Here is a 131,039-nt window from a genome sequence, read left to right as displayed (position 1 = left end):
ATAGAATTAGAAAGAATTATATTGAATATATAATAATTATATATAAATATATATTATATATATAAATATATTTATATATAATATATAATATATATAATATATATAAATATATATATTTAAATATATTTATATATTCAATATAATTCTTTCTAATCCTACATATTTTATTTTATACATTTTAAAACACTATTCTAAGTGGGAGTCACGGGCTTCCAAGCTGCCCATAGTACAAAAATACCTAAAAACTCCTGAAGCAGAGTGAGGAGACTTAGAGAAGAGACTAGGTTCAGTGAGGTACAGGGTCATAAGTTCAGGCTAGCCAAACTTAGCTAGGACCTTAGGCTGGACACATTCGGGGGAAAAGTTGTCAAAAAGAAGCAGAAGCAGCTGAAGCGGCCAATTAGAGCAGGCAGAGTGCAGTGCCTGGGGTCACACAGAACAACAGGACTAATGCTGTTAGTGGCTGTTCCCACAAGAAGGGGTCACAAGGTGAACTGGCTCCTGATCCGGATCCAGGTAGATTCCATCCTAGGCCCCTGAGTCTCCCTAACCCACAAACAACTTGTACCCCATCTACCTCATCTTCAGAACTCGCTGGATTTTTAAAACCAAGGACCAGGTTCCCATCAGTCCTTGAATCTTGAGTCCCCACCAAGTTACTTCTATCCCAACTGTCTAACTGAGGTTCCAATGACTGATCACGAGACCTCTTTATTCTACAACTGGAAGACGTAGTTAAATGGAAGACATGATTACAATGTATCAGAGACTATCAAGTACCTAAGAAGAAACACCCCACAACCTGGACCCGTCACCCGCGGTCACCCTGACACAGTCCGCGTCACAAACTCTCGCTCACAGCCGCTGCCCTTGAACTTACCCTTGAACGCGGCCCTGCTCTCTCCTTCAGCTTGCACCTTGTTCCTCTCCTTCCCCACACAGTGAGCTTCTAGGTAGATAGACCACCTTCCTCTCCTCCTTTCCCCTCCTCAGCCTCTCCAGCCTCACTTCTCTTCCTACCCCACCAGTGAAACCACTTCCTCTAAGCTGCCCTTGTCCTCTAAATGCCAAATACACAGCGAAAATTAACACCATATTGTTAAGTCAACTATACTTCAATAAAATTTTTTAATTAAAAGATAAAAAATAGGGAATTCCCTGGTGGTCCAGTGGTTAAGACTCCATGTTCACTGCCGAGGGCCCAGGTTCAATCCCTGGTTGGGGATCTAAGATCCCACAAGCCATGAGGTGTGGCCAAAATAAATTAATTAATTCAATAAAATATTGTTTTAAAAAAATAAACAGGGACTTTGCCAGTGGTCCAGCGGTTAAGACTCTGCACTCCCAATCCAGGGGGTGCGGGTTTGATCCTTGGTCAGGGAACTAAGATCCTGCATACCACACAGCCAAAAAAAAAGAAAAGAAAGAAAAAAACTTAAATTAAAATAATAAAAAGCAAAAAAAAAAGCCAAATACAAAGAGCTATTTTCAATCCACATCTGGCGCACTTGCAGGTGTTGACACAGGCACCTACTCTTTCTTTAAATTCTTCTCTTACTTTTCATGACATCGTTTTCTCCAGGTCCCCCCATCCTTCTCAATCTCCTCCAGAGATGCCCTGGGGCTGCACTCCCACTAGCCCCCTGTCCCTCCACCCGCACCCAAGGGAGCTTCACAGCCACCTACGTTCTGATGACCCCCGACTTTTCTCCACCCCGACCACCCCAGCTCCTGCCTGTCTAGCCAGCAGCCCATTGGATGTCACACGCTGATAGCCGGGCACCTCACTTTCACATGCCCCTTCCTCCAGCATCCTTTATCACTCTCACGCCTAAACCCACTCATATTGCTCAGGGTTCTTAGTTGCAAATAACAGAATCAGTCCGCTGGCTTAAGCAAAAGGGAATTAATAAAGATTAGTAAGTAGTTCACTGAATGGCTTGGGGTCTGGAGAAACAGGATGGAGTTTCACATCCAGGAGCAGTGCCCAGAACCACACAACAGAATCGGCTAACAAGGAAAGTGTCTCCCCCGGGCTAGATCGGCTGACATCCAGGCCCCACGCAGAGCCACTTTCTTCCTGCTGCTTCGTTCCTACAGAAGGGAAGGCACACGTGGGCTGGTTACAGGGCGCAGGTCCCACACGTGCCCTTCTGCAAGGACCCTGGGAAGTAATCAACTCATAACTGAACACCGGGAAGATGTTCAAAGCTCTTGCGCAGCTACAAAGCATGGGTGCCCGCCGCCCCATCCTTCCTGCTGTGTTCCCTTCTCCAATAGTGACACCGCAACACACTCAGTGGCCCAACCTGGGAGTTTCCTAGATTCCTGAATTTCCCTGCTTTCATCAGTCATGTCATCCTGTCACTCAGCCCTCCCCTGGACCTCAGACTCTACCACCATTTCCGTCTTCACCACCAGCATCTCCTAACATCTTCCTGACTGGCCCCCTCCTTCCAGGCTTACCCATCTTCCATACAGCCCAGAGATCTGGTCTTCACTCTCGGAGATTCAAAGTTCTCCAAGGAGTCCTCACCAACCTCAGGATCAAGCCCAAACTCCTCGGGCCGGCAGCCAAGGGTGTGAATGGCCCAGCCCTGCTCCCCCTCCAGCTTCATCTCCATCACCACCACCCTCACACATTCCCCTTTCCAGCAACACAAAACCGCTCACAGCTCCTCCTTGGGCCAATCTGCTTGGTTCCTCCATACCTTCCACATGCTGGTCTCCTTCCTTCTTGTCTGGGTGCATAAGCCTTAGGTTTCCATCCCAGTCCGGCCACTTACTGATGGGTATAAACTTGCACAAGTTATCACACCTCTCTGAACCTCAGTTTTCTCTTCTGAAAAATGAGAATGATACCCTCCTCCCAGGTGCATTGTGAAAAGTACATGACACAACCGGGCAGAGTGCTTAGACACTATTGCAGGTTGAAAGGTGGCCCCCAAAAGACATGACCCCATCCCACTCCAACCTGTGAATGTGACCTTATTTGGAAAAAGGGTTTTTGCAAATGTAATTAAGTAGAGGATCTTGACATGAGATCATCCTGGGTTACCCAGTGAGTCCTAAGTCCAATGGCATGTGTCCTTATTAGGGAGAAAAGAGGAGAAGGCCATGTGAAGATGGAGTTATGCTATCACAAGCCAAGGAATGCTAAGAGCTACCAGCAGCTAGAAGAGGCAAGGGAAGATTCTCCCCCAGAGCCTAGGAGGGCAAATGGCCCGGCCAACACCTTGATTTCAGACTTCTGGCCTCCAGAACTGTGAGAGAATACATTCCTGTTGTTTTAAGCCATCAGGTTTGGGGCAACTTGTTAGGCAGCCATAGGAAACTAGCACAGACACTCACGCAAAGGCTATCTATCTCTTTCTGTTCCTCATCTCTTCCAGCGGGGGTCCCATCAGGGATGCTCCTGGAATGGGGACCCACACGGCCAGGTTCTGGCCACCCGACAGCACATCAAAACACCCCATTTCCTCTACAAGCAATCGCCACAGACATGGTCTCTCTGACGAGCACGTTTGAATAGAGACATTGCTCTGCCCTCACCTCGAGAAGTGAACAGGCTTCTCAGACGGTCCAGAGCAAGTGAACCCAGGGGACCAGAAATAAACAGATAGTCCACCAGCTTCACCGCTCAGGGGTCAGGCAGGATGACTAGTTCTCATTTATCTTGGCTTCTTGAAGACGCCCCAGGAATTTACAGCTTATGTTTGTTTGTTTATTTATTTTTCTTTTTTTAAAATTTATTTATCTTATTTATTTATTTTTGGCTGGGTTAGGTCTTCACTGCTGCAAGCGGGCTTTCTCCAGTTGCAGTGAGCAGGGGCTACTCTTCGTTGCAGTGTGCGGCCCTCTCATTGCGGTGGCTTCTCTTGTTGTGGAGCATGGGCTCCAGGCTCACAGGCTTCAGTAGTTGCTGCATGTGGGCTTCAGTAGTTGTGGCTCGCAGGCTCCAGAGCGCAGGCTCAGTAGTTGTGGCGCACGGGTTTCACTGCTCCGCGGCATGTGGGATCTTCCCAGACCAGGGCTCGAACCCGTGTCCCCTGCATCGGCAGGCGGATTCCTAACCACTGTGCCACCAGGGAAGCCCCTGTTTGTTTATTTCGTAACCTCTTCTAAGAAAAAGGAACCCTTTTTTCCTCATGGAAATCTGAGGGCCCGGTGGCATCTGATTATTTTAAACTCCTCCATTTATTAAACTCCTCCATCACGATTCCTCAGGGTCTACATAGGAGCTTAAAGTCCCAGGCATTGGAAGGACACTGGTGTCACTGCCCAGAGTTACGATAGGCCCGGGCTGGCCGACGGCGTCCAGGAGAAGCCAACTATGGGAAGGAGAGGCCTTTCATTCCACTCTCGCCAGCATCCACTGTAGGTACCCCTTGGCATTTTCACTCTCAAGTCTGAGTCCCAAGGCAACCTAGTGTCTCCCTACCTCCTCACTCCACAGAGAAGGAGCTCAGCTCAGAAGGGTTATGGAATCTCCTGAAGCCACATCACAAGACAGCAGCAGAGCCCAAACTCTCCATCCAGCTATGGCAGAGGAAGAAGAGAAGGAGGTGTAGAACGAAGAAGCCTGGTTTTGGATCCTGGCTCTGCCACTTACATTAGCCAGGATTCCCTCACTCCTCCCCTCCCGTGTTTTTGAGACGCCCAAAGGGAGAGGGCGTGCTAACACACTTGCCAACTGTGATGTCTTTCCCGGAAGTGGGACATCGGTCCTCAGCCCAGAGGGAGCCCCCATCATTTAGGTCTAAAGTCGAAAACGACAGTAACATGACCATCTTCTCAGGTCTTGGGGTTGGGACTCTTCCGTGTTGGTTTGGCAGAAGCCTGGAAAGGAGGTGGCCATGCCCGCCCATCATAAGCCGTGCTTGTTCCGCCTCAGTGCCTGGCCAGCATCAGACCCAGGATGCGGGCTCACTTGGGAACTGCCAGGCTGGCAGATCAGCCAGTAAGGACTGAAGAAGGGACACAGAGGAGATCAATAAACTCCACTGTCTTCTCCCAGCCCCACCACATTATCCCATCCCATGGCCCCTCCCCTGTCCCACTCTGGGGCTCTCCCACTCACCCACAAAGCCAGGTTTATTGCTGTCCAGTCCAGCCCTTTCCCTGCTCCATGGAGGTTCATATTCGAGGGGCTCTGGGGCACAAGAGGGACAGGACAGCAAGGGGCCTTGAGCCCAGAGGCTTGCTCCACGGTCTGGACTTAGGGAGAATGCCTGGGGGCCCTTGTCTCTTAGACTGTGTTCCCAAACTGTGGGGATCCGAGTTGAGTTTGAAGGTTAGATGATGGGCAGGACAGTTTCCTACCCCACCTGCCTTAGAGTCCTTGGGTCCCACCCAGAAATGCTGCCTGCTAATCTCCTGACCACCTGTCTCCCCAGACAGCCCATGAGTTGTCCCTTCTCCCACCACCCTCACCCCTCAGCTTCCAGACCCTCTAGCCCTAGGTGGCAGAGTCCCAGAACCTGCGCTGCCTCCCCATCTCACCACAGGCCCATTTGTAGCCAGAGGGGGTATGTGGGCTGTTTTAGGGGAGGTCTTGAAATGGCAACCAAGCAACCAAGTGAGGGAGAGGTGAGGGGGCTTTAGATGCTTAGCCTGGAAAAGCAGGCATGAAGGCGACCTCAGTAGCACTCCATTACTGAGCCGTCTACAGTACCACCTGATTTAATGCTTACCACAGTCCTGAGGAGGTATCATTACCCACTTCATAGCTGAGAAAATGGAAGCTTGGTAATTATCCAAGTCAAACAGATGGCAAGTCACAGGGCTGGAATCTGACCCCCAGTCTGACTTTAAACGCCTACTCCCAGCCACCATGCTACACGGCCTCTTACGTAGGAGAAAGGCTGCTAGAAGGAAGGTGGCTGATGCTCGCTCTGCGTTGCTTCAGGGGGCGAAAAGCGGGATGACAGTGTGGAAGTTACTGGGAGAAGGTTTGAGCCCAGGACAAGGAAGACGATTCCAGCAGGTAGAGATATGAGCTGCACAGAGGCAGGGAGCCTCTTGTTTCCAGATGTGTTCAAAACAGGAACACGGTTCCAGGAACACGGCTGCTTACTGTCTGGGAGAGAGGCAGAGACAATTCTTGCCTTTGGTAGCTTTTAAGATCCTAAGAGACTGAATATACAAATGGGCAGTGGCCAGACCATATATAAAAAGAGAACTCTGACCCCCAATATCTGAAGCCACCAGCCCAGGAACTCACCCCTTAGCTAGAGTAACTGTCCCAGGAAGCTGGTTAGAAGTCAGGCTTGTAGGAAGCGTGCTTGCTGTCTCTAGCAATAGTCCAAGAAGCCCAACGATAACCTGCATAAACAATCAGCTCCAGATGCCCAGGACTGGATTAATAACGAACAGCTTCCCTAATTTTTGACCAACCAGAGAAAGTCAAATATACTCCCCTAGCCAATCACACAGGATGCCTCCTGTCGGCTCACCTACAGCTTCCCTCAGCCAGCGGTCTCCAAACGGGGCACACCTGAAGCCTTCTTTTTCCCACTGTAGAGCTTTCCCACTCTTCTGCCTGCCTTTGTGTCCCTGCCAAAACCCAAGGCTGGTGGCTGACTCCCTTGCAATAGTAAGCTCAGAATAAATAGTCTCTGCTTTCCTCCTTTGGTCTTTGTTCATTTCCATAGTCCTTGCGAATGCTAAGGGTCAAATGTCTGAGTGTGTGTATGAGACAGGGAGAGAGATGTGTCTGTGATTTTATGTCTGTGTCCGATGGTGCACAGTCAGTTACATACACAGAAACCTCCTGTTATTCTTGCTTGGCGAGCCCTGCTCCTAGGCCCAGGTCACTGATTTTCCGGACCTTGGACAAGTCCCTCATAGCAGGCTCTGTTGGGGCCTCATGACAGATGTCACATCCCCTGGGCTTGTCTCTGATTTCAGGGTCAGCTGAGATGGAAAGTTCCACACGAGCTCAGATTTACCTGTGCTGACAGGGTCGGTCTCCGGAAGACCACTTCTTCCCATCTGAGACCCCAACATCTTCTCTGCCCTGCAGGAGCTCAGCCTGCAAGTACAGGGAGTTAATTTCTACCCAGTCCCAGGAAGCCTTCAACCAGGAGGATGGGAGCCAGCCGATAAATGCTCCAACCAACCTAGAAGACCCTGGAAGAATCCAGGCTGTATCAGAGAGAACACATTTTTCATTAGCATTCCCTCCTTCCCTGCCTCCTTTCCCCTACTCCTCACTCCTATTTGCTAGAATCACCTCCCAAATAAACCACCAGCAACCACATGTTTGTCTCAGCCTCTGCTTCTGGGGAAACCCAAGACAGCTTGCCACTCACCATCTTCAGACTTCATCTGCATCCTCCACAAAATAGGAGTTTGCAGACGCTGTGCCTCAGGGACTCTCCTGGGGGAGGGGGAGCTCCCACGGCTAGTGAGGTCCAGCCAAGGGCCCCTACCCTGTCCCGCAGAGCAGCTACCCTCAGCTGTCACATCCTGGGGTTCCATGTCAGTTCACTTTTTCAAAGGACTTGTGCTTTGACTTGTTAAAAGACCACTGGGCAACTGGTCTTGAATATTCCCTTAAAGCCCTAGAGGCAGTTCTAGAAAGGAGAGCCCAGTCCCCCAGGACACCTGCTGAGGTGGAGTCCCCTCATCTGGGTGGCATTACTGAGGCCTCCTCTCCATGGACATGCTCAGAGCCCTCTGCCTGTCTAGCCATGAGGTTACATCAGAAATACTGTATGCTAACACATATATATGGAATCTAAAAAAAAAAAGGTTCTGAAGAACATAGGGGCAGGACAGGAATAAAGATGCAGACGTAGAGAATGAACTTGAGGGGGAAGGGTAAGCTGGGACGAAGTGAGAGAGTGACATGGACATATATACACTACCAAATGTAAAATAGCTAGTAGGAAGCAGCTGCATAGCACAGGGAGATCAGCTCGGTGCTTTGTGTCCACCTAGAGGGGTGGGATAGGGAGGGTGGGAGGGAGATGCAAGAGGGAGGAGATATGGGGGTATATGTATACATATAGCTGATTGACTTTGTTATACAGCAGAAACTAACACACCACTATAAAGCAATTATACTCCAAGATGTTAAAAAAAAAAAAAAAAAAGAAGCATGGGGTTAGTATGTGCCCTTGGCTGGATATTTCCAACAAATTTCTGAACATTCCTATCTGGGATGGATTTCTTCTTCCCATAAGAGTATCTCCCAGGCACCAGAAATCTCTCTGGTTCATGAACTGGTTGGTTCCCCTATAAATGTCAAAGCCACCCGTCTATGGGAGCCTAGCAATGTCTTTGAAGTGGCAGCAGCCATAAACAGGCTCGTGCTGCCTTGCTAACAGCAGGGCAGGGAGGTCTGGGAGACAGTTGGGCGACTTCAGCCTGCTTGCACTCTAATTACTCCCAGCTCAGCAAGAGGATGGCCCAGAGATGGAGCACAAGGAAGGCAATTGCTAACAGTCAGAGGCCCAGAAACAGGGAAACCTGTGGTGGGCCAGACCGCCTTTCCTGGGCAGCTGGAGAGATTTCCTCCCCTTTGTGCAGGTCAGAGCAGGGTCCTCTGGAGAGGAGAACCCGGCGATCAGTACTCCCAGAGAGTTCCCATCTGGTCCAGTCCACACAAGCAAATTCCTAGGCATAGATGGAGCTTGAGCCAAAGGAAACTCAGGGTCAGGAGGAAGGTGGGTAGAAAGCCCCTGAGTGGCTACAGCCCCTAATCCTGCCCCTGAGTTCTCGGAGGGGGGTCTCCTCTGGTCCTTGGTTTTCCATCCATGGAATGAGGTGGACGTCCCTCTGAAAGTCACAGACTGTTAGCATAGCAGCAGCTCAGAGGTCTTCCTTCACTTTGACAAGAGGCAGGGGACTTGCTGGGCTGGGTTGTGGTGGAACCTACAGTGAGGGCCGGGACTCCTGCCCCAGCCCAGCATGCCTCCGCCTCCCAGCATGGACCCTCCTGAGACTGACTCTGCCGGCCAGCTTTCTTCTGGCCAGACTCCTGCTCAGCCGGCACTCCCAGGTCACTACCAAAAACTGGTTTCATGGCCCCTCTTGTTAACTCAAGGCATCTGCCCTAGCCTCTCATCACCTAGCCTCTCAGGTAGGTAGGTGACACCCAAACCAAGGGACAGCACTGTTACAAACCGACCTCCTTAAAAAGCTATTTCGGGCTTCCCTGGTGGCGCAGTGGTTGAGAGTCCACCTGCCGATGCAGGGGACACGGGTTCATGCCCCGGTCCGGGAAGATCCCACATGCCGCGGAGCGGCTGGGCCCGTGAGCCATGGCCGCTGAGCCTGCGCGTCTGGAGCCTGTGCTCCGCAACGGGAGAGGCCGCAACAGTGAGAGGCCCACGTACCGCAAAAAAAAAAAAAAAAAAGAAGCTATTTCTATGTGAAAAATGAATGGTGCTTTTATTTCACAATGTATACAAACATCAAATCATTACATGGTACACTTGAAACTAATATAATGTTATATGTCAATTATACCTTGAGAAAAAGAAGAAAGAAAGAAAGAAACAAAGACAGAAACAAGAAAGAAAGGAAGAAAGAAAGAAAGAAAAAAGGAAAATAATCAGTGCTCTAGAGCAGTTTTTCAAACTGTTTTACTATGATCTACCTTAAGAAATAAATTATAGCCCAGCACCCACAAGTATGGATGTATGTTTATATAAAATTGAAAGCTTTCATTCAGTAATACTCATTCTTGTCACATGCAATGCACTCTGATATTTTCTGATACTCTAGTCTGTTTCATCCTTTAATGCTTGTTGCAACTCTTTAGTCAGGGATCAGTAAACTTTTTCTGTAAAGGTCTACTTAGTAACTGTTTAAGGCTTTGAGGACCATATAATCTCTGCTGTAACTACTCAAGGTTTCCATTGTGGTGGGAAAGCTGCCATAGATGACAGGAAAGAAATGGGCCCTGCTGTGCTCCAATAAAACTTTATTTACAAAAATGGGTGGTGGGCTGAATTTGGCCTGTGGGCCATAATGTAACCTGATTTCATGACCAACAATGGGTTAAACCATAGTTTGAAAAACACTGCTCTAGAAGACCATTTCCCACATCTTTCCTCCTAACAGAAACCAAATTTCGTTCAGTGTGTACCTCTTCTCCACATAGCACAACCCCCAGGGAGCTTACAAACTGTGACTCAGGAAAGGGACGGTTACTCCTCGTACCAGCGCTGGGTATACATAGGTCAAATCAGCCCATCACGTCACTCACCCAGTAACCACTGTGGCTCCAGGGTGGATGCAGGACTTAAGTTGGCCCAACCAGCCTAAAGAGAAGGACGTAAAGTCTGTGCTTGGAGAGTGTTTTGTTTCTCCCGGATGATACCCAGGAGCATGGTGCCTGTTTCTCCCGTCATTGGGATTGGAGGATTCGGCCTATCAAGGTAACCAGTCTTCGGAAAAATCCAGTGCCGAGGATGACAGAGCGGAAAGATGAAAAGAATCTGGATCCCTGATTTGACCACATGTTAAGTTGCTTTAAGTCAGTGCTTTCTATTTCTGGTGGCCAAAAGTACCCTGACACCAGGGCTGCCTGTCAGGGGGCTTGGGCCTCCATCCACAGATGGAACCTTGCTCCATTCCAAACAGGTTCAAGCTTCTGGCGAAAGACCCATCCTCACTCTAAGCAGCTGAGGCCTCAAGCCTCCACATCCACGGACCAGTGCCCCTCTCCCCCAGCGGTACCCGTGCTACAGAAACCAGTGGCCTTCAGGACGTTGTAGGCTCTGAGTCTTCCCTTATACATGCTGGGAAGAGTAGGTTGGCACACTCTGAAATCAGGACCAGCTCACTTCAATTTTTTATTTGAAAAAATAAAAAGGCCTCCCATTAGCCTTCAGCTGATGAAAGACAGGCTCAGCAGGAAATTTACATCTATCAAATGGGCTATTATTGGGTAAGTAAACAAGGAGGCCATTAGATTGGGGTGGTTCTGATGCCTTGGTAGCTACCTAAGCACCCCCAAACCTAAGTCAGAATCAATGTACTCGAAACTGAGAAAATGACACTTAGGGACAACCGATCACAAACAGCAACTGAGCTTTCCCAAGTCAGGCAACTGCTTCAGCTACAGCCAAGCAAGTAATTCCTTCATTTTGCTTCAACATCTTCTCTATAAAAAGTTTGCCCCTAGCTCCTGTCAGTGGTGTGCTCTTAACCACCTTTGGTTTTGTGCTGCCTGATTCGGATGGATATATGTTCAAATACGCTCGAAAATTTTTAATGTGCCTCAGTTTCTTTGTAACACGGAACAGAAACTCTTAATTTAAATGGGAGATATCGGACATCCAAGCTGACTCTTCCCTTTGACCCGGGAAAGAGTTTCTCGTTCAGGCTGCTAAGAGCAAGGATAAAACAGAGAATTTAACACTGAACTGTGCATTCAAAAGATAATTAAAATGATAAATTTTATGTTATGTATATTTTACCACCAAAAAGGAAAAGGAGAAGCAGGGAAAAGAGATAAGTGAGGGGCTGTGAGGGCAGCAGGGCAGGGGGCCAGCAGGGCAGGGAGAGAGCATGTTGACATCGTACATAACCTCCTTAGAAAGGCAGCCATGAAATACTCCTGTGAGTCTGTTGACATGACTTCACTTCCAGGAAGGCCTGGGTGGGGACTGGCTCTGGGGACATTAGGCTGATGAACTGGAAATACGGGGAAAGGCCCGGGACTGAGTCAGTAGCAGCAACCAAAGCCAGACTCTTCCAGTAGGCCTCTTTCTCCCACGCCCCAGGCTTCCACGTCACACCCCTACCCCTACCAACACTGCCATGAACTGGGAGGCCAGGAGGAGCATCCTTTTATTTACTCATGTATGTATGTATGTATGTATGTATGTATGTATGTATTTTTATTGAAGTATAGTTGATTTACTATGTTGTGTTAGATTCAGGTATACAACAAAGTGATTCAGACAGATAGATAGATAGATACATACATACTCTTTTTTCATATTCTTTTCCATTATAGTTTATTGCATGCTATTGAATATAGTTCCCTGTGCTATGCAGTAGGTCCTTGGTGAGTATCTGTTTTATATACAGTAGTGTGTATCTGTTACTAATCCCAAACTCTTAATTTATCCCTTCTCCCTCTTTCCCCTTTAGTAACTATAAATTTGCTTTCTATGTCAGTGCCTCTATTTCTGTTTTGTGAATAAGTTCATTTGTTTTGTTTTGTTTTGTTTTTTACATCTTTATTGGAGTATAATTGCTTTACAATGGTGTGTTAGTTTCTGCTTTATAACAAAGTGAATCAGTTATACATATACATATGTTCCCATATCTCTTCCCTCTTGCATCTCCCTCCCTCCCACCCTCCCTATCCCACCCCTCCAGGCGGTCACAAAGCACTGAGCTGATCTCCCCGTGCTATGCGGCTACTTCCCACTAGCTATCTATTTTACGTTTGGTAGTGTGTATATGTCCATGCCTCTCTCTCGCTTTGTCACAGCTTACCATCTTTTAGATTCCACCTATAAGTGGTATCATATGCTATTTGTCTTTCTCTTTCTGACTTACTTTACTTAGTATGATAATCTCTAGGTCCAGCCATGTTGCTGCAAATGGTATTATTTCATTCTTTTTTATGACTGAGTAGTATTCCATTGTATATGTATACCACATCTTCTTTATCCAGGAGAAACAATCTATTGGGAAATTCCTGTCAGCAGGTGCCATGACAGGAAGGGCAGGGAAGATGGAGAGGACTAAGAAAAATGCCAGGCTCACCAAAGCCCTTGACTTGTTTCCACCTCTAACTTGCAGGTTCCTACTAGGGCCAGGAGGAGGGAAAGGAGGAAAAGGATGCTCAGGTCCCAGCCATCTGAGGCAGGGGCTCTCTGGTTTCACTCAGATACTGATGCTTGTGAGGGACATCAGAAAAAAGGCACGATCTCCCCTCACTCACCCCTCACCCAACAGCCCACCTGGCAAATGCGGGTCTCTAAGGGGATGGGATCTGGTGTACGAGCAGCGAGGCTGAGCTCAGGAAGCAGCTCCTCTCTGTTCTTGGTATTTGGGAGGAGAGAGGAGATGAGGTTAATAGCAGTTATCCCTTTCATCAACTACATCCCCACTAAGCAGGGGAAGGAGCGCTGTAATTCCCTATGTCCCCATAATGACCGGCTATCTGCTCTTTCCTTCAGCTTCTACAGGCTGAACTGTAGCGGTTTCCCCTAAAAATGAAATTCCACCACATATAACAAAACATGGGAGGTGGTCGAGGTCTCTCAATGCTAGGCAAGTAGAGTCATGGAATTAAGGTGCCCTATTTCAGAAAGAAAGAAAAATAATTTTTCTGGTTCTGGGAAGGACCCATGTGGGATTTCCAAAGAAAGTAGGAATTTAGAGATAGAGTCGAGTGAGGCCAGCAGCTAGGCAAGACTGCTGGGGGGCAAGTTCCATCTTCCTGCCCCTGATGGATAGCACCTCCTCAGCACGTTGACGCAAACACACACACACACACACACACACACACACACACACAGAGAGAGAGAGACTCATCTGAAGTGCTGCCCATCACTAACATTTTCAATTTCAGACCTGACAATCCAGGCTTCCTGACAGCTGGCCCAGTATCCAATCTTCCTGACGGAGCTTCATCTCTGACTAGAGCCTCAGCAGTTTGTCCAGAAACGTACTTTAAGTGTGGGAGGCAGGAGACCAGAAGGACCAGGAGATGCACAGAAAATAAGAGATGAGATAGGGGGACTCCCAGCCTGGTCTCTCATTCATAACAGTATGTATTGAGCTCCTGCTGTGTTTCAGGCATTATCCCCAATAACCCCATGAACTAGCTATTCTTGTGGGGAGCAGGGTACAGGGTGGTGGAAGGGGCGTAGCTTGGGAATCAGCTCTTGGATTCAACTCCTGCTCTGCCATACATCAGGTGGAGAAGCTGGTGAGCAAACAGGCGATCCATTCCAGGAAACGGACAGGCTATCATCAAAGCACTAGGTTCAGCGGCGGCCAAATGAACAGGCCCCTTGGAGGAGGGGGTGCTGGAGCCAGAGGCTGAGTGGAGTTCACTCAACAGACATGGAGAGAAGAAGCTCCAGCCAGCACAAGTCATGTTTATGAAGGCAGAAAGACAGACAGAGCCCAGTGCATTTGGGGGCAGTGCACAGGGATACGGATTGGAAGTGACGAGCAGCAGGGATGAGACTGGAGCCTGGTCAGGCATGCTGATACAGGTAGATTTCTTCTTGTGGATGATGAAGAACTATTATATTTGAAGGAATCTTCAGCAAGGACGAGATGGATGAGCGGAGTCAAGTGTGGAGATGCTCTGTCAACCAGGAGGCTATGTCAATAGATGGGGTGAGAGTGGAGAAAGCCCAGCCTTAGGTGGCAGAGGTGGGGTGGGACCATGGGACAGACTTGAGAAACTTGTGGGTGTGAGAGTAGGGTGAAGGGGGAGGAAGAGTAGCAGATGATGGACATTTGGAGAAATGTGTAGGAGTCAATGTAATTCACCAATTCAGGATGTGCAGGAGAAGGAACACGCATCGGACAGGGTCCCCACAAGAAATGGGGAGGGACTCAAATTAGGACAGTGCAGGGAGAGTTTTCTCGTAAAAGTGTGTGTGGGCTTGGTGTAGGGGAAAGACAAGGGCTAGTGCAGCAACTTGGGGCTGGTAACGGCAGAGGGGAGGAGTTCCAGGCCAGAAGACAAGGGAGAAGACCGTTGCATAGACCAGAAGGAGAGAGCCATGTAGAGGAGTTCTCTTGAGAGGTTCTGCGACCTTCTGGCCAAGGGACTGCCAACCCAGGTGACCTCACCGGGAGCATGCCAGAGGGATAAATGCCTAGTTCCATTTTCTTCCTTTCCTCCAGTGGTGTGAGGGACCTACTAGCCAAAGACAACTGGAGACCAGCCAGCACAGGAGCCCATGCATGCCATTCCCCAGGTCAGCCTCCAGGAGGCAAAGCAAGGCAAAGAAGTGGGGGAGTGGACCTGAGGAGCAAAGAGCAGATTCGAGGGGTGCAGCACTCTGCCTGAGAGCAAGCCCCGTCTCTGCTGCTCGTCACTGTGTGGCCTCAGCCAAGTCACTGAACCTCTCTGATCCTCACAGAGAGGTTGGGCCTGAATACTTAGGAGTCATCGGTGGGAAGGTAGACACCTTGGCGTGGCTGCCATTTCCTAGAGAATGTGTAGTAGGGGCAGAGAGACTGGGGACCTGGGGGAGGTTGAGGAAGGAGCCCAGGGAAGGACACTGGGAAGGAGCAACCAGAGAGTGGGCAGCGTCCTCCTCTGGCCTCCTCAGCACTTATCCCTCAACCTCTCTCACTGAATTTTGTTGTCACTGTTTCCATGTGGCTCCAGTCAAAGTGTGAGCACCTTTGTCCCCACCCCCCAGCCCAACTAGGCTGACACCTACTCAGTCCTCGTGGGTTGAGTGACTAAGTCAAAACACTGAAGAATCTGCTTCTGAGAACTGGGGGACTGGTCAGTGGGCTCCAGCAGAAGGTAGAAGACAACCTGGGGTTGGAGTCAGGATCTCAGGCTGAGGAATGACCCCAAGACCTTGCGTCCACTCGACGGACATCTACTAGGGATTGTGAAAAGGAAATCAAAATGCAGTCGGTTTTGGTAAGTGAGCTCTCTAAAACAGAGCCAGGAGGCCTTGGAGGAAGTGTGACTTATGCACGTCCCAGCCTGGGTGGAAGCTGACCTTTGGACCACTTAGTGTCCTGACAAAGTCATCCAGAACTTCTGCCAGAAACTCAAGATGCTTATCAGACCCTTACCCTAAAACAACCTGTGATGGTCTATCCCTGAAGGACAAATATTTCCTTTCTTGTGTCAGAAGGCAGCCTCATGGCTTTTGCCTTTATAAGCCCCTGATTGTTTTTATTTCCCCAGAACACTTTTTCAGTTTTACCCAAATCTTTCTCCCAAACTGCAATTCTTAAGACCCCAAATAAAGTTCTTTGTTCTTTGCAGCCTTGATATTGGTTATTGTGCAATAGGATTACCACGTGACCGGCACTGTGCTCGAGACTAGAGGCTCTGACCTGTGCTCAGAGAGATGGCCACCAGGGTAAGTGTGACAGTTCCCCACAACAGAGCCATCCACACGGCCTCACTGAGCGCAGACCGTTGTTAGTGGGATGTGGGCCGGGGCCGGGGTGGGGTGGGGTGTGGTATCAGGCAGGTTGGAAGGTGAGGGAAGTTGAAAAGCATCCTGGGAATGAGCAGAGGCTGATTTTGGAGGGAGGGGGGAGCGTGCGGGGGAATGTGCAGAAATGAACTCAGTTTAGTGTTTAGTTTAAAGTTTTTTTTTTTAATTTAGTTAAAAATTCAATGCAAGAAGGAGTGAGAGACCAGATTCGGTGGGTAAGCAGGCAGGAGTTCATGAAGGAACTGAATGCCCAAACTTGGACTTTTAATCAAATTCAAGGCAATGGGGACCCCTGAAGGGTTTTGAGAGGAGAAGAACATAGTCAGGTGTGCTCTGAGTGGCCTGCTGCAGAGGGAAGGTTAGCAAGCATCACCCAGATGGTCATTATAACAATACGTACTGTGAAAACCTTCTTTGAGTGCAGCTTTTGCACTTGCAGATGCTAGCAAGGTCCCAACCCACCTGGCTGGGATGCAAAGTCCAGGTCCCTGGTGAGGGCGAAAACACGAGAAAGAAAAAATGAAACAGTTCGTCTTCTCCTACTAGGAACCCATCCACCTGGAAGAGCTAATATAAGCGCAAGACCCAACACAGCCCTCCTGCCCGCTCTGGGCTCTGCCATTAAAAATCCAAAAGGCTGTGGTCTGTGAGTTGCCGTGAGGAAGCAAATGGTTGTTTCCCAGTCCCCGGAAAAGAGTGAGCTCCACAGTCCCTCACACAGGATGAGCCATGGAAACACGTGGAAAGTAAAAACTCAGGGTGGTCCGAACACGGCGATGATGGAGCATCAGAGCAGACAGCTGCAGGAGCCACCTGCCCGCGCAGCCCGTGAGGACACAGAGGCTCACAGAAAGGAAGCAGGTATCATTTCCAGCCGGTGCTGACTGAACAATACAATAAATGGAAGCTGCTCTACATTGGGTCATAAATCTGAGCTGGCCAATTTCCCACTGAAATAAGTCAGCTGCCTCCTCCTGGAGAGCCCCGGGGGGCCCTGGCCCAGTGCAGGCCCTGCATGACTCTCTTCTTCTCATGAAAGAATAATCCTTCAATTTCTGAAGCCGCAGAGAGTATGTGGGTGATTGTTTTCATATTATTCTTCAACCCATGTTGAAATATTGCATTAAATAAAAGCAGTTAAATTAAAAACAAATAATTCTCTTGGTGGCATATTGGGGAACCTCTTCAGCCGAGGGACATTTTCTACTTTCCTCTATTTTTTTTTCTCATGTAAGAGTTACCGACTGGGGCTTCCCTGGTGGCGCAGTGGTTGAGAGTCCGCCTGCCGATGCAAGGGACACGGGTTCATGCCCCGGTCCGGGAAGATCCCACATGCCACGGAGCGGCTGGGCCCGTGAGCCATGGCCGCTGAGCCTGCATGTCCGGAGCCTGTGCTCTGCAACGGGAGAGGCCACAACAGTGAGAGGCCCGCGTACCGCAAAAAATTAATAATAATAATAAGAGTTAGCAAATGAACATAACTTTTCTTGAGAACATCTTGAGATCAGCAGGGTATGGAGTAGCACAGTTGAATCATTTAAAGTAGGGGGTCTTGGGAAGCACAGCCAGCCAGGGGTCACTACTCGACCCGAGGGCATGGGCCAGCTGCAAATCACCAGGGACAGAGCTCTGCCCCTTGCCTACCCTCAGGAAGAAGGAAACCCCAGCCCCGCTTCAAGCTGCCCTGCCTAGAGATGGAAAAAGTCCTAGGGCTGGTTGAGGAACAGGCAGGAACAGAGGCTGCCTGTGGCAACGTGAGAAGAGTCATATCAAGTCTTAAATTAGAAAATGGTAAGAGCAGAAAAAGATGCGTGGCTCTCCTTAACCCAACTTCCTCCATCTCCCTCCACCTTTCTGGGTTAGTTTCTGATGTACAGCAAGGTGTATATATATTCTTTTTCATAGCCTTTTCCATTATGGTTTTTACTACAGGATAGTGAATATAGTTCCCTGTGCTATACAGTAGGACCCTGTTGTTTATAGTAGTGTGTATCTCTTAATCCCAAACTCCTAATTTATCCCTCCCCACTCTTTCCCCTTTGATAACTATAAATTTGTTTTCTATGTCTGTGCATCTGTTTCTGTTTTGTAAGTTCATTTGTATCATGTTTTAGATTCCACATATAAGTGATATCATGTGATATTTGTCTTTCTCTTTCTGATTTTCTTCACTTAGCATGATCATCTCTAGGTCCATTCACGTCACCTCAAATGGCATTTTTTCATTCTTTTTTTAATGGCTAATAGTCCATTGTATACATATCTAACATCTTCTTTATCCATTCATCTGTTGATGGACATTTAGGTTGCTTCCATGTCCTGGCTATTGTAAATAGTGCTGTTATGAACATTGGGGTACATGTACCTTTTTGAATTAGACTTTTCTCCAGATACATACCCAGGAGTGGGATTGCTGTATCATATGGCAAATCTATTTTTAGTTTTTTAAGGAACCTCCATACTCTGCCCTCATTCTTATTGGGAAAAACAAACAAAAAAGGAAATCCTGCCTATGATTATAAACTAATTCAGGAAAGTCAAATGATTTCATTCCATACGCCAATGCTGATTGATTATAATGGCTGCCTAGAGGAATGTGTTGAGACTGGGTCTGAGGTCATCTCTGGGCTCCATGGGAGAGAGCAACAGCACTGACCGGTGATGTCTGTCATGCATACAGGATGGGAAACTGTTGGCACACGTGCCATGTATTTTCTAATCACGGGACTCTGTTCAGAAATAATCCATTTATACTGGATTTATCCTTGAAAATATCAATGAGATAACAGCCGAAGGCTCAGGATCAAGGGAGTTTCAACTCCTAGCAGGAGGCCCCAGTTATGTTTTTGTCTCTAATCACAGAAATGAATTCTAGCAGTGCATTTAGCCTCCTGGTTCAGGTCAACGAGTTGGAATTACAGTTCTTCCTCTGAGAGCTATAGATTGTTGGTGCTGGGAATGGGGTTATGACTCATCAACGTTTTCCCCAGCTCTAGTGGTTCATGAAATAAACTGCTTAAAACAAACAAACAGGGCTTCCCTGGTGACGCAGTGGTTGCGAGTCCGCCTGCCGATGCAGGGGATGCGGGTTCGTGCCCCGGTCTAGAAAGATCCCACATGCCGCGGAGCGGCTGGGCCCGTGAGCCATGGCCGCTGAGCCTGCGCGTCCAGAGCCTGTGCTCTGCAATGGGAGAGGCCACAACAGTGAGAGGCCTGCGTACCGCAAACAAACAAACAAACAAAAACACCTTTTGGCAAAGAGGTCAGGGCTGAACCTTGGAAAGGCTGCCCAGGAACCTTGCCTCCTGGACTGCCAATCCTTTCTAAGGACGTGGCCCCCCTGGGTGGCCACCCTGGGCGGAGGCCAGGTGACACATAAACATGGGCCAAGATGATTCCCGTAGGCTCAGAGGATTCACCACAAAGTGAAATACTCTTCTTTTCCCTCAGTTAGTGGTTCATTTCAGCTGAAAATAAGACCTAGCAGGTACAGGTCTCAAGGTCAACAGTTCCTACCATGTCCATGCAACAGTCCTTTGAGAATTCTTTCCCCGAGGCCAACAATTAATTCCCTTTAGGAAACAGGACTGGAGTGGCTGGAAGGGGGTCAGCCATCCTAACAGTGCTGGGCCCCATTCTCTGCTCTTGCTGTTCTGGTTCCAAATCCAGCATGGACAGAGGGGTGTGCACACAGCCTGGAGCATCCTTGTGGAAAAGGCGCTCTCTCTCTCTCTCTCTCTCTCTCTCTCATAGGATTTGAACAAGATAACAGGCCCATCCTGCATACAGTTCGATAGATTTACAGACAAAAGCAAAGCAAGCCCCTCAGTACCAACAAGCTCAGTCTGCTGGAAAAGGCTCTGTGTCCCCCTGGGGTGCAGCCCAGAGAGGAGGCATATGGCTGGACACAGAAGAAAACAAAGTTGGGCAGAACATGCCTTGGATGAGTTAATGAGCCCAGGACTGAAGCTCCTTTATTGATGTGGGGAAATGTTAACATTATATGGCTAAGTGGAAAAAGCTGGAAACAAAAAAGAATATACAATGTAATCCCCATTTTACACGTGTGTGTGTGTGTGTGTGTGTGTGTGTGTGTGTGTGTGTGAAGGCATGGACACACACAAAGAACAAGATGGAAAGGAGAGGAACTAAAATGTTCACATTTTATCTTGGCAAGGAGGAACTGCTAACGACCCTGGGTTTGGTTTATTTGTCTTGGTGGTTCTTTTGTCTTCATACATTTCTACATTTTCTGTTTTCTATTTGCGCACACGTTCTTTCGGTAATAGAAAATGAAGTAAATGTTACTTTAGAATAATTAGAAAAGAGTGGGAAAGGGAATAATAAAAAAGAACATGAGTATTGGAATTATTTAGAACTAATAATAATCCTCATTCTGTCCCATCTTAGCTGGTGTCCTCCCTGGCCTCTGGGGCTCTCCCTAAAGCACCTACACAGTACATGCGTAGACAGAGAAGGCAGACCTACTGTTTTTATGGTGGTTGGTTATTGTTTTCAGAGCAAGGGTTCTTAGCAGCCAGCAAAAGATGATTGTGGTGCTAGGGAGAGATTTTTGGTTTCCCCTGCTGAGACCGAGGGTCTAGAGTAGACGTGAGGCAGCCTGGTGGATGCCAGAAAATGGTGCAGCTGGGAGGTGCCCACACTCACCATCCAAACCCTCCGCAGTGCCTCCAACCCAAGCATGGGGAGTACAGACCAGCAGAGACCTTGGGGACCTGGTCAGCAAGATTCCAGCCGCATCCGTGGCCGTGACTAATGTGAGCTAACATTCAAGAGTCTGGGACACAGCCAGCAGACATTTTCTTTGTGAAATACTGTGTAAGTGCTTATGAGTAGGGGGCCAAGCCAGGCTGGGAGGGGGGATAGATGGATTCCCCTGCAAGTTGATGAGACCCACAGCCAAGTAAAGCGGTTGGACCTCCATGGCAGAGGCACGAGGGACACGGGGGATACCAGGATGGGGCTGAGCATGGCTCCAAGGGCTCTGGGGACATCGTGCAATGTGGGAAGGACCATCCACAGTGGCCCAGCAGCTTCTGCCACAAGGAGCAGTCCCAGGTCCATTCTGCCTTGTAAATCCGGCTCCAGAACGCTCAATTTCAGCAAGAGCTCCCCAGAGTTCCCAACCGGGCACATAATTTCACCTTCTTAATAAATCACCGGGAGTCCTCCTGTCCTAAGAAAAACAAGAAGAGGAACAGCCAGAATCTGTCAAGAAATTAATTGAAAACAGCAAAATAAGACAATATAATTCCTTTCTCAAGGGCAGCCTTGGAGGTCGGGTACTGTCCCTCTGAGGCCTGCTGACCCAGGGCCCCCCAGCTGCTGGGAGGAGGTGCTCCTGCCTCCAGCAAACTGTAGCTCTTCCCTCTCTAGCAAAGCTATAAACAGCACATCTTTGTGCACCTCCCAACCCAGGAGCCAGGGCCACAGACGTCATGTGGCATCAAGAATGGCTCTTCTAAGAAAAGCTAGAAAAAAATGCCTCTGTGTATTATGTGCACCTGAAAAAGGCACTTGTGTGTGTTCATTATATGTTTCATTTATGTGTTTGCATCCTTTCTTGTGTGATGATGACCAAACTAGGATCTGAGCAACTTAGAGCTGGACGGAAACCCTGAGATTAGACAGCACCCCCAGTGCCCAGCATTGCACCCAGGACTCAGGTGCCATGTCCTCATTTGATGGGTGAGACTATGGTCATGGTCACAGACACAGTTAAATGCAGGTCTTCTGCTCCCAAGTGGCTCTATCCCATTGGTCCTTCTTCAGTTCCATTCAGCAAACCAGAGCACACAGTGAGAAGGCAAAGCTGAATAAGACAGAGCCCCTACCCTCGAGGGACTGGTGGGAAAAGCAAGGATGTACAGGACTGTGATGTTAAGAAATAATACTAATAATTCAAAACCTGGAAATATGGCCACAAGAGGACAGTAAGTCCTTCCAATGTCATTTGGTCATTGTCTCGCAAGTCCACCCAAGGATTATTTAATCACCCAGGGGAAGGTATCTTTGTTTAATGGCTATTTACCATTAATTAAGGGCTCAGACTCTGTGAAGTTACATGTTAACTTGTAGATCATGTCCAGTAAAGATATAAATAATGTCTATTCAATAGAAAGCATAACATTAAAGACTGATTTTTTTAACTGCCTTGTAAGACATTAACCAGCTGTTTTGTTTTTAATTGGGGTAAAATAACATAAAATTTTACCATCTTAACCATTTTTAAGTGTACAGCTGTGTCATTAACTATATTCACATTGTGCAACCATCACCGCCATCCATCTCAAGGACTCTTTTCATCCTGCAACACTGACACTCTACACCCATTAAACATAACTCCCCATTCTCCCCTCCCACCAGCACCTGGCAACCAAAGTCTACTTTCGGTCTCAATGAATTTGACTATGCTACATATCTCATATTAGTGGAATTGTGCAGTACTTGTCCATGAGACTGGTTTATTTCACTTAGTATAATGTCCTTAAGTTTCATTCATATTGTAGCATGTGTCAGAGTTTCTTTCCTTTTTAAGGCTGAATCATATTTCATTGTACATATACACCACATTTTGCTCATCCATTCGTCTGTCCATGGACACTTGGGCTGCTTCCACCTTTTGGCTATTGTGAATAATACTCCTATAAACTTGGGTGTTCAAACATCTGTTGAGACTCTGCTTTCCGTTCTTGCGGATATATATCCAGAAGTGGAATTGATGGATCATATAATAACCCTACGTCTAACTTTTTGTGGAACTACCATACTGTTTTCCACAGTGGCTATCCTGTTTTACATTCCCACCAACAGTGCACAAAGGTTCCAATTTCTCCGGATCCTTCCCAACACTTGCTACTTTTTGGTTTTTTTATTCTAATGGGTATAAGGTATCTCATTGTGGTTTTGATTTGTACTTCCCCAGTGATTAGTGATGTTGAGTATCTTTTCATGTGCTTATTGGCCATTTGTATATCTTCTTTGGAGAAATGTCTATTCAAGTCCTATGCCCATTTTTTAAACCAGGTTGTTTGGGTTTTTTGTTGTTGAGTTGCAGGAGTTCTTTTATATATTCTGGATATTAACCCCTTATCTGATACATGATTTGCAAATGTTTTCTCCCATTCCATGGGCTGTCTTTTCACTCTGTTGATAGTTTGCTTCCATGCACAAAAGTTTTTAATTTTGATATAGTCCAACTTATCTATTTTTTTCTTTTGCTTCCTGTGCTTTTGGTGTCATATCCAAGAAATCATTGCCAAATCCAACGTCATGAAGTTTTTCCCTTATGTTTTCTTCTGAGTTTGATAGCTTTAGCTTTTCCATTTAGGTCTTTTGATCTGCTTAGAGTTAACTTCAGTACATGGTATAAGGTAAGAATTCAACTTCATTCTTTTACACATGGGTGTTCCACTTTCCCAGCACCAGTTGTTAAAAAAGACCATCTTTTCCCCACTGAATGGTCTTGGCATGCTTGCCAAAAATCATTTGACCATACATGTGAGGGCAACCAGTTTTGTTCTTAACCTAGATATTGTACTTGAACATTTCCTTTTAAGTGCTTGTAAATACCCATTTCCTCAAAATGCTCTTTGAACCAGCTTTGCCAACTTATTGGTTCCCTCATTCATGAATTACTAAATCTTTGACACCTGCCCATTCCATATTTTATGAGAGCCATGTTTTTAAATGTGTGAACATTATGCTTTGACAGTAACATACAAAGTGCTGTGGGTGTCGGGGTGAAGATCATCTCTAATCGAGGGATTCAAACACCTTTTCACTTTTGAAATCAGCCTTATGATTAATGGGTAGACTTTTGGCAGATAGACATGGTGGTTTGGAGCGAACATTAAAGACCGCGGAAACAGCAGGAAGAGTGTTTTCCTTCCTGTTTGCTTCCTTTCTTGTGTGTCTTAGCCAGCAAAGTCTATTGGCCAACACAGATGTGACACTTTCCATGAGAAAGCCTTAGGGAAAAAAAAGCCTCTTGCCTCTTTCATATGTCATTTCTCTTCAGGACAGGTCCCTGCTACAGCTCCAGGTCCTCTCAAGCCTCCACCTCCACCGCACCCCCTTCCCCTACCTGACAAGAGGCTAGAAAGGGCCTAGGCCTTTCCATCCATACTTTAGAGTCATCTCTGATTCTGCCTTAACTAGGGAATTGCATTTCCTGGCTGTCTCCATCCCACCACATGGGGCCTCCATGAAATATCTCCCTGACAGACTCTAAAGGTTACCAGCATCAATCACAGGGATAAACAGCAAACAAGCCCAGGACAGAGCAGCCACCTCTGTCTGATCCAAAGTGGTATTAATTAGAAACCTTAACTTCTGGCCACAGAGGATGAGAACTGCCACCCTCAAGTGACCTTTGCCTTGGCAGAGTGTCCCCAGCCACGGCTGGTGGCAAAGCCCCTGTCTTTGGGGATCTTTACTCTGCAGGGTGCTTCTGAACCGCTTGAATTTAACGCTGAGACTTGTGTTCCCTGAGGATCTCAGGTGTGCACATTCCTCCTTGGGTTTTTTTTTTTTTTTTTGCGTTACACGGGCCTCTCACTGTTGTGGCCTCTCCCGTTGCGGAGCACAGGCTCCGGACACGCAGGCTCAGCGGCCATGGCTCACAGGCCCAGCTGCTCCGCGGCATGTGGGATCTTCCTGGACCGGGGCACGAACCCGCGTCCCCTGCATCGGCAGGCGGACTCCCAACCACTGCACCACCAGGGAAGCCCCCTCCTTGGGTTTTTGAGATCACATTGTTGTGGGCCCCAGGCCATTCTCACCTGAGCTTCCTAGCCCATGGCCGTGGCATTTCCTCAGGCTCTCGGCGGCCACAGCAGCCTGTATGGTGGCTTGACACTGGATGTCCCAGCTTCTGGCTTGCTGAGAGGCTGTCGCTGACCTCCCCCTCCTCCATGGGAACCCATGCACAGCGGTAACCCAGAGGAGCCTCAGCAGAGCCTGTGCCTTGCGTGCTGCTGAGACCCATGGCCTTGGGCCTGCCCACTCCTCTACCGCTCCCAGAGCCTCAGCTGTCCAGACACCCTGACTGAGGCCTCCAGGCATCCCAGCCCCTCAGACTTGGCTCAGCCTCTACCACTGGTAAAGACACCTCCCCGCTGGGGTCAGCAGGGCTCCCTAAGGGGCTGACCAAGGAAGGAGTGAGTGAAGACTCAGTGATCTCGAAGCAGGGCTGCTGGGCTACTTTCCTGGCTGGGTAACCAGTGTGTTCTCTGAGTGGTTGAGGGCAGACTCAGGGTGAGCCAGCCTCCACCCTTTCACCTTTCACTAGTTCAGCAACCTTGGGCAACTCACTCAACCTCTCTGAGCCTCAGTTTCCACATCCGTAAAATGGTGCTCATAATAACACCTCAGAAAGCTGCTCGATAGTAAATATAAAACACTTAGTACAGCACCTGGCAATAATCAATCCTCAACAAATGTTAACTATTTCTTGGGGGTCAGGGGTGGGTTTTGTCCCACTTGTGCAGTTGTGTGTACACAAAGAACACGAAGTCCTAGGGGAAGGACAAGTGGAACAAAGGCCAGAGATCGTGCCACTCATTTCTCCAGGCCTTCTCTTTGCTGACCAATGTTTCTACCAACTCATAGAGAAGGCTGTCCTACTTTCATATTTGCTTGTCCAGAGAGTGATAAACTGTTATCTCCTTAAAGTCATCCAGCCTGCGTTCAGACGGGCCCTTCTCCACCTTGACAGATGGGATTACATTCATCTCCCTTCCCCTTTGGCAACTGGAAAGATCAATGAGACATTAGTCTCCCTGACTCTGACTTTCTCCTGGGGGGAATGCTCACAGCCCAGAATTAATGTGTCAATTGATTTACTCCTGGTGTCTAAAGGAGTAGACAAGACAAGTCCTCCCACTGCTGGGAGGGGAGATGGGGAGAGAGCAGCCTCTGCCACTTTCTGGGTCCGGCTCACAGGCCTGTGCTGTCTGGACTGGTTGAGGAGACAGTTGCAGAGAGACGGATTCACCTGGGATCTACATCCTGGAGACTGGCCGGCCCTAGCTCTGGAGTCCCAAAGCCATGGACACTCTCAGGTTCTACGGCCTTGACAAGCTATAGACCCCTCCAGACCTCAGTTACTTCATCCACAAAATGAGGATGGAGATCCCTGATGGGATGACTGTGGAATTAACAAGAGATAATGTGTGTGAAGAGATGTGCTTTGTAAATGTTAATTTTTTATCTTTAAGTACAAGAGTAAATGCAATGTTCTTGAGTGAGAAACCAACCAAGTTTACAGATATTAAAACTAAGGCCTAGAGAGATGAAATCCATTTTCTTTTTTTTTTTTTTTGCGGGACGTGGGCCTCTCACTGCTGTGTCCTCTCCCACTGCGGGGCACAGGCTCCGGACACAGGCTCAGCGGCCACGGCTCACGGGCCCAGCCGCTCCGCGGCATGTGGGATCTTCCCAGACCGGGGCACGAACCCGTGTCCCCTGCATTGGCAGGCAGACTCTCAACCACTCCGCCACCAGGGAAGCCCTGAAATCCATTTTCAGTCAGGTAAGTTATGAAGACTGTCCACTGCCTTCACTGCTTTTGACACTGTGATTGCGTCCCTGCCCCCACTTTCTACTGGCTCCTTGGGAGCTAGAATAATGGACAGATGAAGGGTTGGAGAGGGTCACTTTCCTGAGATTTTCAAACGGATTCCCCGCCTAACAGAACATTTGCTGGACACTTTCTGTGTGCTAGATGCTTTCCTAGGGACCATGGAGGGCAAAGACAACACACTCAAGTTCTGATAAGCCCTTGACCTTGAGGGTTTGGTGTTTCTCTTTTCATCTTTCTCTCTCTCACTCACTCGTTCGTGTGTCTTCTCCCTCCCAGAAGCAGCTCTGCCTGCCCCACTGAGTCCTTTCCTTACAATGTGGCCCCAGACTCGGGTCTGGGCCAAACACTCAGGTTGTTGTTGGTAATGATCATTGGTTCGAACAGCTTCTCTTACCCAAAATAAAACTTGGGTTTTGTTTTGTTTTTTCCATGATCTCTAGCTTATTTACTGTATAGAACATAAACTCCTTGAGTGAGGAAGCTCTGCCTGATTTATTACTACTACCCACATAGAATTTGGCAAACTAGGAGTGAGAAATCAATTTTAAAAAATGAAACTACAGATCTACAGTGAGGACACGGCACGAAGCTGGCGGACATACATACTCTGAGATGCATTTCATGGCCCTTATCTCTAGAAGCACAAAGCAAAATGACCAACCTCTCGAATTTCATATTCTTATACTCAAGCAGAAGAAAGGGCAGATAGCTCTCCCCTCCCCTTGCCAGGGCGTGGAACTTTGCCTGGTAAAGTTGCTCTCTGAGGTATGTGCATGCCTCACCTAAGAGCTCTCCCTCACGCAAAGAAGGAAGCCCCCTCCCTGTAGGAGACACTTGAAATGCTCTCTTGCTGCCCGGCCCCAGGTGAATACCTTTGCTTTGCTCAGGCACTTGCAGAACAGATATAGAAAGCAGACATTTCCTCTTCAGCCTCCTTTGCAACTAAAGCCAGGGATGTGATCCAGGCTGCGTTGCTTAAACTTACCCACACAAGACTTCAATTCAGAGGCTCTGGGAAAATTCCACTTTGCTGGCAACGGCAGCAGCAGAGGGGGTCTGGCTTCGGGGCGTAGCAAGCATAAGGTTAGGTTCCTGCCACAGTAACGGCCTTGGTGCCGCACGCTGTTGTGGGCTGCCACAAGACCAGTAGCGGGGTGGCATGGTGGGCTTAGACCTTTGTCACTGGAAGCTTAGACTGAGCTCTCCAGCCCTCCCAACAATTGGGTAACCGTGAGCTACCAGTGTCATTTTAAAATTTCCTTTCCTACTCTATAAGCCAAAGTCAGCTTCTGTTGCTTGCAACTAAGAGCCCTGAATGACAGTCTAGTTCAACTTCGCCTCAGCTATCATTTCCTGAGGTCCTGGCAATGACAACAGCTCTCACCTGTTCACTGTCTGCGGTGGCCCCAGAGACTGTGTGAGGGGCTTCACATGCATCGTCTCATGGAGTTCCCTCACCACTGCCATGAGGTGGATACTATTCTTATCTTCAGGGAGAACTGAAAAAAATCTGAGATATCAAGGCATTAGAGGACTTGTCCAAGGTCTTACAAGAGGGTAATTCAGTGTTGTAACAATAGGTAAGCTCCCGAAGCTAAATTCAGATTCCAAGAGAGACGGTGGCAGCCGACAAAAAATCTTCTCGCTCCGCTCTTCATGGCAGGGTGTGCAGAACTAGATGGGTCATCTTGTCTTCAGGACATTCTCTACTCTGAAGTAAGGACCAGTAACACTTCACTAAGTTCGTAGACGCTGAAATAAAGACACGAAGATATTTCACTGCCCAAGAAGGATTTTTCCAGGACAGTGGCAGACATGATTGACAAGGGGACACATTATTACCCCACAAGCATGTTTTCTGAAACTCCCCAGGGGCTAAGGGAGTCCATGCTGGGTAGACAGTGAGGGGTAGCCAAAGAAGCTGAAAGCCTGCATTTAACTAAAAGCATCAGTGTGCAGGTCGGCACTGCAAATACATTTTAATACAGGTAATTCCTTTCCCATTCATTTTCAAGCACTTATTTCATTTACACAATCCCAAGGGCCAATAAATCTTGGCATTAAGGCTGATTTGATGTGTGATGCAGACAGTCTGATTAAGGATAGGGTATTTTATCAGCTCCTCTAAATTTCCTTTTCTCTAGTCTACAATTTTTTATACTGGGCTGATCTTTTTTTTATTCATAAGGGCTTCATTCCCATTTGTCATGGCTGCATCAACCGGGCATCTAATGAAGACTTGGATATGGAAGTCTGCATCTCATCTATCCTCAGTAGCAAAATTAATAAAGCAGCAGGAAAACAGCTTCCTGAACTGAAATGTCCTTGGCCCACCCTGAGTCATCTAAAATATATTTTGCTTGTGTCTTCCAAAATTGGGGCTTAGCTATAAACTTTAGGAGGCAGTGCTCAATTTCAACTTCCATCCACTGATAGCCTGTACCCTACTCCCCTGCCCAACCCATTGCTTGGAGAGGCTTGGACCAGAGTGGCCAGAAGCCTATTTTCCCACTATCCCCTCTGCACACATTTATTGAGCACCTTTTATAGGCCAGGCTCAGGGAGATATAAAACAGGCTCTAGAAGGCCACAGTCAAATGGGTCATGCCACCACTGTTGGCCAATGCAAGAAAAACATCTTAGTTAGCCAAGTGTCAAGGCTGGGAGCAAGCTGGAATGATTATCTGCCCTATCCTTTTGCCTCTGAGAGGGTGAGCCTCCCAACCAGTTTCTCTATAATTAAGGGCTGCCAAACGCCTGTGATCACAGACATTGACTTGTAGACTTTATGGATATATGAGTATATTGGTTTCCCAGGGCTGTCATAACACAGTACCACAGACTGAATGGCCTAAACAACAGAAAGTTATTGCCTCACAGTTGTGGAGTCTAGATGTTCAAAATCAAGGTGTCCTTCTGAGGGCTGTGAGGGAGGGATCTGCTCCAGGCCTCTCTCTTTGGCTTGGAGATGGCTGTCTTCTCCCTCTGTCTTTTTACATTGTCTTCTCTCTATGAATGTCTGTGTCCAAATTTCTTTTTATAAGGACATCAGTCATAGCAAATTAGGGCCCACCCTTATGACCTCATTTTACCTTGATTACCTCTGTAAAGACCCTGTTTCCAAATAAGGTGACATTCTGAAGTACTGGGGGCTAGGACTTCAACATATGAATTTTGAGGAGACACAATTCAACACGAGTGTCTCTAAAACTGGTTTAACTAAAGCTTTAAGACAACCTGTAGCAACACAATATAGTTAGAACACCACATGGAGGGTTAAGAATTCCATGTTCAAGTTCTAAATTAGCCACTTCCCCTCTCTGAGCCTCAGATTTCTTCTCTAGAGAATAAGAGAGCTGGACTGGGCCTCCAGAACCCTCTCACGTCTCCAGGATTGTGTTGCTGATGACATAAGAGAAGTTGAGGCAGCACAGGGGGCAGGTTAATGGTGAGGCTCCACCACTCACAAGCAGGCTGATCCTGAGCAAGGATTGATCTTCTGAGCCTCTTAAGTGAGGACAGTGACAGTAGCTACTTCAAAAAGGTTCTCAGGACTAATGAGGCCTGTGAAATGCCCGGCACGCAGCTGTCCCTCCATGTGTACGAACTGCTAAGGGTATTACTGCTCTTATTACTATCAGGAGTTAGGCTTTGGATCTAGGACTCAGCTCTCAGGCAGTGTCCACAATCGGAAGACAGGGGGCTGCACCCCAGTGTCCTATCCAGTAGCTCATGTGGAGTGAGAGGCTTTAGCTGGCAGGACTCTTGTGAACCTTGGGACATGCCTTTCCCCATCTCCACCTTCCAAATCCCATCCCATTCCATTTGGCTTTTCACGTTCATGTCATTAGGGTTAGGGCTAGGATTTCAGGTGATTTTTTTTTTCTCACTGTTTTATTAATTTTACACACCCTAGAAAAGTATAATAACACATATTTCATCATCTCGTTTAAATGCAGCCCTGCGACCTCACACCCACATGAACACTAGATTGCTTGAGGTCTGTAGTGGTCATTCGGCTCTTATCATCTTTGAACTGTTAGTTGTTTGCTCATGTGTGTCCTCGCCTAGACTGTAGGCAACTTGACGAGACATATGGGTCTTCTTACTGAGATTTAGCAAACCTTACTGATTGACTCCCACAATGCACCGGCCCTCTTACATGAAAAATCTCATATCATCCTCCCCACAACCTGATGAGGCAGGTAATGGTGTTACCATGTCACAGATGAGCCCCTGAGGCTTGGGGTCACATGTGTAGGCAGTGGCTAAGCCAGGATCCAATTCTACATCGCCTGACTCCGAGGCCACCAGTCTAGCCTAGTGCTGTCCTCTGCAAGCTGTACCAGCTCAGGAGGCTCGTGGGTCCCTGTAACTCACTTAGGATCCTCCAGCCTGAGCAGAGTTTTCCATGGCCTTGGTGCCCCCTGGTGGCATGTGAGGGCTCGTTCCCAGCCCAGCTTCAGGCTCATTCCACTGCAGGCCTGCGACCCCTAAGCACTTGAAAGAGTGACCAAGGGGGCTGGCCCTGGCGCAGCAGGGCCCTCTGCACCCAGGGAAGAGCTAGTGACACTAGAGTGTCACTTTTTAAATGGACCGCCCCCGCCCCGAGGATTCTGCTCCTGATAGGTCAAAGAAGAGCGCTTAGGGTCTCAGGCCAACAGCCCTGAGATGAACTACAAGGTCTGGTTCACACCACCCAGCTTCTCATCTCCCCTTTCCCAGTCAGGACATGTGGGCATGGGCAATCTCTGCAGCACCCTCCTGGGATTTCCATTTTCCAAGAGCTTGTTTATGGAGTGGGGGAGGGAGAAGAGGATAAAGGTGGTTAAAGTTGAGGACTTAAAAGCTTCTTTACATAACACAGTCTTTTTCTCAAAAAACCCATCAAGATTCTTCAGTAAGTATTACTGGAGTCCTATTGTGCTCCACAGCGCTCAGGATGCAGAAATGGAGAAAACAGCCTTTCTGTCTTGGAAAGTAAACATATAAAAAATTACAATGCAATGAGGCAAGTACTCTGATATGGGTGTCCTGGGACTTCTCCTGTCACACCCAAGATGGTTATCAGTACTCAAAACTGAGAATAAAGAATCATCAAATACCTCACAAGCTGAAGTAGAAAACAATTAGGGGTCAGACACCTTGTCCAACTAACCATCACTCCAGCCAACAGCACTTCCCCAGCTTACATAAGCCACCGCTCCTTCTACAGGGACAAAACAGCAAGAAGACACAGAAAGAGGGGGTGGTGTGGAATAGCCTGCCTTCCCACCTCCGGAGCAACAAGGATGCTTGAGCCAGCGGTCATCCTCTTCCTACGTGCTCATTTTCCCCTTGGAGGCCTTCCTTAGCACGTAAAAAGTGATCACCAGCTTTTCCGGGAATCCTATAATCACTGATCTGGCTTTGAGATAATCACAGATATCCTAGAGCTGCATTAACCAATGGTAGCCACCCATCACACACATAGCTATTGAGCACTTGAAATGTGGCTAGTCTGAATTGAAACACGCTGTCAGTGTAAAATATACACCGGATTTTGAAGACTTAGTCCGGGGTGGGGCAGGGGAATGCAAAACATCTCTGTATTTTAAAAATTGATTACATCATGAAATGATAATATTTTGGACATAGTATTTGGATAAATAAAATATATTATTAAAATTAATTTCACCTGTTTTACTTTTTTTAGCGTGGCTACCAGGCCATTTAAAATTACAGCTGTGGCTGGCTCACATTCCGTTGCTATTGGACGTCGCTGCCCTGAGGGTTAGAAAGCCAGAGCTGAGATGCCCCAGTCCAGCAAAGCTTACACCACATTGGGACCACAAGGGGGCGCTACTGTGGTGCCGAGCTGCCTGGGGCAGGACTTCAGCAGCAAGCAGGCCGCCTCCTCACATTTTCTGATGCTATCTTTTAAGGGTAGCTTTAAACAGCTTTTTCTAAAATTTAAATGGCCCATATTATGTGACCCCGAGGTTAATATAAATCATTTCTCTAGGGCAGGAGTCTAACACTCCTGAATTACAATATTCAAGTCTGGAATTTTAAGGCAGCTGCAAGTTTCTCACCATCACAGCTAGGGAATGAAGAGGGACTGTGAATTCAAGTCGAGAGAAGCCTTGAAGCTGGGCCCCAGAACAGAAGGTGGGCTGTGAGTAAAAGCTGGAGGTAAGAGGGTTGGAGAAAAGGTAGCTCCAGGAGTGATAGGAGGACTTAAGCACAAGGAGTGGGTATTGGCTTATGGGCGATGGGTGACCTCTGGACATACTCCCATTTTCATCAGAATGCTACCAATCTGAGTGTAAATTGTTACCACCTTTCTTCGGGGCAATTTGTAAGTGTATTTTAAAAGCCTTAAAAATGTCAATATCCTTTGACCCAATAATTCCATTCTAGTAACTCATAAGGAAAATTTTAAACTGCACAAATATTTGGCTATAAGGATATTCATCCAGCATTTGTAATAGCCAAAGAACCCAAAATAACAATAAAACTATAAGCAACCTAACTGCACATTGATATGGGTTGGTTAAATCAATTAACAGTTATAATATGGACTATTTTGTAAGTGTTACAGAGGTTGTGTAAATGAATACTTACTGACATGAAAAGACATTCATGCTAAATTCTGTGAAAAGGGTCAGCTACAGAATTGTATGTCCAGTATGTGTGTCAATTTTGCTTAAAAAAGAAACAACAACAACAACATTAAAAGCATACATCTGCAAAGACAATTGGCTGAAAGAATATTCTCCAAGGGATTAATAGTCAACTCTGGACAGAGGCTATGGGTGGGCTTTCTTTCCTTATTTTTTAAAACTGCTTTTATAATTAACTTTTTTAAAGATTATTTATTTATCACAAGTGACACGTTCTTTCCCAAGCCCTCGCCAAAGGGGAAGAACCAACGTTTTCGTTAAAATCCCAACACTTTCCCCATACCTATTAGCATTGTTCCATCTCGTCCTCTAGTCCCTGTGTCCAGTCTTTTCCCCTGTAAGCCTTTCACCGGGGTCCTGTGTCTCTCTTGTCTCTCTCTGCCCCACCGCCTGGATGAGACCCCGTCGGGCCGCCCGGGTTGTTGTAAAACTTCAACAGGGTCTGGCCCGACTTCTTGGAGTCGGTGGAATTGTAATCCAAAGGTCTGTATGGAGGAGACAGAGGGACAGGCCAGGAGGCCGGCTCCGAGGGACGACCGCAGGCCTCCCTCCCACGGCGGCATTCCGCGCCGTCCCCTCGCCTGTTGCACAGGCAGCAGAACCTCCGCCCGGCTCGCGGTGGCGGGCGCGTAAAGATGTCATCCTGGACACAACGCGAAGGCTGCGCCACGAATTTTGTCCCTTCGGAGGCACCGTTCCTGCCCACGGCCCTCTCGCGTCATGTGAACGACCGAGGGGCACCCGAGACCAGCGGCGAAGAAGAAGGCGACTCACGGCGGCATGGAGGCAACTTTAGAGCAGCACTTGGAGGACACGTGAGTAGTATTCTCGTAGGCCTGTCCTGGGGTCGCGGCTGGGGGATTTGAACGGGACAGAGGGCGCAAGCTGCGAGCGCCGGCCGGGCGTCTTGGGGACGCCCTGTCCCGGGGCCTCCGGTGTGGGTGCGAAATGACCCGGAATTAAATCCCGCCGGGGCTCCGCACACTCCCTCCTGAGCGGGTCTCCGCGGCCCGAGCCCAAACCCGACTCTCGTGCTGAAATTGTCCGGACAGGGTCGTTCTTCGGGAGTTTTAGGAACCGGGTTCGTTTGGGAGAAGGAAGTACCACTTGTGCAGAGCCCTGCCTTATAAACGTAAACACACACAGCGTATTATTTCCTTCCGGGTGTAACCAGTTACTTGCTGAAAGGCATCCGTTAAATTTTTCGAATGAGTAATATCTACGGAAAATCCAAAGTTGGAAAAATAGAAGGCGTACAGGGAAACACCTCCCTCGCATCAGTGCCCCTCAGCTTCCCACTACCCCTCCAGGAGGCAGCCCGTGTTACTTAAGAGTTTGTCAACAGTTGTTTCAAGTGAGTTAGTATGTTAACATATGCATTTTTAACGAAGGCAACAAAATCCCAACTATTGCAATGTTTGTGGCCCTCCAGAGCTCAACAGTATCTGGGCACGGTCTTTATTCTCATGAGAGAGAAACTGGTTTAACTATTTAATTCAGTTAATTATAATTTAATTTTTCCTGGGACAGGGGTGGGCGATAGTGAAAAAAGATTAACACTGACTTCAAGTACTACAACAATGCCTGGTACAGAGAAAGCATATTTATGTTATAATTATTTAAATTCATTTTCCCACATCATTTGCTTTCTTCTTCCTGCGTTCCTGGAATTAGAATGAAGAATCCATCCATTGTTGGAGTCCTGTGCACAGATTCACAAGGACTCAATTTGGGCTGTAAGTATCTCACATCAACCCTTTGGTGGATTGCACAGCATTTGATGTTGACTGGGAGCCTAGTGTGCTATTATTCTCTAGTTTTTATTTCCTGTTACCCTGCCACTTTCTGGGGACTTTTGCAAGCGTAGAGATCATCCCCAAATAACAAAATTAGGAAATTGAAACTTCTCTATAAAGGTAGAAATGTTCCTTGCAGTTCTAGCACTACAGAGTCATTTCTACTAGAGTAGTATTTTAATCATTTTAAATTGGGTCTAGAAAGGACTTCAGATAATGACAGCAGTTACCATTTATTGAATTTCTGCCATATGGTGGGACTGTGAAGCTTTGTATACATTATCTCTAATTTTCACAATAACCCTGCTAGATGGGTGGTGTTACTTTTTAGTCCAACTTCACTTAAGAGTGAGTAGGTAGTAAAAATGGGGGCTGTAGGGTTGGACACACCTAGCTTCAACCCCTTGCTCTTCCATTTACTAGTGGTGTCAGCTTGGACCAAAAAGAACCTTTCTGAGCCTCAGTTTCTTTACTGAGCTGTTGCTTAATAAGAATTATTATTATGGAATTGCATTTACTGAGCTCTTACTATGTGCCAGGCACCGTTCTAAGTGCTTTGTGTATACTAAGTCATTTAATCCTCATGACTACCCTGTTAGGCAGATAAAGAAATGGAGGCACAGAGGTTCACTAACTTGCCTAAGGCCATACAGCTAGTAAGTAGTTGAGCTAGGATTTGAGTCTGGCTCAGAAGCCTCTTAATCAGAATACTATAAAATTATATATGTAAAGCACTCAGCACAGAACCCAGACATAATGCTCAATAAATGGTAACAATTACTGATGAGAAAATAAATCCAGAAAGGTAACAATGGAAGCCTTCAGCTAAGTAATGTCAGAACTAGTAAACCCAGGACACCTTGCTCCTTACTCCTCTGTACTGCAGGACTTTTTAAAGCTCTGAATTTTTGCTGGGAGGGTAATTGAAGGAAGTAGTCTGTAACTCAGGTTTTACACACAAATCAGTTTAGTTGGAAGAAAAAAGGCAGATTTTTTTTTGAGGCACTTGCCAGGCTCACAAAGGAAAGGCTGAAATTCAAGTGCAGAAATGTAAAACTAAATGTACTCCTTCAAGAAAACTTCACCCAAAAGACTGCACTGTGTGTCCAGTTAATGTTTTATGTAACAACAGTAAATCCATCAACTCTGCCATACTGGCATGTCTATTACCTGAGTTAGTTTCAGGCAGATGGGCTTGTGTTGCCTTTATATACAGAAAGATATTGTAAACTTAGTAATTACGTTTTGTACCTGACATCCAAGATTTAGTTATTATCTACAGGCTAAAACAAACATTAGTAAAAAGCCAATTCTGTTGCTATTTGAAAAACCAGTTTATTCTAGTGGAAATAATTGCTCACAGAATATTTATACATGCCGTTATTAAGGTGATCTTACAGCCAAACTCCTGAGTAAAGATCTTTATATCCTTTGAGGTTGATCTCAGTAAAAGGAAATCAGATTTTCCATGAGGAATTAATTAGTTTCAACAAGTCTCTTGCCCTTACTGGTTTTTGTCAGTCTCACCTATGAATTTCTTCGTTTCAGTTTGCTTTCAGATTGACTTGAATTACAGCTTCCTTATATGCTTGAGAAAGTGTTTAGAGATGGTGATGGGAATGACTTGGAAAATTGAGTGTTATGGCCTTTTACTGACTTAAAAGCTGTTATTGGCTTTCTCACTGATGGAACCACTGAGTGTCAGGGCAGAATCATTTTATGTCAGTACCTAACCTAAGAGACCATGAGCTGAACCTTCTTTTTGTGAATAATTCAATTCAGTTCTACTATACGTCTATACTCATTTTTGGACAGTCAGGCAACCTGATATCATCTCTGTCTTCCAGGCCGTGGAACCCTGTCAGATGAGCATGCTGGGGTGATATCTGTTTTAGCCCAGCAAGCAGCTAAGCTAACCTCAGACCCCACTGATATTCCTGTGGTGTGTCTAGAATCAGATAATGGGTGAGTAGATGGCAGCAGATCCCTTCCTTTCCTTTTCATTCAGAAAAATCAATCCCTGGGAAACTTGACTGGGGCTTGCCCTGTGTTCATCAGTGATTTCTCAAAGTACGTGGAGGAAGGTTCTACCCTTTGGACCACAGGAGCAGATGGATTGATCTCTAAAGCTAATGTGCTTTCACACCACAAAGACATTTAAATGAAGAGTAAGAGGAGTCATGAACTATCAATAAAAGAAGCAATAAATAACACAGAGGAAGACTAAACAAAGAACAGAAACAATGTCTGTAGTAATAGAAATACCAAAGACATTCCAAGTGAGGGTCCTCAGAATAATAGTAAATGAAAAAAGCAGAACCATGCACAGGGACTTCCCTGGTGGTCCAGTGGTTAAGAATCCGCCTTCCAATGCAGGGGATGCGGGTTCGATTCCTGGTCAGGAAACCAAGATCCCACATGCCGCGGAGCAACTAAGCCTGCACGCTGCAACAACTGAGCCCACGTGCCACAACCAGAGAGCCCGTGTGCCGCAATGAAGAACCTACGTGCTGCCATGAAAGATCCCTCTGTGCTGCGACTAAGACCTGACACAGCCAAAAATAAATAAAAATTTTAAATAAATAAATAAACTATGCACATTATGATCACAGTTCTGTAAAGTGAGAAAAAATGTATATATGGTATACATGCATATTAAAAAAGGAAAATATTAATAGTGGTTGTCTTTGAGTGATAGGATTATAGAATTAATTTCGTTTTTATATTTTATACTTTTCTGTATTTCCCAAATGTTTTATTGTATTTAGATATTGCTTTCATACATAGAAAAGTAAGTATTATTTTTTTAGTTGTGTCCTAAACCAAACAGCATCTTTAATCTTACGTCGACTCCCACTTGGAACACTTTACTGAATATCTTCCACTTTGCCTTTCAGGAACATTATGATCCAGAAACACGATGGCATCACAGTGGCAGTGCACAAAATGGCCTCTTGACATCTTGTATCAGTTCTCCAGCAGCTTGTCATGGGGACTCAATCGTACCTTATGTTAATTATCTTATAGAGCTATTAGAGTTCCAGTAATTAGGCCATTCATGTAATGTGCATTAGGCACTTTTCTATTAATTTTAGAGTAAGCTGCTTTTTGACACTCTGACTTATCAAAATTGACTTATCAAAATACTAGTTAAGGGAAGTATGTTTTGAAGCAAGTTTAGGTCACTTTGTATACAGAATTTTGTTATGTTTAATAAAACTGGTTGGAGGAAAGCTTGGATCTTTTCTGAATTCTTTAAACTCTTATCAAATGTTTATTTTTTCAATTATCAAATTGTAATCTTTCTTAAAAAGGTAACTGCTCCAAACCATTCTGTTTCGGAAGCTCCTGAAATACATAGATTCTCACAGAAACATCCATGGATATATAAAACAAGTCAAGCATACGCCTACCCCATAATAAAAACATAATAATAGATATCATAAGTACTTACTATATGCCAGGAGCACATTCAGTTCTCGTTAACAACCCTATATGGGTTCTCAATAGCAAAGAGGTGGAAGCAACTCAAATGTCTGTTGATGGGTGAATGAATAAACAAAATGTATATACATACCATGGAATATTATTCAGTGTTAAAAAAGGAAAGAGATTTTGACACATGCTATAGCATGGAGGACTCTATGCTAAGTAAAATAAGCCAGTCACAAAAAGACAAATCCTGTATGATTCCACCTATATGAGGTACCTAGAGCAGTCAAATTCATAGACATAGTAGAATGGTGGTTGCTAGGGTGAGGGGAAAAAATGGGGAGCTACTGTTTAATGGGTACAGAGTTTCAGTTTTACAAGATGAAAAGAGTTCTAGAGATGGATGGTGGTGATGGTGGCAACAATAATATCAATGTATTTAATACCTCTAAACTGTACACTTAAAAATGGTTAACATAAAAAAATGGTTAAGATTGTAGATTTTATGTATTTTACCACAATAAAACAGTTTTAATTAAAAAACATGAACTAATAAAAACACCACCTGAACTAATAAAAAATTCAGCAGAATTACAAGATGAAGATCAACTTACAAAAAGTGAAAAAGCTTCTATACCTCAAAATAGAAAATAAGAAAACATTTGCAATAGCGACAAAAACAATAATGCATTTAGGAATTAATAAAGGATGAAAAAAACCTGTATGGAGAAAAAGTTTAAACTCTTAAGGATTAAAAATTGAGCAGAACTAAATAAATACAAAATATTGAATACAATGTAACAAAAGGATATCAAATCTGCAAAGAATTTTTCCTGAATTCAATGTGTTGTAATAAAGATGGCAGTAGGAATTTTTTTTTGTAAACTTGACAAACTCTTCTAATATTACAGGGAAGCATAAAAGTTTCATACATAGTTGTCAAAAACAACCCTATATGGTAGGTACTCTAATTTGACCCATTTTGCATTTGTGTAACTAAGGCTAAGGAATTAGCAGAGTCACCATTTGGACCCAAGCCTCCAAGTCAGAGCCTTACTTTTAACAGCCAGACTACTACAGAAGTAGGTATGTTTGGCCAGAAGAAAATCTACCAGTTTGAAAGTATAGGACATTATCTTCTCTTCAGACTTTATCATTCTCAACAGAATGGTGCATAAGAAGATACAAAAGACTTCATTTTGTTGAATTTGAATGCAGCTCGTATTGCTGTCTAGCAATTTAATATTTGACAGTATACAAAGAATATATATCATTTATTCAAAAATATCAAGCAACTACAAATATATAAAGTGCTAGTTTAAGCACAGTGATCTCTTATAATTTAAGGAATGGTGGGAACCCTCCCCAAATCTTAACTCATTTCTTCACAAAGAGTGAGGACAGGGAAAATAAAATCTCGGTAGTGCTCGTATTATACTCTAAGTCCCTAAGTGCCAAAAAGTTTCATGGACTGTATTTATCAGTGGGGTGAGGGTAATAGTGGTGACAGGAAAATCATGCTGCATCCTTGCTGAATAACTTTAGGGCCAAGAGTTAGAAAGTCAGAGGTTGAGGGAATTATTTTAGTTAAAAATCGTATAAGCTTTATTAAGTCGATTGGGTACAGATGTCAAAATTTAACTAATATCCCAATGGTGGCTTAAGAACTCTTTGCTCTTGATATAAAGCCCCACATGACTAATAAGAACCATTTTTAATGAACTAAGTACCAACAGCAGGTCTGTTAATGTGCAGTTACTGTATATACACAGTCCTCACAACAAACTTGTAAATAATATTAGCCACATTTTACAGGTTTGGAAACAGATTCAGAGAGGGTAACTTGCCCAGAGTGTGCAGGCTTAAATAATGGCAAAGTTGAGATTCTAACAAAGTCTGCATTTCCCACTATACCTCAAAGCTTTCTGTATGAAAGACATGTTTCAAAGGGTTCAACTCTGACAGCATCTTTGCAGCTTTCCTAGCCTCTGGGAATGACTCATTGTTCTGCCACATTTCAAATCTGACCCAGCCCTCAGCATCAGAGCTCTCTAGCAATACAAAGCTAGCCTCACGTCATCCTGTGATCAGAATCATAGATAGCCCTGCTTTAAAAGAGCAACAAGTACCTACCAAAAACAAAGTCTTACAGATGTTTACTAAAAAATGTTTTCTAGATTACGTTAGTAACTACATATAACTCTCTGAAAAACACTCACCTTCCCTCTTTTGGGTTTTGTCTTCTGCTGAAGGTTTGTTTGATCCTTACCACCAGGCCCACGTAATTGCATAATCTTTTCCATTGTTAACTTAGAGGCCATCTTCCCAAACCACTAAGCTGTGCTTCTGCTAGCGCTTGAATCAAAAATATTATAGAGTTGGTTTTAAGAGCCTGAGAAGCCCCTTACCTTTTAAGAAACATGCATAATAAATATGTGCAGATTTTCCAGATAAAACCAGAAAAACACACATCAGCCTAAAATACACTCTGGTTTAAAACCTGGAACGTTGGTGCTGGGAAGATGAAAGGCAATTTCCTGTTGACTTTTTTTCTTTTTTGATGTGGAGGGTGGAGCAGAGGAAGGAAATGGGATAAGAAAACTGAATTGTCCCAGTAATGTTCTAGGAGACTCAGCCTTAACCATTTCCAAAATGCAATAGAAAAAAAAGTTTCATTAAAATTAAATATAAGTATACACCTTTCATGGGAGGTGTTTGGAGTTAAGGTAACATGTATAGAAAAGTAATTAAAAGAGGGCTTGGAACTCCAAGGTACTAACCAGAATCTTCAGTCATTACACAGAAGGTACACAAATGTGCTGCAGATTGCCATTTATAGTCCAGGAAATGTATTGCCCAACTCTGGGGCCTCACTCCCTGCCTTGAGCATAATGTTAAAAGATAAACTGAGGCATATTAAAAATGGTAAGAGCTTATCTGAGCAAAAATCGATGTGAAGCTGGTGCTGACAAACCAGAGGAGGTTAGGAGCGCTCTTCCATTCAGGAGATCAAGAAGAAGCTTTTGCAGAGAAAATGCAGAAGCAAAGCAAGGAAATTATTGATTGGCTACAGCTTAAAGCCTAGTTGGCTGTATGTGGCTGGTTGTCCTTAGGTTTTCATTTCATAACCTTGAGGCATTGACAGGCTTAGGTTTTGGTTTGCTTATGTAGGCCACACAGCACTAGAGCCACCTTAGTCTAATGGCCTCCTGTTGCCTCAGCCAAGTGGCTTGTTAATTTCTTGCATTTGCTACACTACCAGAGGTGTTGATCCAGCTACAGCATGAGGTATTTGCTATGGCACAGACTCTTCCTTGTTTAGCCAACAAGTAATCTAAAGCAATTCTACTATCTCAAATTATCTTACCAAGAAAACCTAGGGACTTCTGTTCTGTAGGTATGGCCTTAGCAAGATCCAGCGATAGTTGCCAGAGAAGCATTGTCTTACCGTGCATTAACAGAGAGAAAAAAGCAAGTAGTGAAAAGGCAAAACGAATAAAGGTTTCAAATAGGAAATAAAGATCTTGATCCGTGATCTCGGGAGAGCTGTCCATCTCAAGATGCTATCTGCTTCTGGAGAGGAAGCTCCATAAGCCAATTTTAATTTTAGGTCTCCAGTTGTACAGTTCCAAGAGTCTGGAGGAGCCCTTTTTAACTGGGAGATATGGACCCAAGGTTTAAGGCCCTGAAGTTTGACTGCTGACTTGGTACGGTCCCTTCTAAGGAGGTTCAAGGGTAGTCTTTGTTCTTAGTGATTTCAAATCAGAAGGGTAGGAGAAAACTGGAAATCTTAGTTTGGAGAGTAGCCAGATATTTGAGAAAACTAGAACAATTCAGGATCCAGTCCGGTTTACAGGTATATAACAAAAGCTCAAAGACAGTGAATAGGACTAGAATCTGATATCCACAAGATCGTATTATAATTTTCTACTACAACATAATTTTTTTTATAATCACCCCCATTTCTATCAAAGATAATCACAGTAAGGCTAATTTGTTTGCAGAATAAGTCTAGTCTCATAAAACTTGGGCTGGTTATTTACAGAGGTGCAGTAGGAAGAGTAATTGACCATATAGGCTCTTTTTAAATCTGTTTTGCTAGGACTTTTCATAAGGAATCTTAGATTGAACTTTTAAAGGCTCTCCAGATTAAGCAGTCAAGTCAAGGATTTGTCATTTCAGACTTCATCTGGAATACCTATAGATTTGGGTGAATTCCTCTCTTCTCAAGGTCCCTAAGATATCCTGAGGTTCTCGGGCCTGCCAGGAAGTGACCTTCCTTACTCACCTGGTAAGGTTTCTTGGAACCCTATAAACAAGATGCCAGGCCAGTTTTTCTTAGGAGCTTTATTGCCTCCATAAAGTCAGCCTTAGTTCCTTAAAACTGTCCGGTCATATCTGATTTTATGCATATTCTCAAATATGACATTCTAGTCAAAGCCTTGGTAATATAACCAAGGCTTCCAATTGTGTCCTGTTATAAGAACATATTCTTATTGGGCTTATATAAATCACTATATTGCCATGAAAATAAGACTACACAACAAATTTCCAAATTCTGGAGGGATCAGGTAGGGAAAAAAACGTTTCACTTTTGTTTACAAAGGTATAATTTACCAAACTGCCTTAAGACAGAAAGGTTTCCTTAAATTTGGAAAACAAAACATTAAGGAATCAGCAGTGTTTCAAAGAAAAAGTTGTAAAAAACATTATAATCATCCTCATCAGTTCATTTAATCATATGTTATTAATTCTTGTTCAGGATGAACCCAGTTTTTTCATTAGCTCTGAAAATTCTTACCCAGTTCACTTTTATGCTCTTAAACTTATCAGAAACCTGTATTCTAGATCTTTCCATGAATCTCTAAAGACAAAGAAGCATTTCTGTGAAAGCATCAGAGTAAAACAATAACTCTCTACAAATGACAAAAAGTCTTTTAATAAAGTCCTTCCATACCTTTCCTTACCCCCTAGACACATTCTACTTTCCTTCCTACTTTTCACACAGTTGTTTCCTTTCACCCCTATATTTTAGTAGTTTTAAATTACATATAACGATTAGAATTCATAACCCTTAGAATACTTACTTCCTAGTGAAAACTAAGAAGCAAGCAACTGTGGACTGTTACACTAGCATTCTGTGGATTGGCACATTTATAAATACATTTCATAATTTCCAGAAGTATATTCTCCCTCACAGTAAATTTTTCGATATGGCATAAAACACGTTTACCAATAAACCCAAATATCTTTAGTTCCTCTGTAATAAGAAGCCAAAGTAGATAAAATGCCAAAAGTAGATAAATTTGTGTTCAGTAATTAATGTTTCAGTATTTTATCTTACTTGGAAATGATCTAATCAATGAATATCCATAATTTAACTCAGTAGAACTTTCACCTAGTTTCCAAATCGCCCCCCACATACTTTTGTTTTTGTCCTTCTAATAAGAATCACCTCCCTGAAGTCCACATTTCAAAGAAATGGCTCTAAATACTTGAAATGCAGAACGCTTACATCTCAAAGCTCAAAGGCACAGAAAAAGGATGTAAGTTCCACCAAGAAGGACTCTTATTCCCTAAATCCAGATGTTTTATAATATCTGTAAGCCTTCTGAGCTGAATAGGGGAGGTTTTGAGATTGGTAAAAAGGATAGACTTTTCATTGTTTCTAGAGCTGCATTTCTGTTCCTGTCAAAACTCGATTTGTAAGACAAGTAGTTGTTCTTTATTCCTCAAAGAACTGGGTTGCCACCTGAGGCCCAGTGAACCCACCCATCCAACTATATTATCTTCAATTTGCTTCTTTATGTCAGGGAGATTTCCAACTAAGATGAAAATTAAAAGATTCCTACGTTCCAGATTTGGAGCTGTGCATCTTTTGAATGTTTTAGTAAATTCTTCCACAGTGGCCTCAGAATGTTTTTCTTTCCCTCTGGGTACATAATTTCATTTCAGCTTCGTGGAGAAGCCCTTAAAAACAGTTCCTATCAGACTCTGAATATCAGCTTCCAAAGTAACCAACTTTTTTTTTTTTTTTTTGCATTTTGGCCGCGCTACGCAGCAAGCGGGATGGCATGTGGGATGGTTCCCCGACCAGGGATCAAGCCCTGGCCTCCACAGTGAAAGCACCAAATCCTAACCACTAGGCCATCAAGGAACTCCCCAGAGTGGCCAACTTCTAACCAGAAAGATCACTAAAAAAATCCTTTTAAATACTTTATTAACACGTTTTAGGTGGGACAAACAGTAACTATTCCTGGCAATACTAAACAAACTTTTCTTTTACTTTTAAACCAAAGGTATCCCTAACAAATGACTCAAAAACAAAACCATAGTTTAACCATGGATGCAAGAGGCATCCCCAAAGAAAGTACGAAAGATATTACTCCCCCAGCCCCAAGATCCAGAGCCATTCCCAAAGATAATCAAAGAAAGACAGACTTAGGGCTTCCCTGGTGGCGCAGTGGTTGAGAGTCCGCCTGCCGATGCAGGGGACACGGGTTCGTGCCCCAGTCCGGGAAGATTCCACATGCCGCGGAGCAGCTAGGCCCATGAGCCATGGCCGCTGGGCCTGCGCATCCGGAGCCTGTGCTCCACAACGGGAGAGGCCACAGCAGTGAGAGGCCCGTGTACCGCAAAAAAAAAAAAAAAAAGAAAAAAAAAGAAAGACAATTCCCCTGGTAGCTGGTGACCCACATTTCTGTCCAGCCATATTTTGGGGGTCCCCAATGTGACAGCTGAGCTGCCTGCACACATAAGAACTGCCAACCTGTGTGCCCTGATGGGCAGAAAGCCAAGCCAAGTTCTCAGGACATAACAAGATAAATGAGAAAGCTATAGCTGTCCCTGGGAGTAAAAAGACCAAGAACCAGTGGGGACTTAAATGAAAGTTCACAAGCCACCATTCAAAGATCTAATTCTTTTTTTTTTTAAATAAATTTTATTTATTTATTTTTGGCTTCATTGGGTCTTCATTGCTACACGCGGGCTTTCTCTAGTTGCGGTGAGTGGGGACTACTCTTCATTGCGGTGCGCGGGCTTCTCATTGTGGTGGCTTCTCTTGTTGCGGAGCATGGGTTCTAGGCACATGGGCTCAGTAGCTGTGGCTCGAGGGCTCTAGAGCACAGGCTCAGTAGTTGTGGCACACGGGCTTGGTTGCTCCGCGGTATGTGGGATCTTCCTGGACCGGGGATCGAACCCATGTCCCCTGCATTGGCAGGCAGATTCTTAACCACTATGCCACCAGGGAAGCCCCCAAAGATCTAATTCTTACAAACACTTTTCTCCTGCCAATCTGAATCTAGAATGGAAGGAACACTGTGAAATTGTACCTTCCTCTCTCAACCAGGCACCACAGGTGGAGGTCCAGGAGAACTGCCTTTGGTAAGAATTCTCACCCTTTATGGGCTTCTGCCAGCTTTCCCGGGATCCCATCAGCAGGCTCTAAAGCAAGTGGAGTGTCCCAGCAGGTGTCATCCTGGTCACCAGAAACTGTAGAGGAGGAAGAATAATTTTCCCTCCACCCTTATTGTAAGGGTTGGCTGGGGTCCCTTTTTCTCTAGGGCACCTCATAAGTGGATAAACTGTGGCTGCTGTAGTACAAGGTTGTCTTTGGTAAGGATAGCCTACTTGTTCACCCTGAAAACAAAATTTCATTCACCTGAGACCTCACACAGGACCAGCCCAGTTTAAGTCCAACCCAGTCTGACCCCGGACCCAGGCTGACTCCAACCAGTTTCTGGACCCAGTCTGGAAGAAGAAAGGCGCAACTAAAGTCTGACAGTTCATACTGCAAAAGCTTGTGGAGCTGGGGTGGGAGAGGGACCTACCCACACCTCCAGAGGCAGCTAGAAACCAGCAAGCCAAGGGGCTCAGCAGATACCTATCTCTGGCTGCTCGGGGTCTCCTTCCTTTGTTCCCTCTTCTGACACCAGAACTGTTAAAAGACAAACTGAGGCATATTAAAAATTTTAAGAGTTTGTTTGAACAAAAATGGATTCAAACCGGGCAGTGTCAAACTGGAAGATGTTAGGAGCGCTCCACCAACGGGAGCTCAGGGAGAGGCTTTTATAGAGAGGGCAGAAGCGAAGCAAGGAAGTCATTAATGGGCCACAGCTTAATTCCTGACTGGCTGTTTGTGACTGGTCATCCTTAGGTTTCCATTTCATAACCCTGTTTTGATTTTGGTTTGCTAACATAGGCCAACTTGGCATTAGAGCCACCTTAGTGCGACAGCCTCCAGGTTTAATCAGCAACAGTTACCCAAAGGATTTTCTACTTGGTTTACTCTGATGCTTGCTTTTGGGTGGAGGGAGGGCCTAGGACGATGTCAAATTACAGTCTTTCCTCCTCCCCTCAGGAAGTAAAGTCCACTGGCAGGAGTGCCTAAATTGGCTCTAACCCTGGGCTCTCACAATGCTTGCTTGTTTTCACAGGGCAGAAGAATGAAACGCCTTAGAAAAAGAGCAACATTCTGGAAAATTGTATAGTTTCTTTTTCTTCCCAGATTGTCTCAAGTCTGTGGAGGATTCCCTTGCTACACACCACATCAAAGGTAGGATGAAAATGGGACTGTGTGTTGGGGTTGGTCCTCTATAGTGTTTTGAACAACCGGCATCTCTCCCTGCGTGGCCTGCTCACCAGACAGACGGCCATACCACACGCCGTGCCGGCAGATTCTCCTTCCCAGGAAGAAAGAGCCTGCCTGCCTACCTGCCGGTGGCAAATAAAGAATACTGCCCTCTCTCTCAGAGTATCTACATTTTCTCTTTGCTTTTCCTCTCTCTATATATTTATTTTACTGAACCACTTGTGAGAAGGTAGCAGACTCTATGACACTTCACTCCTGAGCTTCTTAGCACACGCCTCCTAAGAACAAGCGCATTCTTCGGCAGAACCACAAGACCACCATCATCCCTAAGAGATCTAACCTGGTCTGCTATACAGTCCTCATTCCAATTTCCCCAACGCAGCTCCTAAAGTCCTTTCCAACTTTTTTCTGGCCTGGGATCCATTCGAGGAACATGTTGTTGTCATGTCTATTTAGTCCATTAGAATATTTTCATTTTAGCAAGTGCTGTGAAAGGGAATTTCCAAACCTGAAGTTCCCCATCCCTTTTTTATTTCTCTAAAGTCAAGAGCTTACCCAGAGGATGGTGCACAGTTTGCCCTAGGATTTGGTTTGCAGACCTGGGGGGAGAATAGTGCAAGGAATGGCCACTCCACAATCAGTGAGGTCAGGCTTTGCGATCAACTCCTTTGCTATTCCTGCCTGAAGTGAACTGAGTGGTCATCTTTCAGAGGCCGTTCAAACTGGTGGAAGAGAGATTTATGTGGTGGCTTTGATGTCCCTCACATCACAGCCTTTTGTTTTCTTTTTCTCATTTCTCCCATGGTTCTGCCTGGATCATGATTATGGAATAAACGAGGATAAGGGGACAGTCTAGTGGGGTAGACTTTATATGTAACTAAGGACATACTCCAAGAGAACTGTCAGCTCCCTGTGGACTTCCAGGGGAAGCCAGGCAGCAGACCTCCACAAACATCCCCCAAATGGTACAAAGCCCTGCTTGTATTTTTGAGGTTGAGATCAGAGAGTCTATAAACTCCAGAGAGTCTGTAAACTTTAGAAATGAGGAGAAATCATCTAGTTTCAGAGGTGGGCTGAAAAAAAATTACAGTACAAGTGGTTTTATGCCACAGAGGAAATAAAAGTTAAGATCATTTTGTCAACTGAGTCAACTCTGTCTTGGATTCGTCACAGGAATCTTCTGCATTTAAAACAAACGAAGCATCATGCTGAAGAGGGAGGGGAAGGTCCGACCCTACACGAAAACCCTGGATGGAGGTTGGGGATGGATGGTTGTGTTTCATTTCTTCCTGGTAAGAATTTACTTTCCCCTTTGCTACTGCCTGAAAGAAGGCTCCCTGAGAAAGGCTCAGAGCAAACTAAGATCACTTATGAAATCCTTGACATTTGAATGGAAAGGGGGTTAGAGCAAGGCCAGGAACTGCCAATGAACCCAAGAGAAAGTGGAAAATGTCCTCCTTGAGTGAAAGCAGAAGCATTCCATCCTGTCTCCTACCCCTCCTTAAACCTACAGAGTGCTCCAGTTACTATCAGCAGCTCTGCCCTCGCTGCATATGGCAATTAGGATTTGGGGACAATCGTACATTTAACCATCCCAGAAGTAGCACTGGAAACCACTAAAAAGTGCTTTTGCAGGGGTGCGTGGGGAGGGGGTTCCCCAGCTCAGCCCAGCATAGACGTAACCCTGCTGGAAGCAACCTCCGTCTCTCCAAGGGGGCAGGGACTTTTCTTCTGTTCTGCCTGCTGTCCACTTCCCAACCCATCCCCGCCAACCATAACTTATGCTAGAGTTAGGCCCAATGTATATTTCTGACATGTCTGGAAAGGGAGAGAATGATGTGGATTCTGAAACTGGAGCCTGATTTTTCTCCTTCATCCATAAGCAGCTGGACTCCGCACTCTGTTTTTTAATTAACTTCTTTCCTTCATCCTCCCAGAAGCTCTTGGGGTCGTTATGTGATGCAGTGGTGATGTGACTCAGCATGCTCATTCTGATGGGACTGGTGAATCCCATCACAGTTATATCCCAAACCACCCTGAGAATGGCAACAGCTCCCCCATTCCTCTTAAGTGTTCCCAAGTAAGTTAACTTTGAGATGTATTCACAAAGACACCCTTCCCTCCTGATCCTCCTCCCCAGCCCAGCCCTACAGTAAGAAGCTCCCAGGGAAGGGAGTGCAGGTCCTGGTGACTACTAACTACCCTGAAGCCCACAGTGTAGAAATACCACACCCCCTCCCTTATGACAGAGAAAGGGAAAGGAGGGCAAGAAGTCCTCAGCCAGGATATACATAATACAAAACTCCGAACCACAGGACTATTTGTTAAACATTAGCTTCATTACCAAAGAATGTGGAATCTCTTTTTTTTTCCTCCCAGAAGTGTTACTAAAAAGGAAACTAAGGACACCCTAGGTCTGAGAGCCTTCCTGTGACTGGGCCACCTCCCCACATCACAGGCTTTGCAGAACTGGCATTGTTGGTGAGGATCTCTAATTCTCCCACCTTTCTCCCCAGTAACCACCTTTCCTTTTCCTGTATTATCCTCTGAGGATAGGAAGTTACTTGATCAATTTAGTTGCTGGTAAGAAAAGTTGTCTAACAACCAGATTAATAAACAATGTCCCACTTTTTTGGGTGTGATGCTACTTATAAAAGCACACACACAAAAAAAACATTTTGGGTCCTCAAAATGTTAACAGTTAACTCAGGCCAATCACCCACAGTGGTAATGTGGGTACTTAAGATGACGATGCTTTTGTGTCTGCATAAGTTACAAGTCTACTTTTCAATAACAGATGAGCTCCTGAAAAGATGAGTGAAAAACCCAATAACAACATGTTCTTCAGGAGCTCCCTACTTTTTTAAAAAAAAATGACTCACATTCTAACTTACCATACTTTATAACTACATATTTGCATGATTGTTTTCTGTATTCAGCCTGTGTCCCAGGACTGAATGTTCCATGAGCACAGGGGCCAAGTCTGTTTGCTCACCACTGTAAGCCCTAGTAAATAGCCTGGAACACAGTAGGCACTCAATATATACCTGTTGACAGATGGGAGGATGGATGGATGGATGACGGGGTAAGCCCATGTACAGTGTCTGATGTGGACTCTGGAACAGGACTGAAACCCATCAACCTTGGTCCAAAACACGAGATGAAATAGTATAATATAGATTTATCTAGTCTGCTTAGTTAACTAAGGGAATATCTGGACCTTGGGGAAAAGATTTTTAATAGCTCTGAGTCAAAACAGAAACAAAGTTGGAAGGTTACAAGTTAAGGGAGGGAGGCAGGGTGGCTAAAAAGGCTATGTCCTTGGCCTTCTTGATATACACAGTGGAAGGCACAGACCCAGTTATTAGAGACAAGTCATATCCACTTACAGCTGCTATGCCCAGACACCAAGGAAAGACCAGAGAGGAAAGGTGCTAAATTGGGGGGACCAGTAGCTAGCCAAACTCAGATGGCTAAGAACATAGAGGCCAGCATCGTGTAGATGCCAGCACAGAACCCATGTCCACAGAAAAAGAGGAAGGGTAATTTTACAGAATGATGCCTCATTGTCACATTCCCTGCTCATGAGAGGAGGCAATCACCGCCCTGTATTTTAAACTGAAAGAAACAAGTCTGGGTCATTTAAGGTTCATGTATATTCTCTAGCCTCATTTCCTGATAGGGGTGCCTTTAAGGCACGTTATGATTACAAAGTGCTTGATAAAATGCTTTTTCCATTTTTGAATATATAGCCCTGGTGTCCATAGCATTGTTCACTCTAAATAAGCAAAGTCTTGTAGCTTCTATCAAATCAGAATGGGAAAAAGTACATTAAGGGACTTCCTCCTCACCACCCCATCTTTTGCAACCTTGGAGCACCACCACTGATTCCTAGTCCATTATTCCAAACAAGAAATAATACTTGTCTGAATTAAGAGTCTAGCAGAGAGGATGGAGGGGAAGGCCTTGGTTATTTTATTCAGTAGTTAGAGGCTGAGGGAAGGAGGTTCCTAAGTGGAGGTAGGTCTCTGATTTGGGTGAGTGGGTGGATGGTACTAATCAAGAGAAATGAAAAGGAAGAGTAGGCATGGGATAAGAGAAAGATGAGTTTAGTTTTGGATAAGTTAACCTGAGTTAGAAAGACATGGTAGACATTAATATGAGTCTCAAGCTCTTGGGAGAGCAGAATGGTTACACAAGATAACAAAAACATAGTTAATAGTTTGAGTATTAAGTGCTAAGTATTACTTTACCAGAATTTTCTCAGTCTTCACAGTACTATGAGCTAGGTGACATTTACTTTTCCTCTACTTTATAAAAGAGGAAGCTTAACTTCCGTAGTTTGCCCAAGGTCACACCCCTAATAGGAAGCAGAGCCAGGATTCTGGCCGAGGCAGGCTGACTGCAGATGGAACACAGTATTCACAGCTACACCATGAGTTCAAGGGTGGTAATTAAAACCTTGAGACTGAATGGTTGTCTATGGGGCAGGTATAAAGTGAGATGACTGCAGAACCACAGGGGAAAATATTTACCAGGTGAACAGAGAAAGAATCAGTGAAAAGGAACCCAGGATCTGTGGTCCTTCCACAATGCATAGCCAGCTTGACAGCAGAGAAAGTGTCCTTGAAACACCAAGGCCACTGAAAAAAAGGAAAGGAAAGGAAAGGGGCCACTAAGAAGTCCCTGGAGACAAGAGTGAGTACATGTGGCTCCTGGGCTTTGACTGACTGCAGAGCCTGGCTAGGCCTCCCTTCTAGTTCCCCTCAGACCCTTGCTCCTCACTGCCCCCCTTCTAATCAGAATTCCAAGAAACAAATGCTGGTACTCCACTGAAAGAAAACCTGACCTCAAAAGAGGAGCTCCGCCTAGTGGAAGGAATGAGGGTGGTGCGGGCAAAAGGGTTAGATGGGACAGAAAAAAAGGGTGGGGGCACATGACCCAACCGTAAGGTGACCATACATCCTCATTACCCTTGCTGTCCAGGCATCAATTAATAGCACTACTTTTCACTCTCAAAGAGCTTCAACTGGGTGATAAATTATTATGGTTGCCGTATTTATATACCAGGTGAGGGAGGGTACTCAGCTCAAAAGCAGAGTTAAAGCAAAGCTAACCTAAGGACTGACAGAACAATTCTTTTGGATCAACACACATCTCTCACAAAGGTAACTGGAATTAGCTGTTTTTAACAGATGCTACTGTAACAGGATGGTATAGTGGTTGGTCTAGAGTCAGTCTATCTGGGTTCAAGTCTTAGCTCCAGCATCCCCAACTTGAGCAACTTTTAAGCTAAATCTCAATTTTCTGAATTTCTAATACAATATTGACACACCTATTCCATGCCTTTGTAATGAGAATTAAATGAGATGCCTTCATGTAAAGTGATTAGACACTCTAAGTGGACAACCCGCCCCTAAAATTTAAAATGTTACAAAGAGGAACTGGCAAACAAACTGGTAAAATACAGGTTACACAGAGAATCAGAGCCTCCAGCAGTTCCAACCTCCCCTGTAATGGCTTACTCACCACCTGACTTGGACTCTTTGGTCTGCTTTGATTTAGGTAAATGTATTCGTGATGGGGATGACCAAGACTTTTGCAATTTTCTTTGTGGTTTTTCAAGAAGAGTTTGAAGGCACCTCAGAGCAAACTGGTTGGATTGGATCCATCATGTCATCGCTTCGTTTTTCTGCAGGTATAAAGCCATCAATAAGCTTGCTGTCCAAGGAAAAGGACCACCAAAGGGCAATTCCAAGAAGACTCACCTGTCAGTCAATCAAGACTGAAGCTTTGCTAAAACTCAGGTTCATTTATCAACATGTAAAGCTGAGAAAAGGACTTGCAGTGTTTAGCCTCCGCTTGACTTGGAAAAACTAGACAAATTAGTGCTTAAACAAAGAAAGGTGAAGAATCCAACTATTTAATTCCATGATTCAATTTTCATGCCTTGTTTCTTTCAACAGTGTCTTAATATAGGTCCAGTGAGCCAGTCTCTCAACTGGAATGTCGACCATAAAGCTCTGACCATAAAGCTCTAAAAGACAGAACCAATTCCTCTTCCTTTAGTTCTAGTTGGAGCTAGAACATGGTGTAGATAAATAATTGAACTTTGTTCTAGTCATAGGTCACTAGAGGCAACCTTTTTTTGCAGAGGTTTCATAATGCATTTTCAGCAAGCTTCCTTTCCAAACCTGCTTATTTACAATTTTTTCTTTAAAACAAACAAAAATCAACAAAACTTCTTCCTAAAAGCAAAATAGTGTGGGGCTGGGAATATTAAGAAACTCAATACAGACAGCTTTTTGAAGGATACACAAATGTGGAGTCCTCTTATTTCCCTTCAGTTGCCCATTTAAACTGCACACCAGAAGACAAGGGATGCCAGAGCACATTTAACTAGCATTTGTTTCTTTTCCCAAGGTCCCCTAGTTGCTGTTACTTGTGACATAATTGGAGAGAAAACTGCCTCCATTCTTGGGGCTTTCCTTGTTACTGGTGGATATCTGATCAGCAGCTGGGCTACAAGCATTCCCTTTCTTTGTGTGACTATGGGATTTTTACCTGGTGAGTCCATTGTAAAAGTTAAGACTTAAAAAAAAAAATGGAACCAGGAACCTTCCCTTTTACTCTCCATGAGTTCAAAAGACCTACTTATATTATCTCAGGTCCAGGAGAATATCTTGTCCAGTACCAAGCCACTTAATGTGAAAGTGATTCCAAGCTATTATGTTTTTCTTTTAGGTTTGGGTTCTGCTTTCTTGTACCAAGTCGCTGCTGTGGTCACTACCAAATACTTCAAAAAACGATTAGCTCTTTCTACAGCTATTGCCCGTTCAGGGATGGGACTGACATTTCTGTTAGCGCCTTTTACAAAAGTCCTGATAGATCTATATGACTGGACAGGTGAGTCATTCTAAGTTTCTGAACCATCAACTCTGTAAGATTTAATGTTGAGCCCTCTCTATGATGACTACAGAGGAAGTGAGCATGATTCTAAAGTAAAGTATTCTTCCTTGGAGAATATATGGCAAAAGAGACTCTGAACTACTTGCAGGCTTTGCCCGCCATGCAGGCAACTCAGAGTTCACCATAGAGTTCAAGTCTGAGGGGATGGAGGGCAATCTATGCGGCTGGGGAAACACACCTTTGCAGGGAAAGCGGTACTCCTGCGGAAACAAGGATCCTCTACTCAAAGCATTCTCTTCAAATTTTCTCTTTAAGAAAAAAATCTGCATTTAAAAAAGTCTCCTCCGGGCTTCCCTGGTGGCGCAGTTGTTGAGAGTCCGCCTGCCGATGCAGGGGACACGGGTTCGTGCCCCGGTCCGGGAAGATCCCACATGCCGCAGAGCGACTGGGCCCGGGAGCCATAGCCGCTGAGCCTGCGCATCCGGAGCCTGTGCTCCGCAACGGGAGAAGCCACAACAGTGGGAAGTCCGCATACCGCAAAAAAAAAAAAAAAAAAAAAGTCTCCTCCATCAGATTCACTAAAATAGACGGAAAAAAACTGAGTGAAAAGAGGATTATGTTCCTTAATACTTAATCTTTTATATACTGTCAACTATAAATTTTCACGAATAAAAACCATTCACTCCACAATTTTCTTCATACCTGAGATAAAACATTTGGATTAAAATAACCTCAAAGTATTGGGGAAAAAAATCTATGTATATGTACATATATGCGAATATATAAGCCTATTCCTATCTACAGAGCAGTTTTGTTGAACTTTTCCTTTCCTGATTAAAAAAACCACCAGTAGTCTCATGGTGAACAAGACCAGCTGACAAATCCATAAGACAGGATAGCAGAACCTACAGTTAATTCTATCTCTAGAAGCAACACACCCAAGTCACAGCTTTGGTCAGGACATGCTGAAGTCAAGCAACTACTCAGCTTCAAAGGCAACACTGGCATGTCTTCTTTCTAGGACATTTAAAACATCACGGGATGACAGGCTATCTCCTCTTCTAAGGCAGTTTCCAAATGATTCCCGTTACCTAATTCTGTATTTTCTGTACCTAAATCTACACCCTCCCTTCAGGATATTTAAAACACACTGTAATTTTCTAACATTTGAAATGACTTCCCCCCACCCCAAACCATTTTTTTCCTTTAGCACAAATAACTCTCCTTCCATGCCCCCTAGTGGCACAGCTTTCCCCTTTTCTATCTGCAAGGACTCCGTTTTCACAAGGATACAGCAGTGTGTACGGCTAACAGTTAAGTCAATGGATTTAAATGCTTTCAGCTAAATACAAGGACAAAGCAGTGTTTTCAGGAATTACTGCACTATGACTGAATATTTAGTGGTGGGGCCTCTTCTGAGCCTAAGCATACAGAGTATTGTGAAATGAGAGAGGTAATTTTTAGCTTAACTTCTCAATTTCTCTCTCCTGTTTAGGTGCCCTTATATTATTTGGAGCAATCACATTGCATTTGGTGCCTTCTAGTATGCTCTTGAGACCCACCCATATCAAAAGCGAGAGCAATTCCGATATTAAAGATAAAAGTAGCAGTTTTTCTGCAAGTGGTCCAGAGGCAGCATGTGGGACAGAAACATCATGCCGCAATGAGATACAAGAGTCTGCCATCAGGGACAATACTATGCAGGATGGACAACCTGGTATAAGTTTAACAGTCTCACAAAATCAAAATGAAGAGTTCAACAATGAACCTAACAGGAACAGACTCTTCCAAAAAACTAATGAAGAAAGTTATGGGAATAAGACTATTTTGTGGAGCTGCAAACAAAAACTCTTTGATTTTTCTCTTCTTAAGAATCCTTTTTTCTACATATTTACGTGGTCTTTTCTCCTCAGTCAGTTGGCATATTTCATCCCTACCTTTCACCTGGTAGCCAGAGCCAAAACACTGGGGATTAATATCATGGACGCCTCCTACCTCGTTTCTGTAGCTGGTAAGAAAGTCTACTTCAACCTCACCCTCAAAAGGAGAAATGAACTTAATTTCACAAAAATTTATTAAATTTAATTTTTAAAAAGCTTAAGAATATTTTTTTTTTAAAAAAGAGTTGTGGGAAGGCCAGAAAAGCAAGTTTTTTGAGGCTGGTGGGAGCAGCAGGACTTTCCCTCCAACCTGTCACTGCATCTTGCACACAGGCTCTTCCCTACCAGACAGCGGACCCCAAAGCAAGTCTTATTTTCATATGTCAGTATCTAAGTATTTGTTGGATACCGAACTTTAGAAAGCTGGTTCTCAGTGACAACAGCCATTTTAGCAAGCAAAAACAATCCTAGGTAGGCTGTACAGTGCAGTGGTTGAAAGGATTGGTTCTGGAGCTAGACTTTCCAGGTTCAAGTTTTTGCAGTGTATGACAGTGTGACCTTGGGCAAGATACTTGCCTTCTCTGTGTCTCAATTTCCTTGTAATATATGAATAATAGCATCTACTCTCAGAAGGTTATTAGGATTAAGCAAGTAATGCATGTAGAGTTCAGAATAGTACATGAACTACTGTAAGCATTCAATAATGTTCTAGTAGTATTCGTAGCTAAGAATTTTTCCCCCTTTAACTCAAAGTAAGAGGATAAGATAAACAAGCATACTAAGGCTAGTCATTAATGGGTAGGCTGACATTTAGAATGAAAAAAAAAATCATTTTAGTTGAGTACTTATAAAAATGTATGGAAACAGAATGCTTGATCTAGAAGATATGGATTCTTTCAACTGACAAAATAGGGAGTCTAAAAAAATGAAAATGAATGAAATGGAACTGGTTTGCTCTATCTGGAAATTCTCAGTAGCTCAACATTAACTTTTCTCTTGCTAATTTCTGGAAAAGCCTATTTACCAAGCCCTTGCAAAACTGACTGCACCCCATTTCCAACTGCTTCAGTCAAATAAAACTTGTGTACACAAGAAAAAGATACATAGCTAAACTGACTTTTTTTCCACTAAAGTGTCTGGTAGTATCAATTTAGATCAGATTAGGGCTTTACAGCAGGACCAAAGAACATAATAAAGTTTCAATATGTATCCTAGAAATAACTGTAAAAATATAGAGATGGCAGTATGAATTTTTAATTCCTTTTTGTGGAGCAATTTATGTTTGAACCATAGGAGAATTTTAAGTATAAAACAACTGCAGCTCATGCTCCTCTTGGTGAAAATCTCTTTCAGTATTTAACTGCTGTATTAACATATAATAGGATAAAGGATAAGAATGTTCTGTTATCATAAAACTAAGTGAAAAATGTTATTCTTAAATTTTATTCAAGTTACACCATAGTTCCAGTGTTCAAGAGATGATGTCCCATTTCCAGACTTTCTACATATTTTCAAGTTAAACATAATAGCCTTTGGAGAAGGACTTAATTACCAAAACCTCATACAATTATAAGTCTCAACATCTGTTTTTTTTCTTCACCATAAGACTTTATTATTTATACTCCAGTCGTCCACCATATGACTTCCCCAGGACACTAACCTGTGGGTTTACTAATCTTCAAGAAATCTCACTTCCTCACCACTTCAAGGGAGGCCTACTGAGCCCAGCGTTCTCTATAACCTGGTATTCCCAGTTTGGTGGTATGAGTTTCCCAAACACAGTGAGAAAAAATACCTGGTGAGTCCTCTACCCAACTCTGAAGGAGTCTTTCTGGTATTTTATTGATGTGTCTGGAATAGGTAAGTAAATGACAGAATCTATTGATAGACAAATGGAACCTTTTTTTTTCTCTTATGTCCCAGCCTCAGGATGAAGTCATATTACTTAGGAAAAGATGCCTTATGCATTTACAGTTTTCAAAGGGGCTAGGAAAATGGAATTAGGATTTCATAAGACCTTTTCAATATTGTTCCAGGTATCATTGAGACAGTCAGTCAGATTATCTCCGGATGGGTTGCTGATCAAAACTGGATCAAGAAGTATCATTACCACAAGTCTTACCTCATCCTCTGCGGCATCACTAACCTGCTTGCTCCTTTTGCCACCACATTTCCACTACTTATGACCTATACCATCTTCTTTGCCATTTTCTCCGGTGGTTACCTGGCATTGATACTTCCTGTACTGGTGAGTAGACGTACTCATTAATGTTCTTACACCATTTAGTAAAAGTGTTAACAATCACCTCCCCAAAAGAGAAAACATATTTTGTATTAATTTTATAATTAAAAACATACTCAGAAACCTTGTAGCTATATCTTATCCAGCTATTCATCTCACCTTGGGGGGGTGGGGCCGGGGGGGGGGGTGAGAGGACTATCCCCCCGTGGGACGTGGGACAGGAAAGAAGAGCAAAATAGGGATCAGAAGGATTCCATTTTGCTTATCAGTCTCCCAGGTTAGACTTCTGTTCACTTCTTTCCTTCAGGTCCAGACATTTCTTTGGTTCTAAGACACATCTTGGAAGAGTTCCTTAAAAGAAAAAAGGGCTTCCTGACCAGCACTGGCTTCTCTTTTGTAGAGAGAAGTTCTGTATACTTTAATAAGGACATTGTGTTTTTAACTCCTCTCCATCTTTACCCCAAATTGACATAAAGTCCTAGACCTGAATGGAACTGAGTTATACAAATACTTCTGGGTTTTTCTTGGAACCCCATGGGTTCTTAGAACTAGGTACCCAGTGTGCTGCAACAGAATCCCCTGGAATCTTCTGACCTGATATCAATATTAGCATAAGTGCTGCAGGATCTTATATGAGGCTTAAGCAAAAATCAAACTTTCTAAAGCTGAAATCAACTCCTGTGATATCTGATTTCTTATAAACCAATGGTTGGTATTCAGCCATAGGTGGATTCAATAATACCACTGTCAGCTCCAACTGTAAATACCATTTCCTAACAGAGAAGAGCAGTGAGGTTCAGGGGAAAAAAGTATCCCTGAACCAATTAAAAGATTTTTAAAAAGAAACAAAAACCAACGTTCCTTACTAATAAAATGAAAACACTGTCTGCCTACTGAAATTACTATTCCTTATCTGCCTCAGCTCTTTCATAATATCAGGGTAAAATGCCATCCAAATCACCTCAGAAGTCAACTGCTCACAGTTTCAGATGACATACACAGTATTTGCCCCTCTGTAGGCAAAGGTCTCCACAGAATTTCACCCTCAATATGGCTAACATTGGATTCTAATCCCTGCAGGTTGATCTGTCTGGGAATTCTATGGTACACAGGTTCTTGGGGCTTGCCAGTTTCTTTGCTGGGATGGCTGTCCTTTCTGGACCACCTTTAGCAGGTAACAGCTTACCCACATTCTGAGTAAACTTGAAAAGCAATGAAACAAAATGCTGATCCATGATTAATGGTAACACGTAATGACGTTATCAGGTTAAAAGAAACTGATGATTATCTCTGCTGTTCCTATACCAACGCTCACAACTCCATCACTAACCCAGGAGAATCTCAGGGTTAATTCAACAGATGTGCACTAGGCAGATTCTTACATTCTCTTGGGAGTCTTAGAGCAGGGATTGTGTGTATATCTACTTCTCTGGGGAGACAATCCAGAGTTTTATCAGATGCCCAAAGACCTATGATGGTTAAAAACAAAAACAAACAAAAGCTGTCTTGGATTAAGGCCAGAATCTGTGGAGAGGATATGTGGGGCCACTGGAGAACATTAAATACAAGTAGAGTAAAACTTGGGGGAGTTCTGTTTTTAAGTCAACTTTAAGACTGAAGCATTGTTTTACATTCACTTTTTACCTATTGGGACATTTTGTCCTTGCTGAACATTTAATCTAAGACTATTAAAAGACTGCCTACTCACACAAATTTCTTTAGGAAACAGACTTAAGCTTTAGTATCTTACACTATAGGTTCTCAATATAGTTGAATTACAAATTAGTACAGCATTTCCAATCATCCACAAAAAGGAATTCAGCCTAAAACTTACTTCTGCTTCCCTCAGTCCTGAAGACAGAAAAAGGGTCTGATCTTGTCCCACTATCATTTTTTTAAACTAAGTTTTATAATGACATTAGATTTACACCTCTATGAACTTAAGACTTAAAGGCAAATATCAAAAGTATAAAAACTTAATAAAAGACATTATTACTGAAGGTAAAACAATGTACCACTATCTGAGTTTCAATTTAGGTATACCTATCTAAAGGAAAAAATTACACAAATACACAACTAAGTCCTTATTTGCATTTATGAACACACCTCTTCCCATGAGCTCTAACTCAGCCAATACTTCGTAACTGGAAAACAGGCTAGAATTTTATAGCCCAGAACTGTTATACAGGGAGTGGTAAAAGACCAAGCACCAGAGGTGGCTAGCAGAGCTACTCTATGGCTAGTATCCAGGTCAGTGAAATACAGAGTTCAAATACAGTTTGCTGATGAATTTTTTTCAATTTTGACCCTTCTTCACTGGCTGTCCTAATGATGCCTTGGAACTTTTCAAGCCTATTAGGCCAAAAGTGTAGGGAAGTAACAAATACCAGGGCACAGAATATCTTATTCAAATGATGAAGGCAAATAACAAAACTACAACATGTTTAGAGATAAATGTTTTTGTATACATTTAAAAATATTTAAAGAGTTCAATGTATGAGAAGACAAAGCAAGTTTTGTGAGGAGTATTACTTAAAAGGAAAAAGCTATAGATGTATGTGTGAGTCTTGAAACCAATTTGTTGGTCATGATCTTTAAAATTTTTTTTTTTTAATAAAAAAGGACCACGAGCAGATTAGAAATCAGAGTGCATCACTTTATTGTGAAACTTATTTCACACGCACACACACCTATGTAACAGAAAACATATGTGATGTAAAACACATTTCTTACTATTAGTGAGTCAAAAAAAAAAAAGTTACAAGCCTTTTATTACCCAATATCCATGATACCCTAGCACTGTATGTGAGAATAAAGACAGAGCTCATGGTAGAATTTTTACCTGCTAACTCTGAAAATGTTATTTAGGCAATCATAAATTTTTTAAGTTTTACAAAAAAGTCAAAGGAAGTGGTAAGGCTATTGCTGAAAGCTTAAGTACAGGTTTTTAGTCTGGGAGTTGCTCAGAGTATCTTAAACAAGATTATGATAATAATATATAATTCAGTTAAGTTTCCTGCTCTGTACCATGGTTTCTCATTGACTACAATGTAGTGCTAGGCCTCTTGCTGAAGGGAGACTTCGGGAGAGCCCTTGCTGTAGGTCCTTGCTCTGTGAAGTGACAAGAGGGTTTTACAAAGGCCATTAGATTTGTTCCTAACTTGTGACTCCAGCAGCAACTACTAAAGAACATCAGAAATACTGAGCTACAGATCCACTCAACCCTCAACTGGTACAGGCAAGTTACGTTACTGTCTTTAGCTTTAACTAAATCAAAAGGCTTACTGGTTATAAAATATTAAATTCTAAACCAAACTTGGATCTTCCGAACTGTATGAGATCCTCATTTTTTACTTACCTAGACTTGTTATTACCAAATTACAAAAGGTGAAATTCCTATAAAAGATTACAGGCATTTAAAATAAGGAATCTAGCAAACAGTAAAGTGTTTCACAATAATCCTCAGTCAAAAGACTAGTTAAAAATGGTACATGAATAATAATTTTCTCCTTCCTGTATGGAAATAAAGAAGAAAAACAAGTTAGTTCTATACAGCATATTTTAAAAATTCAAGGAAAGGGGAATATAAAGCATAGGAAACCCAAGGAATCATATAACCGAGATTTTTTAAAGTTACTTTTTTCTTTAAAAAAACGTAAATAGAGCATATGGGCAAGAAAATTATTTATACATCTTTTGTAATGGTGATTATGATAAGAAATACAGTGGCAACAAAATTCTCCATCAGATCTTGGTTAAAATTGACAGGCATTGAAATAAATAATAGTTTAAAAATTATCCCCCGCCACTCCCCACAAGTGACCACCCTGCCCGCTCCACCCCACAGCTCTCCCTATTCCTGCCAATACTCAGCAACAAATTCAATTTTAGTTAATAATATGGCCTGCTTCAGACTGGACCAGTTTCAGGGTTTTTCTAGTTTCCTGACCTAGGTGGTCAGTAGACCCAAGGGTAGACCAAATGTCACTGTTCATCCAAACCCAAATGCTGTTTTTTGCTGGTAGATGGCATCCAGAACTATACACTGACACCAAGATGGAAGCCTTGGAAGGTTGTGGAAAAATAAAAAGTATTAATATTTTTAAAACTTAATATACATTTCTAATAGACCCCTGTTAACAAAAGTACACCTGCAGAAAGCAATCTAAATACAAAAATAGTGCCTTCGGCAAAAAAAACAAGTATACAGTCGTATTCTCCCATGTACAAGACAGCTATAAGTTACTTATGTTAAATTCCTAGTCCTGTACCTGAGCTATTTGACATATGAGCTCAAAATGCTAAGGGCTGTTCAGTTTCATTTAAAAATAAAACCACTTGGGCTTCCCTGGTGGCACAGTGGTTGAGAGTCCGCCTGCCGATGCAGGGGACACGGGTTCGTGCCCCGGTCCGGGAAGATCCCACATGCCGCGGAGCGGCTGGGCCCGTGAGCCACGGCCGCTGAGCCTGCACGTCTGGAGCCTGTGCTCCGCAACGGGAGGGGCCACAACAGTGAGAGGCCCACGTACTGCAAACAAACAAACAAATAAATAAACAAATAAAAATAAAACCACCAACAGCCCATATCAGCTGCCTATAAAACAAAACCACCGAATGTAGTTCCTCTCTCTTCCACATACACCCCCCTTTCCCAACTGATGAGTGCATATATTATGCTAATATTTATTTTAATATAAAAAATTTAAATCACAAATCTCTGAAAACTCCCTTAAAATGCCATAAATAATTTTGTTTTTGTTTTCACCACCAAAAATTTATTTTCCATCCATACAGGTGATTTCCCTTATCCATTTAGCCCTCCCTCCTGCCCCTTCCCCTCTGATAACAACTACCCTATTCTCTGTATCTACATGTCTGTTTGGTTTGGTTTGTTCATTTATTTTGTTTTTGTTTGGTTCACAAATAATTATTTGATTGTAACTCAGTATTCATTCAATAATTATTAAGCAACTTATTAGCACAGAACTCTACTAGCTGCCACATGGACAAAGAGAAGACAAAATTATTTGTTCAATGTTCTTTCATACCTTATTGGATCATGGTATAGCATTCACTCTGTCAGCCACATACACTGCTTAACATTAGGACTTAGTCTAAAATGTCTAAAACTGAGAATTGTTAGAACCTGCATTCTTCTTCCACTTCATTAATTGAAAATTCGGTTGAGCCACTGTAACCCATGTCTCCATTTTCTTACCTTTAAATGAAGGCACCCTAAGCTTTGGTATAATAAAAATGACCTTAAAATATAGTAAAGCTTCACTCAATCAAGCAGATATTTCACAAAAATAATTTTTTTCAATAAATTCAAGGAGAGTTGTTTCTAATGCCAAATAATTATAAGTTGATTGTACTCCAGAATAAGCTAAAGGTAACTAGTTCCTAAAGAAGAAGTACATCTCTCTCTTGCTATTTTTTTTTTTTTTTTTTTTTTTTCGGTACGTGGGCCTCTCACTGTTGTGGCCTCTCCCGTTGCGGAGCACAGGCTCTGGACGCGCAGGCTCAGCGGCCATGGCTCACGGGCCCAGCCGCTCTGCGGCATGTAGGATCTTCCCAGACCGGGGCATGAACCCACGTCCCCTGCATCGGCAGGCAGACTCTCAACCACTGCGCCACCAGGGAAGCCCTCTTGCTATTATTATTCAACCTCACAATTCATCAGAAACACCATGGGGCAAAACTGGTAATTTTGCATTAACTTTTTCCGAGTTTTTTTCTTTTTTATAAATTTATTTATGTAGTTTTATTTATTTTTGGCTGAGTGGGGTCTTCATTGCTGCACATGGGCTTTCTCTAGTTGCAGCAAGCAGGGGCTACTCTTAGTTGCAGTGCGTGGGTTTCTCATTCTCTTATTGCGGAGCATGGGCTCTGGGCACGCGGGCTTCAGTAGTTGTGGCATGCGGGCACAGTAGTTGCGGCGCATGGGCTTAGTTGCTCCGCGGCATGAGGGATCTTCCAGGACCAGGGCTCGAACCCGTGTCCCCTGCATTGGCAGGCGGATTCTTAACCACTGCGCCACCAGGGAAGTCCTGCATTAACTCTTTATCTGCGTTTTTACAAGAAAAGACAATGGCTAAAATGGAAATTCATCCATCTAAGCTTGTCTCTCTGTCCCATGAACACAGACAAGTTCATCTCCTCATGAAATGACAGGTCATTTCCTATCTCTATTACATCCTCATTTCAGATACAATGTTAAACAGATATTCCACCCAGTCCTCACTCCACCTTTTATCAACCATGCCCTCTAGAGTTTTATCAGTCATCTTGGCCTATCAGTTGAGAATTTCTCTACGGCCTGAAATTTTATTTGGAAAACAAACACACAAGCAACTCAACCTTTTGGTCTGCTATAAATCCATTTTGGAGATTGGGGATACGGGGGACAAGTAAGAAGGCAGAACAAAGTTCTCTGTCCTTTAAATCCTGAGAAATATATTATACCCTGAAGAGGCAAAAGGAAACAATGTAAATCATTTCTTTATCCAGTGGTTATTTTCCCCATAAGCAACAAAACCTACAGAATTTTACTTTGATACAGCATTCCTAGGATTAATGAATCCCTACAAAAGCATCAAAAATAAATTCCAAATAGCTCTCTATTGTGGTTTAAAAAGGAGAAGGGGGAGGTAGTCCTTTCCTTGCAAGGCCAAGGAATCAAGTTTCAAAATCCTAACACAGACCACAATCCTCTTAATAAAACTTACAACACAGAGCCAATACTTATAGCACTACCAGTAAATCTTATGGCAAATTTCTATCATGAGGCCTTTAGAGAGCTCCTGTCTTAAAAGGCACTGAGGTTTATATTTGCTAAACCATGTTTCCCAAGATTTTTCCCTTCATGGTACATACAGGAAATATTTGTACAGCACACCCTAAGTAAAATGACAAGGCTGCTAACAGCCAGTGGGCAGCTCCAGTGACCCCAAGAATGTGAGAAGTTCATTGTCTCTGCACACCTTGGAAGTCTGCCACTATTCTACAGCCTAACAGCTAGAAGCTCTGGTTCAACACCGGCCAGTCACTTACAGAATCCTCAACAACTAATTTGAACTACCATCAAGGAACTTTGGAATTAACGGCCTTCTAGGGGTATTTCAAATCTTAACAAGATGACCAATAATAAACTTACAGTAGTAATCCTATTGAAAAGGATTCATAAATCAGCTAAAAATCAACTTCTGAGATATCAGATATGAATATTTTTTAGACAAGATGTTAAACTCATTTTTAAACGTGTATGGCTTAACCCATAAAATGATATAGAGTATCGTTTTTAAAATGTTGACATTTAAAAAAATGAATTTAGATTCTATATTAAACATCAAACTTAAAAGATTATTCCAATCCCTTTTTTGTTGACTGTAAGAAAACTGGTTTGCAAAACTGTTTAAGGAAGCTGAGGCCTATCTTCTTAGTTGTTTTAAATTATCACAGGAAACATTATTAGATATTCCTACCCAGAACAAGGGTTACAGCTATAAAGAAGTAATTTGGACAACAACTTTATTGTATGTAAGAATCAACTGGGTGCCACCTAGGAGGAAGTACGCTTAGGAAGCCAATGAATTTTCACAATTAACATGCATCTTAAGTGAATCTGATGCAGGTAGTCTGGAGACACCAAGGAAATGCTTAGAGGGGACTTCAGCTTAGGAAGTCTGCACCAGTAGGCAGCGTACTCCTCAGAATGCTGGCTACATACAGTATTCCTTAGCATGGAGTGGAGGCTCAGATCCATTGCACGCTTTCCTGGACTGTGGCTAGTATTCTCTGCCACTCACAATGCTTTTGCTATGACCACAAAGAAACCCAGTCTTTTGAATGTCAACTTATGCGTGTATTTCCATTTGAAAATGATTAGAATGCAGTGGTTTCTGAACTACCAACAATAACCCTGAAACTGTTTAGGGTTGAAAGTGCATTTGTATACATCTATTTCGTGCTATTATAAAAAAAAGTACAAAGACCTAATAAAATCAGATCAAATATACAGTCTTCTTTTTTTTTTTTTGGCTGCACCACGTGGCGTGTAGGATCTTAGCTCCCTGACCAGGGATCGAACCCGCGTTCCGTGCAGTGGAAGTGAGGAGTCCTAACCACAGGACTGCCAGCCAATTCCCTATACAGTCTTATTTTACTTTCAATGGTGGGGAAAGGCTAATTATTCCAACCAAACAGAGATGTTTGGTTAAAGCAGCAAAGCTATGAATTTAACTTACCTAGTAGCCACTTAAATTTAAGCTTGATTATGAAGCTAATATTTTCATAGGACAATTAATTAATAATAGTACACTATAGTCCTGCATCTTACATTTCACCTCATATTTGCTATTATAAATAACATCTTAAAACTAAATACTCAACTGCACATTATTATCGTATGGAATGGCAATTAGATCTTAGAGACAGAATTTTAAAATATACTAATCTCTCAATAATCAAGCATGAATGGGAGAAACAGATTTAAAACAAATTATTTCATTAAACTTTGCATTGGTTATTCCCTGGCAGTCCAGTGGTTAGGACTCAGCGCTCTCACTGCCAGGGGCCCAGGTACAATCCCTGGTTGGGGAACTAAGATTCTGCAAGCTGTGCGACACGACATACATACATACATACATACATGCATACATAAATAAATAAATAAAAACTTTGCATGGAAATACATGGAAACAGTTCTAAAGCATGCTAAGTAATTCCCTGCCCTGGTAAGAAAATACACTAAATATATCTTAATCTTTCACATTTCAGAAACAACATTCTGACTTTAAATGTATGTGAAATGAAAGGCTTATAAGCAGTTTTCTCTTAAACTGTTTTAGTCCCTCCAGGATTTATAAAACAACTCAGTTTCACTATTTTTAGCTTTACCCTCCTGACCTTTCAGCAGCACTATCTACCTCCCTCTCCAAGAATTTGTAGTCTTTTCCTAGAGTGTTACTTCAAATACCCCTGTCTTACAATTCACAGGTTATATATAAACTGGTAAATTGCTATACTAAGGGACGAAGGCAAGAATGACAAAGGATAAGAGGGGGTGCTGCTGCTTTCCACACTTCCTCCTTCATAGAAATTTCTAGAAAAACTGACAGATTGGTCAACCGTTTCTTAGATATCTAAAGGTCAATCAACATAATACAAAGACTTGTCCCAGTCGGTTTCACTATTTTGCTTAACTCCAAGAAACATTTAATTGAGGTCACTGATCAAACAGTAAAAGCAAGTTAAAGTTAGCTGAATTTAAATAAAACATTCCATTCATTCATTACATTAAGAAAAGAAAACAAAAAGCTAATGAAGCAAACAAACAAAAATTGAAAGTCTCTATCACAGCCAAGTGAGAGAATAAAAAGGAGAGGAGATAGAGACACACAATCAGACAAAAAAAAAAAAAAAAGGGTATACTCTACACATCCAGTGAGAAATCATGTTCCAAGACATAAGTGAAAATCAAAAGATACAATGTAAGCTCCATGCAGACAGATATTTTCATCAATTTTTGTCCATGGGTTTATCCCTAGTAACCAGAACTGTGCTGGCATAGAGTACCAAAATTTTTTGAATAAATGATCAGAATAACATCCTTGACTTAAGGTTTTTCAAGATTTTAAATATAAAAACTTATAAAAGTCATATTGTAAGTTTGCATCTACAAACATAATATGCATACAATAATCTAGAAAAGACTGTGACTCCCCGAGAGGTCCTGAGCCCTTTTTAGGGAGCCTGAGGTCAAAACTATTTTCATAATAATACTGAGACATTATTTGCCTTTTTCACAGGGTTGACTTTTGCAATAACGTATAAACATTGGTGCCTTGCACAAATATTCTTTGCCACCACAAACTCACACTTTTTTTTAAAAAAAGCGTTTCACCTAAGAAGTTCTAGTATGTGCCATTAGCCAAATGATTTTGAGGACCCTCCCAATTCTTGCTTTTAAAAGAGCACTTTGAGATTTCAGGGGGAATTATCGTCATTGTTTAACCCACTTGGCCACGTAAGTCAGTTCCTTTTCATTTGTTCTCATAACCTCCTGAACCATCCATCCCCTCACAGCCTTTATCGCAGGTGTAATTTATGCGGTTAATACCAAATCCCCACTAAACTATATGGTCTATGAGGGCAGGGACCATGTCTGTTTTGGCTCATTATCATATCCTCAACACCCAGCACGTTGCTGGGAACACAGTAAGAATTCAAATGTCTGTTCAGTGAAGGAAAAAAAGATAATAATCAGTTCTCACTTTTTTCTTTGGAAAATAGTAATTCACAATACTTTTCTTCATAAGAATGGTGGTCTTCTAATAAAATTCACTGTAAAATGAAATGGTACGTGTTCCTAATTTTCTCCAACTTCCATTACAAGACTGGAGATGGGCTCTGGGTTCACGATTACTTTTAACCCAACGTTTAAACCCCTAACTCAGATGGAATTGATTTAACTTCATCAATAGAAAATAAGACAGGTAAGCAGCTTGACTAACTTTCTAATGGGTCACAATACAGACTAGTAAGTACAGGAGGCTCCTTCCTTCAAGGAACGGTTCATGGCTGGGAACTACTAACGGAAAGGTTTGCATCACTAACAGAAATCCTTCCTTCCGTATAGGCTGGTTATATGATTATACCCAGACATACACCGGCTCCTTCTACCTCTCGGGCATATGCTATCTCCTCTCTTCAGTTTCCCTTTTCTTTGTACCATTGGCTGAGAGATGGAAAAACAGTCTGACCAGAAAGAGAGAGGACTGCAATCAAGTGAGAGCTTAACAAAACAAAGTCTAAACTAAAAGTCACTGGAAACAAAAGCATGGAAGAAAAGTACCCGCATTTGTAAACTAAGAAGGTGAACCACGTAATTTTTTAAGGTTCCTTTTTGCTTTAGCACTCTGAAGAATGTCTAACTGGTGGTAAGAAAAGAGTAATAGCAACTTAAATTAAACTCTGTTAGTATTTAATCAAATAGGCTAAAATTTTAATCAGTTGAAGCAGTTACTTTAGATATTAAATGAAAATCAGAATGTACTGTAATAATAAATTAACCAAACTCTCAGCTGTGCCATGGTAATTCAGTCGCAAAAATATGTAAAGACAGAAAACCATTTTCCTTCATATAGAGCAGTATTAAACAGAGTCATTGAACTCTGGAATGTGAATGAACATTGAAACATTGTTTAGTGACTGGAAGAGTATACACCCCCCAAATAGTTTATCTTTGCTTCTTAACTAGAGGTAATCTTTGTTTTCTTTCATTATTTTGTTTCTTAAATTTTCTATAATAAACATGTATTGCTATGTAATAAAAAAATAAATAAGAACTGCTAAAAAAAGAAAAAACCCCACAAACAACAAACCTTTATTGCAACATCATTTGAATAGTATTCCTACTCATCCAAACAATGTTACTTTTTCACTATATCTAATTATCTGGAATGTTCAAGCTAAATATCTAGACATACCTTCAGAACAAGTTTTATATGAAAGTTGAATAGGTGGCTCTTAACGGGAGATAAACCAAAAGATGTTTCTTAAATATGGAATAATTATGTTAACTAATTAATGTCACTTAGACTAAGCAACTACATGTGGATAGAGAGCTCTTCATTATCTGGGTGATTTTAAAAGGAAAAAAAGACCACCCTAGAGTTCTCTGCAATACCAACCTCCTCTAGAATCTCCTTCAGAATGGTCCTCAAGACTATTATTACTATTATTATTCCATCTTTCCATTCCTCTCTGCTTTGAAATATCTATTAATTCCCTATAGAGAAAAATCCTAAACTGAAAGCCTGGTTTTAGCTCCAAAATGCCACACCCTCTCACTCTCTACGTGTGCCTTTGTACAAGCTGTGCCACCAGTTACAATCCCAATGGCTTGCCATTCTCCACCAGGCACGGTCTCACTTATCCTTCACAATCTGACTCACCAAAAGCCTCTGGAAAACCTCCCCCAGCATTGTCATTCTCTCCTCTGTAATCTCATCTAACTTTTTTTAAATTAATTAATTAATTTTTGGCTGCATTGGGTCTTCATTTCTGTGCGTGGGCTTTCTCTAGCTGTGGCAAGCGGGGGCCACTCTTCATAGCGATGTGCAGGCCTCTCACTATTGAGGCCTCTCTTGGTGCGGAGCACAAGCTCCAGACGCGCAGGCTCAGTAGTTGTGGCTCACGGGACTAGTTGCTCCACGGCCTGTGGGATCCTCCCAGACCAGGGCTCGAACCCGTGTCTCCTGCATTAGCAGGCAGATTCTCAACCACTGCGCCACCAGGGAAGCCCTAACTTTTTTTTTTTTATCTTTATTGGAGTATAATTGCTTTACAATGGTGTGTTAGTTTCTGCTCTATAACAAAGTGAATCAGTTATACATATACATATGTTCCCATATCTCTTCCCTCTTGCGTCTCCCTCCCTCCCACCCTCCCTATCCCACCCCTCCAGGCTGTCACAAAGCACCAAGCTGATCTCCCTGTGCTATGCGGCTGCTTCCCACTAGCTATCTCTTTTACGTTTGGTAGTGTATATATGTCCATGCCTCTCTCTCGCTTTGTCGCAGCTTACCCTTTCCCCATCTAACTTTTAACAGAGCACTATATATGAGCTGACATGTCAATCTTTTCCATCAGTCTGCAAGATCAACAAGACGGATCTATTTCCCAAGGGCCAGCACCAATTCTGGAACCAAATTAATCTGGGTTCAAATCTAGGTTATCTTAAAAACTGCAGTTGGTCCTATTTAAAATGTATAGGTTTTACACTTAAATGTAAATGTCTAACATTCTTTTTACATTTCAGATGTAAGACAATATGAATAGAGCAGAAACAGTACCGCCTCACACAAACAGCAAAAATAATAATAAATCCAAGCTCTGCTACCTGTTACTATGTAACCTCGTGAAAGTTAGCCTCTCTGAGTCCCAATTTCCTCCTCTGTAAAATGAGGATTCCACCAAGCTACCTCACAGCTATACTATGAGGATTAAATGAAAACATACTTGTACCAAGCAAAATACCCTTCATACACAGTAGCTGATAATTTCCTTTCTTCTTCTTTCTACATCAAAGCACAAGAGTAAGAAAATCAATGATTTACTAGGAACCACTCTATCCGTCCCCCTTTCCCTCTTGAGCAATAACTGTTCTCAAAAGACGTTAACTACCTAGGGCAACTAGATTCTTTCCTCCTATGAAAGCAAACTATACATTTTAAGCAGAACCAACTACAGGGAGTTCCCTGGTGGCCTAGTGCTTAGCATTCAGGGCTTTCACTGCCATGGGCGGGGTTCAATCCCTGGTTGGGGAACTGAGATCCTGCAAGCCGCGCGGCCAAAAAAAAATAAAATAAAATAACCCACAAAACAGTAAAAGTAGAACCAACTAAAGAACTCCAAGTTGAATTCTGATTTACATAGGCTTTATGACTCTTACACAACAGGGCAGTTCTTCATCCTACTCCATGCTAACAGCCCCTCTAAACCTGGGCGGTATGGATCAAGAAAGACTGACTCCCTAGACTACAGGAAGCTAAAGACTTCATAACTAATGTATTCACTATATTAACAATTAACTTTAAATGTTCCTATTCATTTACTCCTGCCCTTGAACAATATTATAAGATGTTAACACATTTCTAAGTAACCATAATCTACAAATACTATCTCAGACAGATACAGGGTTTCAAGAAAAGCAAGAGTACACTGATTTTCTATCTCCTTCCCCCTCAAGATATCCCATGGGACAAAGAGGAAACAAAGAGGCTTAGCATGTGTCTGGAGAAGTAGGCTGGTGAAGAACTTTATTTCAACATCTAATACATACTAGTCACTGAGGCAGACACATTTTATATTTAATCTTAATTTAATATTCACAAACTTTGGAAGAAAATACTATGATGACTATTTTACAAATGAATAAACTTAAGGTCAAAGTAATTAAACACCCAGTAAGTAGAGGAGTCATAACTCAAACTCAAACTGACAAAAAACCCTACACTTTCCCCTTCACACAACCCTGGCTGCTTAGCAGTGTCACAAGATTACGAAGCTAATTTAATTGTAAGCAGTTATCTTATAATAAATTTGTTCTAACTCAAATTGGCATAAACTTTTAATATCTAGATTGAAATGAAAATGAGGATGCAAAATACCTAAGAACCAAAACAAACAAATTAAAGCCACAAAACACATCTGCTACAATGCAATAATAATGTAGTTGTTAAAGATAATGAACTTTTTTAGGTCTTCCAATATTCACCAACCCTGACCAAAGAAGGTAATGCCTAAGTATGTGCCACTTATAATTCCTCAATACTAAAATATTAGTTGAAATGTTTATAAAGTATATAAAGTATTATCTATAAATATACATATTTAGTAGAGCATAACTTGAACATAAAAGTTCAATAATACTTTCTTCACAGTTACTTGCTGAGATATTTAAAACTATTAAGATACCATTTCTTGCTGTTCTTACTCTAAGAAAATGTCATACCACCACTGTAAAAGGAATTTTCTATATACGTTGTTCAGGAAATACTATTTCTGATACTAAAACTCTACCCACACAGAGCAACTAAGCCCGTGTGCCCCAACTACTGAGCCTGCTCTCTAGAGCCCGTGAGCCACAACTACTGAGCCCATGCACCACAACTACTGAAGCCTGCACGCCTAGAGCCAGTGCTCCGCAACAACAGAAGCCACCGCAATGAGAAGCCCACGCACAATGAAGAGTAGCCCCGGCTTGCGGCAACTAGAGAAAGCCTGCGCGCAGCAATGAAGACCCAATACAGCCAAAAATAAATAAAATAAATAAATTTATAAATAAATAAAACTCCACCTTATAGTACTTTTAAGTTTTTAAAGTTCTTTCCCACCTATTACCTCATCAGCATCATGCCAATCCTATGAGGAAGATGGATAGGTATTAATATTCCTGTCTTACACCTAAGGACAAAAGCAAATTAAGACCAAGTTATTTGCCTAAAGTTACAAAGCTAGTCCTAATGGAGCCAATTCTGAAAACTAATTAACAACGCTGATTAGATCACAGCCCCTGGCTTTTCTTCTTTAATGATTTTCTAAAAGTATAATAAAAGCAACAATTACTTAAATGGACTGAAATAATTTGTGATATTTTTCAAATAATCTAGGCATATTAACATATGTGATGCTATGTTTGTTTGCAAAAAATTAGCTCCTTAGCACATAAACTTGCCTAATTGTAAAACTGGCTTTTTCCATGAGAAAAAAAAAAGCACACTGTGTATTAATATTTGATTTTAGATCTAATTTTTAAAAATCCAAACCTAGTTCCTCTGAGGACCTCATTATAAAACCAAAGCCCAATACTTATTAAAAGCCTTGAGGGTTTCTCTTAAAACAGAATCAACTTGTATACGGCTTTAAGACATATATACATAAATATTTGCCTCATTTGGCTACTCATTCACCACAAATATCTACCTAAATGTCTCACATTTATCACCCATGGTCTTAACATGGGGACACAAATGAAAAACGACAAAAGTCCTTGTAATCACCTTTAAATCGGTCAGTTTAAAATTCATGTTTTAGGGCTTCCCTGGTGGCCCAGTGGTTGAGAGTCCGCCTGCCGATGCAGGGGACACGGGTTCGTGCCCCGGTCCGGGAGGATCCCACGTGCCGCGGAGCGGCTGGGCCCGTGAGCCACAGCCGCTGAGCCTGCGCGTCCAGAGCCTGTGCTCCGCAACAGGAGAGGCCACAACAGTGAGAGGTCCGCGTACCGCAAAAAATAAATAAATAAATAAATAAAATAAAATTCATGTTTTATTTCTGAGAGGGAAGCTGGCATTACCTAGGATCACTGAGACAAATAAGACTATCATTTCTTTAAAAAGAAGAACTTACTCTCTGGTACATTCCAACAGAAGCTAACATAACTTAAAAATCTACTTCTATCCAAAACGATGATCAGTAACAACCTAGTGACATTGTTTCAGGCATGCAGAGAATAAGACAGGGTGACCAACTGTCTGGCTTGCCTGGAAATCAGTGAGTTCCTGCGACCTATGACTCTCCGTTTTAAAAGCAGGACAAGCTGGCCACCCTTACTAAGGAGTAAAGACACATCTGGATGTCTGGATACTTGACAGCAGGCAGCTAGAGACTAAAGTTTTTTCTGTCCACATTTACCAACAGTCACAAATTCAATTTATTTTTACATCATTCAAGCTCCAGTGAACACATAGAAACAAAGAGGATACACAGTAGTACTTAAGGAAGGGAGGCATACAGTTTTAATGAAAATCCACTTTCAGGCATTAACTGACCAAGGACTTGTGAAGTGAAATTTTAAAAACTGAATTAACTTTCCCTATTGAAAAATTTCCAACTTTCGCTTTTACACTATTTTTACAAAACTAACAATTTGGGCCAAAATAAAGCCAAGATGTCCCACTCTTTGGTTGGTGTCAACCAACTTCAACATTCTCTTAGTAAGGAAAAGAGAAACCTATCCCTTAAGAGCAGTATTTCATGAGCAAGGAAATGACAGATAAGTTTTAAAGAACAAGAGCTAATATTACCTTCCTTCAATATCCCAACTAGTCAAAGTTTAGTATAAATTAATTTACAAACACCAACCTGTAGATCAGAGGAGTTTATCACACTTGATTAAACCATTTCAAGGCTAAATGCCCCAGCTGTGCAGCATAGTCCTCTGAAGCCATAGTAATAAGATAACTCACCAACTGCCAGGTGTCTTAGGTTCTACGATTAATGGGTGTCTGCCTGGATGAGAACACATGTATGTGCCCAACAGACGACCTCGTCCTGCTTGGCTAAGAGAGGAGAGAAGCTAAAAAACTAGTCAGTTGTACAGTACTTGTTTTATAATGGAAAGAATCAGACTTTGCCCCAGAGAAGAGACTTACAATTCATGCAGACTTTTTAAATGTCCTCTGTACATATTTTATATCACTTACCAGAAAACGACAATAAAGATCTAAGAGGATAAAAACCAATTTTATCACCCCGAAATGAGATATAAGTGAAAGTGAAAATTATCATATTGAGTTCACTGCTTCAAGAAATGTGAAGTCAGAGTCACGAGAAAAATAAATCCATATTTAAACCCTCCTATTACATTTAATGACTTGATGTCAGTTTCCACTCAAGTAAAAATCAGTAGTTCATATTTGCGTTCTAGTACACTAATGTATATATCCTTATGTGAAAACTGATACCATGCCACAGTTAATACGGGTTTATAAATATGGAGTTTAAAAGAAACTTACCCTTTCCCTTTGTGCAGCTCTGACTTCCAACCCAGTTTCTATAGAAACAGAAGGACAAGTGCCAGTGCCAGAAGTCTGCCAATTAGAACTCATCTTTTAGTTGCTGAATAATAAAGCCATATCCCAAAGTCGGCTATAGGTTTTTGATTGTCAGTAGTTCCTAAAAAGAAACCCAGGAGGAAAAAAAGACATTTTAACCAATTACTATACTTAGAAATGTTCCCTCCTTTAAACTTGGCTATTAAAAAAAAATAGAGGAGGTAGATCCAATACCATGTGTTAAATTTTTTTTTTAAATTAGGGCTTCAGATATCTCTAAACTTAAGGAGCAGCAAATAGAAGAAAAGGCGTCTCTGAAGGTTCAAAATAACTTTAAACCATTAATATTAAAGAAAAAAACACTCATGTATCACAGAAATAAAGTATTTCCAACCACCAAACCTTAAAGTTCAGATGAATTCATCCTTTTCGTGGAATGAATTTCCAGTAAGATTAATAACACTGCAGAGGGTAAACTTCATAAATGAAATTTGTCAGGAGAAATAAATGATACAGGTTAAGTCTCCACTAAAAAATAAAAAAGCACCTCTCATGTCTCAGGAGAAATCTATAAATCATAAAACCACCCTAGCAAAGTTTTCTAGAGACGCTGACATTGCTGTGCTTAATGAAAAATCCCTCTAAAACACATGCCAATTTAAAAATTAAAAAATGGTGGGATGAGAATAATCTGGCTGCAATTTTTTATTTGATATCAACATAGTTGCTTGGTTAATGTATTTTAGAATTTTTTATCATAAAAACTTATGCATTAAAAATAGCATTTCTGTATCTAAATTGATATCATGCAATTTACAGTATTTTCTGAACATTCACATTGGTCCATTCCCTTCAATATATACAAATCTTAATATTTATTATTTGTCACTGTGAACTTTAACATAATTAGATTCTTGTTGCTATGTGAGGAAAATCAGTTTATTAATGAAGTTATTATCATACAATTAAAAACAAAAGCAATTAGGAACCACTCCTCAGTCCTGTCCATATCCATCCCCTCCATAGAAAGCTCTGAACCTACCTCTACCAAATTTTCTAAATTATGGGGTACCTATCAGTACAGTGTCTCAAATATCCTCATCTGTATCTATAAAAAAATAACATATTCTATCTCACAATGAAAAGAGTGGGCTAGAACAGAATAGGAGGGAGAGAAAAAAATAAAAGTGTAACAAAATAAGCAAGAACCAACCAACTAGGATAGACAACAATAACCCCTCCCCTATCTTGGTGGCAGAGACCCTCTGGTAATTCTCTGGTCACCAGAAGCTCACTACCTATGAACTCTTGTTCTTAATTTTCTTATTGAAATATTTTTTTTAAATCTTTAAAGTAAATGTCATTGACTAATGCACAAATCTGAGAATCTTATGCATGAGGGATAAGATTCTAATCACCCATTTTTATTACAAAGGACATTTATATATCTGCATCTTAATAAGTACTTCTCAAACCTTCCAGTACAGAGGAATCACCTAGGGATCTGAGTCCATTCAGTGGGTCTGTGTGAGGCCTTGCAATTCTACATTTCTTAACAAGCTTCTAAGTGATGCTATTACAACTGGTCTGAGGGCCACACTTTCAACAGCAGAAATTCTAGAAGACTAAACAATATACATACTCTACTGAACCCAAATTATACTCTGAAAGTTTTTCGCTTTGATGTTCCAACAGTTTTTAAGAGGCTGATTGTGCGTGTGTTGGTCCGTATGTTTAAGATTTGTCTCTAGGGCAGTGGTTCTCAACCCTGGCTACATACTGGAATCACGTGGGCACTTAAAACAACAGTGGGGCCTTGGCAGAGCCCCACTGTACCTAGATCAATTTAAATAATCTACGAGAGACTCCCAGCTATTGGTACTGAAAAGTTCCTTGGGTGATTTTAATGCATAGGCAGGTTTGAGACCTCTGCTACAAAATGCAGAAAAATTCTAAAGAGTGTATTTATTGAAGTGTTTCTCTATAAAAGAATATACACAAACGATATGCTTATCTTGGGAGCAAGGTAAAACTACTGACAGTCAATTTCTATATGCTAAAATACAATTTTATCAAACAACACTTTTCTCAATATGCCTTAAAAATATGTAATAAAAATATATATGTATATGGTGCCTCAAAGTGTTAATTTTACCTGTAATAATATTTCTACCCTGAACATAGATGCAATAACAAGCTTATGCATGACAGCTTTTTATTAAGCCCCTTGCTTGGGTAAAAGGAAAATCTGCTGGTTACGTGAGAAAGGTCAGATACTAATTCACTACTTTAAAACTGTATACACACATGTAACTGGCTTGCACAGGATGACAGCCATTCCACAAAAACCCTCTAAATTGATTTTTAGTATTGAAGTTTGGTTTGACACCACTAGAAAAATTACAAGTTATGAAATACAGAAAACATGGTCAGTGTGTTATAGCAGAAACTATATGTGACTATAGTGTAAACTGTCATGACAGTTTGCTGAAAGCAGAAAGAATAAAAAATGACATGTTGAGAAAATGAGGATGTACAAGGAGGAAGAACTCAGGGTAGTCAACAATTATGAGCCTGAAGAAGAAATAAAATCTCTATTACAGTATTTAAATAAAAGAACACTGCTTATCTCTGAGCAAGAACATATTCACCGTCTTGCAGAGAATTTGAAATGTTCATTTATCTTTGATGTGTAAATGGTTGAAAGATTTCCTGTTTTGAATTACTCATACTGTTTGTCTTCAATTTCTGTAGCTAATTAATTAATTCTTCAAATATCTGGGTACCTATTATATACGAGGCAGTATTCTAGATCTTGGGAATAATTGAAAGAAATCTGAAAGACATTTATTTGTTACTTCCCTGAGACACGTAGTCAAATCTTGATCAAATCACTTCATCCCCCTGCTTAAAACCTCCAATGGCTTTCCATTGCATTCAGCTTTAGAATACAATCTAAACCCTTTGTTCTTGGCAACAAGGCCCTAACTTAGTTTACTACCTACCTCCCTTCTTTCATCAGAATATGAGCTCCATGAGACATAAGGAGCTGTTTTCCTCACCAATATACTCCCAAGACCTAGAATACTACCTGATACATAACAGGTACCTAAATATTTGAAGAATTAAATAATTAGCTACACCAATCAAAGACAAACCAAGTATTGATAATTCAAAATGGGAAATCTTTCAACCATTTACAAGTCAAAGATACACTCAACTTTACCTATAATTCCATTGTATCTCAATCCTATTAGTAACCTAGTTAGGAGGTAGTAGAGAAAAGTGATGGTTCATTGATGGAAAACAACTTACGTTGTGTACACACACACATACTCACTCAATCCTACAATTGCTTTCAATTTCAAGATAGACTACAATCACATTATTTTTTAGATTAACTGAAAACTCAAGGATACTTCAATCAGTTTCTGGCTATGTACCCCTCAGCCAAGTCATAAAACTTTTCTGGTACCCCTTTAGCATTTCATAAACTCAACAGCAACGCTTCTTCACAGACAGTTATAAGGTAAAATTAAATACTAAGCTAGATTGAATTCCTGGGAGATATAATTACATGACTATAAAACAATTACTTAAGTGACAATTTTAAGTAATAAATTCCACGGCATTTGCAGTTTCATTCTGCTTGTCTCTTCAATAGCTCTGAATTTATCTTCTGGAAGCTCCTCTCAGCTTCAGAATCTGAACACTATTCTGGCTCTCCTACCTGAGCCTCTTTTCTAGCACCATCTTCCCTTCCCATGCCTTAAATATGACATTACCCCAAGTTCATAACTTCAACACTCTACTCTCTGTGGGTTAGTGTTGCTCAACCCATGGCCACTGACCACAGACTACATCAGAATTACCCGGAGGGCTTGCAAAAGAACAAAGACTCCTGGGCCATGTTGGCCCTAACAAAGCCCAGAATTTCTGGGGTTGGAGCCAAGGGCCTGTATGTTTCCCAAGAACCTCAAATGCTGATACACTATAGTATGAAATACACTATCCAGACATTTTCTCCAGTTTGCAGCTTTAATCCCATCCCAGCCGCTGGAAAAAAAGTGAGGTATGACAGTACAGTGACCAAGAGCCCTAGCTAGAACAAAAGCCTGGTTAGAACCCTGGCTCTATCACTTACTAGCTGTCAGACTATGGTCTGTGGTGAAAAGTGGATGAGACAATGTTTGTCGAGGACTTGGCAGAATGCTATTTAATAAGTGACTGCTATTAGTATTGTTGCTTTACATCAGCACCCCTCAACTGATTATCCATCCTCACTCCCCACCTGCCTAAAACTGGCTTGCCTTTCAGGACTCCCTATTTTGTTGACCCAACTACATTACCAGTTTTCTAGGCTCAGCCTGCATCTTTTCCATGTATCAACTTCTATTATTATTCATGCTTCTTGGCCTGACATCTCAATCCCAACCTCCCTCCACCATTCTATATCCTTCTCTAACTAACAAATTATTTTGTAAAGCCTTTCTTGACCACCCCAGCTTAAAGTTCATATACTCAATCATATACCCATATGGCCAGTAAAAATTCAATTAATCAAATTTGACCTGTGACATCTCTCATAGTTGTCTTAAACTATGAACTTTTTTCCCCTGATATTTAACTATTTACCTGTTTATATCTAGTTTCTCCAATTAGAGTACAAGTTGCTGACAGGGGTAGACACTATTTGATACTTTGTTCTACATACTCAGCATCTTAGTTCTTAACATACAGCCAGCATTTAATTTATACAGGAACCCTACCTGAATGCTTAATATCACAGCATTTGGGTACAGAAGCATGCTAAGTAATTTTACCTCAAAATCAAAATCTCTTTTTGGTTGCTTCTTAGCAACAATCTTGTCTGAGGTTTGAAGGAATTTTGTTACTCAATAAACTCCTCTGCTTAGAACGTATAACTAGGTTATAATCCAAGTTTTTAAGTAAAAATCCTATTTTAACCAGAAAAGCTTAAAAAGAGCAAACTTGAATGGGAAATGGTGGTGATGGTCAGATAAGCCATAACCATATATCCTATTGCAAAGAAGAAAAATAGATGCTGTACAAGCCATAAGCACTAAATTTATTGCCTCAGATAAACAGCTTGTAAATAATAATGTGCCTTAAGCTACTGAAGTGGCAATTTATAAAATCTAGGTTGTTTTACTAAACTCAGGGTAATCCCCATTTTCAATTTTAATACAACCAGACTTTTCAAAATGAGCACAAGTCAACTCAGGGGTGTTCTTGGAACTATTTCCTTTATAGGAGAACCCTAAATTTAGATCATACAAAAGACACTGGAAAAACCACACATATAATTCCAAAGGGCACTTTCCAATTTATAAAACCAGAACTCTAGATCTAATACTCAACCCAATTAATATTTTTTCTTCATGGTACAGCTGGAAATAAAATGATTTCATGAGTAGTTTCAAAAAACTGTGTATCCTTCCATTTTGCATGACATGGTTTCAGATACAAATAAACAAATGCACTGTCTGCAACATTTTTTCTTCTTCTTGAAAGATGAAGCCTGAGATCTTAGAAAGATACCAAACATGGAGAAATATGTAGAGTGTAACAAAATCTTCCTCAAATTGCCAGTGATTTTAAATATTTTTTTACTAATTGTAAAAACTACTTAACGGGCTTTCAGTAGTCAGAGAAAGAAAACACACTGGAAATTAACATTTCCAACAGGAATAAACTGTTTAAAGAAATGTACATGAGAGATCATTTACCAACTCATGTTTTAAAAACTGTTGAAATGACATACTGAGAACCTAAAAACCATCGCACTTCACTTTTCCCCTCTGGAAAGAGATGAAAGATAAAAATCTCATGAAAAAGAAAAATTCTCTTCAAAATATTTGATCCCATTTAAAATAAGGCAAGGAAACCTAAGTTGTATTATACATTCAAGAAGTTGTGCTTGTATTAAGCGGCCAAAGCCTCACACTTGATTAATGTTGGAGGGAGGGGCTGGAAGGGCTCAGAAGGCTGGCAGGGCTAAATGGACAATGAAAATGGTTAAGCGCTAGATCTTCCTCAACACTGCCCATTCACCTCCTAAAGTTCATTGTAGCTACCTAATTTTATAATTAAATAAATCTCCCTGTGGAAAAAGAACAAAATTAACTATTTTGGCTAAGTTATCTGTCATTCCCAGTCTGATAATACACTTTTTTGCTATACATACTAAAATATTCTTAACTTGGAGGTTTAGAAATCAGTGTTTGTAATAAGCAACATTTTTACACCAGCTGAGTTCTTCCAGCACCATTAAATCACCACTAAGGGTGAAGGCTATGGCTAAAAGAAAACGTCAATTTTTTGTAGATCCAAATCCATAACCAGGATTTTAATACTTTGGCTCTCACATTAAAATAATTTTTTCAAACGTTAAAACAAATTTTAAAACTTAAAACTCAAAATATCAAGTAGAACAAAAGTTCTGGCCTGCAACTTTGTTAATACAACACTTTGGTGAGGGGAGGAAGCTAGTAACAGCAGCAGAGTACCTAAAGACTTCCAATCAGAGAAACATACCCCAAAACATTAAAAGCCCTCACCCTAATAATTATAATGCATTTTGACCTCTAAAAACCCTCTTACCTGTTTACAAGAGTTTATACAGCTGTTTGCCACTGGAACACCACCTTGCAGAGTATAAGCGTGGCATCCTTTGTTGATAATCACCTGTTGCCTAAGTAATCATCATCCCGCATGGAGACAGACAGCACTAGGCCTCTTCCATCCGAGGTTAAAATTCAAAACAAGCCCAACAAGCCTGCATTTCAAGGTGGTCTTCGTCTGCAACTAGTTAAGTTTAAAACTGGCAAACAACAATGGTGTCTGAAGCCAATGGTGCAGCACTGCTGGCTTCCTCTTGAACTCCAGCGTTGTCACTGTGCACCGAAGTCTCCTGCTGCAAACAGGGGAGTTGTTCTCCTGTACTGGAAACAGCTTCCAAAGCTCAGGAGCCCCTGTACAGGATAATGCAGGAACTAAAGGCAAACACTTTTTCCTTCTTAAGGATGCCTCCATTTTTTCCTCACAATCTGTACTACCAACCGAAGTGACTGGGCCTGAGTGTGCGTTCGTACCTATGAAACCGTCACGGTGCATGCACATCCAAGGCATGTGGAACCACAGGTCAAATAAGGCACAGATACCAAGTAATGGTTCTAATTACAAACGCTAGCTCTCAGGAACTCTTCATCCATTCAGAACTAAACCCATCACTGCATAACTCTGGTAAGAAGCCCCTGAAGATGGAGGAGCTCCTCAAATGTGTCAGGAAAGGCTTTATTAACATCATCATTAACATTTAAAAAGCAAGCGGAGCATTTCTCCTTCTTTTGGCAATTTGGTGCAAATGTTAAGAGCAAGATAAAGCAATTTCAAACTTTTCTTCAAATTAAAAATGAAACTAAGGCCAAACGTGATGGGTGAACAAAATAAATCAAAACTTAAATTTCAGCAACTCCGGCTCTTCAAACCAGCAAAGCCCCCGACTCGTGCACTGTGGTGAGGCTTACGGTGCTTGCCCCGGCTTCTTGCGTGCCAGCAAACAGCACCATTTCCTCATCAAGTTGAGGACTGAGAAGCAAACGATCCCCTTCACTGCAAACAAAGGGGGTCACAGTAACACTAGTGATCCTTCAGAATTGACACACTGTGATAGTCAAAATGATGGTCTCCCTGCTTCTTGCTCAAGACATACAAGATCTGAGCAGCAGCAAGTACCCCCTCAGCTGCAAACAAAGGGGTCAAAGGTTTGCCGTCAATTCACTTCCAGGCAGAAAAACATTTTCCTCAAAAGAAACAATTTATTTAGAATAAAACAAAAGCAGCTCAACTGTGAGCGCACGTTTGAGTGACAGCTACTTTTAAGCTGTGTGAGCCATAAAAAGGGTTTTTCTTTTCCAGAAATCTTGTGTACACAGCACAAAGCAAGGTCATTTTTTTTCCACTTAAAACACCGGCATTGGCATCACAATAGCAGATACACAACTTTAAGCTGCCATTTTAGTAAAATGCACAAATACTAAACAGATTAGCTTTCTTCCATCAAGAGGCCCATGTAAACTCCACATAAGCCACAACTTCTCTTCAAAAAGGTCCATTAGAGCTTTGAATTCCGTATCTTCATCCGTTGTTCACCAGTTTTGCTTGCGAGGGGGGGGGAGGGGAAAAAGGTTATTCAGTACAAACGTTTACAATATTAAAAATATATATATTTCCCCTATGCCATTATAGCTAAACATAACATTAACAAGACCTTCCTGGATAGTCCACCTTGACTTCAAAAAGCACCAATAATACCCACTGGCACAAACCTTGAAATGAATTTACTGTATGAATAGACAACAAGTAGAACAATAGGGTGGATTTTTTTTTAAAGACTGCAATTAAGTGAGGATTATAGGACTGAAAATATCCTTGGTACTCATGTAACTGAGTAAAACATATCAGAAAAAAGCAAGTTTACAATCAATTTATAATCAATATATTCTAAATATAACTTAAAAAATGAAACTATAAAAAGGTGGAGTTTAGTCAAACTTTTACCCCCTCTATTTTCATTCTGTAATTTATATGGAGCAATACAGACCTACTCCATTACTGTACAAAGGGGTCAAGATACAAAGCCTTTTAAAAATCCACCTTCATCTGTGTTACCAAAGACAGCAGCTGTTATTTTCTTTTAAGAAAACCCTCATACAAACAATCGCTAAACAGCCAAAGAACACTGTAGGACTTTTACTTTCCAACTCTGTTTACATCATACATGTAAAACTCTTCATTAAGCTAGACAGTTCACCGTGGTTACCTGAAATCATTTTCTCCCTTTAGGCACATCACTAAAACCAGAATGTTAAGAGGGTCAGCTCCATTTCTCTTCTTGTTCTCATACCTATCTCCTATCTCCAAACCAAACACTGTGGCAGAGACAGAATAAAAATGTCCAGAAATTCTCTCCAAAAATTTTTTCACAAAAAAGGTCATTAAGGCCCTCTTCTCAACAAGATTTCCTAGTTCTATTACCACAGTTTTTGGTGAGTGGGTCCTATAGGGAACCAAACTGCAGTTCAAGCTGTATCTGCAAATGAGCAATTTCACTGTCTGAAGAAAGTGGATTTAAAATCAAAAAGACAAAAAACAACACAAAAATTGTCAGTGAAAACCTGCTCATAAAATAGTTTTTAAATAAACCTAAACAAGTGACTCAGAAAGCAACACCCAACTTACTTTTACTATTGTACCTCAAATGATCTGAGTTAAGAAGGTCCAGAGTATACATATTACCTTCAAAATGTGACAAGAGCTTATACCAGCCAGAGGATGGACATTTTAAGATATAATCCTTAAAGGGAAAACTCTATCTACTCTCAGGTGAGAGTCAAAATATACATCTTAAACCAGGAATTTAAATTTTTTGCATGGAAAACTCTTTATAGGGATACCAGTTATAACCAACAAAATAATATAAAAAAATTGGCTAGGAGCTGAATGATTAATTTTTCATAAACTTTGAAGTTGTGATTAAAAATCTAAATTAGCTTGATGGTTTATTTTTTTTACCAGTAATACTTAATAAGTCATTTAATGATATCCTGAAGAAATTCTTTCCATTCATTTGAACTGAGTTCCAAAAAAATCAATTAAACAAATACATTTTTTTTAAGTAAAAGAAACAATTGGTTGTCACAAAGAACATCCAATGTTGAGATTATGAAATTCTGGCTAATGAGAATTAGAACCAGATAGTTTTAGACATTTGTTTTCATTACACTCTGAAGTTTTAAGTAGTTTACCAATATTATGAACCTGCACAACAGAACGAGCAACACAAATTAAGAGATTCATCTGAATGATGGCACTCTGCAGGTACACACTAAACTAAACATAGTTATAATACATACATTTAGAAATGGTATCAAGCCATTGTTTCAAAAACATTGAAGCACAAACTGCCCAGATCTAACAAAAGCCACAATGTCAGATTAAGGTTCAAACAAACATGGAGCAAAACCCACAGTACTGTGCTCTTCGGTAAGCTGTCACATCAACTTAAAAAAAAAACAAAAACCACACACACTTTGGATTAGAGTAAAATTAGATGTCATGGACTTCACTCCCTAAAAGAGTAAAATTATTTGTCCAGCCATCTTATCAAAAGATATTCAAAAGTTAATGGTTAGTGAGATTATTTAAACTGGAAAAAATGTATCTAGCCACAAATTGTACTTTGACCCCACTTATGCACAGACTGCACACTTGCATAAGTTTCTGAACAGGTGTCTACTCCACATTAGCATGTCAAGCAAAGCCTTTTAAAAGCAAAAAGGACCAAAAGTCTTAATTGTAGGATTTCAGGTATTTTCCCTACAGGCACACCAAGGACCTTTGTGCTCAGAGCCTAGTATCTTCCTTCTCTCAAAATGGCTAGTTTTTCCAGTTTAAAAACAAAAAATACAAAAACTTCCAAACTTAAAAAGAAAATTTACAAATGCATAGTGAAAACCAAAAAGGATGACACAGAGTGATGAGGCTTTCATGCTGACATGCATTAGACACCTGTCATAACGGACAATTAAAAATTACATGACGTTTCCCTGGGTTATTATTGGTGCTATTTCAAAACTATCAGCTTTGATAACAGAAAGAAAACAGTTGGGTTCTGCCAGGCTTTCAAGAAGTCACTTACACAGACTAGAAACACGACCATGATCCAAAGGTCCTCAAGTTTCTAATCATAATTAAATATCAAAGGCCTTAGCTAAAGTCCTCAACATTTAAATCACAGGGGAAAATATACCTACAAATGACCTGAGAAACTAGGGGGGGGGGTGATGGGGGTAGATGAAAAAAAAAGACAAACAAGGAAAACACCCATTACTGTTAAGCAGCAAAAACCCTTGTTAAGAACCAGAAGTTGATATAATCTTCAGTTTTGGAAAAAAACTGTCAGGATGGGCTAAATTATTTTGTATTCATTCCAGGTGTCTGAGAAAATAAACCACTAAAAAAGAGTTTTCCTAAACTGACATTTCAATTTTCTGTGGTTGGACACCAGTGAAAATATAAACACAAAATTTCAAAGATATTCAAAGTATTTTCAATAATGTAATGTCACTGCTAGCGTTTAAATATGAAAATAAAAATACAAGCAAAATTTGGAGAGTATGTCAAAGGCATTTCACGATGACATATGGCTGATTAATGCCCACTGAAACAAAAGATGACTTATGAGCCTGCAGACAACTCTTCTTTCTATTATTGAAATCAGAAATTTGAATGGATACAAAAATAAAAACTCATCTCTGATGAAAAACACAAGTTTTGAAATATGCACAATTAAATTAGAACTGTACCTGCTACATCTCTCTGAAAAAGTCAGTGAAACCACCACCACACACCAACAACTGACCAAAGAATTCTGATTTTAAAAGCACCTACTCACTTCCTGCATACTAGTGTAAGCATAAGACATATGTGGTTTGTAACATACTCCTCAATTTTTACTGAACAGTTACTGCTACAAACCAAAAGTGCATATACAGGATACAGAACTCAAGAGCCAATGATAAAAATGTGTATGTTAAAGCAAACTCTCTGGGAATAAACCACGTATTTTAAGAGAAATACTCAAATACCTGAATAAAATAATCACAATGCTATATGATTTACCAGCTTATACTAATGAGATTCCTGATCAAATTTCAGCCACACAAACATTTCTGGTACAGGAATTATTTACCTACATACCAATCAAGCCATTTTCAGGTGTATATTATCATCTTTATATAGTCAGTGGGCTCTTTGTTTTCCAAATTGACTTTTCAAATTTCTGGTTTTGTAACTTGGAGGATTTTTTTAAGCTTAAGCTTAAAAAAGAAAAAACTGCAGAAAAAGAGGAAAAAAGTTACTCATAAGAGTGGGAACTCCTAATTAAAGTAAATCCATTTGCCTGCTACCTTTAGGGCATCCCTTTCACTTAAAATAATAGCTAAACTCTCCTGACTTCTATTTTAAAGAGGTTTATAAAAATATAAAAAAGAAGAAAGCTACAACTAAACAACTAATTAAAAAGAAAATTTCATCCAATGCTGTATCCCATCACACATCACAAAACAGGAACCATGTCAAAGTACTAAATACAAGTTACATATGGACTTTAAGACGCACCACGGACAATGATCATGACCAGGTAATCTTCTTCAGATTTGGCCAGTGCCTTGGCAGGGGAATCCAGGAACTGCTGGGAGAACTCACAGGGTGGGAAGGCATGAAGGACTCCGGTGTTTTCCTTGTCTTTGTTGCCCCCCACAGGGAGGCTGATCACCCCGGCGGCCTGCTTTTGCTTTAAATAGGACACGAGGTTCCTAAGTGGCCTCTGAGTAGAGGTGGCAGTGTCTGAGGTGGCCGAAGAAGAGGAGGACCTGCTATCAGAACTTCCAGGCACAGCCAGAAGAATAGCATAACCATTGGGCCCTGCCACTTTGATGCGTCGAGTTACTTCATCCAACTTGGGCTGGTCCAAACGAAGACGCTGAGTGATTTTGAGCTGGGCCACTTTGCCTCCAGTTGAGCCCTCCACAAGAAGACTACTAGCCACCTGGAGGTCACCCTGCAACAGATGCATGTTGGAAGGAAAGTTGCTGTTCTTCAACAGAAGCATGCCCTGCCAGGCCAAACAGAGTTTGGGAGAGGCTGCTGCTGCAGGGGCTGTCCCACCATCCTGTTTCTGGGAAGGGGACTTCAGCTTCGATGAAGCAGTGCTGGTGCTGGGTGCACTCCCATCAGACCGGTCTTCTTTTTTCAGAGGGCTTTTTCCCTCAGTGGAAGCAGCTGTCCGGTGCTTCCTATCCCGTTCAGCTGATGCAGAGTTTTTACGGTCTCGCTTGTCACCCTGGCTCTTCTCCAAACTACCTCGCCGGTCTCTGATTGGAGAGGGCCTTTCCAAGAGAAGACGGGAAGATCGATCATTGTCACTGTTGTAGCGATCCCGGCTACTGCTCAATTCTGGGCTGCGGTCAGGAGAAGGTGCACAATGACGTTTTCGTGGACGGTCACTCTCCGGGGACCTATCCAGATGCCGTCCCCCGCTCTCCTCAGGCAGCCTTCGCTTCCTAGGTTGGTCTCTGCTGCTGGGCAGATCTCGATCACCTCTGTCCCGGTCCAAGGACCAGCCATCCCGCCTGCGATCCAAGCTATCCAGTGGCTCATAAGCAGGCACAGCAGTAGCTGCAGTCCGAGTGCTGCGTTCACGAACTGGGGGCGGCGGTGGCACCCAATCGGAGTCAGGATAAAGGTCCCTATCACGATCTCTGTATAGTAACGGTGGTGTCCTGTCCCGAGCACCCCTCAAAGGGTCAGGTGCCCGGTGTCCAAAAGCATCTGTCACCAGTTCATAATGAGTTAAGGGCAGAGGCTGCAGATATTGCTGCTGGTAACGATGTTCTGTGTCTGCAAAGTCTACTCTAAGGCGACGATCTGGGCCACCAAGTGGGAAGCCCCGCATATGGGTCCAGGCAGCATGAGCTGCATCCAGGCTTTCGTACTGGATATACGCCCAACTATCACCTTTGCGGTAGTCAATGGTGCGTATGGTGCCAAATCGGTCAAACTCCCGTGCCAGGGCAGCAAGAGGCACCCAAGGACCCAGGCCACCTACCCAGAGGCGGGTGGTGGGTGTAGCTTTGCCATAACCAATTTTTATAGGATTCCGAATTATAATTTTGCCAGACATTGCTAGTTTGGCCCGGTGAGACATGTCTAGGTTCTCAAATTTGAGAAAACCATAGGTACTGGTCTGGCCCCGAGAAGGCCTCTTGATATCTACTTCTGTGATGACTCCGAAACGATCAAAAGCCCTTCTTAGATCACTCTCTGTCACAGTGATGTCTAGGTTGCCCAAGAAAAGCGTCCGGTTAGCGCGCTGATCATCCTCGGGTGAGATCTCATCCACTTCTCTGAAAGGAGCAGCACCTGCTCCAGCTCCCACCCTTGGCTCCAGACTGTAGGCTGGGCGTACTCTCTCATAGAACGAGTAGTCTCGCTCCCTCTCCAGGTCTCGGGGCAATGGTGGCGGAGGTGGAGGGGGCAGGCGGCCAAGAGCCAACTGCTGCAACCGGTAGTCTCTGTATCCCAAGGCTGCGCCACCAGGGGAAAGTGATCTCTGGCCTCCACCACCTCCTCCAGGGGGGTGCCGGTGACCACCTACAGAGGACCCGACAACACTGGCTGACGGAGGATAAGAATCTTTGTCTAAAGGGGAGCGGCTGCGGCGCCGGCTCACATACACAGCTTCTATCTTCAGGGGCCGGTCATAGAGCACTAGACGGCCTCTGGCATGCTTGGCCGCCCGCGCGTCCTCTGGCCGCCGGAAGTTCACAAAGGCTACTCGCTCATCCCCGCTGCCAGAACCCGAGAGATGACTGATTTTGACACTTACATCACCGAAGCGTTTGAACTCGTGAAACAGTCCGTCCTCCACCGCTTCGTCACTCAGCTGAGACCCCAACTCGCTTATCTTCAATGTCTTGTATTCCCCGCCGTCCCCGCCGCCAGGAGCTGAAGAGGCGGCCCCAGAGGAACGTGACTCCCCGCCTCCACCCCGGGAGCTGCTGCGCGACTCGCCCCCGCCCGAGGAATTTTTGGTGCTTGGGGAGCTGTAACTATGCAAGCGGCTACTGGAGCTGCCCCCACCGGTGTCGTACTCGCGGCTACCACCTCGGCTGCTAGACTTGTCCAGATGAAGGCTGCGCCGCGACCCGCCGCCGCCGTCGGTCTTTCCACTGCTGCTTCCATTGCTGCCACCAGAGCCCCCTAACTTCTTGCTCCGCTCCCCGCGGGGAGTCGAGTCCTCACCACCACGGGAGCGTTTCGGCTTGACTGGGGAGCGCTCTTTTCCCTTCATTGTAGCGGGTCGTCGGAGGTCTTCTCCGCGAAACTGACTAACCCGCCGCCCCGCGCTCGTTTCACACAGCGGAACCGCACGCCGCCATCTTGGACTCCGCCGCGGCAGAGGTTCCCGCCCCGCAGTCTTCATTGGTCAATTAGCTCCTCTCTTCTACAGTCTCATTGGGAAAACTATTTGTCTGTCTTTACATCTCCCCGCGCTCCGGGAAGGCGCCCGCCCGACCACTGTTATTGGGTTCCCAACGCCCTAGTCAGAGTACCTCATTGGTTCTAGTCGTTGTCCGTCTTAACGGTTCCTCGCGCCAGACTGTAGCTCCGCCCCCCGCACTCTATGGTCACCTGACCCGAAGTCTGGAGGCGTTGATTGGACAAAAAGTCTGCCCTGTAACGGTACTTCTTGCGCGGTGGAAGCGGTGATCCCACCTCCTCATCCCTTTCATTGGTTTACGACCCCGTCCTTTAGCCTACTATTTGGGAAGTCGGGCCATATGTTCTAGCATTTTTTTCTGAGAGGCCGGGTCACTGCGATCTCGCGAGAGAGGCAGAGTGTGAGACAGAGAGAGAGAGAAAAAGGGAGGGGGAGGGTTCCCTCCTTCTACCCACTTCTTCCAACTCCTCCGGCGGCTGAAAGAAGTTTAAATCTGATTGGACGTTGACGAGGAAATTGATAGGCCGAAATAACTGTCCATCACTCGCTTAAAGGGGTAGGCCCCTACACTGAGGAGGCTGCCTGAAGGTGAAAGAGTAGAATACGCGCTTGCTCTGCGACGTCAGTTAGACGTCGCGAGACGGTGACCATAAACCAGATCCGCCTCCCCACGCTTTCTGCGTTCTCCTCTCCAACATTTGTTCGGTCCCGCTGCGTACTTGGTTGTGCTTTGGTCCTCGGGCCTCAGAACTTCTGGGCTTCCTACTTCCTACCTGTGTGGGACAAGGGTCTGGGCAGGCTCTCCGGCTGTCGGGACCCACGAACCCTTCAGGAAGCCGTCGCGGGGCGCCCACCGGACACCATCTTAGCCCCTCTGGCCTCTGCGGGAACAGCCTGAAAAAGCCCCACCCCACCCTACCCCACCCCCATGCGCCAGAAAGCGCTCAGGGGCCCGCGGGGCAGGTGGGCGGGGCCGGGAGTTCACAGTTCACAAAGCGCCGGCTCACACTAACGTCAGGGGCAGGGCGGCGGCAGTTTTGGGCTCTTGGGGACCCGCAGCCAGGACGCAGCGGAGCTGGGGCGCAGCCCTGGCTCGGGAGCCGGCCTTCCTCTGCGTGTTCCGTTTTCGCCTGAGTGCCCCCGGGCAACCCAGGAGAGTCACTGATGCTTCCAGTTTCGCCGCCCGCGGGCGGGGTGGGGACTGTCAGGCCAGGGCGGAGGGGTCAGGGCTTCCTGTTTTGTGTTGCAAATTTACGTGGATTTGGGGTTTTGTAGTTCCGTAATAGAGCTGCGTTTGTTTTTCATATGTAGTATCCCTCCCTGTTGAATAATCGAGTGCAATTTACGCTCCATGCAGATGTGTCGCGTTTTTTTCTGTGGCTTCTTGTACGTCACCCCACCCCGGGTTAGTCTATACTAGAACCCAGTAGAACAGCCACCTTTCTGTCTGTAAACCCATCTCTTTTAGTTCTTTCAATCGTTAACCGCTTTAAAACCCAACTTTCTTTCCACAGATCTTCATCGTGTCAGACGATAAAGCACTTGCGCGAGGTGCCGGAGACCAAGATGATAACAGGTACCGCCTCTGTCCGGCTGCCCACCGTCTGGTGAAGGGAGGTAGTGCTGAGTTCATCACAGGGGTTAGGTTTCTGCAGTCCTCCCCGATATCCTCCGGGCAGAGGTTAAGAGGATTCTTGTATTGATCCTCTCAACCACACCTCTCAAGATCCTATCTGTAAGGAGAGAATGTGAGATGTTTTTTAAAGGCATTTTTCAAGGTAACAGGGTCCCCCAAACTGAAACCTAAACTTGAAACTTTTAAGATTAGGGACTGCAACCTGTTTACCCCAGCCTTAGCCATCCTTCTTTTTATTAAGTAATCTTGAGGAAGGTGAAGATATGAGCCTTTTGTCTCTTGATTACATCAAAAAATTTGAAAGAAGCCCAGTATGTAAAAGCATATCTATGATATTGTATTGTGTAGACATAGTCATTGTATTAAAACCAGGTAGTGAAATAACTTCATGAGACATAGTACGATGTGTATAATATGCTACCATTTGTGGTTTTAAAAAATGATATACCTGTATATGTGTTTGTACATTTTTTAATATATATTCATAGAAACTTAATTGAGAATACTTAGAAGTTGTTACTGAGATCATGCTAAGGAGGGGCTAGGTGGAAAAAGACAAGTTTTCATTCTATACCTTTATGCATTATTAAAAGAAAACTTTTGTTTACCATGTGCATGCTATTGCTGTTTCATTGTTTTCAAAATAGCAATTTTTTTAGCTTTCCTTAAAAAACTTTTTATGGAAAAACTAAAAAATATACAAAAGTAGAATGCTATAAAGAATTCTCTTGTGCCCAACACCCAATTTCAACAGTTTTCAAATCATGTCAATCTTGTTTCATCTACACTGTCCTCTTGCTCTTCCCCCTCTTCATTATTTTATCTGCCCCTGACATGGAATCAGCCATTTCTCCTAGGGGTTCTGGTTCCTTTTAGTGGGAAATGATACTTACAGATAGAAATCTGGATGCTAGGGAATTAAAAAAAACACATTATTCAAAAGAAAAAACTTTGCATAGTTAGGAGGTTTCAGTTTTCATCTGTTTCAAGGTTATAGTAACACAACACAAAGTTGAAGTTAAGCCATTATCTGATTACTTTAATCAGTGTTATAGCCAATCCAAATAAATCAGGTTCCATCCAAGGTGACTATTTTTGGCCTAAATTGACCTGCTTAGATGACTCACTGATCAAAAAAAAAAAAAAAAAAAAAGGACCAAATAAGTATAGTTTCCCAAATCTCATCATAGGGACTGAGGGAGCACAAGAATTGAGGGAGAGAAGTCAGAGAGCAATACCAGTATGTGTGGCAGTGCCTGAGGCTCTGCTAGGCTTAGTGGCTTGCCATTTGAAATACTAGGGAACTTGATGGAAGATACTGCCCACATGTGGCTGCAGTAGGAAGGTTTATCTAAGGGGTGGGGAGCTGACAGCCTGTCTGGTATCAAGAGGACTGGTAAGTTTAATGGGTAGACAGAAAAGGACTGGATTCCATTATCAATAACAGAGCCAAAATATAGCCTGTGGGGTGTGTGTGCGTGTGTGTGTGTGTGTGTGTGTGTGTGTGTGTGTGTGTGTGTCGGTAGGACAGAACTGAATAATGATATGTTGATCCAAGATGTACTTAAAATAAGTAATTTATTTTGTTTTCATTTTCTCTGTGTTTTTTAAAGTATGAAGTGGCTTAGTGAGGTTATATCAGCCTATGTTCACACATGCACTTTAGAGAGAGCTGAGAGAGGATAAAAGTGACCCATGGTTTAGAGGGCCAAGACTTTAAACACTTTTTCTTGTGTTGGTGAGCGAGTTGTTGAGGTCCAGTCCAGGCTTTCATCTGGTCTCCTTGTGATCTATGGCCAGATTTGTGAGGATAACTGACTGTGAGAAGGATCTTTCAGCGGTCATGAAAACAGAGTTAAGCTACCAAGCTATCATAGCAGCATGTTGATCTCTCCTTTTAGTGCCTGTCGAAAACGAAGAAATAGTGTTGAGGAAAAGCTGCCATTGCCCATTGTGGTGTCAGTGTTGGCCCCTTGGAGCTGTACAACTCAAAGGCCCTAGAGGACGCACCCAGCAGGAGATTGGCCACAACTAGCTGTCTAAATGCAGTGCTTTCTCCATCTCCTTTAAAATCAGTTTTAGATTAAAAAGGAAAGCAAAATAAAAGTTATGTGCATGGAAGAAAGCTGTGCAATTAAAAGGTATCAATATGTTTTCAATCAAATGTGTTCTTTCCACCCTCTTCCTTCCTAGGTTTTACTGTTTGTGTATCCTCAGTACATACAGAGACAGTTATGACTGCAATATGAAATTTATCTTGGGAGCCGAGAGCCCTTTGATTTCCCTGACAGATACAGAAAGGCCTGAAGCTGGGAATTTTAAAAAAAAATTTTCCCACTCACAGTAGTGGATTAAAATTTTCTGCTTCATTTTCTTTCATAAAGTGAGTGGTTTCCTAACAGTAAGGTTTGTTTTGTTTGCTCTGCAGAAAAAGTGTGTATTTTACCCATAGACATATATGAAATCCCTAAAATAGCGAACAATCATTTGGGACACAGTTTGCATTATAAAGTCACTTATTTGTGGTTTGTAGAATTTTTAAAAACAGCTTTATTAAGATATAATTTACATACCATAAAATTCACCCATTTAAAGCATACAGTTCAGTGGTGTTTAGTATACTTAAAAAGCTGTGCATGTGGTTCATCCTTTAACATTGTTACAGAAAGCCTCTGTTATAATTTCTCCTACATGACTAAACCCTAATACAATTATCTCTTTCATTTATTTAGACATAGGGCAGTGTCTAAGAGCATGAACTCTGGAAACAGCCAGCCTGGATTAAATCCTAGCTCTGCTGTGGGTCTCAAGAGTTACTGTTAATCTCTCTGGGCCTTTATTTTCTCATCTGTAAAATGGGAATAATCATAGAACCTCTTTACTGGGAAGATTAAATGGGTTAAAACACACTGTTGACCCTCAGTATCCACAGGTTCTGCATCCTTGGATTCAACCAACCGTGGGTCACCTGACTGTATTAAGAGCTTAGAAGATGTCTAGTGGTGGTGTAGTGTATAAGACTCCACGCTCCCAAAGCAGGGGCCCAGGTTTGATCCCTAGTCAGGGAACTAGATCCCACATGCGTGCAGCAACTAAGGAGCCTGCCTGCCACAAGTAAGACTCAGTGCAACCAAATAAATAAAGATTTTTAAAAAATTATTACTCTAAAAAAAAAAAAAGAACAGTGCCCAGTACACAGTAAGCATGTATTGCTATTGCTAGTATCTTTTCTCTCTGAACTTGAGTACACAGAATTGGATTAATCATAATCCTTAGTTCATGACACATAATTATCAATGGTCCGTCCATGGGCCTTTAAACTTTTCATTTACTTATCAAGAACATAGTGAATACCCATGAACCTATCATTCAATGCAAGAAAAAGACAGTTATCAATAATTTACACCTACATAAATGTTTCTCCCTTACCCACTGCCTACCCTCATAGATGGCTACTATCCTGAATCTGGTATTTAGAAATCCCTTGTTTTGTTTTAAGAACTTAAAAAATTTTTAATGGAATTTAAAATTTTTTAAAGTAATTTTAAAATCCCTGTCATGAGGTTTGGGGAAAAATATATATATATGAATTCTTTAAAATTCCTTAATATATATGTATGTGTGTATGCATGGGCGCTCATGCACATGCACACACATCACCTTAAAAATATGTTATTTTCGTTTTGCTTATTTTGTAACTTTATACTAATTTGTATTTGTAGTCTTCCTGAGACTTGCATTTTTCATTCATAATGTTACTATGACTCTTCCATATTATCAGAAAACTTTCAAGGAATGGATCATTTCCTTCTATTTTGATGCCCTGCAATTCTTACGCTACCACACAATCTAATATGGCTTTTCAAATTCCAGTCATCAAATAACCATTCCAGTCACCCAAAAGGGCAGATGATGGGAGGAACAACAGCATGTCCTCCTCCTCTTAAGACACTACCTGGAAGTAACACACTAAAATTCTATCTCACTCGCCAGAAGGTAGACCTCTGGCCACACTTAGCAAGGAAAGCCGGGAAGTATATTCCGTATGTACTTTAGCCCAGCTAAAAATCAGGGGTCTTATTTCTAAGGAAAAGGGGGAGAACAGGCATTGGGGTCACCAACGGTCTCTTCCACAACTACCTACTGGGTAAATTACATGACACAATGCATGGAAAGCTCAAGGTACTTAGCAAGGTTCAATTAAAACTGTCATTTCATGATTTCACTTACATTATCCAATTTGATCTTCACAGCAATCATATGAGTTAGGGAAAATATGATTATCTTAATTGCAGATTGGGAAACTGGTTCAAGAGGCTAAATACAGTTGTTGCTGGTGGTGGTACTTTTTGTTTGTTTTGTTTTAAAGAAAGTCCAAGGGAAAGGAGCAGTAGTAGCCCCATTCTGGAGTCCTGGCTTCTCTCGACAAAATCTACCTTCCACAAAGTCCTGTAATTCTATGTTCTGTGACTTTCTGAATCTGGCACATAAGTCTGCAAGGTGGGGGACAGAACTTAAGTCCACTAACTAAGTCCCACTGCGGGACGCTTTCCACTGTACCCCATATGAACCAGGTTCTTGAAAATGACATGCATCGTTCTCCAGCAGCAGCCTCTCCTTCCCACAGGTTGAAATCTGAACAAGTACATCGGATTACATAATTCACGAATAGATAATAAAAATAGAAGCCAGACTTTACTGAGCGTGTACTACATACCAGGCATTCTGCAAAAACTTTCCTTGCATTGGCTTGCTTCACCCTCACAACAACCCAAGGAGATAGGCAGGCTTATAATCCCTCCCTTTTTTTTATCGGGTAAGGAAACTGAGGCTTAGAGATCCAATATATTTTACAAATATTTAAGAAGAATAAAATGTGTAGGTTTGGTTTTTTTCCCAGTCTGTGAAAGCGTTTGATTTGAAGTCATCCCTACATATTAGGGGTGACACTAGAAGGCTGATTGCCTCCCCAATATCCATTCTCCCCTTCTATGTTGTGAACAGATACAATACGTTGACAGGGAAAATTGTAACAAAAAATTTTACAACAAATGACATAGACAATTCCTTAGCTCACTAACATAGTGGGAAAATATATAGTAACTGTGTTAGTATCTGCCTACTTTAAGAATGGTGTTTTAACCTCAGCAGTTTATAGCAACTGGAAGAGAGTATTTCGTTTGATTGTAGTCAATTTAGAGGCAAAAATTAGCTGACTTGCAAAGGAGATGGGAACTCACAGACTCTCAATTATTGGACAAAACTTCTAAAGTCAGAGGCAATCAAAGCTTTATTTGCTGCTCCTTATTGGGTATTAGGCAAAATCCTCTTGCTGCTCCCATGTCGGGTGGAGATTCCAATTTAAGGAGTTCTGGATGGTGTGTTGTATGTAGTCTTCCTGTATCTTTCATGTCGAATTCCATCCACTTATAAACACTGGTGAGGTTATAAAGTTAATAGAATATGACAAAAAGTTGTAGATTCTATATTTTCTGGTGTGTTTAGTACCTAAAATTTCTCACACAAATGCAATTAAGTTCTGAGATCTCACAAGCTATCTCTGTGAGCCCACTATTAGCAAGAAGAAACCAGCTTTGGGGAAACCCAGCCCCTCAACACAACTGTAAATAACCTAGTAGAAGAAATGGATTTCTGCAAATATTTGCACATGTTTGTGCATGACCATAGACAGTATTTCCATGACATTTTAAAAATTATGAGCTCCTTTAACTAATCAATCAATTAATCAATCTTTTTAAAAGCATGTTCTATGTGCCCAGCGTAGTGAAAATACAGGGAGAAATTGTATGACATGATCCCTACCCAGAATTTCCTTGGATGAGGATAAAAATCAGGTACACTTAGGGCTTCCCTGGTGGCGCAGTGGTTGAGAGTCCGCCTGCCGATCCAGGGGACACGGGTTTGTGCCCCGGTCCGGGAGGATCCCACATGCCGCGGAGCGGCTAGGCCCGTGAGCCACGACCGCTGAGCCTGCGCGTCCGGAGCCTGTGCTCCGCAATGGGAGAGGCCACAACAGTGAGAGGCCCGCGTACCGCAAAAAAAAAAAAAAAATCAGGTACACTTAAAATTAGTCACTGAATTATTAAAATATAAAAAATTTAAAGTTAAGTATAAAAGTTTAGTTATAAGAGAACTCAGTGTGGGCTGGAGTAGTCAGGGGAATTATACGTGTTCATTGTAAAATTCCAGACGACATAGAATGCACAGGGTAGAATTGTATGTTCCAAGCAAAGTTTCATAAGGGTGTGACCCTAAATTTCCTTACTGTGAACATGTCACTTAAACTTTGTAAATTGAAGCTATTGTGAGGAAATGAGAGAGTATGTAAAATATGAGAATGAGAGCAATTATTATGGGTGAGTTATGAGATAGTGTTTAAGCTCTAAAGACCCCAGAGGCTTGGGGACAGGATGAGACAGCTTATAACTACTGTAATTGGGGATAGAATGAATGGACACCTGTTTGAGGTGTTTTCAAATATGTAGAAGAAATTCTTTTTTTTTTTTTTAGAAGAAATTCTTGCATACAGTTGAGGGTGAAGATGATCTCTGTGACACTTCCCAGCTTTGAAATTCCCAGATGCCTGGAAACAAATCTATAGTCCCATAGGGTAAAAGCAGACCCCAAAGAACATGGTTACAGGCAGGGGCTCTCTTTGGATCCTAATGACAGATGCTCCAGAGAGCATCTCTAATCTGAGGACAAAAGCTTCTATACAATGATTTGCTTGAATGAATTGAGGTAAGAGCAGACCACCCCTTTCTACACCCCCAATCCCTCAGGTGCAGAGAGAAGATTTCCGGTGAAGTGGATGGTACCTGTGTATTATTACAAACCCAGCTCTGTGTGGGTTCAGCTGCTTTGTAGAAGAGGGACTTGATCTAGACCAATGAGGATGAATTCTTGTCATCATCTCTTCCACCACCATTACCAAATAGCCATCATCCTAGACCACTTCAATAGCCTTTTAAACAGTCCACCTAGATCCACCCTGGCCCGCCTCCAATCAGTTGTCCACTCAGCAGCTTGAATGATCTTTCCAAAACACAAATCGATGGTTTCCATTGCTCCTCAAATAAAGACTAGAATTCCTAACATGGCCTATAATGTCCTATATGGTTTGGCCCTTTATACCATTCTAGCCTCATCTTGCTCCCCATCCCCCATTGGCCTTCTTTCTGTCCCACACACTCACGGAACTCCCTCCCATCCCAGGGCATATGCTCTTCTCCACTCTCATCACCGGGTGAACTCCTATTCATACTTCAGGGATCATTTCCAGGTTACCTCCTCAGAGCAGCCTTACCTGACCAGACTGAAGTCCCCTATTATAGGCTCTCACTTGCCATGTAGTGTGCCTCTCCTTCATTGCACGGTCACAATTGCAATTTTACTGTTGTAAATATTCGATTTACAATTTAGTGCGTTTGAGTTATGTCTTTTTCTCCCCCCAGTTCTTCATAAGGACAGTCCTGTGTGTCCCGTTACTTACCATATTATCCACAGTTCTCAGCACACCGTCAGGCACATAACTGACACAAACAATTTTTGTTCAGTGAATGAACATACATAATCTATATCAGTATTTCCCAGTATCCCATAAAATGGTCCCAAGAAGAAAAAAATGAGTTTAGAAAACACTTTATACTGTATTATCCAAGCCTCCGACCCTGCCCCCATGCATCTTTGCATATAAAAGACTGGCAAAGAAAGAAAAAAAAAAAAAAGGACTCTCTCAAATCCTGCAGTAAAGAAGCCTTCATTTTAATATGACCCAGAATGTAAACCAGGGTTCCCTAGGATGTACTCTGGGCAATGTTTCCACTCAAGGGAGACAGCCTAGCTGCCGGAGCTAGTGCTGTTTTTGGTACAGCAAATGGTAAGAAGAGTTTAAGTGTTTCCTAAGAGGAATTTCCCAGGAGTTAAACTGCCCTGGGAATCCCGGCAAGGCTAGGATTTAGGATTTGAAAAATGGAGCCACAAATACACATGAGCTCTACTAATAGAATCTGCCCCATTAGCTGAAGAATGGACCCTACTCGGCACAGTTTGTAGCATAATAAATACGTGCTCAAAGAATGAATGGAGAGAGAAATTATCTGTGGTGATAACCCCTCAGCTAGTGGTCCCATTTTTTCTTAGGAAAGATAACTGTATGGTTAAGCTTAAAATTCAAGTGTGAGTGAAAGATTTTTAAGCTTTGATGGTTAATGTATGGGCATTTTAACTAGCTACTTAGTGAAGACTGTGGCATAATAAACTTCAGGGTTCACAGGAGCTCACCCAGTTACAGGATGTAAAGAGGTACCACTAACACTCGGAAGGTAAGTAAACACTGATCTTCACTTGTTGGTTTTGTGATAAACATTTTGTCAATTGCTATTTTTTTCCTAGGATTTAACATTAACTTCCTTTTTGTCAAATCCAATGTTTCCTTTTTCCCCTCAGTGTTCACCCTTCTTGATCTTTTGGGATCTTTTTGACTGCGTTCAAGAAACCTTCCTTCTTGAAATTCTTCCTGACCTTGTTTCTGTGACCTGTACTTTCAGTTCTATAGCATTTCAACCAATATTTATTGATCACCTCTGATGTGCCAGACACTGGGCTATCATCATTCATTTATGAACTCATTCATCAACATTCATTGAGTTCTTACTAGATATCGGGCACTGTGCCAGTGACTGAGATACAAATATGAGCAAGATAACAACCCCTGACCTGAGAAGCTGCACAGTCTAGGGAAGGCGACAACTAACACATCATGGCAGGACGAGGCTAGGATACAAGTACAGACTCAGGGGCTATGGTCCTCAGAGAAAGAATCAATTGCTTCTCTCTGGGAGGGAGGGATACGTTGCATAGCACAGTGCCTGGCACATGCTAAATCTTCAATAAATATATGTCAAAGGAACAAAAACCCTTCCAGGAAGAGAGACTAGCATGATTAGGGGATCTTCAGGGAGCCCTACTGGCTAAAGTAGTGGTTTTTAGCTCAGTGGGACAGAATATCAGATTCTCCAGGGGCATGGAAGGGGTGATGATGGGGATGTTTATCTGAAAGAGATACTTTTTCCTACTGTTACTATTTAATTTATAAATTTTATGCACATGCATATTTAAAAGCACATTATGTAAATTATTAATTTACAATTTCATTTTATATATTTTTATATTGAGAATACAATTATTATTTTCGTAATACAAATTACAGAAATTAAAGCTCAAACTATGAAAGCTGGTAGATAAATAGAGAATATAGAGGTTCTGCAGCAAAGCCATTGTCCTCTTGAGGGTAGTGGTGAGATGTTTAACAAAAGTGGGAGCAGACTATTGGGTTGTAAAGGACTGTATCCTGTAGACTAGGGTTTGTCAACCGGTGTCAGAATCAAAATCACCTGGGGAATCAATTCCCAGACTCCGACTGTATTAGTCAGTGTTCTCCAGAGAAACAGAACTAGTAGGATATAGATAAAGATAGATGATATAGGGCTTCCCTGGTGGCGCAGTGGTTGAGAGTCCGCCTGCCGATGCAGGGGACACGGGTTCGTGCCCCAGTCCGGGAGGATCCCACATGCCGCGGAGCGGCTGGGCCCGTGAGCCATGGCTGCTGAGCCTGCGCGTCCGGAGCCTGTGCTCCGCAACGGGAGAGGCCACAACAGTGAGAGGCCCGTGTACTGCAAAAAAAAAAAAAAAAAAGATAGATGATATAGATACAGATTAAGACACAGATATAGATACAGATAGATACAGCTATGTCCCAAGACCTGCAGTCGGCAAGCTGGAGACCCAGAAAAGCTGACAAAATAAATTCCAGTCAGAGTCCAAATGCCTGAGAACCAGGAAAGCCAATGGTGTAAGTTCCAGTCCAAAAGCCAACAGGCTCAAGACCCATGAAGAGAGAAGTTTTCAGTTTGAGTCCGAAGGCAGGAAAAGACCATAATCCCGGTTCAATCAGGCAGTAGGAGGAGTTGCCTTTTACACAACCGTTTTGTTTTATTTAGATCTTTCATATGATAAGGCCAGCCCACATTGGGGGGCAATCGGCTTTATTCAGTCTTCCAATTCAAATGTTAATCTCATCCAGAAACACCCTCACAGACACATCCCGAATACATTTGACCAAATGTCTGGGCACCCCATGGTCATTACAGTTGACCACCGTACCACTTTATAGTACATGCTGAAATTTGAGGACCTTTGCAGGCCATTTGGAACTGTGGAAGGTTTTCAAGAAGGGAAGCGATTTGATAAGATTACTTGGGAACCACTTAAGAAAGAACCCTGGCAGTTCCGTGGAAGGTGAGTGGTGGTAGGGTAGGGAAGGTGAGGCAGGATGCAGTGTCATGGAACAGATTAGAGGACGGGAGCTTATTATGCAGAACACAATGATGAGGTCCTACTCTCCCCTATGCTAATGACCCCTGTTCCGATTACTATTGCTGTGTAACAAATTACCCCAGTGCTTAGCAGCTAAAAACAATCATGGATCAGGAATTTGAGAAGGGCTCCATTGGGTGGTTCAAACTTCAGGTCTCCCATGTTGTTGCAGTCAGATGTTGGCTGGGGCTTTAGTCATTCCATCTGGGCTGGATATCCAAGATGAGTCATTCACTTGGTTGGCAGTGGACATTGGTCGTAATCTGCTACACACGGCCTCTCTGGCAGAGTAGTCTGAGGGTAGTCAGACTTCTTACGTGGCATCTGGCTTCCATTCCAAGACAACCAGGCAGAAACTGCATGGCCTTTTCTTATTTATTTATTTATTTATTTATTTATTTAATACAGCAGGTTCTTATTAGTTATCTATTTTACACATATTAGTGTATATATGTCAATCCCAATCTCCCAATTCATCCCACCACCACCACCCCCAACCCCACTTTCCCCCCTTGGTGTCCATACGTTTGTTCTCTACATCTGTGTCTCTATTTCTGCCTTGCAAACTGGTTCATCTTTACCAGTTTTCTAGATTCCACATATAAGCGTTAATCTACGATATTTGTTTTTCTCTTTCTGACTTATGTCACTCTGTATGACAGTCTCTAGGTCCACCCACATCTCTACAAATGACCCAGTTTCATTCCTTTTTATGGCTGAGTAATATTCCATTGTATATATGTACCACATCTTCTTTATCCATTCATCTGTCAATGGGCATTTAGGATACTTCCATGACCTGGCTATTGTAAACAGTGCTGCAATGGACATTGGGGTGCATGTGTCTTTTTGAATTACGGTTTTCTCTGGGTATATGCCCAGGTGTGGGATTGCTGGGTCATATGGTAATTTTATATTTAGTTTTTTTGCATGGCCTTTTCTGACCTAGGCCCAAAAGTCACACAGCAGAACTTCCATTGTGCTCTATTAATCAAAGCTTTCACAAGCCTGCCCAGGTTCAAGGGCAAGGAAATTAGACTCCACTTCTCAATGGGGCCAGTAGCCAGGTCACAATGTAGAAGAGCATGTGCAATGGGAGATATTGTCATGACCGTCTTTGAAAGATATAGACTGACATAGCTCCCAAATCAAGCTTTCCAATCCTGACCTCTTATCCACTCTCCTGTTTTAGATACACAATTGCCCACAAGATATCTCACTGGGAAGTCTCATTGTCACCTCAAACTCAAGTCTAAAACAGAATTTAGGACAACAGTCCTCCATCCTGTAATCTTATTATTTTGGTAATGTAATAACTTAAAAAAACAACATAGACTAACCCTTTTATCTCTGACCTTTCTTTCTCTGAAAAATAACCTGCTACCAAATCCTGTCTTTTCTTCCTTCTTCATATGGATTTCTTGGATTCTCTTCATTGCCTGCATTCCCTTTGGTCCAGCTGGCCCCGAGCTGGTCTTCTCACCTCCACCCTCTCCCTTGCTCTTACCCATTTTACATGCTCTAGCCTGGTTAGTCTTTACCAAAGCCCACATCCGACTTTCCTGCTCAACATTCTGGAGTGGTCCCTAATGGAAATCCATTTACCTAACTTTCTGATAGTGGGTTCCCTGGAAAGAGTTCAGCATGCAGGGTGTTTCTTAAGTAGTGACTTTGAGATTGACACCTGTGGAAGGAAAGGGAAAGAGCTAGGATTGGGAGGAAGGAAAAGTGGACCTGCAATCAGACCCAACGCCAGCCTCAGCTGACCCCATGGGGGGCTCTGGAGTTAGAAGGTCTCACTAATTTGTGGCCTTCAGAGTTGTCCCAAGATGAGCTGAGATGCCTGGGCCTTTGTATTTCTGCATTGTTTAGTCATCAGACCACTGTGGAAAGGATCGTGACCTTGGGGGTAAGGCAGCTCTCTGTAGTTGAGGAAAGCCCTGAAATGGCTGACAGCGGCAGGTGTCTGCTCACAGCATTCCCAGGAGCAGGGACAACAGAGTCCTCCACATTCTCCACATTCACTGGTACCCTTGTCTCTTCAATCACACCACCCAAGGCTCACCTTCTCCTTGGTGCTCCCAGGCTCACCTTCAAGTCCTTTCTTTTAACCTTCAGCAAACTCCATTCCATATCACTCTCTCCATTTTGGCTTACACTCTAATTATTTCCTGTACGTTATTTTGCCTCACTCCACCCAAGCTAAGTTATGCACTCTTTGGGGGAGGAATGGAGGCATGCCTTTTCCCCAGGACATCAGCACAGAGATAAGTCCCCACATACTTACAGCTGGACCTCAAGAGATGCTTGGCGATTGGTTAACCAGAGCCTCTGGTTACTGTAGAGATAGCTCAGAGAGTACCGTTTCCAATATCCATTACCAAAGCAGAATGAATGGTTTAGGAAACCACCACTTCCTTGTCCCTCTGGGGAAGAAGAAAGCTAAAACCCTTGCCAGCTGTGCAGAGCTTGCTGTGCTGGGTCTGGGGCGGGAGCAGGCGCTGGGCACAAGCCCAGTCTGACTTGAGCCACAGCCTGAGGTTACTCCCCGTCCCTTTGTTCCCCCCCCACAAAGCAGAGCCAGGGATCCTTTGGTCTCACAGGGTGCTGTGTACATTTAACTAGTTAGTGGCCATAAAGTGTTACCCAAATGCCAAGTGTAATTATGGTGAGCAATTATTTTTGCCTGGAGAGGCAGCATTCTAGCCATTGTCGAGGGAGGGAGATAAATGTTGGTGCATTCTCTGGAAGCCCATGGGAACAAGAGCTGTCTTCCTGCCCTCAGAGCATCAGAAACCCGGATATAGCTTTCTTACACCCAGGGCACACCTGGGCAGGAATCCCCCAGAGGAGCATCTTTCTGTTTGCAGAGTCATTACTGCTTTGGGCAGAGGGAAAGGCATCCCCAAAGTGCACAGCCAGAAGCCACCACTCAGGCACCTTTGTGTGTGCTTGGGCTCTGAAGGCCACTCACAGCAACCCCTCCTCCCTTGGACCCCAGAAAGGTTGTGGGCAAAATTCACTTGGGATTTTCCTACCACCCCACAGTGTCTGAAAATTAACAATAGCCTCCACAGTCATAACAATAAATTAAAAATAAAGCACTTTGGAGCTCCCTAAATGGAAGTTTTCACGTGGTTTTTATATTTAGAGTTTTGTTTCCTGCTCTGGGTAGATTTTATAAATAACCAGGGAATGCTGGAGAGAATTTCCATATTGACTTTCCTTCTTTTTTCACATAAGAAACTCCAAGCAAGTTTATATCTTGTGACCTTTCTCTCTGAAAGTCTATAGAATTAGATAATGTAAATAGAAAGGTAAATAGGAAAGGAAGAAGAGACAAAGGTATGGAGACAACTTAGGCAATGTGTTTATTTAAAAATAAATTCAATTCTGTCTTATGTCTTGAGATAAATGCAGATTCATCCCAATATCCTAACCTTGCTAGTAAGTCTTAGGCTAATACTAGTTCACACTGGTTGAACATTTGTCATGTATCCAGCAAGATTCTAAAGCGTTTCTTAGGTGTTATCTCATTTACTCCTCACATTAACCCTGTAAGTAGATGCTATTATTGATCTGTTTTATAGAGTGGAAACTGAGGCCAATAGAAATGAAGTAACTTATCCCATGTCAGTCTGACACCAAAGCCAGGGCTCCTAACAAGATCACTCTGCTACTGAAAGCTGGAGCACACCATAAATGTGTATGAATTGTCATTTTCTAAAGGAGAACCAGGGCACTATAATATAAGGTCCTGGGATCATGAAGATACTCTTATGCCAGCTCACTGGACACCAGAGAAGCAGTTTTCACCCTCTTTACCCACGCAGGGACTATGCAGTCTAAGAAGCCTTCTTGTGTCTAGAACTCTGAGCCTCTTCCAAGAGGTGGGAAGTAAGTATTGAATCTCTTTTCTCTGAGTGAAATTTGAGTCCATGTCCATTATTTATACTCACTCAGAAATAATCTTAGAAAAAGATGTTCTTGCATATGAAAAGCTTTCATTTACACACGTACAGACAAAAGTTTTCCTGCCATGTGCCCTTTCCCCCACCAGTCTAGGACACTGCCTATGCCCATCATGTACTCTCAGAGTATCCTGGACTTTTCCTTCAGAGCACTCATCATGGTGTGGGATTATATGCTGCCACAACTACCTGTCCAGTGTCTCTGCCTCACCAGACTGTAAACTCCATGGGGCAGTGGTTGAGTCTGTGTAGCCTCCCCAGGGCCTGGTGCAATGCCTGGCATGAAACAAGCACCCAGATACTGCTGGAGGAGCAAGGGATGCTATCCATGTCACCGTTTGGTTCTGAGAAAATGCTGCCACAAACTGAAAGAGAAACCTGCTTCTCTAAAACCTTTAAAGACCCAGTTCAATTTTCAGACAAAATAAAGAATTTTTCAATACACAATTTCAATTATTTCTGAAATGAGTGGCTTTCCCTTGTGCTGAGAATACTGGTTCTGGAGTCAAAGGATCTGGTTCTCATTCTCTGATCACTACTCACTGCATGATGATGGTCAAATATTTTAATCTCTCAGTGTGTCCATTTCCTCCTAGGTAAAGTGGGGCTAAACCAGTGTCAAAGCAATGATGTAAAAATTAAAAGAGTTAACAAGCAAGTGTTCAGAATTGGGCCCAGTGCATGGGAATCCATAAACGTTGGCTCTTATGATCAGTGTAGCTAGCAGCCTAGAGCTCATACAGCTCTACAGCAGGTTTGGATCATGCCTAAGAATTCACAGGATATGAAGCCAAATTGAGGCCAGGTGTAAAGGCATCTGGACTCAATATCCCTGCTGTCAAGACTCCCTAAGAGGCCAAAGGGAACCTCTCCCAACCCCAGCCTCCCAAGTGTCATTTATTTTATTGCAGTTGTCCTGTGGTCTCAGGAAGCGGGGAATTCCTGGTCTTCCCAGGCCTTTGGCGAGACTCCTGCCTGCTCTACTGCTCTACTGCCCGTTTGGGTTAGATGCCTCGGGAAGATCCTCTTAATTCAGAGAACTCGTGACTCCGTGGAAAGGTCAGTTCCCGCTGAAAGTCATTCACATCCTCCATCCTTCTCCCCACCCCACCCCCTGCCCATTCTCCCTGTGCCTCCACAGGATGCCCCCTGCTTTGACCCACCCTCCAGGCTTTGCCCCAGTCAGCTCAAATGGCCAGAGTTTCCAATTTAATAATAAACATGCACTGCTCTAAGCACTTTACAAAATGTTAACTTACAACCCACAGAAACCCAACAGGGTGGGTGCTAGTGTTACTGTCATTTTACAGATGATGAAACCGAGGGGAAGAGAGGTTGACTGACTTGCCCAAGGTCACTCAGCTGGAAAGTGCAGAGCCTGGGTTTGAACCAGCCTCTGGGCTCCCGACTACCACACTGCCTCTGAAGGAAGGTCTCCCCACCCTGCCCCCGGAGGATGATTCTCGAACTTTCTCCTCAGTATCACCCGTCAGGTAAAAGAGAGGCAAGGAGAGAAACAAAGATGTGAGCACAAACCCAGGCAAGTGTGGAGCGAAGGGCCAACTCTACAGCTGAACTGTATGGGTTAGAATACTGGACTTTTTCTTACTAACCCTGGTAAGTAAAATGGGAACAATAATAATAGTACACAACTTATGTGGTTGTTTTGAACATTAACACATATTAAGCACTTAGAACAGTGCCTGGCAAATAGTAAGTGCTCAGTACTTTTTTTCTTCCTTTTTTGATCTTTTCACATTCTCCAGAGGCAGAAGCCACAACAAACACTTTTGTGGGAAGAATGTTAGACTTGGAATCAGAAGATCAGATGTGAGTGCCAGCTATCATCCACTTACTGTGTGATCATGTACAAGATTTTTTCCTCTCTGAGTCCTCACTTTTATCATCCCTAAAATGGGTGTGAAAATAATTTCACTCAGCTGAGATAGCACGTAAAAGAGCTTTGTAAGTTGTAAAAGAGCTCTTTGTAAAAGAGCTTTGTAAATTCTGAATCTAAAACACTGTGAAATAGTGATTAAAGAATTATCCCACTTGTTATTTAGGGCTTCTCCTAGGAGTAAGCAGATAGGTGCCTTTCAGGAGGTCTTCAGACTAAAAGACTAGAATTCCACCATTGGAGAGTCACTGTCTGTGTCTCCCAGGCTTTTTGGTTTTCAAGACTCCCCCTTTTAAGGAAGCCTCAGGAAGTGAAGAGCCCAGCATGTTTGGGGCAAGAAAGGAGAAGTCTGAGGGATGTGACTGCCACCTTCAAGGAGCTGAAAGGTTGTCACAGAGTGGGCAGGTCAGACTTCTGAGTGACTCGCCCAAGAGGCAAGAACTGAGTCTCTGAGTGGAAGTAACAGGGGTCAGGTTGAGTGTCTAGAAGAAAGGAAGACAATTCTTTTGATTATAGCTCTCAGAAAATGGGGAAGGCTACTCTGATCGCGAGTGTGCTGTCATTGTAGGCATTCAAGCAGAGAACTGGGACCACTCAAAGGGGATGTGGTAGAGGAGATTGTAAGAGGTAGGAGGGGGGAAACCAGTTGACCTGAGCCTGGGACATTCTAGTTCTTCCGAGGAATGCAGCAGGCCAGTGAGGGAGGGAACAGGAGGGGCAGGCAGGAAGGGAGAAAAGGACAGCCAAGGGGGTAGTTAGCAGCTAGCAGGAGCCCAGGCTCAGCTACAGTGAGTTCACTGTTTTGTCAAGGGCAGTCCCTGTTTATTCGGCCAATTTGGACCCCAGAGCCTAGAACTGTGAACAATCCACTCACTCACTCAGTTAATTCAGCAAACATTTGCAGGCCTGAGAGTCAATGCACCGAGGCCCCAAGTGGGATCGCAGACATTTGAGAGCCTCCTGCACAGTGACCGACAGGGGGCAGGAGAGACACACAGATGTCAAACTGCGCAGCCCTCCCCCTGAGCTTCCCCGCTGGGGAAACTGGGTCACTCGGTCCAAGCGGCAAACATTCCGAGGGGGATGGGCACCTTGGGTCTCCCAGCAACGGCTGTGAGATCCCAGATGCCACCTGACAGGGCCGTAGGAGCCCTCAGCCCCCTGTACTAGCAGACATAACCCCCCGCTTGCAGAAGGATGGATGAGATTGGTAATCTGGGACGGCTGGGACTGGGGGAAGGCTAGAGGGAACTAGTCCCAGCAAAACATGTCATGCAACTGGACACATCCCAGGACGTGTATTAGAGAAGAAGGCCTGCCAGAGCAGGGCTGGGTGCGGCGGTTTGCTTCAGAGAGAACCTGTGACCTCACTAAGGAGTTTGAGGCTCTAGGGTCTGGTTGAAATCTCCATTGGGGTGGGGGAAGGGCTCACTGGCTGACCACGAGTCAGCGGATGCTAGAACTGGTCACTCAGTGGATAGGTGGCAGGTTTGGAGTCAGATTTGCTTTTGTGTCCTGGTTTTGCCACCTGTACCTTATAAGACCTTGTGTGAGTCATTTTCAGCCTTCAGTTTCCTTTTCTCCAGAATTTCTGGTGGTGCTGTTATAAAGATGAAGTGGGGGAATGACGGGAGCCAGAGGACTGCCCTCGTCACCTCTTCCAACCTGGTGGGCACATCTGGGCACAGCAGTGGAAGAGAGGCCTTTTGCACCTGGCAGTGAGGAGGGGATGCCCACTGTACTGTTACTCTGGGCACTGTGAACTCATCCTGCAGGGACACTGCCCTGGAAGGTGGGGAGAGGTCCTCCCCATACACCTCTCCATCCCACGGCACCCCGCTGCAGAGAGGTGCAAGGACCTGGGGAAAACAGGTCTCTCCACCCTCAAACCGTGGTCCCGTGAGGTCTTTGAGGGCTGAGAAATCAGGCAAGTGGAACACACATGGAATGAGAGGGGACCTGGAGGATGGAATGGGAAAGAAGCCACTCCCAAAACTCTAGTTCCTCCCATGGATCCTATAATGGTTAGAAGGGCCCCTTGGACCCGAAGTCAAAGACCCACGTATATATTCTTCCAGACTGTGTTTTATCCACTCATCCAAGCCCTTGAAGCCGGGAATGCGCTGCCCCCTCCTCTCCGGGAGAGGGATGGTGGGCACTGATGCTTCTGTATGAGGGCTCAGCACAGTACTCCATGCTTGTTGGCTGTTAATAAGTAAGGAATCTTGGAGAACTAATTTGAGCCCCCAGTTTTACTGACTAAAAACAAACAAACCAAAAACACATAAAAACTGAGGCTCAGAGAACAGTGGGACTAGAGAAAGGAAAGTTCCTGCCCTTTTCAGTTGCCTCTAGAATCTTCATGACTATTTGGAGAAAGTGACTGGACCCCTACAGTGAGCTGCCCAAACTGAGGAGCCTGGCCCCTGGGGCTCCAAGGAGCAGCCAGTGCATCTGAGGTTGAGGGTGATGGGGCAGCATAATGTGATAAAGCCAGCTGCCTGAGTTGGAACCCAGCACTAGCTGTGAGACTTTCGGCAAGATACTTCCTATCTGGGAGCCTCTGCTTCCTCATCCATCAAATGGAGACAATAATAGTTTTTTTCCTTATAGATACTATTCTTTCCAGTACCTCTTAGTCTGAAATTGGAAACAACAAACTAAATAGACTTCTTTTTCCCTGAAAAAGCCAAATAGCAGAGGACCCAAAAGGAAAGGGGTGGAGCCAGGCTTTGGACTCTTCTAGTCCAGGCACTGGGACCTTTGGGGAGGAAATAGCCCAGGGCTGGGGAACAGGGCTGTGGCCCAGCACACTTCTGCCCCTACATTGCAGTGTGACCCTATTCTGGTTGCCGTGCCTCTTCGGCCTGCTTTGAACAACAGAAGGGTTGAACTTGGTGGCCCCTAAGATCCGTGCAGCCCTGAGCCCCTGAGATTCCCAGCCGCACAGCTGGGCCCTCATCCTCTGGGATGCAGCCCAGGCCTCAAGCAGCCTCAGCAGCTAAAGAAGCAGTGCTTTGCTGGGCTCTGGCCCGCTGCCCAGAGGAGGTCACTCAGCCCCGGGGAAGCCCTTGGTTTGTTGGTTTGGATGCTGAGAAGGGCCAGGCAACAGGAACTTCAGCCTATTGGCCTCTGGTTCCAGCCAAAGCTTTTCAGGGATGGATGCAGAGCAACAGGACTGGCAGAAGCCGTGAAAAAAGCAGCCTGGAGCTCACATTCTGTGGCCTTGCTTTGAAATCCATAACCTCAGCCACATGGGAAGTGATGAAGGCCTGAAAGGAAACAATGGCCAGTGGGCCACAGGGGAAGTTTCCCGTTTGAAAAGGCCTGGGTAAGGGATGGATTCCATGTGCAGGGACAAGCATTAGTAGGTGGAGGCTCTGTAAAGGCCAACAAGCAGGGACCAAAGCAGGTACCCCAACACTGACTCAGTCAGTCAAGAAGCAGGGATTTAGTGTGTTCTCTGTGTGTGGCACTGGGTGGCAGCTGTGGGGATGTCATCAAAGGGGTCAGATGGGGCTGGCTTGGAGGACTTTATGATCCATGAATAATGTATGTGGTATAGACCACACACAAATGATGGGGGGGAAGGGGGTGGGGAGGGGAAGAACTCAATCCCAGGGGGCTCCAAGGACTCCCAGGTGGTGGCCCAGAGCTGGCTGCTCTCCTCTATCGGGCAGGTGGTAGGTCGGTTTTCCTCCCTTGGGCAGTGAGTCATCCGAATACCCCCTCGCTCATTTCAACAACTACAAACACCAAATCGCCCTGACTCTGTGAATTGTGCCCCATGCGTTGACTGACTGGCTCTAGTGACTGCTCTCTGGAGTCACTGGAGGCTGGGTGAGTATGATCATCCTTGTCTGCAGACAAGCAAACTGAGGACCAGTCAGAAGTACCTCACCCAGGCTATCCAGCTTGAGGCCTGGAACTGGGATTTGAATCCATGTCCGACTATCTTCGAATCCTGTATTCATTCCAATAAGATGCCGACTCCCACTGTCTTCCCATTGCCTTGTAGCAAGGATAGACAACACCCCCAGGGCAGATTTTGTCAGAAATGTAGATATTTCCAAGGAAAATCAGCTGCTTTGCTTGCCTCTCCCCACTGTAAGCAGGAAGACGGCTCAGTGTTTGTAGGGCCACCAGGAGAATGCCTAGTGGCCTTCTCCTTCCACAGATACTTCAGCTTGGGACCCAATGTCCTCCACGGTCCCCCGGGATCTTGATGCCTCCACTTCCACTCAGCAACTCCAGGAGTTCTTGGTGACTCATGCAAAAGAAAAAGCAAGGTCCTTGCAGAGCCAGGCAGAGCCCCCTGGAGTCCTCGTGAAGGTCTCTCCAATGACCTTGAGCAAATTTCAGAACCCTCTGAGCCTGGGCCCCCTCATCTGTTAAGACAGTGACAACCAACCATGCCAAACAAAATGTACAGCTTGGTTCTGAGAACTGAATGAGTTAACCTGTGTGAAGCCACCTGACTCTAAGAAGGTATTCAATAAATACTATTCGTCATGAGATAGAATTGGGGGATTTTGTGGCAAAAAGAAAGACTATGGGAATTATAATCATTGAACACCTAAAACATTCCAGTTACTATGCTCAATCCTTTACTTGAACAATTAAGCCTCCCAACACTCCTACAAGGCAGGTAAGTATCTCCTCACTTTGCAGGTAAAGAAACTGAGGCTCCAAGACGTTAGGTTATTTACCCAAGATCAAAATCAAGAATTTGACCCAGAACCCAGGAGTTTAACATCTAAGATGCTCTGCAACAATTCCCACTTTCCTGCCATGACTGGAGGATCCTTCCCTGAAATACGCGCTCTCATCTATCTTTAGATTTTTGTTTAGATAAGCAAGACCTTTCTGAAGGGGCTTCACATCCCTCATGACAATAGTTACCCCTTCTCCTACACGCTCGGGACACTGTGGTTATTTTTATCCACTGCACTTTCCAAATATTACATATATTTACACATCTGTCTCTGGCACTAAGTGGATCCTCTTGGAGGGCATGGACAAAATCTTATTTTATTTCTTTGTTTCCTCTCCAAGCAACCATTACCCATAGCACTGTGCACGCCCAGCTTTTGCTAAATGTTTGTTGACTTGAGGTGTGTGTTAGGCAGAGTTGACCAGAGAGCGCGACAGACCTTAGTCCGAATCCCTATTCCCACTGACTGCGTGACTAGGCAAGTGACTCAGTCCCGCTGGGCCTCCCTCAGTCTCCTCACCTCTAAAACAGGATAATAGCACCTACCATCATGAGGTGTTGTGAGGATGAAATGAAAAAATGCAGGTGTTGCATTTACATAGTGCCTGGGCACATGTTACACAGTCAGTAAATGTGTGTGATAACACCTGAGGGGTAGAGACTGGACAAGGTGGATGCTAGTGACAAGGAAAGAAAGAAGTAGCCCTGGGAAACATGCAGAAATAGGGATGCTGCTGAAGACCAAACTTGCTTCCTTTTTAGAGCATGGTGGAATAGAGAGAGAGAAACAGGTTGGAGATAATTTAGGGAAAGTTCAGTAAAATGTAGAAGGGCCAACAAAATGTGTTTAAGACTGCCGTGACAAGAGGGGAAAAGGAATTGGTTAGAAGTGAGAGAAGCCTGAAGCAGTGTCCCAGAGACTGTCCAGGATGAAAGAAGGGGCCTGGAGAAGAGAGAGATATGCCTATTCTACCAAAATAAGGAAAACGCTGGAGGGGATTGGGCGGGGGGGACATGCAGCTGGGAGAACATTACAAACTAAGGTGGCTGTGGAAGGAGCAGCTTCTGTTGGATCCAAAAGGAGGATCTGAAAGCCAAAAGGAATGAATAATCCAGGCATTGGGCTCAAGGAGGGAGGCAGCTGTCCATTTATGGCTTGATGAACACTTGACTAAGCCCTTTCAGTTAGTTTAAGAAACTCCTTCTAATGCAGTTTGGACTGAGATGTCTTTAGCTGGAGCACACGCCTCGCCAAAGATCCCACCCAGGAGGGAGCAGAGAGCAGTGGAAGCGGGGGGACCCCAGACCCATGGCACAGTCTGTGGAGACTGCGGCCCGCTCTCAGCCCTGGGGTGGGGCAGCCGAAATTTGCCAGGTGGTACGAGGAAGGCCTTCTATTGGCAGTGCGCTGGGCCTCTTTGTCAAATCAAACAGGGTCCTTCTCTGAGCTTCAAACCTAATCTCTGCAATTTAAATCAAAATTTGCGGACACAGAGGCTTCTACCTGCAGGAGGTGGGGGGAGGGAGAAGGTTAGGGGCCTCTTTCCGTAGTTTAGAGACAGGGGGCTGCTCTGAACTGAAGTCCTTGCTCCCTCCTCTGACCATCACTCAGCTCTTTTCTCTAGAGTGAGAGAGGAAGGAGCTTGCCAAGTGGCAGGAGCCAAGTCATTAAGCAGCCTGCAGGGGCAGAAATGGTCTTTCTGGCCTCAGGACTGGAGCGAGATTGTCCAAAGCAATTTATAGGCTCACTTGAAAGGTGACATGGACAGGGAAGTGGCTCGGGAAGAAAAATTCCTTCATTCACAGAGCGTGGAGGCAGACCTGCCCTGCCTGTTAACCAGAAATAGTACTGGGAGCTGGGAGCCTGGAGGAACACCTCCAGCCAGATGTGAAGAGACCCTGTGGACAGATGTGTGCATGTGTGAATGCCCCTCTCGCTCTAATGCAGGCCCAGGTTGCGGGGGGCTGGTGGGTGGTGGTGGTTATGCTCTACTCAGTTATTCAAGGACCCAGGTGGCCCTGGCTTTACCATGTTCAACACAAGGCTGCCCTGTGTCCCAACATCCAGCTGATGGGGAGAGAACACAGAGATCATACCTAGGTCATGGTACCTGAAGTGGCACGCACCACCTCACATGCCATTGGCCAGAACTCATTCCCAAGGATGTGCTAAACTGCAAGGGAGGATGGAAAGTGAAGCTTAGCTGTATGCCCAGGAAGGAGGTGAAATGGATTTGGTGATCCGTCAGCAATCTTTGCCACATGCCCCCAGTAACCCAGGAAATTTGGTGATAGAGGGTTGGACAGAGGTGCCTGAGAAATAAACAGATTGCTGAGACCTGTAGGGCTTGGGACAATATCCCACCTTGGGGTAGCCTTAATAGGTGACCCATCCTTAGCCTTAGGAGCAGGGCGCCCTGTGGGGAAGACATTTGGAGGGGGGTCAGGTAAGATCCAACTTGGAGTGCTAGAAGAACTGTGGCAGCTCTTGGCCTGGGGCAGAGGTGCTCTGGAGGCCTCTGGGGAATGCTCTGAGGAGAGGACGAGGGCCTGGTCACTGAGGGCGAGGTCTGGGTTCCCATGAGGCAGGTACAGGGAGCCTTAGGTCCAGCCCAGGTCACCAGGGTAGAAGAGAAGGCAGGGGTCAGGGACACACACTCCACACTGCAGTACTTGTGTGTAATTCTCCTGTGCCCCATCTTCATGGAAGAAGAGCCGGGGGGGCCAGGGCCTAGCTGGACGAGGCCACCTAGGGGTGAGCAGACAAGAGATGTATCACTGCTCAGGACGCTGGGGTGAGGATGGGAAAGCAGGGCGCCTGGCATCTGAGGAGGAGGGTCCCAGAGTAAGGAGAAAGGGCTCTACAGGAGAACAGGGACACGGAGCCAAAGAACCCTCTTCCGTACAGGGTATAAGGTGTGGCTTTTCATTTTTATGCTGACGTTGTTACTTCTGGGTGTCCCGAGCTATCCAACAGAACTTTCTGCCATGATGGAAGTGTTCTCTATCTGGCTGTCTCACATAGTAACCACTAGCTGCATGTGGTTACAGAGCACTTGAAGTGTGGCTAGCATGACAGAGGAACTACATTTTGAATCGTATTCAATTTTAATTAATTTAAATGAAAATAGACACAGGCGGCTAGCAGCTACTGAGTTGGACAGCACAGGCATAGTTTCAGCCCAAGGGAAGTAGGGTGTGGGCTGTCATTACTTTGTCTGAGTCTCCTCATGCTCTGCCTGTCACTGCTCCTGGGCCCTCGGCTCTGTCCCAGCTTTGGCTTAAGCTGAGCCCTGGGTGGACAGAGGGTCTATGTCTACCCTCAGGTTTGGGCAGATTAGAGCCTCTGAAATCTTCATTTGCTTTCATCCCTGTGGGTCTGGGAAGAGAGGTCAGTCAGAGTGCTGGGCAGCTGGGAAGCATTACTGAATCTTTGTGGTCCTAGTGCTGGAGATGGAGAAGGGGCTTGGACCCTGACTTCTCTGTCCTCGGTTTCAAGGTGTTGGGCTTCAGTCCCGGCTCCTTCGTTGATAGGAGGGTCAGAGACATTGAGGCCCGACTGATGCATCCGCAAGAGGCTCAGGGGCGGCTCACAGCTCACGGATGGGAAATGTAATTGCATCTGCCACTCATCTGCTCCGTGCCCAGACTGTCTAATTGGTAAATGCTTTGATGCCCACTATTCACCCGCCACCCCCGCGCACTCCTCCAACCATCCCCCCAACTGCATTTTGAATCATCAGCACTTTGTTCCTTTCTAGCACATCCCCTCCCCTGGTTCCCAGACCAGCTGAACTAGCTCTGCTTCCAAGCCTATTGTCACTGTCTGCCATCCTGTCATCACTTCAAACATTATCAATAGACATGACTGTCTGTCTGTGTCCCAGAGGGACCCCCAGGTCCAGGGCTGCCTTGCCAGTGCTCTGGGCAACACCCGAGTCCCCGGAGTCTGCTCTACAGTCTAGACCATCCCCCGCCCTCCTCTTGGCTCAGGTGCAAAGCTAGAGGGGCGGGACCTCCACCGATTCCTGTCCCTCCCCTTAGCAGCTCTTTCTCTTCTCTTCTTTCTCTTTATTCTCCTCCCTCTGGAGGAGCCGGCTTTCAACCTCTCTACAGGATACAAGGTGGGCTGGTCCCCAAAACAGTATTTGAAGTTGGTGAGAGGGAGATAATGGGAGAGAGGTGGAGCGCCGTGTGGCTGCAGGGCCCTGGAATCCAGGTGGGTCTGGTCTGCTTCCTGCCCCCTTACACAGGGTCATCTTTGAATCAATACCAAATTTTCTTCCAACCTTGAAGGCTGCCCCAGTCTCCACAGGCCTGAACTGAAGTTATCCTCAAGTCCTGGTTCAAGCCCTACCTGAGTCCCTGACTCTGGCCTCACTAGGCCTCCCAGGCCTTCTTAGAATGGGCACCAGAAAGCTCTTTCTAAAGGGCAAACGTAAGGTATCCTGCTCTGTGTAACATCTTCCAATGGACCCTCAATGACTCCCCAGTAAGGGCTGGACTCCTTAACAGGACTTAGGTGTGTCACAACGTCTTCCTCTTCTCCAGCCCCATACTCTCACGAGGCCAGGCTTCATTTTCCCCTCTAGCTCACATGTGATGTGTGATGGTCCTGTGAAAGGCCTGTTCCTCTGGGTATAGCCAAGATTATTCACAGTTCACCGTGGGCTAGCTCTAAGCCCACTCAGTTCTCTTCTGCTCAGGAAATGCCCTCGCTCTCCATCACCATTCAGATCTGCTCAGGCACGCCACCTCTGTAACGTATTCCTCGTCTCCTAACGCTAGACAGGCGGCAGTAGTCCTCGGTTCCGTCAAAAGCACCCGCATGAGGTTGTGTAGTTTTAATTTCCTTATCTCTCCTACACCTACCCCTAGCACCCAGCACCCAGGTGGGCTCCTTCATATCAGCTAGCAGCATGGAATGAAGCCCACCCTGGCCATCAGCCTGGAGGCTTTCTCCCTGCCTGAAGCCGGATTGCAGGTCCTGGCTCAGAATGGACAGAGAGGATGAACGCAGGACCTATGGTTGATATCATTCATCAAGTGCCCTTCAAGCACTGACTGGTACTGAAAGCTGTTGTTTTCCAGGTGTGGCCTCGATCCCAGCCTTCTCCTTTCTGAAGGATGGAGACCCAGGTGGGGCCAGTGTAGTTTCTTTCACAGAGCAGATGCTCCATAAACATTTATTGGATGATTAACTCCCAGTGTTCAGCTCTCAGGATGATGCTGAGCTCAGATTAAGTTCTGTTGTTGTCGTTCTCTTCTTTGTTTTCTGGTCCACAGGGAAGTGCAAACGATAGTCTTGGGGAGGACCAATGTAAGCCACTTCTTCCCACCCACTGTCCCCTTTACGGTTCTAGAGTCAGAGATTTCTGAGCTGGGCCCAGCAAGCTCTCCCCCGTCTCTGGACTGCTCTCTTGGGACCAGCTTCCCACAGCCTCCCCCGTCCCCAGGAGGAGCCAAGACATCTTATTCATGGATGCTCCTTCTGTGCAGGGCTTTGGTGGTGGCTGCTCTTCCACCACTCTGCCACTCGCTCCGCCGGGGCCCTGCCAAGTTTCCTCCTCCACACCTGATGGCATACCTGGCCGGGTTCTCAGCCTCACTTGGGATTGCTTTCTTTGGTTCCAAGCTGGGTTGCCTTTCCTCTTCTTCTCTGAAAGAGCACCATGGTGCCCGGACCTTTACCAGTTTGCCACCCAATTCCTTTTCTCTCCTGACCTCGTCCCCGTGTGCATCTCTTAGAGCATGGCCAGGGCCCTTCTTACTTGGTCTTTACTTATTTATTTTTCCGGAAGATTTTTCTAAATTTGTTTTTTAATTGAGGTCATATTGGTTTATAACATTATGTAAGTTTCATACGTACAACCTTGTATTTCTACTTCTGTATACACTTCAGTGTATCCCCACCAAATATTCAGTTTCCATTCGTCACATGCAGTTGATCCCCTTTAGCCGTTTTGCCCTCCCTGCTGTCCCTTACCATCCAATCACCACTATGCTGTTCCCTGTATCTACCTGTTTGGTTTGATTTGGTTTGTTCATTTATTTTGTTTCTTTGTTTGCTTGTCTGTTTTTATTCCACATATGAGTGAACTCGTATATGGTATTTGTCTTGCTACATGTGACCCACTTCACCTAGCACCAATACCCCCAACATCCATTCATGCCGCTGCAAAGGGCACGACCCCATCCTCTTTATGACTGAGTAGTACTCCATTGTGTGTGTGTGTGTGTGTGTGTGTGTGTGCGCGCGCGTGTGTGTAGATATAGATATGATATAGATACACACCACATCTTCTTAATCCATTCATTGGAATATTTTTTCACTTACTCGGTCTTTAGCACCAGACTGCACTCATCCTCCTTGAGCCTCAGTGGTGTGTGTCACCTCCCTCTATCACGCTGTGGATTCCTTGAGAGTGGGCTCTGGGACTACGTACAGCTCTGCAGCCTCCCATGCTCTCCACGTTCTCCCTCGGGACCTTGCCCATGGTAAGCCTTAATGCCTTTTTATTGATTACTCAGAGATGGAGGCTCGTGAAGGGGTTTTTGAAACTTGGGATCTCTTCCATTAAGACAATGGTACTTGGGATCTCTTCCACGAGGACAACGTTTCCCAAGGTGGGTTGTAGGATATCAATAGGCGTTATAGGATAAAGAGACCCATGATCAACTAAAACATTTCGTAGAGCCCTTAATGTGTTCATGTACATTGTGATTTTCCAAGTTAAAAGGTGTGGGGGTCTAAGAGCCCCATGGATTAGGATCCCCATGGACACAGGACCCTAAGACCGGTACTCAGGATGGTAGGAGACATCTACTATATCAGGTAAAGGATAGAAGGCAACTGGTTAGGGCAAAGACCAGGGTAAGGTCAGCAAGTAAAGCCAGCCTCACAAAGATGCACTCTGGATCACAGGGCCTGCACAGCTAACGCCAGATGGGACTCCCAGTAGGTGAAGGGAGCTCTCAGAGTCTTATCTCCCCCCAGCACCAGGGGGTGGTACACTGTCATCAATAGCTGAACCAATAAACTTTCACTCAAACTACCATACACCTGGACCCAACAGCCAGATTACAGACAGAGAGTTTCGAATTAAGCTGAAGATCTAGGAATTTTCTGCCAGGACTTATAAGCAAAATAGATGGCTTTCTATGAGGCTGGACTGGCCACAGCCAAACAAATTTGGCCAAGAAACCCTTTTTTTTTTCTTGAAACCCCTCACGGGATTGATGTGTCTGGGAACACACCTCGGTAAATGTGCCTTAGAGGCACTAATCTCTCTTCGCATCAGGGAGGAAAATCCATAGCACCACCACTGGTGTTCTGTGGACCTTCTGTTTATAAAGCACCTCTGGGTACTTATCCTGTCATAGGAATCTCCCAGCCTTCCCCTGGATGGTAGGACTAATGTGGCCATTGTCCCCATGGTACAGGTGACAGAAGGCAGGGAGGGCCCTGGGTTGGAGAGTCCTGAGTCATGCATTTGAAAGTCTGCTCTGCTAGTTACTATTTGTGGACTATCTATCTCTGAAATGGGAACATCTGTCTCACAAGGTTACTGACAGGATGAAATGAAAATATGTGTTAGGTTACTGTGTAAAACCCCCTACCCCAATATGTGTTTATTGGACCCATGCTGTGTGGCTCTCCATAAAGAAGAGATACCACTCACTGGGTACCATACACAGTTCTTGGCACTTTCTGTATGCTTTTTTTCTCTCTCTCTCTTTTTTTCTCTCTCTCTTTTCTTCTTTTTCTCTTTTTTCTCTTTTTTTTCTCTTTCTCTGTATGCTATTTAATGTAATCCTCCCAATACCCTTGTGGTGAGGGTTGGTTATTATAATCCCCACTTTCTAGACGAGGAAACTGAGGTTCAGACATTTGAGATTTTCCCAAGTTTACATACCTAAAGTAACAGTCAGAAAACTTGAAATCAGAGCCAAACCCAAAGCCCATGTTCCATGCTCTTGAATGTTGAGTTAAGATGCTAGTTCTAAAAAATAAAAATAAAAAAAACAAGGCCTACCTCACATGCAAAAACAAACAAACAAAAACAGATGAAAAGGATACTCATTCTAGGCTATGCTGAATAGGGTTCCATGTCATAAACATCAACAGTATTCATGTTAACCTTTAAAATTAAAAGCAGTAAGTTGGTGTTAAAAGAAGTGTGCCCAAAGCTTAGTTCCACAAGCAGCAAGTCTTTCTTGTCTGTCTTCCATTTTCCTGCTCTGGGAAACAGGGGAAATTGCCACTATTTCCCAAGGCTGTTGCAAGAAGTAAATTGACCTAGAATATGCAAAGCAGCTACAACAGTGTCTGGCTCTTGGCAGACACTCAATAAGTGTAGCTGAATGAGATTCTTTGTAGCTTATAATCCAGCAATAACACATAGGAACATGCCTGCAGATAACAGTGATTTTTAACACTGAATATAAGAGCGGTGAAGACATCAGTGCTCATTTCTATTACTGTGTTTTAACAATCAGGCGGTGAGACATGAGGGCAGGGCAGGAGCCGGCAGAATAACCTAGGGGTTAAGAGTACCACACAACCTGATCAAATCCACTTACCAGTTTGGGGCCCTTGGGAAAGTTCCTCGGCCTCTCCGTGACTGTTTCCTCATCTGTAAAATGGCAGGATAGTTGTGAGGATTAAAGGAGTGAATATATGCAAAGCACTTAGAACACTGACTGGCACAGGGTAAATGCTATGTAAGCATCCACCACCTCCAGCTACCAGCTGTCTCTCCCTCCTCTGAACCCTTGTAACTCTTATGAACGCCAAAGACAGGCTGGGATGACTTTCATGCTTTGGCATTTTTTGGCGTATACACGTTTTATCGCTCCTACTAGATTTAAGCAATTTGAGGGCAGGATGCTGTTGGATTCGGCCCACGCAGAGCTCATACAAAAGCAAATGCTCCACAGCTGATTGTGGAATCAGTGAAGAAACCAATGAATTAGAACACAGCCTTGGGGTCCAGTTCTGAAGGGTAGAGGGCATGTGCTTCCCCCTCCCATGCAACTCCATGGCCGGGCCCTTTCACTACGCTGATGTCCCTCTGCTTCTCTCCTCTAGTCCTGGCTACAGAGATCCCAAGAAGTGCACCGTGCTCTGAAGAGGCAGACTGAGGCTGTAGGGGCCCGGCCGCCCCTCCCCACAATGCTTTGGCCGGTCAGCCAGCACCCGAGACCGCAGACCAGCCTGACAGGCCGGCAGAGTAAGTGCTCAAAAGCATGTGGGAGTGTGACGTAAGAAAGTGTTCCCCCCACTACTGTCTGAAAGCCCACCCTTGCTCTCCAGGCATCCTCTGCGACAGCTCAAAGACGATTAGCATAGGAAGTCATTAGCTACGAGGCTTTCTGCAGCTCAGAGTAGGAAAAGTGATCAAGGGCCCAAGGGACTGAGATGGGGAGGAGGAAAGGAGGCAAATTCTGGAGCCTGGGCAACAGAGGATTGCTCTCTCTCCTCTCCAGGGTCCTGGTAGTTAGGGTCTGGCTCACAGGGTATCAGAGAGGAAGGAGCTCCAGAGGTCCTCAGTATCCAACCCTCCTAGTGAAATGACCAGAGGGGGCAGACCACACTGCTCACATCTGTCCCAGGCTCATTCCTCACCCCTGTCTTCCCATCCTCTTCCCAACCCCCTCCACTGATGTTCAACACATGTGCCATTCTTCCGGGAGGCCACCTGGCACAGCTGCCCAAACTTGGGCTTTGGGAACAATCAGACCTGATTTCAGATGAGGACTCTCTCAATTATTGTCCATGTGATGCTGGTCAAGTTCCCTAACCTCTCTGGGCTTCAACTTCCAATATTACTAACGTTACTATGCCAACAACACTAATTTCACAATATTGTTGAAATTGACGAGGGCTAATTACATTGTCTCCAATGGTGCCTAGTACATAGTAAGTGTTCAGCAAATTATTATTGGGGGGATACAGTTCCAGGTCTAGTCATACCGTACAATCCCTTTCCCTCTGTTTTCAGCCAGCTGAAAGCCAGCCAGAGTCACGACAAGGCATCAGGAGATCTGGGGTGGGCAGGACAGTCCTTCCTGTTCTCTGGGTGACCTGTCAGGGAGAGTTACAGGCTGAGTGCTGAACCGAACCTCGTGTCTGTATGTGTGTTGTAGGCAAGCGCATTTGCTAACCAGACCAAGCCATCCTCCTGCCCTGAACCCTCTAGATGAGCTGTTTGTCTCCCCTCCCCCTCAATCCCTACTTGCTTTTCTCCAGTAAAGACCTTGGGGTCTGAGTAGACAGATAGGTTGGATGCTTGATTGGGGAAAGAAACATTGCAAGAGTGACATCAGTAACAAACAAGAACAATAGCAAATTTTTGAGGGCAGACTGTTTGGTAAGTTGTATGCCCATTACTTCATTATCACAACCCTTAGAGAAAGGTACTCTTATTATTCCCATTTTATAGATAAAGAAGCAGGCTCAGACAGATCCAAAAACTTGTCCAGGGTCACACGGTTAACAAGTAGGGACATCGGATTTGAATTAGTCTGACTCCAGGGTCCATCTACCATGAACCCAATACCTTACCAGATGCCTTAAATAATTTCTAATCCTCACAACAACCTTATGAGCTGGATATTGCTTTTTTTTTACTACTAAGAAAACAAAGTTAGAGAGGATAAATGACTTGCCCAAGGTCATACAGCTGGGAGCCGTGAAGCCAGCGTCCAAATCTGAAGCCTATATATTTTCTCCATTCCACTCTACCCTAGAGCCTCTGATTCGGCAGAGCTTGGAAGGGGGACTCTGAAGAGAAGGGAAACTGACCCTGATAAACACCTAGTATATTGTTGATGTTTTTACACAAGCACCTCATTTAATCCTCACAACCACTCCATTAAGAGGGTATAATTAGCTCCAAGGAGAAAATCAAGCTCAGAGAGTGCAGTGACTTTCCCAAGATCATACAGCTACAAGCAGTAAAATGAGGAATCATCTTCACTACTGGCTCCAGAGGACTTGCTGTTTCTACTGGAGTGTACCATCTACAACGCCCCCTCTGCAGGCTTTGTGACTGCACTTTGTTCCCAACCCAAGGCTCCCTCTGTGCTTCAGGAGACTCACCTCTATGGATGGCATCACAGGGCTCCTTGCCCTCTGCCTTCCGCTTTGGGTTAGATGAACAGGAAGCTTCGGGAGGAGATCAGAAGCCATCCAAGAAAGATCAGGGTATTTGCTCCGCTTGCTCTCTCCCTCCCTTGCTTTGAAGCTACAGCTCCCCCTCCTCGTATGGCTCCAGCTCTCCCTGGGTCCCCAAGAACACTATTTCAGGCCAGGGGGTGGGAAGAGCTTCCTGCTGTTGCTCGTCTCCAGCTGCCTCAACATTCCTTGTTGAGTCCCTTAATGCTGTCACACCCCTGCAGATGGTCCCTTCATCCCTTACTTTCATCATCCCAGTTAAGTGTCTTTCTGTTTCCTGCTGGGGCCTGACCAAGTCTCCTAATGTCCATCTGAGGCTGCTCCTCTTGGTCTACTTGGAAGGAAGGCCAATGGCTTCTTTGCGGGTCAGATAGGTCCAGGGCTTTCCCAGACGAATTAGTGATGGGCAGGACAGTGGACAGGCCCTGGAGGCAGGCTCCTGATACTGTCCTTGCCTCTGTCCATCTGGAACTGCAGCTTGGGGCAGCTCAGCCTTTCCACTTCCTCATCGTTAGTATGTGGGCTTCAACTAGATGTTCTCTCTTAACTGGAAGGTAAAGGACTTGCCGATCCTGCACAGCAAGGCAATGATGTGAGGACGAGAACTCCTGGCTTTTACATCAGTTACTGGTTCTCTGCTTTACTCTGCAGTGTTTCCCTTCACAGCTCAATAACTATTTCACCAGTGGTCACTCAAAATAATCACCCCCTCCATGCCATACCAGACAGCTTAGGTCCTGAAAACAGTCACAGCTCTTTGACTTATTCTGCCACTTTGCCTTCCCAGGTCCCTAGCCTCTGGCTTTCCTCACATGGGAGAGCTGGTTAAAAGTCAACATTCCCAGAACTGAATGGGGAAAAGCTGGGGAGAAGGGAAGAAGCCTGATCTCTCCCCAGCGGTGTGTGTACCAAGAGAAGATGAATGTGATGCTCTGGGAGTTCAGCTATCTCCCGGGAGAGAAATGCATCTGTTGATTACATTTCTGTTCTGAAAAACATGGTCCTTGGAATAGTGCTTAGCTGATCCTGGCACTGGGCTGTGAAAGCTAAATTGTCTCTGCCCCCAACTCATCCCTCCCACATGGTGGATTTGGAGAAAGAGCTGGATTTGGAGAGGTTGAGGAGGAAGGGGGGCCCAGGACATGGCAGGGGCTGGAGGTAGAGCATGTGAAGACATGGTGGTGTGGGGTTATGCCCCTGGCACTCCTGTGGGGCAAATAGAAGGGCCCGCGCGGGACCGCGCAGGGGCTTAAGAGGTGTGCACAAAGGCAGAGCCCTCTCGGCCCGGGCACCGTCCATGGAAGGCAATGTCGATTCAGCATTGCCCCTCTGCTTCCCACTCAGAACAAACCTTCTTTCCTGTTTACACATTAGGGGGTCATGTCTGGAGGAGGTGGAGAGGAGAGCCCCCTGCAGCTCCTCTAGGAAGCTCCTGGGAGGGAGTGATAGGGAACAGACAAGACCAGGGCCAGAGAGCATGGGAGGAGAGAGGATCCATCCATGTTGAGGCCCGGGGGAGGAGGGCTGCACTGCAGACAGCTGGCAGTGCCAGAAGCTGGGGGCAGAGGGCACATGGCAGGAGACAGGAGGAGGAGCTACACTTCACGTCTAAGAGGAGGAGGTACTGGTCCTCTGTTTCCCTTTGGGCTTTTGTTGTTTACCTGAGTGATTCCTGGCCCCGGGGCAACACAGAGCATTTCTCTGACATGCACTAGAGATGTGACTTAATTGCCTTCAGATTCTGCTTGGGGTTTTTCCCTCTGAATTTCACCAAATGGTCCAGGTTTACCCTGACTGCCATTTTAGTGTGTTTTATTTTCTCTACCACCTAATGTCCCAGAGGTCCCCAGAAGCTGCACACCTTTCTGTAAGCCCCAGGGTGAGCCTCCCTCTGAAAGTCTGGACCAGGCCCGGGAAGATCTGCTCATGGGCTGTGATTTGGGCACCTTGCCCCCTCCCCTGCCCACATGCCCTCCTTCCTAGAGCACACAGACTCTCAGGCAGTGTCTGAGATGCCATAATATGGAAAGAGCAAATTCCTTGGAAGAAAATGTAGGCTTCTCTTTGGGCCTTGGATTTAAAATGCAGACTCGAGGTAGGGTAAACTGCCTTGCGGTTTAGGGTGAATTTACCAGTTAGCTTTTATCCTCTAAGAGAGACTGATCTGACAGTACCTGGTATCACCTGGAACTGCTCCACCTCTGAACCCTTGACTTCAAACATGCCACTCTCTGGGTACAAATCTTCTGTCCTTTCAGCTTTTCCCTAAACCCCTCATTCTTCCTCAAGACCTTCAGCTCTCAACCCCTCTGTCAGCTCCTCCTGACCTCACCCCTTCTCTGACTAGGTCTCCGCTCCTTGATTGACCATTTGACCCAGCCTCTTCTATTCTTTTTTTTTTTGAATTTTATTTTATTTATTTTTTTATACAGCAGGTTCTTATTAGTTATCCATTTCATACATATTAGTGTATACATGTCAATCCCAATCTCCCAGTTCATCCCACCACCACCACCACTACTTCCCCCCCCCCTTGGTGTCCATACGTTTGTTCTCTACATCTGTGTCTCTATATCTGCCTTGCAAACTGGTTCATCTGTACCATTTTTCTAGGTTCCATATATATGCGTTAATATACGATATTTGCTTTTCTCTTTCTTACTTCACTCTGTATGACAGTCTCTAGATCCATCCACGTCTCTACAAATGACTCAATTTCGTTCCTTTTTATGGCTGAGTAATATTCCATTGTATATATGTACCACATCTTCTTTATCCATTCGTCTCTCGATGGGCATTTAGGTTGCTTCCGTGACCTGGCTATTGTAAATAGTGCTACAATGAACATTGCGGTGCATGTGTCTTTTTGAATTATGGTTTTCTCTGGGTATAAGCCCAGTAATGGGATTGCTGGGTCATATGGTAATTCTATTTTTAGTTTTTTAAGGAAGCTCCATACTGTTCTCCATAGCAACTGTATCAATTTTCATTCCCAACAACAGTACAAGAGGGTTCCCTTTTCTCCACACTCTCTCCAGCATTTGTTGTTTGTAGATCTTCTGATGATGCCCATTCTAACTGGTGTGAGGTGATACCCCATTGTAGTTTTGATTTGCATTTCTCTAATAATAAGTGATGTTGAGCAGCTTTCCATGTGCTTCTTGGCCATCTGTATGTCTTCTTTGGAGAAATGTCTGTTTAGGTCTTCTGCCCATTTTTGGATTGGGATTTTTTTTAATAATGAGCTGCATGAGCTGTTTATATATTTTGGAGATTAATCCTTTGTCCATTGATTCATTTGCAAATGTTTTCTCCCATTCTGATGGTTGTCTTTTCGTCTTGTTTATGGTTTCCTTTGCTGTGCAAAAGCTTTTAAGTTCCATTAGGTCCCATTGGTTTATTTTTGTTTTCATTTCCATTACTCTAGGAGGTGGATCAAAAAAGATCTTGCTGTGATTTACGTCAAAGAGTGTTCTTCCTCTAAGAGTTTTATAGTGTCCGGTCGTACACTTAGGTCTCTAATCTATTTTGAGTTTATTTTTGTGTATGATGTTAGGGAGTGTTCTAATTTCATTCTTTTACATGTAGGTGTCCAGTTTTCCCAGCACCACTTATTGAAGAGACTACCTTTTCTCCATTGTATATCCTTGCCTCCTTTGTCATAGATTAGTTGACCATAGGTGCGTGGGTTTATCTCTGGGCTTTCTATCCTGTTCCATTGATCTATATTTCTGTTTTTGTGCCAGTACCATATTGTCTTGATTATTGCAGCTTTGTAGTATAGTCTGAAGTCAGGGAGTCTGATTCCTCCAGCTCCATTTTTTTCCCTCAAGACTGCTTTGGCTATTCGGGGTCTTTTGTGTCTCCGTACAAATTTTAAGAATTTTTGTTCTAGTTCTGTAAAAAATGCCATTGGTGATTTGATAGGGATTGCATTGAATCTGTAGATTGCTTTGGGTAGTATAGTCATTTCACAATATTGATTCTTCCAATCCAAGAACATGGTATATCTCTCCATCTGTTTGTGTCATCAGTGTCTTATAGTTTTCTGAGTACAGGTCTTTTACCTCCTTAGGTAGGTTTATTCCTAGGTATTTTATTCTTTTTGTTGCAGTGGTGTATGGGATTGTTTCCTTAATTTCTCTTTCTGATCTTTCGTTGTTAGTGTAAAGGAATGCAAGAGATTTCTGTGCATTAATTTTGTATCCTGCAACTTTACCAGATTCATTGATTAGCTCTAGTAGTTTTCTGGTGGCATCTTTAGGATTCTCTATGTATAGTATCAGGCCATTTGCAAACAGTGACAGTTTTGTTTCTTCTTTTCCAATTTGTATTCCTTTTATTTCTTTTTCTTCTCTGATTGCCATGGCTATGACCCAGCCTCTTGTAATCTGGCCCTGTGTTAGTGTCCTAGGGCTGCTGTAACAAAGTACCATAAGCTGGGGGGGCTGGGGGGGGAGGTGTCTTAAAACAATGGGAAACTTATTGTCTCACAGTTCTAGAGGCCAGAAGTCCAAAATCAATGTGTTGGCAGTGCCGCGCTCCCTCTGAAGGCTCTAGGGGAAAATCTTTCCTTGCCTCCTCCAGCTCCTGGTGGTTCCTGGTGTCTCTTAGCTTGTAGCAGCATAACTCCAGTTTCTGCCTCATCTTCACATGGCCTTCTTCCATGTGCATCCTTTTCTGTCTCTTATAATGACACCAGTCATTGGATTTAGGGCCCACTCTAATCTAGTGTGACCTCATCTCAATTCTTACCTAATTACATCTGCAAAGACCCTATATCCGGAACCAGACTTCAGAGAGATAATGGAGCTCAGTGAGCAGGAACTCCCTCGACCTCCAGCCCTAGGGCCCTAAAAATTATCCATCTTTTCACCTTTCCCACCTTCCTTCCACACATTTAAGGCTCTAGGCATCCCTCCTCTTCTTGGAGGTTCATTCAGATCTTTACAACACTTGCCTGGTCTACGGTAAATTATCCTGACTATATTTTTCTGCTTCCACATTCATCCCACTCTTATCTCTCCTCTCATTCCACTCTGCTGCTTAAAAGCTATTCATTCATTCATTCATTCATTCACTTATTTATTAAGCACCTACTATCTGCCAGCCATTATGTTAGCTCCGGCCACCACTCTGGCCTCATTTGCTGCAACCAATGAAATCATTGCCAGAAAGAGCTTTCCATGGCTTTGCCATAGGATAAAGTTCACTTTCTTAGGTTGTGGATAACGCCCTTAATATGTGACCCCACCTACCCTTGACCTCTGTCTCCCATAGCTCACACATCTAGCCAGGCCAAGCCGCGGTCTTATACTTGCACACCATGGTGCTTTTCCTCTGATTGAAATGCCTCTGCCTCCTGTCTGCCTGGAAAGCTAGTCATCTCCAAAGATTCTGTGCTAATGTTATCACCTCCCAAGAGCCTTCCTGGACAATCCTGTCCTGGACCCCCTATTTTTTGCCACATAAAACTCTTACTGCATGAATCATACTGCCTTTTGATGATTTGAGAGACATGTCTCTCTCTTTTCCCTTGGAGTCCAGGACAATATTTTATTCATTTTTATATCCTCTGTATCTGGAATATGTTTTAATAAATGTTTAAGTTTTTCATAAAAGAGATGGTGGAAGTCTCAATTCAGCTGAGCGCTGAATCTGCATAAAAGAGTTAGAACCTCCCCATCTCACCCCACCCCCTGCACCTGACCCCACTGTGCGTTCTCCTTGGCTTCCCACTGCCAAGGGGGCTCCACTGGGTTAACGGGGTTGAATTGTGTCCCCCCAAATTCATATGTTGAAGTCCTAACTCTCAGTATCTAGAATATGACTTTATTTAGAAATAGTCTTTGCAGATGTAATCAGTTAAGATGAGGTCATACTGGAGTAGGGTGGGCCCCTAATCCAATGTGACAGGTGACTCTACAAAAAGGAGACATTTGGACATAAACACACACACAGGGAGAATGCCTTATGGAGTTGAAGGTGACGCTGGCACCTGCCATACCACACCAAAGATTGCCAGCAAACCACCAGAAGCTAGGCGAGAGGCATGGAACAGACCCTCCCTGTTCCATGCCTCAGAACCAACCCTGAGGTGGCCCTGATCTCGGACTTCTAGCCTCCAGAACTGTGAGAAGATAAATTTCTATTGTTTAAGCCACTCTGTTTACGGCATTTTGTTACCCCAGACCTAGGAATCTAACACAGGAGATAAAAGTGCTCAGAGAAAACACTGCCTTTGATTTCCACAGCACAGCTCTTCATCTTTCATACCCATGTGCCATTTGATCCCCCATAAACCTGTGAGGTGATGTCCTTGGTTATTACTCTCCCCACCTTCAGATAAAAAAACTGAGGCTCAAGAGGGGCAAAGCCATTTGGCTTACAGTTTTCCCTGGGCTTTGTTTTTTTTTTTATGGGCAGAAACAGACTTCAATTTTGGTCTCTTTCCACTACTACATCAGGCTGCCTTAAGGCAGCTTTGAAATGTCCAAAATATTATGTGATTTGTGAAGTTGTTATCATTATTCATGAATAACAACATGCGGTTAGTCTTCTCCA

The 131,039-nt window shown here is 43.7% G+C and overlaps 3 protein-coding genes and 2 long non-coding RNA genes across 9 annotated transcripts; 3 read left to right on the top strand and 2 right to left on the bottom strand.

Moving 5' to 3' along the window:
* Positions 1-20,077: 20,077 nt before the first annotated feature.
* Positions 20,078-54,477, bottom strand: LOC113614616 (uncharacterized). 4 transcript variants are annotated; one of them, XR_003430691.1, is made up of 5 exons: positions 54,370-54,477; positions 52,752-52,914; positions 33,688-34,527; positions 27,725-28,491; positions 20,078-21,330 (listed from the first exon to the last, which is right to left on the bottom strand). It is a non-coding gene; the product is annotated as an uncharacterized LOC113614616 (long non-coding RNA). The 4 variants fall into 4 exon arrangements; XR_003430692.1 differs by having other exon boundaries at positions 20,078-21,325; XR_003430693.1 differs by having other exon boundaries at positions 28,124-28,491.
* LAMTOR5 (late endosomal/lysosomal adaptor, MAPK and MTOR activator 5) lies at positions 34,105-38,438 on the top strand. Its single transcript, XM_027096277.1, has 4 exons — positions 34,105-34,219; positions 35,079-35,140; positions 37,048-37,165; positions 38,098-38,438. Exons 1-4 carry the CDS (start codon positions 34,185-34,187, stop codon positions 38,156-38,158), a joined length of 276 nt encoding a protein of 91 aa, XP_026952078.1. The 5' UTR covers positions 34,105-34,184; the 3' UTR covers positions 38,159-38,438.
* Positions 47,746-69,440, top strand: SLC16A4 (solute carrier family 16 member 4). The gene is made up of 8 exons (XM_027096278.1): positions 47,746-48,514; positions 52,788-52,920; positions 53,646-53,789; positions 53,967-54,128; positions 55,627-56,142; positions 58,048-58,259; positions 59,334-59,427; positions 68,893-69,440. The coding sequence occupies exons 1-8, from the start codon at positions 48,428-48,430 to the stop codon at positions 69,051-69,053; spliced, it is 1,509 nt and encodes a 502-aa protein (XP_026952079.1). The 5' UTR covers positions 47,746-48,427; the 3' UTR covers positions 69,054-69,440.
* A 13,969-nt stretch (positions 69,441-83,409) lies between these two features.
* On the bottom strand, positions 83,410-90,769 carry RBM15 (RNA binding motif protein 15). The gene is made up of 2 exons (XM_027096208.1): positions 87,797-90,769; positions 83,410-83,775 (listed from the first exon to the last, which is right to left on the bottom strand). Exons 1-2 carry the CDS (start codon positions 90,660-90,662, stop codon positions 83,753-83,755), a joined length of 2,889 nt encoding a protein of 962 aa, XP_026952009.1. The 5' UTR covers positions 90,663-90,769; the 3' UTR covers positions 83,410-83,752.
* Positions 90,770-112,194: 21,425 nt separating this feature from the next.
* Positions 112,195-126,917, top strand: LOC113614587 (uncharacterized). Of its 2 annotated transcripts, XR_003430682.1 has the most exons (4): positions 112,195-118,324; positions 118,583-119,794; positions 122,400-122,529; positions 125,263-126,917. It is a non-coding gene; the product is annotated as an uncharacterized LOC113614587 (long non-coding RNA). The 2 variants fall into 2 exon arrangements; XR_003430681.1 differs by having other exon boundaries at positions 112,210-119,794.
* Positions 126,918-131,039: the final 4,122 nt, after the last annotated feature.

Source organism: Aethalodelphis obliquidens, unplaced genomic scaffold (assembly GCF_003676395.1).
Source record: "Aethalodelphis obliquidens isolate GAN/ISIS:26980383/991018 unplaced genomic scaffold, ASM367639v1 scaffold100, whole genome shotgun sequence".
NCBI classification, from domain to species: domain Eukaryota; kingdom Metazoa; phylum Chordata; class Mammalia; order Artiodactyla; family Delphinidae; genus Aethalodelphis; species Aethalodelphis obliquidens.
This window is presented reverse-complemented; position numbering and strand designations above follow the sequence as displayed.

Coding starts and splice junctions, on each gene's coding strand:
- LAMTOR5 (XM_027096277.1), top strand. CDS start 34,185: ATGGAGGCAACTTTAGAGCAGCACTTGGAGGACAC. Junction 34,220..35,078: donor GAGCAGCACTTGGAGGACAC/GTGAGTAGTATT, acceptor TCCTGGAATTAG/AATGAAGAATCCATCCATTG. Junction 35,141..37,047: donor ACAAGGACTCAATTTGGGCT/GTAAGTATCTCA, acceptor TCTGTCTTCCAG/GCCGTGGAACCCTGTCAGAT.
- SLC16A4 (XM_027096278.1), top strand. CDS start 48,428: ATGCTGAAGAGGGAGGGGAAGGTCCGACCCTACACGAAAACCCTGGAT. Junction 48,515..52,787: donor TTGTGTTTCATTTCTTCCTG/GTAAGAATTTAC, acceptor GCTTTGATTTAG/GTAAATGTATTCGTGATGGG. Junction 52,921..53,645: donor ATCGCTTCGTTTTTCTGCAG/GTATAAAGCCAT, acceptor TCTTTTCCCAAG/GTCCCCTAGTTGCTGTTACT.
- RBM15 (XM_027096208.1), bottom strand. CDS start 90,662: ATGAAGACTGCGGGGCGGGAACCTCTGCCGCGGCGGAGTCCAAGATGG. Junction 83,776..87,796: donor GGTCATGATCATTGTCCGTG/GTGCGTCTTAAA, acceptor CCCCCTCGCAAG/CAAAACTGGTGAACAACGGA.